Source organism: Cajanus cajan, chromosome 1 (assembly GCF_000230855.2).
Source record: "Cajanus cajan strain Asha chromosome 1, NIPB_CcT2T_4, whole genome shotgun sequence".
Classification (NCBI taxonomy): Eukaryota; Viridiplantae; Streptophyta; class Magnoliopsida; order Fabales; family Fabaceae; genus Cajanus; species Cajanus cajan.
The window spans coordinates 5838519-5955030 of NC_138517.1; the positions used below are offsets into that span (position 1 = coordinate 5838519).

At 32.3% G+C, this 116512-nt stretch overlaps 6 protein-coding genes and 2 long non-coding RNA genes across 10 annotated transcripts; 1 reads left to right on the forward strand and 7 right to left on the reverse strand.

The window, feature by feature from the left end:
• The first annotated feature begins 204 nt into the window (after positions 1-204).
• LOC145957240 (uncharacterized) lies at positions 205-1684 on the forward strand. 2 transcript variants are annotated; one of them, XR_014433547.1, is made up of 4 exons: positions 205-319; positions 956-1138; positions 1332-1406; positions 1484-1682. It is a non-coding gene; the product is annotated as an uncharacterized LOC145957240 (long non-coding RNA). The 2 variants fall into 2 exon arrangements; XR_014433546.1 differs by lacking the exon at positions 205-319 and having other exon boundaries at positions 784-1138; positions 1484-1684.
• A 9390-nt stretch (positions 1685-11074) lies between these two features.
• On the reverse strand, positions 11075-14300 carry LOC145957244 (uncharacterized). The gene is made up of 2 exons (XR_014433548.1): positions 12030-14300; positions 11075-11548 (listed from the first exon to the last, which is right to left on the reverse strand). It is a non-coding gene; the product is annotated as an uncharacterized LOC145957244 (long non-coding RNA).
• Positions 14301-26189: 11889 nt separating this feature from the next.
• LOC109789897 (cysteine-rich receptor-like protein kinase 6) lies at positions 26190-43555 on the reverse strand. Its single transcript, XM_083073491.1, has 8 exons — positions 43214-43555; positions 31988-33284; positions 28152-28287; positions 27923-28044; positions 27635-27845; positions 27181-27418; positions 26929-27082; positions 26190-26733 (listed from the first exon to the last, which is right to left on the reverse strand). Exons 1-8 carry the CDS (start codon positions 43468-43470, stop codon positions 26401-26403), a joined length of 2748 nt encoding a protein of 915 aa, XP_082929617.1. The 5' UTR covers positions 43471-43555; the 3' UTR covers positions 26190-26400.
• A 562-nt stretch (positions 43556-44117) lies between these two features.
• On the reverse strand, positions 44118-51411 carry LOC109804214 (cysteine-rich receptor-like protein kinase 10). Of its 2 annotated transcripts, XM_020366005.3 has the most exons (8): positions 49457-51406; positions 47522-47659; positions 47299-47420; positions 47030-47240; positions 46644-46881; positions 46389-46542; positions 45832-46163; positions 44118-44403 (listed from the first exon to the last, which is right to left on the reverse strand). In XM_020366005.3, coding segments are annotated over exons 1-8 (2781 nt in total). In that variant the 5' UTR covers positions 51042-51406; the 3' UTR covers positions 44118-44402. The 2 variants fall into 2 exon arrangements, with proteins under 2 accessions (XP_020221594.3, XP_029128139.2); XM_029272306.2 differs by lacking the exons at positions 44118-44403; positions 46389-46542 and having other exon boundaries at positions 46023-46163; positions 49457-51411.
• Positions 51412-54603: 3192 nt separating this feature from the next.
• Positions 54604-56551, reverse strand: LOC145957261 (origin of replication complex subunit 6). Its single transcript, XM_083073485.1, has 5 exons — positions 56408-56551; positions 56219-56281; positions 56027-56114; positions 55816-55883; positions 54604-55368 (listed from the first exon to the last, which is right to left on the reverse strand). Exons 1-5 carry the CDS (start codon positions 56534-56536, stop codon positions 55264-55266), a joined length of 453 nt encoding a protein of 150 aa, XP_082929611.1. The 5' UTR covers positions 56537-56551; the 3' UTR covers positions 54604-55263.
• Positions 56552-69509: 12958 nt separating this feature from the next.
• Positions 69510-73897, reverse strand: LOC109804482 (Peptidase family M48 family protein). The gene is made up of 3 exons (XM_020366316.3): positions 72713-73897; positions 72165-72313; positions 69510-69948 (listed from the first exon to the last, which is right to left on the reverse strand). Exons 1-3 carry the CDS (start codon positions 73652-73654, stop codon positions 69699-69701), a joined length of 1341 nt encoding a protein of 446 aa, XP_020221905.2. The 5' UTR covers positions 73655-73897; the 3' UTR covers positions 69510-69698.
• A 4723-nt stretch (positions 73898-78620) lies between these two features.
• Positions 78621-84418, reverse strand: LOC109803510 (DEAD-box ATP-dependent RNA helicase 7). The gene is made up of 14 exons (XM_020365116.3): positions 83883-84418; positions 83073-83207; positions 82843-82983; positions 81948-82059; positions 81781-81851; positions 81523-81677; positions 81318-81429; positions 81027-81128; positions 80865-80925; positions 80596-80770; positions 80428-80524; positions 80214-80308; positions 79426-79559; positions 78621-79174 (listed from the first exon to the last, which is right to left on the reverse strand). The coding sequence occupies exons 1-14, from the start codon at positions 84303-84305 to the stop codon at positions 78954-78956; spliced, it is 2034 nt and encodes a 677-aa protein (XP_020220705.1). The 5' UTR covers positions 84306-84418; the 3' UTR covers positions 78621-78953.
• A 17049-nt stretch (positions 84419-101467) lies between these two features.
• LOC109803919 (embryo-specific protein ATS3B) lies at positions 101468-103865 on the reverse strand. The gene is made up of 3 exons (XM_020365599.3): positions 103653-103865; positions 103401-103514; positions 101468-102058 (listed from the first exon to the last, which is right to left on the reverse strand). Exons 1-3 carry the CDS (start codon positions 103773-103775, stop codon positions 101705-101707), a joined length of 591 nt encoding a protein of 196 aa, XP_020221188.1. The 5' UTR covers positions 103776-103865; the 3' UTR covers positions 101468-101704.
• Positions 103866-116512: the final 12647 nt, after the last annotated feature.

The following is a 116512-nucleotide window of genomic DNA, read 5'->3' on the forward strand; positions in this document are numbered from 1 at the left end:
CTCTTATGGAAGCCCTATTGTCTATCTTCTCTAAATCAAATTCAGGATTATTACCTGTCTTTAGTCAAGAAATTTTTCACTATTTGAGGCACCTTGTGTTCACTGCTTGATATATTGGTTTGGAGCTATTTGCTACTTAAGTTTAGTGTCTGTAATGATATTAAAAATCTCTTGATGTACAGTTATTAGAGCAGCTGCCCGCGGTGATACAGAGGTAGTTTCTGAAACCACAAAGGCTGGTGGCCTACGTGGAAAATTGAATAAGGTGGTGTTGGCTTAGTGGTGGCTTAGACACATCAGTCATTGTTCCATGGCTAAGGTATAGATGTTTCCCCCTTTTTACCCCATTTTTTTTTATCAAACATCCATTGCAAGTTTGCAATATTGGATATTTCCTTCTCTTCGCATATATTCTGAAATCTGAATGACAAATCTCAGGGACTTAGAGATGAGTTATTTTTTTTTTGAATTATTGATTTCTCTTTAGAAAATAATGTTTAAATATTTATTAGAATTTGTAAATTGAGATCAGAGACCATTTTGAGATTTTGTAGATGATATGATTGGGTTTAAACTAAAAAATGATGTAGTTTTGTAATAAAGCATGGAAACTATAATTGGTGATCCTTATTTTTAAGAATTTGGGATGTGAACTGGGATATTGAGCAGTGGATACCCTTGTCACTTTTACCTGTTATTGTATATTTGTGTTCTTATTATAATATTTTATTGATGATTTTTGCATTACAGAGAATTATGGTTGTGAAGTTGTTTGCTTCACTACTGATGTTGGCCAAGTATGTTCTGAATTTTAAATTCATTTTCTGTAATTGAGATTTTTGTGTAAATTGTGTTGGAAAATGTGTTTTAAGGTTATAAGCTTCTGACGAGGGGAATTACTTTATGCAATTTTTGTTACAATGCCGCATCATCTTAACAACACTAAATTTAATAGGGTATAAAAGAATTGGAAGGTTTAGAAGTGAAAGCAAAAGCCAGTGGGGCCTGTTAGTTAGTGGTAAAGGACTTGAGAGAAGAATTTGTTAGAGATTATACATTTCTTTGCCTGCGTGTTGGTGCAGTTTATGAGAGGAAGTATTTGCTTGGGACCTCAATGGCCCGCCCTGTAATTGCAAAGGTACTTTTGCTCAAAGTTTAATATATTTATCTTCCTTGGTAAGGCCATTTCTTCTGTTAGCTCTTAGTGCAGTATTCCCTCTTTTTATATTGAAGAAGAATTATAATGACAATGATAGTGGAATATACTTATCTAGTTATCTTTATTTCCCCATTTTATAAACATAGATTGATTGATATCTACTGATTGATAGGCGATGGTTGATGTTGCCAAAGAAGTTGGAGCTGATGCTGTCTCTCATGGGTGTACAGGGAAAGGAAACGATCAGGCATGTCTTACTATTAGTCTCACAACACTAATTATGTCATTTATTTTATGTTAACACTTTACTATGTAAACTTTTAGGTTCGATTTGAGCTCACTTTCTTTGCTCTGAACCCCAAGCTAAACTTTTAGGTGCAAATAATATTTTATTTTGAGAATGTTCACCTAAAAGTAATTTTGTTATGATACATTGTTTTGTTATGATACAAGTTTTTTCCTTTGTGGACTACCCAAGGAAGAACCTATTACTGCTTTCAAATAAGGAGTTCTCTATGGAATCTATGATGATTTATAGTCTCCAGATCTTGGAATAATTCTGAATTCTGATATTATTTACTACTATGGAATTGCATACAAGTTTTTTCCTTTGTGGACTAGGTTTTGTTCCACTTTTCTATATACTTTTTGTACATCTCTCTCGAATAATGATATTACTTCGATGGTAATTAGTATGCCACTAGACCAAATGATTCTCCGAAAAACTTTCTTGCTTGTCTAAAATGATGACTCCCTGCCAAAGTCTGCATGTGTCTAACTACCTAATTCTTCAAAAATTTATAAACAAGCATATCCTAATCCCTATTAATACAAATGGTTATTGGATTCTTTGACATCTAAACAATTTTGAATGTAACTCTGCTTCTCATAAATTAGTATAGTACTCCCTCTAATCCTTTATTTAAGAAACAAATGACTAATTAATCAAGACCAATAAAAGTAGTTAAGGTATTACATGAATAATGTCATAAATTTAATTTTATTCTAAAAAAATCCTTTAAATTGAATGGTTTAAATAGTGGTTACATTTAATGACACTACTAATTCAAGAGATAACTTTTTTCTACCAATGACTGTAAATGGTATTGTTAATAGATTAATAAACACATCTACTTGCATTGCATGAGAGGCAAAGAGACTTTGTTAGAATCAACACAACGCCACTATGGCATACCCTGTAGTGGGCAGGGGCTGTTCTGCACCGATAGACTTTCTATAGTGCACTATTTAAAGCCTTGATCTTAAGTTAACCATTCTTAAATGAATTTTGATTTTACTGCTGCAGGCTGCATATGTAATAAATGGTAATTGCAAGAATGTCATGAACATGTCGCATCCTGATCAGGTGGAGCTTTGGGGCTCTGTTTTAAATGGTACAGTTGCTAATTACTTGATATTAAATCTGATACTTTGTAATTCTTTTATTCTGTTTCTTTCCAGGATAGGCTACTTGCCTTTGTTGATTTCGCTTTTGAAGCCTCACTTCAGCACCGCGCTTCCCCCTGGAGTTGACACCATTTGGTTTGAATACAAGGGCCTTCCTCTTAAGTGGTGCGTAAATGTATCATAATGCTTTTCCATTGAATATATATATATATATATATATATATATATATATATATATATATGAGTTAGGATTTATTGATAATAGTCCACATTATGTATACTTTCTAATTAATTAAATAATTTTGGATACTCTCCCACTAATATATTATGTTTTTCTGAATTCAAGCTCCCAACAGAAGATCAACTAAAAACCGTTCTTGATAAAGTGAAAGACTTTTTCAGAGACGCAAAGGAATCTTTTGGGAAGATAACATTACTGGCACTACTGCAACAGAGGATTCAGACGAAGATACAAAAGAAAAAACCAAGTGAGTTTATTATTTTAATTTTAATTTATTTTAAAAATAGACAAACACTCAAACACATAGTGTCTCTTCTTTCCTGGCATAATTGAATGTAATTGCTACAATAAATTTTACAAAATATTTTTAATCTTTTTAATAATTAATTTAGATGTAACATCTTGCTAACTTACACTTGTGCTTGAGTTCTACTAATTTGATGATCTTAAATTTTATAAAGTTTTACTTAGATACAAAGAAGAATTTAAATTTTAAATTCGATGGCTCGTTAATTTTATAAAGTTTTCTGGTAATCGATTACAATAAATGGGTAATCGATTACCATACAACGTTTTAATAAGTAATTTATTGTCTGGTAATCGATTACAAGAAAAGGTAATCGATTACCAGAAAACCTTTTAATAAGTAATTCATTGTCTGGTAATCGATTACAAGAAATGGGTAATCGATTACCAGAGAACGTTTTAAGAAGTAATTCATTGTCTGGTAATCGATTACAAGAAAAGGTAATCAATTACCAGAAAACCTTTTAATAAGTAATTCATGTCTGGTAATCAATTACATGTATAGGCCCAGTTAGTGACAGATTTTATCCCTCGCAAATTGTGACGGATTTTGTGAAGGAGTCCAATCCCTCTCAAATAGCATTTGTGACGGACTATCAATCCCTCTCAAATAGCGAGGGATTTAATCCATCTCAAATAGCGAGGGATTCTTTCATCACAATTTGTGACGGACTCACATACGTCTCAATCCCTCTCAAATAGCGAGGGATTATGCGTCATCACAATTTGTGACGGACTCACATAGCTCTCAATCCCTCTCAAATAGCGAGGGATTTAATCCCTCACAAATTGCGAGGGATTTAATCCCTCACAAATTGCGACGGATTTTTATTAATTTCTAAACATTTATTGCTACAAATTAGTGACGGAAATTATATTGTTTGTGACGCCTTAATTCCGTCACTAATTGTGACGGAGAAAATAATCCGTCACTAAATATATTGTGACGCCAAATTTTGTGACGGAATCATTTTCGTCACAAATTTCGTCACTAACTTATTTGTGACGGATTTTATGAAGATTAGTGACGGATTTTTTCCCTCTCTAATTTTAATTTTTCTAGTAGTGGACCCAGAACGGCCTTGGAACGGGCTGTTCCGGTATGAAGAACGGGTTGTTCTGCTGAGATTAAGAACGGGTCGTTCTGGTTTCAGAACAGGTCGTTCTGCTTTTTTGGGAACGGGCCGTTTCGATTTTGGAACGGGCCGTTCCAGTTGCAAATTTTGCCCAGATTTGAAGGATCCGGAACGGGCCGTTCCGAAATCAGTACGGGTCGTTCCGGGTGCATCAGATTGCTTATAAATAGGGGCAGGGGGGTGAAAATTTTTATACTGAGTAAGAAGTGAAAATTTTAGAGAAAGAAAGAGAGAGAGAGAGAGAGAAAGAAAGAGAAAGAAAGAAAGAAAGAGAAGGAAAGAAAAAGAGGGAATCCAGAGGAGGAGGCTCTGCCCAAGTTTCAACTCCACTTATCCAGGTAAGGGGGGAGTGAGAACCTCGCTCAGGGGTGTGGGGATAATTGTTGGATAGTTGTTTGTCGGATTGGCCCCCAATCATTTGCCGTTATTCTGTCTTATTTTCTATTTGCTTTACTTTATTTCTTGTTGGAAATAATAAATAATTATGTAACCCCAATCCTTTGCCGTTGTTCTGTTTAATTTTCTATTTACTCTACTTTGTTTTTGTTGAAGGTGCCGTTATTCTGTCCGATTTTCTATTTATTTTACTTTGTTCTTTGTTGAAGGTGTTGTTGTTCTGTCCGATTTTTTTATTTATTCTACTTTGTTCTTTGTGTAACACCCCAGCAACCCGCATGTGGATATTGTCCGCTTTGGCCGCAGCCCTCACGGTTTTGCTTCTGGCAATGGCACGCATGCCACCCCAAAACGCGTCCACACAAGGAAGGTATCCACACCCATATATATGGCATGCTTCGTTCTCCTTCCTAACCGATGTGGGACTTCACAATCCACCCCCTCATGGGAGTCCAGCGCCCTTGCTGGCACACCGGCCCGGGTCCAGGCTCTGATACCAAATGTAACACCCCAGCAACCCGCATGTGGATATTGTCCGCTTTGGCCGCAATCCTCACGGTTTTGCTTCTGGCAATGGCACTCATGCCACCCCAAAACGCGTCCACACAAGGAAGGTATCCACACCCATATATATGGCATGCTTCGTTCTCCTTCCTAACCGATGTGGGACTTCACAATCCACCCCCCTCATGGGAGTCCAGCGCCCTCGCTGGCACACCGGCCCGGGTCCCGGCTTTGATACCAAATGTGAAGTCCCACATCGGTTAGGAAGGAGAACGAAGCATGCCATATATATGGGTGTGGATACCTTCCTTGTGTGGACGCGTTTTGGGGTGGCATGCATGCCATTGCCAGAAGCAAAACCGTGAGGGCTGCGGCCAAAGCGGACAATATCCACATGCGGGTTGCTGGGGTGTTACATTTGGTATCAGAGCCTGGACCCGGGCCGGTGTGCCAGCGAGGGCGCTGGACTCCCATGAGGGGGGTGGATTGTGAAGTCCCACATCGGTTAGGAAGGAGAACGAAGCATGCCATATATATGGGTGTGGATACCTTCCTTGTGTGGACGCGTTTTGGGGTGGCATGCGTGCCATTGCCAGAAGCAAAACCGTGAGGGCTGTAACGACCCGCCATGGTCTCTACACTTAGTGGAATCGCACTACTACTAGTGAACTAAGGAAAATATTAAATTGGATAACTCATACATACAGGTATAGATAAGAATAAAAATAACCAAATTCTTTAAATAAAATTCCATATATGTACAGTCATCCCAAAAATAATATTCCCTAGTGCCGGTCAAACAGACAAAAATCGCTACCCAAAATGGTAACCCTAACACGAAGATCAAACTTCCCGTCTCGCAGCGGTCACCTCGACTCCACGCTAGCCCTGACCTGCTCCCATACCAAGTATGATCATCGCAGTTCCACCACATGGAAACAGAAGGGTAAGCTAGAATTCACAAATGAATCATAATAATCTATACTACACAATCGTATTCATAGAGTCACACCATACACTCTATCCAATACTACTCATGCATAAAATACAATCCACCAATCATGAAGTCAAACACCACACTTCATCATATTAATAATCATGCAATAAATGCATCTCATGACAGATATCAATGCATATCAATCATCTAATGCGTCGTCACGCATACACCTAGGAGATCTCCACAACAATAGAGCTGTATAAGTGACATTCCATCCTACCGAAACCACCCCAACCGTTTTCACGCCCAATGCGCACGCTCGGTCACAGCTAAACAGGATATATAATCATCCCTCGGGTTTACTCGGATGATGTCACTTACACAATTGGAAGTCCAGATCCATCGTCAGGTATAGCACAGCTAGGTACGGGCTTACCACGACCTTGGCATGCATTAACCAAGTCAATTGTGGAGTTCGCCCACCGGCTATCCGCAAGGATCCACGCACCTTCCCGAGTACTTGGTTAAGGGAATAACCCTCGACCTCATACCCCGCTCCAACACTAGCTAAGGACTTAGAGGAGACTCACCCAACCCAGTGGCCTATCTAAGCACCACTCTCCCAAATCCAGTGGCCTCCCAGAGCACCACTCTCATATATCAGTGGTCTATCCAAGCACCACTCTCAAGAGACTCTATGTGAGCTCTTCCAGTTCGAAAATATTTTTCCTCTCCTCAAGTCCTAGGCTAGACTCATGCCATAGGCATCACATGCAATCATACATCATACATCATAATGGTCTGCCCACCATCATGATCAACAATCATACACATGTCATAAGACATCACATGCAATAATGCATCATACATCATAATGGTCTGCCCACCATTATGATCAACAATCATACACATGTCATAAGACATCACATGCAATAATGCATCATACATCATAATGGTCTGCCCACCATTATGATCAACAATCATACTCATATGAACATATACGCATGTCATATCATATTCAAATATTCATACGTATCATCACAAAGCATACATATGAATCACACCTCACCATACATCATATATCATACATACATGATCTAAAACTTTAACTTTAAACATGCATAAGCATCAATTCATTCATAAACTTATTCACGCTCGGCGTAGCCTGAGCTCGCCCAGCCTAATCCCAGCCTGAGAGTCCCAAGACTCATTCACGCCTAGCGCATTCAACCTGCGCCCGGCCTAAATTCCAATAATAGAGTTCACAAACTCTCATCCACACCAACAAATCCAGCCACATACAAACACAAAATACAATGCATAGACTCCATACAACTTAAATAAACCTAGAATCAACATCCACCCATCTGATGCATCAAATTCACCAGAACCCCCATTTTTTTTCCAAGACTTTGAACAATTAGCGAATTCTCCGATCCAGCCATGAATCCTCAACTTTCATGCATCAATTGAGTTTCTAAACTCACATGCAACTTAAATAATAAACATTCTAGCTTCCCTTACCTGAAGATTGGCTCAGATAGCCAAAGACTAAACAAAAGTAGAATTTCCCCTCGAGGCTCAACTCGGAACTTCAGTCATCCCAAAACAAGCTTTCTAATCTGAATTTCAAGAAAAGTCAGAAGGAGTTAGTGATCTAGAAGAGAAAAGGAGTCAAACAAAGAAATTTGGGAGAGAAAGGAGCTCACTGACCCAGAGACCTTCTCTCTAAAACTTCTCTCTAAAAACTCCAAAACTCCTGAAGGCCCCCAACCCCCTATTTATAGACTTTCGGATTGGCCCAGAACGACCCGTACCGAGTTCGGAACGGCCCGTTCCGAACTCCCAAATCACGCACAAAATTAACGCCCAGAACGGCCGGTTCTGAAATCAGAACGGCCCGTTTCGGGACTCATCCGGAACGGCCCGTTCTCCCTCCGGAACGGCCCGTTCTCCCTCCGGAACGGCCAGTTCTCCCTCCAGAGCGGTCCGTTCTCCTTCCAGAACGGTCCGTTCTCCTTCCCAGAACGGTCCGTTCTCAACTACAATATGTAGTTCAATTCAGTAGCTTGGAACGACCCGTTCCAGTTTGGGAACGGCCCGTTCTGGGCTACTGAATCAGCCCTTTTTTTTTTAACAATGTTACAAGGGCTGCGGCCAAAGCGGACAATATCCACATGCGGGTTGCTGGGGTGTTACATTTGGTATCAGAGCCTGGACCCGGGCCGGTGTGCCAGCGAGGGCGCTGGACTCCCATGAGGGGGATGGATTGTGAAGTCCTACATCGGCTAGGAAGGAGCACGAAGCATGCCATATATATGGGTGTGGATACCTTCCTTGTGTGGACGCGTTTTGGGGTGGCATGAGTGCCATTGCCAGAAGCAAAACCGTGAGGGCTGCGGCCAAAGCGGACAATATCCACATGCGGGTTGCTGGGGTGTTACATTGAAGGTGCCGTTGTTCTGTCCGATTTTCTATTTATTTTACTTTGTTCTTTGTTGAAAGTAATAAATGAATATGAAATTAATGTTAATAATAAATGAGGTTTAATATGAACAAGAATGCTCTCTGGATCTCTGTGAATTCCTGTGCGGACCTTATGAGGAGTATTTATGACATGATCATGTGAAATATGAACAAATGACATGAGACCTAAGCATGGACTATTGAGACAAATATGATTATGAGACTATAACAAATGAGGACATGATGTACTAAATGAAATTATGTAACAAGTTAAATGTTGAGTCAATGAAATAATGAATGTATGACATGCATCATATGCATATATTATTCCAGGTGTGCCGCTGAGGCCGCATACCAGTGATGTAACTTGCTAACAAGGTGTACCTTAGGGTCACCAGTGATGTAACCAGGTGTACCTTAGGGTCACCAGTGATGTAACTTGCTAACAAGGTGTACCTTAGGGTCACCAGTGATGTAACCAGGTGTACCTTTGGGTCACCAGTGATATAACCAAGTGTGTCTTAGGGTCACCAGTGATGATATGTGAAACTTCCTTATGGCGCCACATGCATGCATTTATAAGTCAAGATCATGACATCATTGCATGATAAATGAATATATATATGATATTGATGATGTATGTGTATTGTTTATAAGTGACTTATATTTGTTGTGTGTGTGTGGGTGCTATCTAGCCTTTATTTCTGCACCTGAAACTGAGTGAGATGTTTCTCACTCCCTTGTTGCTTTTGTATGTGTTTAAATTATGTTGCAGGCGATCAGCATCATGAGAATGTGGTTGATGAGGCTTAAGGCTTCAGTTGGACATACTCTGATAGGATGTGACATCGGGACTTAGTTAGCTTAGTTCAATATGTTATTATTTTAAAAACTTTAATTTTCTCTTCTTTTGTAATTTTGAACGTTTTTTAGAAAAGATCAAAATGTATATCTTTGTCTTATTATTTTTATTACATAACTTGAAATGTATAAATTAATTCCTAACTAGAATGCACTATCACTTTTGCTGGAATTAATCTATATTTTCTTTGATTTCTGAATTTTGATACTTACATGATAACTTCCTATGTTTTGATGAGTTATGAATGTGAATCTTCTACCTTTTGAGACAATTGTTTATCTATGAAAGATTTTATTCACTTAAAAAGAAAGAAAAAAATTTGGTTACCTTTACTGTGTATTTATGTTGGGGTAGAGGGTGTCACAGAGGCTAGAGCATCAGTCAAGCCATGGCCAAACTAGACTAACCAAAGGAAAAACCAGATCTGATAACATATAAAAGCTTTCCCAAACTAATGCAACGTGCCCATCATAAAGAAATTAAATTAAAACTGCATTGAACAGGTGTTATATGAACCACCATATATGTTTCCAACTTAACATTACACATAAAAACCTTCTAAAGGATGATAGAATAATAGGGATGAAATTGCTCATACTTACCAATGCAATCTTCCTCAGGTGTCATCTATAACAGAGCCTTCTAAATCTCAACAGGCAGTTTAAGGTGCTTGCAAGTTTGTGAATTTCTTCCTTGATACATTTTGATCATATTTTTTTTGTAGAAGCTCCCTATTTTCTTATCTAATTCATAATATTCTTCCATTTTACTCATTCGCTTCAAATCCAAGTCAATTAAATACACCTAATAGAGATCAAATTTCAGTAAACTAAGATATAAATGTAACAAGCATTATAGTTATTTTTGTTTTATAAAGATAAAGAGAATTGAACTATCAAAAATGGCAATATCGTACTTTCATATTCATGGCTAAAGGAAGCAATAATTCAAACCTTACTTTTTACATAAATTAAGATATCTATGAAATAACAAGTGATCAACTCGTTCACAAGATGCCTGTTAGTCCATACTCCATATACATTAAGACCCCATTTCAAAGGTTTTTGGTTTTATTGTTTCATGAAAGCAAACACCTCAAATTTGAGTTCAATAAAAAATAATAATAACAATAACGGTGCTTATTCTAAGTGCTTTTTTGATTTGAGAAGCACCCTAGTTATAATAGTTGCCTTTTATATAGGGCCCAAACAGTAGTGAGAGTATTTATGAAAGTGAAGTGGTTGAGTAGTTTAAGTTGTTACACGTAGGGAATTAGCTTAAATAATATGAAAATTGAGAGGGAAGGTGAGGTGTTCAGATTTGTTAGCATTGAAAACAGAGTAGTAGCTCAGTTGTAAAAGGGGAAATCTTTGGAAGGAGGATTCTCTCCTTTAGCCTCTGTTACAATTTCAGCAAAGCATTACAAACATGTTCTTTCTCTTTTCTCTTTTTTTTTCATCATCTCCCTTTAATCTTCATTCTATTTTTGGTTTGTAACACCTCTTCTATTTGAAACCTGAATCAATACAATTTTACGATATCTGTACTATTTTTTGTAATTTTACATACTTTTTTGCTATAAGGATTAGTTTCAATACGATGGAATATCAACTCATTCCAAAGCTAATCAACAGTGAATGATGAAGTGCCACATAATTAATAAAATAAATAAATGATATATTAAGGATTAAACAATAAATATACCAATTTAAAAATATTTAAATTAATAACAATTAAATAAAAAGCTAAAATTAAAAAATCCACATTTTTTCTCACTCTTTACCTTACACCTCTCTTTTAATTGTTCCACTGTCGTCTCATTCTAATTTTTCCAAATTTCCATTGCCACACGTAGCACGAAACTATATATGATAACAATGTAGAACATATACCCCAAAATCTGCTTACTAATTCTTCATTTCATAGAGTCTAACTATTTCCTTGAGTGAATTACAATCATCAAAGTAACAAATATCAGTAGCAATATGCTATATAAGGATGCTTTGGTGAAACTATATCATATCAATGCTCCAATTCAAAATAAAATCTTTCAATTTGCTGCTTTTCTTTCAATGGCATCCTTTCTTTGATACAATTTGAGGAGGAAGGCATAGTGAGCACCGAGAAACCCCAACTAAGAAAAGAGAGAGACCAAAAAATTAAGACTTTTGTTTTAATTTTAGTTTCTTATTTAACTGTTTTTCAATTTGATCTTTCAAAATTAATATATTTATTGTTTAGTCCCTAATGTATATTATTTATTTAATTTATTTAATGATGTGCCACTTTGTCATTCACCATTTGTGCATTCTAGAATGAGTAAGTGTTCCACCGTATCTGAACTCATTTTCTTCTTTTATGCACTAAAAAAATTGTTTTTTTTGAAGTGAAATTCATAGAAGATTTTATATTATTTTTATCTACCAAATTCCTGAATGAACTTTATAGTAGTTTTTTAAAAGCACCTACAAGACATAAGCTTTTAAATCAACATCATTCTCATATGAGGCCTAAACCTATCAGGAGAAGCTGAACCAAATGAATCATACAATGCACTATCAATATTAGCAAAATAAATAAAATAATAATAATAAAAGATATGAAAGCATGCCTACCTTGAAGTCAAAGGCTTGCTGAGTTGATTCGAGATATATGCTACTGCATTCAGATCTAGAATCTCCTTCTCTCCTTGGTCTAAAACATATCATAAAATTGCAGTCTTTTGTTATTGCTACTATTAGGTAGTCCTTCACAATTCTCAAGCTTTCATCCAACGAAGCATAATGCAAAGAGAAATATCTTGAGTTGCTCTTTACTCAATTCTCTACGTATCATGCACTGTTGACAAGTTATGTCATAATATGCATGGATAGCTCCTTCTATGTCAACATTATCAAGCTTCTAAACCTCTAGGAGCCGATCAAGGACTCCTAATTTTTTGACAGCCTTAGCAACAAGAGTAAGCAAGTTCTCTGTACAGTGACCATCATCAGCTCAAATGACAAACTTAAGGGCATCTTCAAATGCTATAATTATGGATTTCTGTAGCATATTCATTGTATTCAATATTATATCATACTTAATACTTTCATATTTTCCAGTTTAGTAAAATCTTGAATTTCTGAATACTATAATTATGAATGCAGGAATTCCTTCCAATATAGCTAAAATAAGCTATGGAGATAGCGTACGATAGTTTCTTCATCTATAGTATTTTCTCTTCAGATAGTTAAGAGTTGTAGGATTTCTTCATTATTTATACACCATAGAGGAATTATAAACATACATTGCTATCATAGCTTGAAATTGAATTTCATTTGTGTGCATTATTTAAAACTAAAGAACAGTTGAAGTTCTAGATACAGCATAATGTATGCATGTATTCCAATTAAAAAAAAACTATTGTAATTTCATCCTCCCAAGTAGGGGTCACTCACATGTACTACAAGATGATGAACACTTCTCGTTCCGGCATTTAAGAACCCACACTTTAAACAAGTTACCTATGGTTTTATTAAAATGCACAAGTGTTACTAATACAAGCTAATGTTGCATCTTAGGTACAAAAGACAACAATTTTGAGTATTGAAATTTTGACAACCATTTCAGCTGAAATCAGTTCCAGGCCCCAGGATGACAGAGCCTCTTGACACCCTATTACTCATACAATGAAGACAGCTCAATTTTCCAGTTTGCATATGGCCTTTTGGCTAAATGGTAGGGGTTTTTATTAGAGGTTGGTGCAATTTTAACAAAATTGGCCTATTTGTGATGTAAACAAAACCAAATACTTGTCAAAACATGGTTCCAAGCCCTAAACCCCAAACCCCGCAATCATTCACAATCCTCATGAAATCACTTGCAAATTGAACAAAGCAACCATTAAATTCAATTCCATTTCGAAGTATTTCATCCAAAATATCTATAGTGGCATCCAAACGCTAAATTATCGCGATTATTGGAAACGTTGGCCTTCGAATTCGTCCAAGCTCAAACGCGTGACTTTCTCGAACTGAAACCCCACTCCATCCCCTTAGTCCTCGCGTTCTTCCTCTTCCTCACATGGATCCCCCTTCGAGTGCAGCACGTCGCCCACACACTCCCCCACTCCTCCACCTCCAACCTTCGCGACGCCGCCGCCAGCCTCGTCCGCTTCCTCCCCTCACGCGCCGCCAAGGACAACCACGACTGGCTCTTCGACCCCATGATGCTGGCCCTTGTTTCCAGCGTCAAAGGTACAAATCAAACAAATCAGGTGCGCCTCGCTTCATATGTGAGAAATTCGAGCCGAGAAATTGATAGGGAATCACAGACACCACGATTGTAACGAGACTTTCCTCGTTTGCGACGATGCCACCAAGTTTAGGGTAAACAATAAGCATTCAACCTTCTAATCAATTTTTCTTTTTTCTTTACACAAAATATTAAAAATGGGAAATGGGAAATTCTTAGATTAAATTATTTAACAATAAGTTTTTTATTTTTATTCTTTTAAAAATAATATAAAAAAATGGTTCCCACGTATGACATGAAAAATTAGAACAAGTATTTAAAGATTGTAATAGTTTTAAACGGCTGAAAATATAATTCTTTTGTAGCGGTTAAAATAACTGTAGAATTATAATATCTTGTGGCAGTTTTTTGAAATCACCAAAAAAAAAAAAAAATCCTACTAATTACATAATTTTGTTAAAGGTTCGTGAAGGCTCTTTCAACACTTAAACAAATGGGCATGCCATGGCAAGAAAAATGTAAGGGTTGGTTATTATTAGTTGACCATGGAGAGTGGTTACTTTAATTATGTGAAGAAATGTCATAAATGCTAGACATATATTGATAACATCAATGTTCCATCAACTTTTCTTAGTGTTTTGTCATCACCTTGGCCATTTTCGATGTGGGAAATGAATGTCATTGATCCTATTAAGCCAAAAGAGTTAAACAAACATCACTTCACTCTGGTTCCAATTGACTATTTCATCAAATGGGTTGAAGTCGCTTCATGTGCCCATGTGACTCAAAACGTGATTGTAAAGTTCATCAAAAGAAAGTTAATTTGTTGTTACGATGTGCCAGTAAGTTCAGAACTTACTAACAACGTAACCAACTTGAACAACAAGATGGTGACAAAATTATGTGTTAACTTTAAAATTTAGCACCATAACTCTTTCCCATATTGCTGAAGATGAACGGAGAAGTTAAATAGCAAATAAGAACATCAAAAAGATTATTCAGAAAATGGTGGTGACATACAAAGATTGGCACGATATGCTTCCATTTGCCTTACATGGATATTATATCTCAGTTTGCACCTCAATTGAGGCAATCCCAATCTTTTCGATTGAGGTTCAAATCTCATCTTTAAGAGTATTAATAGAAGCAGAATTAGAAAAACAGAATGGGTTCAATTGTCATGGCCAATTATACCAAAAAAAGATTAAAGAAAGCATTTGAAAAAAAAGTACACCCTAGGAAATTTTGAGAAAGAGACTTAGTGTTTAAGAAAATTCTACAAGTCTAGAAAGATCATCTTGGTAAGTGGGCACCAAATTAAGAAGGACCTTATATAGTTAAGAAGGATTTCTCTAGAAGAGCCCTAATCCTCAAACATGGATGGCAGAGATCTCTCGCATCCTATAAATTTTGATGTGGTGAAGGAATATTATGCCTAAAAAAACGAGCTTACTAGATTGAAAACCTAAAATGATAATTTAGGAAAAAGTTAGAGTGACTTTCTAGGTTGAAAACTCAAAAGAGTGATCTAGGGAAAAATAAAATAAAATAAAGTAAAAAATGGCATAACATAAGTACTTTGTTGAATTTTCAACTAGCACTATAAAAAAAACACTTATTACCGACAGACTTTTTCCCACGGATAAATATCCGTCTAAAAAATAACATTACTGACGGATATTTCCGACGAATATGTGTCCGTCAGAAACATAATTGATTCTAACGAATATTATGCACGAATTTTTTTCATCTGAAATTTCAGATGAATATTATCCACGGATTTTTTCTGTGGAAAATTATGATATTTCAGACAAATATTTCCCACGGATTATCTATCTAAAACATTGTTCATAAAAATTGGGAAAAAAAATTCGTCGGTAACTTAAAAAAATTTAATGATAAAAGATTAACAAATTAAATTCTTAAGTACTTAACTAATTTTCTCATGCTAATTAATTTACCATACCAACTATTATATATATATATATAATTTATAATTAAATGATAGTATAAAATAATAATTTACTATCAATATATTTTAAATATTATATAGTTAATTTTATTTAAATTGAGAAATATATAATTAGTGAAATGATATTGATGCATGATAGTCTAAGATTAAAAGATAATTTCTTAACATTTATAATAATTTTACCAATTTTGAACTATATTGTTTTTAATAAAACAAGAGTATTTTTTAATACAATTTTAAATGATTTTTTAAAAATATTATCAACAATACCTACAAAATTGCCGACGTTATTACCGACGGATGTATCCATGAGTAATTATTTTTTATTAATAATTTATTTTAAAAATAATAAAATTAATTCATAAATAATTATGATAAATAAAAATTAAATTAGATAATTACTCACAAAATTACCCACGGATGTATCCGTAGGTAATTACCGACAGATTTATCCGTGAGTAATTACCGATAAAATAAATATCTAAGGTGACAATTTCTTAAAGGTAAAATAAATATTTGTAAAGTTATATAATTTTGCACAATTAATTTAAAGTATTATTTTTAACGGGTATTATACAATATTAATACTTATTAATACTTCTCTAATTAACTTTCGAACTCAACTCTAATTTCAGAATCCAATTTTTAAGATTTTTTCAATATTTTCTCTTTTAAAATAAAATATTAGTGACAATTTCATTAAAAAAATAATAATTTTGTTTCATTCTCGTGGCGACGAAAAGGTCCTTTACAAACATATCTGAGAGACATTTATACTGAAAAAATCTTAACTAACATAGATCGACTAAGTCCTGACGTTGGTGTGTCTCACGTTCTTCATTTTGATCCTGTTTTCTAGGAGACGCTCCTAGATAGTGTCTTCTTCAAATTTTACACTTTTTAATTGCCTAGATTATGATCCTTTCCTCAAACCATTGATCTATCATTTCAAAATCCAATTGTGAATTCCACACTAAAAGGCCAAATTCTTAGCTCAAGATATATATCCTATCATTCACTAGAAATATGGGCCAAAGATATTTAACTACATTTTCAGCCTTATCCATTCGACTAACTGATTTTTGCCTAACATATTTTGAACTATAAAAATTTCTGTGATTTTGATTTAGTGTAATCAGATATCCTAAAATTTATTTAGTATGTGTACCTGTCTGAAGGGCACACTGATAATCTTCTAGTACTTTGAGGGCTGAACGAATGCTCCAAGCGAATATTCTAGTGAGGGGGAGGTACCTGCAAAAGGCACTCCGACGTTCAAGTCAGGACAAAGCACAGATATCTAGTAATTAATGAACAGTGACGTTTGTAATACCCATTTTTTTTATTATTAATTATCAATGGCATTTTCGTAAATTTTATGAAGGTATAGGGGTATTCTTGTAATTTTAGTACTGATGGCATTTTCGCAATTTTAAAAAAAAATTTAAGGGGTGTTTTGGAAACTTGGAACGGGCCGTTCCAAAAGTAAAACGGGCCGTTCCAAGCTTAAAAATTATACTAAATTTTTTTAGTGAGAACGGGCCCAGAACGGGCCGTTCCAAAAGGAGAACAGGCCGTTCTGACTTTGGAACGGGCCATTCTGGAGGGAGAACGGGCCGTTCCGGAGGGAGAACGGGCCGTTCTGGATGAGTCTCGGAACGGGCCGTTCTGATTTTAGAACGGGCCGTTCTGCTTTTTGGGAACGGGCCGTTTCGATTTTGGAACGGGCCGTTCCAGTTCAAAAATTTGCGTACATTTGAAAGATTCGGAACGGGTCGTTCCGAATTCAATACGGGCCGTTCCGGGTGACTCTGGTTGCCTATAAATAGGGGCCAGGGGGCGTGAAAAAAAATATACTGAGGGAAGTGAAAATCTTAGAGAAGAGAGAGAGAGAGAAAGAGAAGGGAGAGAGAGAGAGAAAGAAAAGAAAAGAGGAGAGAGAAAGAGGAATCCAGTAGAGGAGGTTCTGCCAGGGGAGAGAAAAGAGGAGGGAGAAGAGGAGATTCTGCCCGAGTTTCGGTCCTTGCTTAAGGAGAGAGGTGGAGGTTCTGCCCGAGTTTCGGTTCTTGTTTAAGCAAGAAAGAGGAGAAGGTTCTGCCCGAGTTTCAGTTCAGGTTTATCCAAGTAAGGGTAGTGCTTATAAAATTAATCTAGTATATATGAGCATGATAGGAATAGTATAATTTTAATATGCTATTTTATGTGGAGATTTTCATTTCATATAGTATAATTTGGATCAATTGATGGTTGTTTTGGATATTTAATTATTTATATTATCATTATATTGACAAATTGGCATGGTTATGGTTATGTTTAATTATGGAATATGCTATGTGTATGTGGTTTGGAAAAGTAAATAGGACTTAAAGGAGTAAGGTTATGGTATGGATTAGATCTCTTGGTGAGATCAGGATATAATCTTTGGAAAAATATGAAATTTGGGAATCCCATGGTGAGGATTCCAATGTGGAACTTTTCCAAAGATTATATGATAAACCACTTCAGATGTTAGGTGGATTCTGAAGTACTCCTTTAAGTATTCTATTTGCTACCGGTATGGGGGCAAGGCCGAGTCATATCGATGGATGAAGTGGCCATGATCACCAGGGTTACGTGACGACGTAATCCAACTGTATATTTTCCATGAGAGGTTAGGCGTGAGACATGGGTTGCTGACATGTTTCACCGTATCAACACTTGGTTTGGATGGTGTTGAGGCCAACATTTGGTTTGGATGTGTTGGTTACATCATGTGGATTATACAGTGGTGTGACTTTGTTTTGGATGTGGAATATGTATACATATGGTATGGATTGTATACGTTGGTTATGGATTTTCTTATTATCATAAAATATGTATGCATTGACATGGATGTGTATACAATATATTGGTTTAAATTTAGAATGGAAATGACTTTTTGGCATGGATAAATAATGTGGATAAATATCTGTTTAATGATATTTTATTATGATATACTATGGTTGGTTTTATATGTGCTAACCCTTATGTTTCCATGTGGTTTGGACTGTGATGATCTCACTATGTGGGGGAGCAGATCAGGTGTGAGGCCTTGGGATAGCAAGGAGTCTTTTGGGGTAGCTGCTTTGAGAAGTGGCTAGACGTAGAGCTTGACCGGCACCTAGGGTGTCTAACTTATATTTCATGATGTTACTATTGGATTACTGTATAATTTTACTAAGAATGACTCTGATATAATTATGTTTGATATTATGAAACAATTTTTACACTCTAGCGTAGCTGGCTTTTGCTCTATTTTCTTTATTTTATATTATTTTATTTTGGCTGGTTATTAATGTGACGACCTAGGGTGGGTCGTTACAATTTTGGTATCAAAGCTGGTCGAGTCTCTTTAGGGTTTGTGGGAAATGGTCTTATTATGTTTCTGTTGAGTGGAAATAGATTTTTTTTGAAAGGAATTTCTTATGTGTTTTAGTGTAAACTCATGGGTTCCTTGATCTTTTATCTTTATTAGGATGGTTGGTAGGGGAAACCATTCTCATCCTTCTTCAGGTGTAGATGAGCGGCAGATTGCTCAGGCTATGGAGCTAATTGCTGCTGCTATTGGACAACAGAATACTTTGTTGGCTCAGATGGAGACCAACCGGGCTGCAGCTGAAGCAGCTAGGACTGAAGTACCTGATGAGTATAGAGGCTTGTCAGAGTTCAGAAAAGGGAATCCTCCTCAATTTACAGGTGTTAATGGACCTGAAGTTGCTGATCAATGGATTGAGGAGATGGAGAAAATCTTTATGGTGATGCATTGTCCTGAGGAAAGGAAGCTGGTTTATGCTGTTTATATGTTGGTGGGTGAGGCTAGTTTCTGGTGGAAAGGTGCTCAAGCTATGATGGAAGCTAGAGGGGAGGTGATAAATTGGGAAAATTTCAAAAAGGTATTCCTAGAGAAATATTTTCCAGATAGCGCCAGATATGCTAAGGAAGCTGAATTTTTGAGATTGCAACAAGGAAATATGTCAGTACAAGAGTATGTGGTCAAGTTTGAACACTTGGCTAGGTATTATTCTCAAGCTATCACTGAAGCCTGGAGATGCAGGAAGTTTAGTGAGGGTCTAAGATTTGAGCTGAAAAAGACTATTGTCCCTATGGAAATTATGGAGTTCCCAGTTCTAGTTGAAAAGGCAAAAACAGTTGAGAGATTTGAAGGAGGAAATAGAGTGGCAAAGGGTCTAGAGGGATCATCTGGATTTGGGAGGGGGAAACACCCTCAAAAGAGACCATCTCAGTTTCAAATTGAAAATGCTAATAAGAAATCAATGGGGACTACTACTACAAGAGATGTTCAGAGTATTAGATGTTATATCTGTGGAGGCCCACATATGATGAAGGACTATCCTACAAAGAACTATACGTGTTTTAAATGTGGCAAGGTGGGTCACATGGCTAAAGATTGCAATGTCAAAAATATTCCAGCTAGAGAGAACCAGAAAGTGGATCGGCCTACTGCAGCAGGTCGTGTCTTTGCTTTAACAGGTGCTGAAGCTGAAACGACATCTGAGCTGGTAAAAGGAAAGGGCAAAGCTGATGGTAATGATATTTCTATTTTATTTGATTCTAGTGCTTCACATTCTTTTATTTCTTATGAATGCGTGGCAAGGTTAAACTTAGTTGTGAGTTCCTTGTGTGTGGATCTAGTTGTTTCTACCCCAGCTTCAGGGTCTATTTTGACTTCTGAGGTTTGTTTGAGATGTCCAGTGGAGGTGGAAGGGCGTTGTTATAAAGTGAATTTGTTTTGTTTACCTCTATCCGATTTGGATGTGATTTTAGGGATGGATTGGCTTTCTGCCAATAGGATTTTGATAGATTGTTCAGAGAAGAAATTAACCTTTCCTACTGATGAACAGGAGAGATTTATTTCTAATAGACAGGTGGATGGGTTGTTGAAGGATGGAGCTCTTGGGTTTATGATCTTATCTTTTATTAGTGTAGAGAATGAAAAGTTGTTGAATAATATTGATGTTGTTAGAGAATTTCCAGAGGTTTTTCCGGATGATGTTCCGGGATTACCACCAAAGCGAGAGTTAGAGTTTAGTATTGATCTTATACCAGGGGCGGGACCAGTGTCCATTTCTCCTTATAGAATGGCACCAGCGGAGTTATCTGAATTGAAGAAGCAGGTTGAAGAACTTTTGGAGAAGCAGATGATCAGACCTAGTGTATCTCCGTGGGGAGCACCAGTATTATTGGTAAAGAAGAAGGATGGTGGTGTGAGGTTATGTGTGGATTACAGGCAGTTAAATAAATTGACAATCAAGAATAAATATCCATTGCCAAGAATAGATGATTTGATGGATCAGTTAAGGGGAGCTACTATTTTCTCCAAGATTGATTTGAGATTTGGGTATCACCAGATTCGGGTAAAGGAGGAGGACATACCAAAGACTGCTTTCAGGACTCGGTATGGCCATTATGAGTATGTTGTCATGCCTTTTGGAGTGACGAATGCTCCAGCTATTTTCATGGATTATATGAATAGGATTTTCAGACCCTTTCTGGATAAGTTTGTGGTGGTGTTCATTGATGATATTCTGGTTTATTCTAGATCTATGGAGGAACATAGAGAACATCTGAGGATAGTTTTGCAGGTATTGAAGGAGAAACAGTTATTTGCAAAGTTGTCAAAATGTGAGTTTTGGTTATCTGAAGTTAAGTTCTTGGGTCATGTGATTTCTGCACAAGGAATTGCAGTTGATCCTACTAAGGTGGAAGCGATTTTGAGGTGGGAGCGTCCAAAATCAGTTACTGAAATTAGAGGTTTTGTGGGATTGGCTGGCTATTATAGAAGATTCATAGAAGGATTTTCTAAAATAGTTATGCCTTTGACACAGCTGACTAGGAAGGATCATCCTTTTATATGGACGGAGGAGTGTGAAAGGATTTTTCAAGAGTTAAAGGAAAAGTTGACTTCATCTCCAGTGTTGATTCTGCCAGATCCTAATAAATCTTTTGAGGTTTATTGTGATGCATCTCATCAAGGTTTAGGATGTGTTCTTATGCAAGATAGACAGGTTGTGGCTTATGCATCTAGGCAGTTAAAGACTCATGAACGAAATTATCCTACGCATGATCTAGAGTTGGCTGTGGTGGTTTTTGCTTTGAAGATTTGGAGACATTATCTCTATGGAGCAAAGTTTGATGTGTTTAGTGATCATAAGAGTTTGAAATATTTGTTTGATCAGAAAGAGTTAAATATGAGGCAAAGGAGGTGGATTGAGTTTTTGAAAGATTATGACTTTCAGTTAATGTACCATCCAGGTAAAGCAAATGTGGTGGCAGATGCTTTGAGTAGAAAATCTCTTCATATGTCTTACATGATGGTTAAAGAGATGGAGTTAGTAGAGAAATTCAGGGATATGAATCTTAATGTTGTGATTGCCTCAGATTTTATTAGTTGTGGTATGACTACCATAACTAGTGATTTCTTGGAGATGGTGAAACAAAAACAAGTTCAGGATACGAGATTGAATAAGGTTAGAGAGTTGTTGGGTTCTGAGAAAGCTGAAGGATTTGAACAAGATATGGATGGAATCTTGAGGTACAAGGGTAGAGTTTGTATTCCACAAGATGAGGAGTTGAAGAAGTTGATACTTGAGGAAGGTCATAAAAGTAAGTTGAGTGTACATCCGGGTATGACAAAAATGTATCAAGATTTGAAGAAAATGTTCTGGTGGAATGGTATGAAGAGGGAGATAGCTGAGTATGTTGCATCTTGCATTGTGTGTCAAAAAGCTAAAGTAGAACATCAAAAACCAGGAGGTTTGTTACAAATGATGGAAGTGCCAGAATGGAAATGGGATAGTATAACCATGGATTTTGTTGTTGGATTACCAAGGTCTGCTAAGAATTGTGATTCTATTTGGGTGATCGTGGATAGATTAACTAAGTGTGCTCATTTCCTTCCAATGAATATAAAGTGGTCCTTGGAAAAGTTAACTCAATTGTATATTAAGGAGATTGTTAGATTACATGGTGTACCCTCCAGTATCATCTCTGATAGGGATCCTCGTTTTACATCCCGATTTTGGCAAAGTTTGCATCAAGCGTTAGAGACTAAGTTGAGGCTCAGTTCTGCTTATCACCCACAAACTGATGGGCAGTCTGAGAGGACTATCCAATCTTTGGAGGACTTGTTGAGGGCTTGTATTTTGGATCATCTAGGGAATTGGGAAGAGATGTTGCCTTTGGTCGAGTTCACTTATAATAACAGTTTTCATGCAAGTATAGGAATGGCACCATTTGAGGCTCTGTATGGGAGGAAATGTCGAACACCTTTGTGTTGGTTTAAAGAGGGAGAATCAGTGATGGTGGGGCCAGAGATCATCTTACAGACTACTGAAAAGGTGAAACAAATTCAGGAAAGAATGAAAGCTGCTCAGAGTCGGCAAAAGTCTTATGCAGACAAGAGGAGGAAACCTTTGGAGTTTTCAGAAGGAGAACATGTGTTTTTGAAAGTAACTCCTACCACAGGTGTGGGAAGAGCTATCAAAGCTAAGAAGTTGAATCCTAAGTTTATTGGGCCGTATCAAATTCTCAAGAGGATTGGACCAGTGGCATATCAGATTGCATTACCTCCATTCCTTTCTAATCTGCATGATGTGTTCCATGTTTCACAACTGAAGAAATATATTCACGATCCAAGTCATGTATTGGAATCAGAGGCAGTACAAGTTAAGGAGAATTTAACTTTTGAGAAACAGCCAGTTTCAGTGGCAGATAAGAAAGTTAAATAGTTGCGAGGTAAATCTATCAATTTGGTGAAAGTTATTTGGGATGAGATTACTAATGAAGCTACTTGGGAGTTGGAGGAAAGGATGAAGGATCAATATCCATATCTCTTTTAGAGTAAGTGAATTTTCGAGGATGAAAATTTTTGTTGTTGGAGAGAATTGTAATACCCATTTTTTTTATTATTAATTATCAATGGCATTTTCGTAAATTTTATGAAGGTATAGGGGTATTCTTGTAATTTTAGTACTGATGGCATTTTCGCAATTTTAAAAAAAATTTAAGGGGTGTTTTGGAAACTTGGAACGGGCCAAAAGTAAAACGGGCCGTTCCAAGCTTAAAAATTATACTAAATTTTTTTAGTGAGAACGGGCCCAGAACGGGCCGTTCCAAAAGGAGAACAGGCCGTTCTGACTTTGGAACGGGCCATTCTGGAGGGAGAACGGGCCGTTCCGGAGGGAGAACGGGCCGTTCTGGATGAGTCTCGGAACGGGCCGTTCTGATTTTAGAACGGGCCGTTCTGCTTTTTGGGAACGGGCCGTTTCGATTTTGGAACGGGCCGTTCCAGTTCAAAAATTTGCGTACATTTGAAAGATTCGGAACGGGCCGTTCCGAATTCAATACGGGCCGTTCCGGGTGACTCTGGTTGCCTATAAATAGGGGCCAGGGGGCGTGAAAAAAAATATACTGAGGGAAGTGAAAATCTTAGAGAAGAGAGAGAGAGAGAAAGAGAAGGGAGAGAGAGAGAGAAAGAAAAGAAAAGAGGAGAGAGAAAGAGGAATCCAGTAGAGGAGGTTCTGCTAGGGGAGAGAAAAGAGGAGGGAGAAGAGGAGATTCTGCCCGAGTTTCGGTCCTTGCTTAAGGAGAGAGGTGGAGGTTCTGCCCGAGTTTCGGTTCTTGTTTAAGCAAGAAAGAGGAGAAGGTTCTGCCCGAGTTTCAGTTCAGGTTTATCCAAGTAAGGGTAGTGCTTATAAAATTAATCTAGTATATATGAGCATGATAGGAATAGTATAATTTTAATATGCTATTTTATGTGGAGATTTTCATTTCATATAGTATAATTTGGATCAATTGATGGTTGTTTTGGATATTTAATTATTTATATTATCATTATATTGACAAATTGGCATGGTTATGGTTATGTTTAATTATGGAATATGCTATGTGTATGTGGTTTGGAAAAGTAAATAGGACTTAAAGGAGTAAGGTTATGGTATGGATTAGATCTCTTGGTGAGATCAGGATATAATCTTTGGAAAAATATGAAATTTGGGAATCCCATGGTGAGGATTCCAATGTGGAACTTTTCCAAAGATTATATGATAAACCACTTCAGATGTTAGGTGGATTCTGAAGTACTCCTTTAAGTATTCTATTTGCTACCGGTATGGGGGCAAGGCCGAGTCATACCGATGGATGAAGTGGCCATGATCACCAGGGTTACGTGACGACGTAATCCAACTGTATATTTTCCATGAGAGGTTAGGCGTGGGACATGGGTTGCTGACATGTTTCACCGTATCAACACTTGGTTTGGATGGTGTTGAGGCCAACATTTGGTTTGGATGTGTTGGTTACATCATGTGGATTATACAGTGGTGTGACTTTGTTTTGGATGTGGAATATGTATACATATGGTATGGATTGTATACGTTGGTTATGGATTTTCTTATTATCATAAAATATGTATGCATTGACATGGATGTGTATACAATATATTGGTTTAAATTTAGAATGGAAATGACTTTTTGGCATGGATAAATAATGTGGATAAATATCTGTTTAATGATATTTTATTATGATATACTATGGTTGGTTTTATATGTGCTAACCCTTATGTTTCCATGTGGTTTGGACTGTGATGATCTCACTATGTGGGGGAGCAGATCAGGTGTGAGGCCTTGGGATAGCAAGGAGTCTTTTGGGGTAGCTGCTTTGAGAAGTGGCTAGACGTAGAGCTTGACCAGCACCTAGGGTGTCTAACTTATATTTCATGATGTTACTATTGGATTACTGTATAATTTTACTAAGAATGACTCTGATATAATTATGTTTGATATTATGAAACAATTTTTACACTCTAGCGTAGCTGGCTTTTGCTCTATTTTCTTTATTTTATATTATTTTATTTTGGCTAGTTATTAATGTGACGACCTAGGGTGGGTCGTTACAACGTTACCTCGTGATATGAGCTATTTATACTGACATTGATGGGCCCGGACTCCCATGAGCCCTACAATAGGATTATCATTTTAGGTAATACGCCTCTAATCGGCTTATCGGTGTGATTAGCTCTTAACCTTTGATTAGGGGTAATCCTTAATCCTTGATTAGGAGGGATCTGCGCCTATGGGTCATCCGGTGGCCGATCAGCAGTCGGGTTCCTGGTTCGACCATTCGAGCGCCGATTGGGTATCGGCCACGTGGAGGCCGAACTGTCCTACTAGTACACTTGGGATTCTCATTTTAGGTAATACGCCTCTAATTGGCTTATCGGTGTGATTAGCTCTTAACCTTTGATTAGAGGTAATCCTTAATCCTTGATCAAGAGGGATCTGCGCCTATGGGTCATTCAGTGGCCGATCAGCAGTCGGGTTTCTGGTTCGGCCATTCGAGCGCCGATTGAATATCGGCCACGTGAAGGCCGAACCGTCCTACTAGTACAGTATGTAAACATTATGAACTAGAAAGTTCATAAGGAAAAAATAATTCATTTATCATATCTCAAATATAATATCTTAAAATAAAGAAATAACAGGAAAAAAATTAATATAAAAAAATATATATTACTTCACCACAAACCATATAATTTACATTATAAAGTATTCTCTATAATTTATATTTCTTCAAGTATCAAGAAAGATCATTACATCACAAAGTATTCTTTATAATTTACATTCATCTAATAAATAAATTACATGTGCCCTTTTCTTCTTAAAGCTCTTCAAACTGAATAAAATAATTAAAACTAATACATATTACTAGTTCTAAATACCAAGACTTAAAAGGAAAATAATTTACTATCGGGGAAGAAAATCACTTATAGACATATCATTATTAGATAATGGAGTGGATTCGTTGATAGAGTGGCTAGAACTTGATTCTTGTCCAAATAATTTTGGATACATTCTACCGTGTAAGAAAAATGCAGGATCTTGTGGACTTGGCAATTCAGTTAAATGAGTACTAAGATATGAAACAACTTGTACCATTGTTGGTCTATCATCGGGATTTTGTTGAATGCATAGCAAACCAATTTGAATGCATTTAATAACTTCAATTTCAGAACAATTTTCTTTAATACTTGGATCTAGTATGTTTAACGATGTTTCACCCATCCACTGTCTCCAAACCTATACCAATTGGTGAAATTAAAAATTCAATTAATTTAATACTTGTTTATATAGTTGAATTAATCTGAGTGGCCATGGCAAAATGAAAATATATATATATATATATATATATATATATATATATATATATATATATAGCATATAAGAAACTAGAACTAATGCAAGGAATCCAAATTCCTAGATTATTATACTTACATAATTCAAGAGGCCATCAACAACACGATATGGTTCACAAGGACTTAGATTCTTTTTTCCTGCAATAATCTCAAGAACCATGACACCAAAACTAAAAACATCTGATTTTTCTGAAAACTGTCCAAACATTGCATATTCTGGAGGCATATAACCACTGTAAAATAAAATAGAAAAACAATGTTAATTAATCCAAAACATACTGTATGATATGCGAAATTCAATGGATAAGGAAGAATATTGTTTCAAACTTACTATGTTCCAACAATTCTATTTGTACTCCCTTGATCTTGATTTATTTCCACAATTCTAGCCAAACCAAAATCTGAAATTTTTGGAATCATATTTTCATCTAATAAAATATTACTAGGCTTGAGATCACGATGTATGACTTTGAGTCGAGAATGCTCATGTAAATAAAGAATTCCCCGAGCAATCCCTCCAATAATATTGTAACGCTCATGCCAGCTCAACAACTTTGATCGTTGAGAATCTACATAATAATTGAGAAATGTAAGTGTGGATTGTAATATAAGTTGATTACAATCAATGTAATTGTGAAACATGTCTTGTAATCTATAAGTTATAGGATGGCACAGATTCACACACAAACATGCATTTATTGCATGATTTTAAACACACATATGTATGTAATGGATGAATTTAAACATTAAAGAATTAAGTTGTTTAAGGGTGACAAGTGTCAAACCAAATAAAAAATAGTCAAGACTCTTGTTTGGAACATATTCATAAATAAGTATTTTATCTTGTTGTTCAAGACAAAAGCCGATGAATGCCACAAGATTTCTGTGTTGAAGCTTGGCTATCAATAAAATTTCATTCTTGAACTCAGTTGTGCCTTGCTTAGAACTTTTTGAGAGTCTCTTTACTGCTATTTGTCGTCCATTAAGAAGAATGCCCTGAAAATTAAATCATTATATATTATTTATGTGAAAAACAAAAACATAAAAGTGAGTAGATATGTCACATTCTTCACCTTGTAAACTTCTCCAAATCCACCTTTTCCAATCTTATTATCATTCGAAAAGTTATTGGTTGCTGCTTCAATTACATCCAAAGTGAATTGTAGTGGCTCTAAAGTGGCACTTTCATGACCAACTGAATCAAATACATGTAATTGATTTGTAAAATTAATTAAGTTTATAAAGTTCTTTAAATTTAAAATGCATATGTTTAACATATTGAATTCCTTTAAAGATACGTACAATTTTCTCTCAAAATAGTCTTAGCACTTTTTCTTACTTTTCTCTTTATTAAATAGTAGCCAATAGAGAAAAGTATCGCTGAAATAGTTGTGAGTACAATAATTAAGATCATTGCTCGCGATCCACTTTTTCTTTTCTCTGCAAAACAATCAAACAATCAACATATGTCGCTAACATATATATAGAAATAGATAATTAATCATGACAAGTCATAATAGGTTGCTAATAACATGAGAAGTGACTTGTTTCCTATAAATATTATGATTCATTAGGTAAGTCAAGACATTTCACGCCTCAATATTTTATTTAAAAAAATTAAAAATTAAAATTAAAATTGAGATTAAGTAATAAAAGTAGTTAAATAAGTAATTAATGTTTGTTGGTCCAACTAGTGTTGTGGTTGATCCTTAAGTCAAAAAGTTTTGAGTTCAAGTCTTGGATTGAATAAAAAATATACCTTTTAAAAAAATAATAAAAAAATATAATGATCTATCAAATATGAATATCAAAATGATTATTAAAAGGAATGTCCTCTTTATATATTAGTATAGATTATATAATTTATATTACAATTTATGAATTAGTGTGTGAACACTTTGACCATGCTATTAGTAGTGTGCTAAATAATAAAACCAAATATAGTTGCTTTATCATTCCAAATTTTAAGGTAGAATAATATAGACAACATTGATTTGCTTCATAGTCTAAATTTTAATAAATAGTATATATACATTTGTAATTAATAGTGGAATTAATTCTTTAACACTCAATCACACTTATTCTTGATTGATATGTATAAAAAATGTTAGAAAATGTTAATTCTTTAAATAAATTTCAGTATCTTGAAGAATTAATTCTTAACTTTCAATGAAGAGATAACTTGGTTTTAAAAAAAAAAATTAACAACTAATCACAATAATCAACTTTTCCTCCCTTCTTTACTTTTTTTTTCTTTCTTTCTTATCGGATCTATATAGGTGGTGAACAAATAATTGTGCTAATCAATTCAAATTATTTTTAATAGTCGACAAGTAAAAGTGTAAAACATCAATGCTTGAGCTTCATTCAAATTAAAAGTTTTATGGTATCAATTGGGCACATTACAAGGAAAGTCTCATGTATCTACATATCATTTATTCTTATAAACATGATGATCGTAGGTAAAATTAAAAATTACTTTTATCTATAAATATTTATTGTACATAAAACTCAAATACTTACTTAAAATTATTTGTTATAAATAAAACTTACAAAATCCTTTGTATATAATTCACATAATGAACAGATAAATTGTCTGTATAAATATATTATAAAAAGTACTTACCTATAAGTTTTTAAGTTTTAGTGACACTTTATGTTCATCACTAAAAGTTATTTTTTTTTTTTATAATGACAACAATAACTTTATATTAAGAATAATGATGATTTCACAAATAAAACACATTCAAATTAAAGATAAGCAGTTGTAAGGATAAAAGATGTGGTCAGACAGATAACTTGTTTGATATTGTTAGTTAATTAAGGGTGTCACTTGAATTAACTTGATTAATGGTTTCAAATTCGGAAATTGTTTGGATATTTTAATAATTTCATAAACTATATTGACAGTGTCCAATAATTTCAGCAACTAAATTAATTAATGATTCTTAGTTATTGGACTGTCAAGTGCTGGTGAGCACCAATAACACATATATACAATATGCTACATTAGTGCGTTTGATGCTATCACTTAACTAAGGGTGAAGCCAGAAGGGACTATGACTAGGGATGTGAAAATAGCACCGATTCGGATGTTGTATGAATTTTACTTGGAAGTAAAATTTCAAGTACAAAATTATTTTCACCTGCCCAAATTTTTACTAGTTTGAAGTAAGTTGTTCCAACCATTGGCCAATTTTTTTTATTATATTTTATAATTGGTCAAGTCATATATGTTAAAGTGAATATTACATGTGCAGTCAATGTTCATTTAAACATTAATATTCTATGTACGTTGAGAATTACTATTAATTTCTAGCCGTTTTTATTGTTATAATTGATGCGCTCTAATTTATTTTTATGATTGGGTATTATGTTTTACTATTTCATAATCCAAATGGCAATCTATATTTTTTATTTTAGTTTACAATGATTAAAAAAATTTATTAACTTAATATATAAATTTTATTTTGTTTTAATAACTTAATTTTTATATTTTAGAAAAAAGTGATTAAATTATGGGCCAGTCCATTGGGCCAGCTCACCAAAAATTGGGCTTGGCTAGCAAAATTCCACATCACCATTAAATTGACTTGGCCTATCCCAACCTAAATTTGTATTGTTTGCGACTGACTTATTAAAATTGACAATTATATAAAGTTGAGGGACAATCATCAATTTCAAGGACTATATATTTTTTAAAAAATTATGATCTAAAAAATAAAATTATCAATATTTAAAATTTAGCAATATTCGAGGGTGTGATTAGTAATTGGGCTAAGATTGGATCTAGGCAAAATTTTACATATTGGACTCATTTTGCTCCTAATTTTCCATAGATTTGATTTAGCTAGGTTTCAACTTTTTTGGATGAACCTAACTAAACCAAATCAAATATTTTTGAAAACATTAAAGTGAGCAAATTGCATCCATGACCGCCTAGCCTAGCCATTTTCCTTTGGTCGAGTTTCTCTTTTCCTTCAAGGCATTTGAGAAGCTTGTGGAGAACATTCTCCGTAGATCTTCTCTCAAAGGATCTTCAACCTTTGAACTAGGTTCCTCAAGCTTCTTCAACTTCTTGAAGTGGCTAAACCTCCTAAATGCATTCTTCACCATTGAAGCTTCCTTCAAAGGTGTTCATCTTCATTTGGACATGTCAAACTCAAGAGAAGAAGGGACTGAGCATGGATCTACTTGAAGAGCATCAATCTCCTCCAAGTAGTTCCATCGATTCTAAATTTTAATAATAGTATCTTAAATTTGTAAATTTAATGATGAAACTCTTTAACACCCGATCATACTGATTCTTGATCTGTGTATATATATATATATAAAATATTGACAAAGCTCAACATATCAATATCTCAAAATATTAGTCATTAATTTTTATTAGGGATACCATAACTTGCAAAAATAAAAAAATAAACATCTTTAACACCCCATGACATTAATCAATTTTTTCTCCTTTCTTTACTTTTTATTTCCATATCGAATGAATAAAGTTTGTGGACAAGTAACTTGTACTAATCGATTCAAATCATTTTTAATGGCATACAAGTAAAAGTGTACATCTAAAACATCAATGATACTGAGCTCCATTCAAATTAAAAGTTTTATGGTATTTGTTGCGCAAAAATAACTTTAAATTAAGAATATAATGTTATGAAACACATACAAAGATAAATAACTATAAATGTAAAAAAAAATGTGGTTTGATATATAACTTATTTGGCAATTCTAAAGTTTAGGCACACTTCAATTTCATGGACTATTTTAAAATTTAATATTTTAATGATTTGAAACTAAGTTATCAAAGTTTAGAATTTCAAGTAAAATAATAATTCATGTCGAAAATCTTATATTTATTATATATGATTAAAAATAGTTAAATATTATAAGTCGATAAAGATTCTTATTTTTCAAATTGATTCTGAAAAATTTTTATTTTTTAAGATGATGTCAAAATTATCTTATATCTATTATTAAAATAGATTACTCATCATTTATATATGAATTTACATGTGTTCAAGTCCCGCACCTTTTGATTGCTCTTTTAAAATTGTTACCAGTACTTTAATATATAAAGGCTTTAACACTTAAATTATCATAACAATGTTTACTTCTTCTTTTCAAATAACAGATTGCATGTATGTAACAAATATTAGTTGATCGAGTTTACCTGTAATGCCTGACGGAGAAAGATTAGGTGGCCTTGGCGACTGAGTTTCATCACCTACCCTGTAAAATTGGAACAATTCAAACCTGACATTGCAACTGGGATATAGAACTCTTCCCCCTATGCTTCCCAAGCGTGACCATGGAATTTTTCCATATATATCTTGCAGACAGTCCGCGCAATCCCGACGAGACAAGTCCTGCGTACATTGACCTAGAGAGTAAAGGATCTGTACATCATTTAATTTTGATGATTTAATCACATATCTCTCATTACTATCCCATGCCGCGTTCACCAGATTAGCTAACGTATTTGATAATGTAAAAGTGAAGAACTCTTGTCCCGGGACGGGGTTGGAGATAGTGGTAACATTCAGCATTTGAAATGTGGGAGTTTCCTCCAATTGGTAGAAGAAATTCCGATAGGAATAGCGGATCATGCAGTGGCTGTACCAAATTATAGCCTCTTGAAACGAACCGCACGCAGATGATATTCGGTGGGTTGCGTTAAGGACGCATTTTTCGCAGAGGCGTGGGGGAAGGTCACCACGGCACATGAAGAGGCCATACACAGTGTCCTCGACGCCACCCTTATAAGATTTCTCACCTTTGGTGGCATTGGAAGACATGTAAGAGAGGAGGGTCTTGAGAAACAGTTTGAAAGAGGTGTCGGCAGTTACATTAGTCGAGCAACTGTGGTTTAGATAAGTTGGATCTTCTGAAAACCGTGAATCTTGATTGGGAAAATTTGATGCAGGAAGCCGTGCTGTTGTAGGTGAGCGATAGAAAGGGTACATTCCAAACCTAAGATTACAGCTGGGACATAGAACTATCCCTTCCTGGCTCCCTTGATATCTCTGTGGAAGGTCTCCTATGACGACACTGAGACATCTTCTGCAATCATAAGGCGACAGGTCCGGTGTGCACTGAGCTAGACAGTAAAGGCTCTGAGACTCAGATATGTCTGCTTGCGATGCGGCGTACTTCTTGTCACGATTACCTCGAGCTGCTTCATCTGCAGTTTTGTTTATGGTGCCCAACAACAAACGCATGAAGCTTTCCTGGACTGAGGCATTCACATCGTGGTATAATAAATATCTAGGTCTAGTGTCCACGGTGGAAAAGAATGAACGGTTGGAATAGCGAACCATGCACCCATCGATCCAAATCACAGCTTCTTTGGACAAGGAGCACTCTTTTTGTAGTCGCTGGGTTGCATCTTGGACACATCCTTGACACACCTCACGAGGGACATCACCCCTGCGCACACGGGTATTATAATAACCAATTATAAAAACATACTAATGGACTGGAATTTCATAATTACTTTACCACAAAAAAGTTTAATAAATTTTAAGAGAATTCGTTGAAAATGTAATGACTTTTAAAACAAAAGTTTTTTTTTCTTAAAAAAACTATGATCAATATTTTGTGGACTTACTGGCATAATATTGTTTGTATTCAAGATTACGGGGGAATTACTTAGGGACTTTATATTATTTATGGGGAGATTACTTAGAAGTTTTGGTTATGTTACGGGGGATAGCTTTTGGTGGTCTAGCATTCTTTTGTTACATTCTCTTTGTTATCCGGACACATCATGTGTTTTGAGATTTGTAATAACTATTTATTTTGCTTTTATATATATATATATATATATATATATATATATATATATATATATATTTATGTTTTTCTAAGTAACATTTATCTACATATATTCTTTCAAACTTAACATTTTCTCACTCGTACTATTAATTTTAATAATATGTTAGGTTGAATTCTTTGTTCTTACACTAAAATAAGATTGGATCAATCAAATCAGGCTAGGTTAGTAAAAAGGCTCATGACATATATATTCTGTTTTTCTTTTTCTTTTCTTTTTTTTTAATAAATACACCTCCTTTTTCTTTTTTAAAAAATTAAATTCCTAAAGTACCCCTATTTTAAATTCCTAAAGGCTCATGACATATATACTTAACAAGGAGAAGGTAACAATGTGAAAACTAAAAAGGAGGAAGAGAGAGAGAGAGAGGTATATGAAAAAAAGAAAGAGAAAATGTTAAATTAAACGATAGAAAAATATAAAATTTAAAATATTTATATATATATATATATATATATATATATTAGGAATTTACTTTTTAAAAAATGGAAAGAGGTGTATTTATAAAAAAATATATATATATATCATGAGCCTAGTAAAATTTAGGCTCAAAAAGTATTGAGCCAATTTGAATTGATGTTAATTATTTTTATTTTCTTTTAAATTACATGTAAAATTATCAAATAAATAAATAAATAAAATTTTTAAGTTATATACATGTGTATATAGAAAAAAAACATTTATTTAATAATATATAAGTTGATATTACATATAACTTAAATAATAAAACTTTTGTTCTCATAATCACACACTTTAAGGCTATATATATTTTTTTTTATATCTTTTGAAGTTACATTTCCCATACTGATTTTATGAATAACCCAAATTTTGTTCTTAAATTGTGTTTAGATGAAGAAATTTAACAGTTGAGATGCTTGAAATTTTAATTATTTTAATTGAATAATTTAATTCGAATTTATTAAATTTTAAATACTTAATTTAAATAACACAACTTAATTTTTCAACATAGAGAAATTTTTTTAATATATGTTTAAATTTTTGAAATTTAAATATTAAATTTTATCAAAAAGCAACATTAGTTAAATTTTAATAATTTAAAATTTTGATAATAAATAATATTTACTGATTCAAGAAATAAATATTGATAAATTATACATTAATAATAGATTAAAAAAGATGGGAGAAAAAATAAAGAAGAAGAACATGAATATATATATATATATATATATATATATATATATATATATAAGGGATCCTTTTACTCAAGGAGTAAGTCTACATAGACTTACTGCGTTCAATAACTCATGTTCTACATCAAATTTCAACGATCCAACCATTCAGTTTAAAGTTCTTAATGCATAGATCAAATCTAAAAAATTTTAAAAAAATTGAAAATCATTTGATACTTCGTTTCATTAATTCGAATCAATGTATAAAATAGTTTTATGATTATCCGTCAATTTGAATTAATGAAATGAAGTATCAAATGATTTTCAAATTTTCTAAAAATTTTCATATTTGATCTATGCATTAAGAACTTTAAATTAAACGGTTGGATCGTTGAAATTTGATGTAGAACATGAGTTATTGAACAGAATAAGTTTATGTAGACTTACTCCTAGAGTAAAAGGATCTCTCCTCATATATATATATATATATATATATATATATATATATATATATATATATGAGATGAAGAAGAGAAGAGCTGAGAAGAGAAGAGAGAGGAGAAAGAGAAACAATCTAGAAAAGGCAAGAGAAAAAATTAAGGAGAGAGAGCATGAATAATATTTATGTATTCTATTAAAATATCTTGCAAAATCTATTCCTCAAAATAATTGATTAAAATTTTTGAGCTTTTAAATATTAATAGACTTTTTTATGTGAAAATTTTTTTAAATAAATACTACAAAATTTTAACCTAATGTTAAAACAATTTCTATTGTCTTAATTTGATAAAGGAAGACTTTTTTATAATAATTTTTTTTTAAAACCTTATTGATAGGGATCCGCTATTTCTAATGTTGTATGTGAAGGAAATAATATGGTTGCACAGGGTGCCTTCTAGTATTATTTTAGATAAGGATCCGAGGTTCACTTCTAGATTTTGGTAGACTCTACACCAAGTCTTAGGCACGAGGTTGAGATTGAGTTCTGTTTATCATCCACAGATAGATGGTCAGTCAGAGAGGACAATTCAGTCCTTGAAAGATTTGTTGAGGGCTTGTGTGCTAGACTACTTGGGGAGTTGGGAGGAAGTCCTACCACTAGTAGAGTTCACGTATAACAATAGCTTTCATGCTAGTATCGGGATGGCACCGTTTGAAGCCCTGTATAGTAGGAGGTGTAAGACTCCTCAATGTTGGTACCAAGATAATGAATCAGTGGTTGTCGGGTCGGAGTTAGTCCTATAGACTACTAAGAAACTAAAGTTGATTCAGGAGAGTACGAAGACTGCCCAGAGTAGATAGAAATCATATGCTGATGAAAGGCGAAAGTCTTTGGAGTTTTCCAAGGGGAACATGTGTTTCACGTTTCACAGTTGAGGAAGTATGTTCATGACCCAAGTCATGTAATTGAGTTGGATGAGATTCAGGTCAAGGAGAACCTAACTTATGAGAAGAGACTGGTAGCTATGATTGATTTCAAGTTGAAGGAGTTGAGGGGCAAGTCCACTGGATTGGTGAAGGTTCTTTGGGATGCAGTTACTGGTGAGGCTACTTGAAAAGATTGAGCAGTAGTATAGAGAGCAGTATCCTTCTTTATTCCCAAGTAAGTCTACTTTCGGGGATGAAAATTCCTGTTTGTTGGGGGTATTGTAACGTAGTAAGTATTTCAGAAGGCGATGGGTGATTTAGTATCCTAGAACGGGTCGTTCCTAAACTGGAACGTGCCGTTCCAAACTACTAAATTGACCTATAAATCCTAGACTTGAACGGTCGTTCCAAACATGATTGTTGTGAGTTAAATTTAACTCCAGAACATTCGTTCTGGTTTTGGAACGGGTCATCCTAGACGTGCTAGAACGGGTCATTTTGGTTTCATAACGGGCCGTTCTGCATGTGAATTTTACACATGATGAAGGAGCCCAGAACAGACCATTCTAGATTCAAAATGGGTTGTTCTGGCCACTCCTGACCTCTATAAATAGGCATTAAGGAGGGAGAGAAAGGGAAAGAAAGAGGGAGAGCAAGGGAGAGAAGTTTAGAGAGAAGGACTCTAGTCCACTAGGAAGCTTGATTTTGAAGGATTGAAGTTCGAGAGTCGAGCTTGGAGGAAAGTTTTTCTTATTCCCGAATTCTTGGCTATTCGGAGCCAATATTCAGGTTAGGGAAGCTTTATGCATTGTGTAATTTGGCATGATAGATGAACTTTAAATATGTTGGTTGATTGGTAATTTGTGTCGAATATGTTGTATATTGTTGAAGTTGTTAATAAAGTTGTTAAGTTGCCTGATGAAGATGAGTTGAGTAGTTATTGGCTTAAGTTGTTTATAGGTTGTGTGGTTGATGAAACTAAGTTGTTTACATGTTGTCTATCGTTGAATTATTAATAACTTGAGATGCATAAGTTGAAATAGATTATTGTTGTAAAGTTGCATTAAGTTGATATTGTAATGATTATAGTTGTTCTAGTTGTTTAATTAAGTAATATAAAGATGTCTATTGCTGTAAAGTTGAAAGTTTCCTTAAAGTTGTTAAAGTTGAGATTGATGACTATAGTTGCTTATTGTTGTAAAGATGCCTAATGTTGTAAAGTTATTATGATGCTTATAGTTGTAAAGTTTTTATGATGCCTATAGTTGTAAAGTTGTAAAGTTGTCTATTGTCGTAAAGTTGTAAAGCTGCCTATTGTTATAAAGTTGAAAAGTTGGAGACATATAGTGAAGATATATATCCTATGGGTTGAGATACATAGTACTAAGGAGATAAGTTAAAAGTTGTTTTAAAGTTGAATCCCTTAGTATTGTGTGGGCGACATGGAAGTAGTCGATCCATGTCATGGTTGAATGACCAATTTGAGTAAGGTACCTAGCTAGAGATGTAGTCTTTGACTAGGTACTAGAGGGTGCGTGATACTTGGAGGATAGTGGGTGGGCTAACTCCATATGTAGATTGGTGATGCTAGCCAAGGCCGTGATAGGCTCATACCCAAACCCTTATGTCCTAACAGTAGTACTAGACCTCCGAGTCTAAGTGGCACACCTGAGCAATCGCCTATTGTTGTCTATACCTGGTTCTCTTCAGAGTTCCTAACGATTTCCTATACCTGACCTGGTTGAGATAGGTCAAATGCTGGATTCGGTAGGGTTTATGCCACCTAGACTGCTCAACCTCAGTTGTTGGAGATCTCCTAATTGTATATGTATGACGATGCATTAGTTGATGTTGCATGGGTTGTTGTATTCAAGTTGTATATAATGTTGTATGAATGAGTTGATAGTTGAGCTATTGTGATAAATACTATGTGATTGTGTTGGGATTAGTTTTTGATCACTAGGACTAGAGGAAAAGTTTTCAAAGTTGTTCATCCTATTGTGCGGATTGATAGTTGTGATGCTCTGAGAGCCCAATTTGTTTAAAAACTCTCATTGAAAAGTTGTCCCTTGGAGTGGATGATGTGTTGTTCTCCTCTAGGACTTGGTTGGTCCCGTGTGTGGGCAAGGTCGAGACACAAGTGTATGAAGCGACCACGGTGTAGGGGCCAAGTCGAGCTATACCGATTACAAGCGACCAATTTGAATAAAGTGCGATATGTTAAAAATGTTGTTACTAGTAGATGATATTGTATATCTATTATTGTAGATGTTGTGTTGCTTTAAGAAGAATTCTATTGTTGTTTATTATATGTTGATGCTATTTTTTTATGATTATTGTTGTGAGCTTACCCTAATGTGTTTTCCCTATGTCGTTGGGACTGCGATGACCATACCTTAGTATGCAAGCAGATCAGGATAGGCGCTCTGCTAGACTGGGTGAGCTTCGGGACTCAGGAGGAGGGCTAATGTTGTAGTTAGTTGATTGGTAGCTTTTGACTACCTAGTTGTTGTATAAGGTATTATTTCCCTACTTTCAGTTATATATATTATGAGACTTTTTAGTTGTGTATTCTCGTTATATATATAATTGTTTAGTAGTAAGATTTTATTTTATACTTGTATCTGAACACTATAGATAGAGTGAGACCTGGCAGGTCATTACAAACTATTGATAATATTTTAAAAGAATTTCAAATGAATATGAAAATTATATATTAAAAATATTAGAGATTAAAAAATATTGAAATAAATTTTCAAATGACATACTAAAAATATAAGAAGTTAAAAAAAATATAAAGACAAATATAACAATGATGTAAAGGGGTAATATTTGAATTTTGAAGATAAATGTATCTTTTATTTTAATATTTTTTTATTATTTGTTAGACAATATATCGATCATTTGATATATAAAAGAATAAGAAATAGTTAAATGTCAAGAATTTAAAGTTCACCTCACCATACAAGAATAGTATTCAAATAAAATGAATGTCACATGGAGTAAGGAGAGTAGAACAATTACAAATAGTTAAATGTTAAGAGACTGAAGTTCACCTCACCATACAAGAATAGTATTTAAATGAAAATGAATGTGACATGGAGCGAGCAGAGTAGAACGCTTACAAAGCATAAACTTATTTTAATTTATATAGAGAGTGATTATAAGTAATTGGCTTTATAATAACTAAAGTAATAAAATCACTCTATGTGCTTTCACGTATTTTTAGAAAAAATAATAATAAGCTAAATATGAGCTATTAATAAGGTGTGAATAGTTTTTGAGTAGTTGTGGGTATAAGAGTAGTTTAAAAAAAATGATGGAAAAAAAATAAAAGTTTGAGAGATAATTTTAAATGGAGATAATTATCCACACAAAAAAAAATGTGTACACTAAATTGAGTTATCATTTTTATTAATAGTATAATTATTTTTTGGTTACGAATGTAAATAACAAAGAAAAGAAAACTTATTTTTCTAAACTACCTTTAATTTAAACTTGATATTAAGAAAAAAAATGATTAATAAAAATCAGTTTTAAAAAATCATACCAGTTATCAAACATTCAATACTGAGTCAGAGATATCAAATTGATAAGTCATTAATAAATGGTTCTTTATACTTTATTACCATTTCTAGATGAACACTCGCAACTCTTGATGTCAATGTATTATTCATTTATTTGAGGGACATAAAATGTAAATACGAGATATGCATTTTGTAACGCTCCAGTTTTCATAATTATATTAAGGTGATTTAATAATTCAGAACGAGTTATTTTCAAACTGGAACGAACTGTTCCAAACTACTAAAAATATCTACAAACGTTAGATTGGAACGAGTCGTTTCAACACAAGCTGTTATGATTAAAATTCGAACTCAAAACGGGTCGTTCCACTTTGAGAACGGGTCATTCCAAACATGGTCGTTATGAGTTAAAACTCAACTCCAAAATATGTCATTCTAGTTTAAGAACGAGCCATTCTAGATATGCATTTAACACATGATGAAAGGATCCAGAACAAGCCTTTCTGGATCCGAAACAGGCCGTTCTGGCCACTTCTAATGTCTATAAATAGCATACTCTAGCACTGCTTCTGGACCACTCTCTGAAGACAAGGAGAATGAACCAAGAGAAGGAGATCAACTAGATTCTGCTCTAACTTCGTCTTCTGCTTATCCAGGTAAGCGGGGAGTGAGAAACCTCGCTCAGGAGTGTGAGAATAATTGTTGGGAAGCAAGATTGGCCCCCAATCCCATGCCTGATGCATGCTTCTAAGAACAGGCAAAATATGAAAGTTTTATGTTTTGCTCTCTGAATGTTCTGTTGCATTTCTTGTGTGATATTGAGTGTAAATATGTGTTTGATTTCAAAATTAGATAAGTTTTGATATGAATTAGAGCGTTCTATGGGTTCTTGAGAGAACCCTATGAGAACCAAGCAAATTTCTAATTATTTCTGTTTTGACTTCTGAGTTTTCTATTGTGTTCCTTGATGTTTGTTGGGTGTGAATATGTGTTTGATTTCAAAAGTAGATAAGTTTTTATATGAATTATTAGAGTGCTCTGTGGGTTTCTGTCAAAAATCCTATGAAGTGAAATTAGGGATATGATCTTCGAATGAATTTTGAGGCATTATATGTAAAATTGATGATGGATTCGTGTTTTGGATAATATTTGGAGTGTTTTGATCGATTGAAATATTATATTAATTGGCTAGTTGTAAAAAAATGTGTGAACTCGTGAAGTTTGATTTATGACTGTTATGCTTCGTATATTATGAGTTTCGAATTGAATGTGTATAATGTTGGATAATTTCTTGGTATGGTTTATGTGCTATGAGAAGTTTCTTGTATGAGACTATGTGAATATGATGAGAAAATGTAAAAGAATGAATGAGACATGAGACATGATATATGAGAAACTATGACAAGTAAAGTGATGAGTCCATGAGTTTGTAAATGTGTGACATGCATCATATGTATTTATGTGACAGGGTACGATATGGAGTACACCGTTAGGGAAAGCTCTCCAAGTGTGAAAACATCTTGGGGGAGTCCTAGGGGATAATGCAGGTTGGAACGCCCAGTTCTGCCTGTTTGTGTGCATGGGACGTTTCTTGCGCAACTTCACTATCCCGACGAGACCTTAGCAGTACATCATTCTAGTTGAGAGTGCGCGGTTGAGCCGGCATGTACTCCTAAACTACTCCAGGTATGTTGCTTCGGCAACATATAGCACGTGATATGTGATTATGAGACAAGTGACTAGCGCCACATGTATGCATCTATGAGTTGAGTCCATGACATCATTGCATGATGAATATGTGTTACTGTTATATGTATAATTTAAATTTGCACATGATTAATGTGTAGCTATGACTGTGCTTGTTATGATTTGTGTGTGTTACATAACTATTATTTTTACACTTGAAATCGAGTGAGATGTTTCTCACTCTCTTGTTGTTCTTTATATGTGTTTAAATTGTGTTGTAGGTGATCATCAACATGAGGATGTTAGTGATGAGGCTTAGACTTCAGTTGGGCATGCTCTGATAGGATATGTGGCATCGGAGCATAGCTAGGCTTAGTTTAGGATTTCATTATTGTTTTGAAAAAATTCATGTTTCATTTTTCTATAAATTCCGCATTTGACCACGTTTTAAGTTTATGAATGTAAATTCTCTACTCTTATGTTAATAAACCATTATTTTAATTCTAAATTTTTTATTTAACCTAAAAATATGTTTTATAATTATTTTAGATGTATGTTGGGATAGAAAGTGTCACACATCTAATAAATAAAGTAAACTTAATTAAAATTTATTTATATTTAAGATTAACAAATATGATTGGAATGAATAGGTAACTAAAAATAATTATATAAATTTAATTATATATATTTTTCATGACCATATTTTTTGGTGGAATTGACTCATTATACATCCAATGCAATTATAGCTAAAATTAATTTTGAAAATTAATTAAAAAATAAATTTAATCTTTAAAATCAATTTTAATTAAATATAACATAAAATTAAAATTTATTTATGAGTAAAAATATATTAAGTATGAAATTATTTTCAGAAACCATTTTTTTAATTTTTAAAATTTATTCTGACTATAATCAGTTATATGTTATTTTCTTTTACACCAATGATTAGTATTAGTTATAACCAGTTGTATATAACAAATTTTTTTAAAGTTATAACTGATTTTTATAATATCAATACCATTTATGATTTGAAAATAATAATTATATCATTAGTGAGTAAAAAGTACTCTATAAAGAGAAAATAACAATAAAATTTTGATAATTTTTGGAGTTATTAATTAGAGATTATATATTGCTATTAGTATTTTCTTTTTAAATTATATTTTTAGTCCTTATATTTTTTGCCAATTCAAAATTTTAATTTATTATTTTAAAATAGGAATATTTAGTTTTTTTAAATTTAAATTTACAAAATTTGAATTAATCTTTCTATCAAATTAACGTTTATTAATAATTAAATTTTAACATTTAATTATACTTAGATGATATAATATTTAGTAACATGACATGTAAAGATAAAAAATATAAATAAATTTTTATAATAAAATAAATATCAATTTAAGTGATATATTATTTTTTTAATTTTTATTCTTAAATATTACATTATTAAATATAACATCATTAAAACAGTAATATGTTATTTGACAACGTCAAAACATTAATATGGTCAAAATTTTATATTTTTAAAAATAGAATAATTAAATATTTTTATTTTAAAATAAGGATGAAAATTACATATTAACAACAACAACAACAAAAAATGAGCAACAAAAATTATAAGTTAACCTTTTTTAATCTATAGACATAATTATCCAAAACTAACCGACTAGTCTGCGGTTTCTATTGACAAACATTGTTTTTTATACTGAGAACCATTGGGACCATCATCTCGACTTATAACTAAATTAATGTTTATTGTTAAGTTATGTGTTAAGTTATTTAAATAAACTAATCATGAACACCCTTAATTACCTGCACATGAACAATCCAAAGACTGAGTCAGAGGGGATTTCTCCATGTACTGTGGTGTTGTAGAATCCGGTGCTGGTGGCGGCCTTAGATGATAAGAAAGAGAGGAGGGTCTTGAGGTTGGATTGGAAGGTGCTGCCGGCAGTGGTTGTGTTGCTGGAACAATTTGTGCGTTGATAAATGTCGTTCTGTGCCTGAGTAGTTGCAAACATGAGGAAGCTAACTAGGATAAAGAGGAAAAGAAACTTATTGGAAGCCATGACTGCTGATTAATGTAAAGATCTTAAGGTTTATGACTGTATGGTTTGTAAACAATGATGCGTTTCATTTATAAGATGGTAAGTACGGTGATGGAAATATGTAGCAAGACTTGTAATGTACGTAGGTCTATGGATTGCGAAAGTAAGTCAATCATAAGGAAAGGAAAGGAAAAAAAACATATAAGCTGGAAAATAATGAATGGTTGAAAAAGATTGGCATAGGATATACACAGAAACAGGATGGTTCATGATCAAAAGTCACTTCGAGTATTCTGGCTTACGTGTATGCTGACGTTTTATGCTAATCAAACGTATCTGCCACGGATGAAATAACATATAGTTTTCTCTTTGTACAAAGTATAGTCATTCAGCAGTCAACAGGAAATCATTACTCAGCAGTCAAAATTAAATCATATATTCAATAAATCAATCCTTTTATATATAGACAAAAAAAAATACTTTTATTAATAGAAGAGACTTAAGCTACGGCAAGGTGTGCTACAGTTAGGATAAACAAATACAAGAAAAAACAAAAAAACAAAAAACAAAAAACAAAAAAAATCCAGCAGAAACAAGAAAGCTAGCCTCCTTCAAAATGAAAACCCTAGTGTACACCAAATGATGTCAATGAATCTATCACAGCAGGATCAAAGCAAGGAATCTTTTTATATATGAACATATCTCCCTTAATCCTTTTATTGGCAACAATTAAGCTCGTCCACATGCACATGAGCCTTCCGACTCGTCTAAATTGAAACAAACCAAAAAGGTAATAACCACCAAAATAAGCAGAACCAAAAAAAAAAAATAGAATTATAATATGAGATGCATTAATTCAGCCTTCAGCAGCTGTTTCTTGGAGAAAGCAAAGCAGTATCCTGGGTAAGCATTTCCTTGTTATGCCACGTATATACAGTCTTCCATATATATAACCTGTTTCATACAAAAAGCCAGAATCATCCATCTTGACAACATCAGCTCCATGTAATTCCCTTAGCCAAGACACATGCAAAGCATATTTTCTCTTTGAATGTTAAGAAGGATGCAATTCAATAATGCAGCTTGCACTATTTAGCCTATAATACAACACAAACACTTATCTATCTTGCTATTTGTTTTTTATTCATTGGAGTATAGTTATGATGATATTAGCAGAACATACTTAATAATTAATAATTCACTCTCTTAGTTTAATTCTACCTAACGCCTATTTTTTTCCTACACATGTTATGTTCACTTGATCATTTTGTATTCAAAACTACCTTCAAAAACCATATAGCGCATAGATAGGGTGTGTTTGCCCTTGCATGTTCTAGACACATCAAATAAAGATGAAATAATCAAAGGAAGAATTAATGTTTAGAGTTTTTGCCATGGAAGTTAAGAGTGAGACGTCATAGAAGAAATATTATGATAACTTAGTGGTGGAGAGATTAAGTAATATGCATAAGATTTTAATTTCAAATTATGTTACTATCATTATAATTTTTATGGATTAAAAAAAATCAGACCATAAAAAAAAAGTTCTAGATACCATGAACAAACTCATGCGTCCATAATAAATTAAATTGAGAAAGTGGAAAATTTTTCTTTTTCTATAATTGTGGAAAATTGTATCGTACAACATAAGCTTACATGCTATTTATAGTTGAAACTATTGCAAAACTAACTAACCTAAAGTCTTGTTCTCGAAACATAAATACTATAGTTTATATATTAATCTAAACTACTCAGCTTCTTTAATAATTACCAGTATAAAATAATACATAATCATTACACTCTACATATGATTATATTTAGTTCGAAGTTTTACTAATGTGAAGATAAACATTTAAAAAAAATAAATCCCTTCGCAATAATGTCCGTAGAATTAAGAAGAAGAAAAAATAGTTATAAGAGTACAAATAAACAATTGTGTGTTGTACATGTATCTGCTCAAGTAGCTTCGATTCACAATGATATATTCTTGTTTGGATCGATGTTTTGAATTTGTTTTTGATTTATTAAATAATTTTAGGATCATAAAAAGATTTTGAATGCACAAATAAAAGGTCAAGGATACGAGCCTAATGATCATGTAAAAACCATTGATATATATCGAGCAGTTGCATCTAGATAATTCGTTGGAGTCAGTTATCAATGAGAGTGATTTAAGTTTGTTTATATCCTTTTTTCTTTTCCTTTCTCTCGTATGTACCAAAAAAAAAAAAAGAGAGAGATTACAGGTCAAGGAATAAAATGCATGAAACGGTGTAACTCGATGTTATTGTTAACTGATAATAGTTTCAACTAAATATTATTGTTATACAATAAAAAATATTCATAAATGGTAAAAAATTAAAGAAGGATGTTATAACTTACTATCGAGGAAGAAATTCGACTGAAGACATTTCATTGATAGAGAATAGCGTAGATGTGTTGACAGATTGATTGAAATATGATTGCCTGACAACTGCATTTTCAGTTATTCTACCGTGCAAAAATAATGCAGGTTCTTGTGGAGTTGGTAATTCGATAAAATGACTATTAAGATATGAAATAATTGTCACTATTGTAGGTCTAGCATTAGGATCTTCTTGAACACATAATAAACCAATTTGAATGCACCTAATGACTTCAATTTCAGAATAATTTTTTATAATAGTCGGGTCCAAAGTGTTCAATAGGGTATCATCTCTCCATTGTTTCCAAACCTGTATATAACAGTATCATATTAGATATTCAAAGCATTACCCTTTGTGTTTGAGTCAATATGAATATAAAATAGATATAACATATAAACATTAATACGGGGAAACGAAATGATCGACTAGAATATTATACTCACATTGTTTAGGAGACCATCAATGATAATAGATATATAACATATAAACATTAATACAGGGTTACGAAATGACCAACTAGAATATTATACTCACATTGTGTAGGAGACTATTGGTAATATGTTGTGGTTCACGAGAGATTAAATTCTTTTTTCCACTTATAATCTCTAAAATCATGACACCAAAACTGAAAACATCTGACTTTTCAGAAAATTGCCCAAGCATTGCATATTCTGGAGACATATAACCACTATATATAAAATAAAATAAGAAAAAAAAAGTCAAATTATTATATCGAAAATAAACTACTTAAAGAAGTAAGAAAGATAACTAAGAGTCACTCAAACTTACTATGTTCCAACAATAATATTTGTACTTCCTTGGTCTTCACTTATTTCAACAATTCTAGCAAGTCCAAAATCTGAAATTTTTGGAATCATATGCTCATCTAATAGGATATTGCTAGGTTTTAGATCACGATGTATAACCTTCCATCTAGAATGTTCATGTAAATAAAGAATTCCTTGAGCAATCCCTCCTATGATATTATAACGTTCAAACCAGCTTAATGACTTTTGTAGTCGTGAATCTACAAAATTGTTTGTAAGAATAAGTTAGCATGTTTTATCATCAACTAGTGTATTAAATTATTTAGGGTCAAATAAGAGCATCATTTACAATGCATGGATCTAAACATCTCATTATATTGAAAGAAAAAATGGTCAAGATTTTCTAACCAAATAGGAAGTAATCAAGGCTCATGTTCGTCACATATTCATAAATAAGTATTTTCTCCTGTTCATCAAGGCAAAAACCTTTGAGTGTCACTAGATTCCTATGTTGAAGTTTTGCTATTAATAAAACTTCATTCTTGAACTCATTAGCTCCTTGCTTTGAACTTTTTGATAATCTCTTTATAGCTACTTGTGATCCATCGAGAAGAATACCCTGAAAATACAAGATATTATATTTGCAAGAATAAAAGAAATAAAAAATTTATTATTACCTTATAAACTTCTCCAAATCCACCTTTGCCTATTTTATTCTGGTCTGAAAAGTTATTAGTGGCCGCTTTAATGGTAGCCAAATCAAATTGTAACGAATCTAAAGTGGCAATTTCACGGCCAACTAGATGAAAAATGATAATGAATGGTTAAAAATAATTTTTCAAACTTATTGAAGCTGAAAAGGCATGAATTCAAATACATATATTTTTTTACAATACGTACAATTTTCTTTGAGAACAGTTGCATGACTCTTTCTTGCTTTTTTACGTAGAAAATAGTAAGCCGCAAAGAACAACGTCACTGAAATACTTGCCAACACAACAATCAATATAATTATTCGTGATGGGCCTTTTCTTCTTTCTGAAAAAAGAAAAAGAACCAATATAAATCATCACATTTTGCTCACATGGAATAGTATTGGTGAATAAGTCATGACGGGTCAGGTTGATAATAATAACTAATGAGATAAATAATGGCTCACTTTCTCTATTGGTCTTGACCTCGATGGTCCATGTGTTACTTTTTGAGAATTAATGAATTATAGTGCAGGAAATTCTATATATTTATTGAATTTACCCTCCAAATATAAATGTTGAATAATCAAACAACATCGTTGCTTAAATATAAATTTTGATAGTATATATATCTTCTATTTATAAAATAGTGATCAATTATTTTATTTTTTTCAAGTCTAACAGATTTTTAACAATTTAACTTAATTTTTGGGTCATTTTTTCTCAAACCGGATCTGTAATTTAATTGGACTAGACACTAAATTTGTTCACTAATATTAATTTTCTAGTTTAATGTTTCGATTTTCATAATACATGTGAGAATAATGTGTGGTTACCTTCATTTATGTCTTGTATTTCTTTATACTCGCAGAAAGTAAAATAAATAAACAAATAAATTTAAACAAATACACTCTCTTATAAAGCAGAATAACAAATATCGATATTTATAATTATTTTAGTTGGATAATTATTTTTAAAAAAAAATAATGGTATATGAATTTTATTCTTATTACTTGTCATTTTTTTTATTCAATTCATATTACTTATCATTAAATAATCATGAAAAAGTAAATATATTACTCTATAGTAAAATTTATGCACCAATATCAATATTAATTCTAAAATGGGAGTTAGAGTCCGTTAACTATATATATATGTTCTCCAACACTATCACAAAAATGAAACTAGTGGCGTAAACTGCCAAAATTTGAAAGCCAAAGTGCTTTTGACATGCATAGTTGTCAATGCAAAGACAATTTTTTGTTAGTGATGTGTGGTAAAAACATTATGTGTCAAAGAAGTAAGAAATATGATATTTATTTATCATTTTTTTCATTATTCAATAACAAGAAGTATATATGTTCACAATATTTAATAGGGAAAAAAGTAAAAATAAATAATATTTTATACAAATTATAAAATATATCTTATAAAAAAATCATCATTTCCTTCTAATTGTGCCTTATATATAGTAAATACATATAAGTTTATGCAATAAAATGACAATATTGTCCCTGATATGCTAGAGCCAATAAGTTTATGACCTATACAAGAAAAGAGTGAAGTCGAGGTTCGCTCTCATGCCTTGGCCTACTGGTTCAAGTTGGAAGACCCATATTACAAGTTATACATCCATCACACATTTCTTATCACTTGTGTCACTTTCTTTCTCTTCTTTCTCTTTTTTCTTTATTTTCTTTTCCCTCTACCATGTATATCCCAAAATGAAGTGCATAATCTTTACCCTCAAATCTAACAAAAAAATCATTACCCTCAAAATCTAAGTAGGAGAAAAGAGAAATTGTTTAAAGTAAAGATAACCATAAAGCTATATCCCAAAAAAAAGGTGAAAGAAGTAGAAAAAAGAGAAAGAAGAAAGAAGAAAGAAAAGGAGAAGGTGACAGTAATATGATGAGAAAGAAATAGGAATAAACGGGAAATGAAGTGGAAAAATAGGTGGATGAGAAATTGAATAAATGTTTATATCTCTTAAATTATTTAACATTGGTCGTCGATCCGTTGTTTACAACCTTGTTAATTGTTATGTACGATAAAAAGAAAAGCAAGTGAGGATTATCCAGAAAGAGGATAGCAACATCAATATAAAATATATTATTACTTGAGTTGGAACTTGGAAGTATACCTGGCCATGGCGTCCCAGTTTTGTCAATGTCCTTGTAGAATTGGAACAATTCAAACCTGACATTGCAGCTAGGATATAAAACTCTTCCCCCTATGCTTCCCAAACGAGACCACGGAATCGATGTTCCAATAACAATTCCTAGACAACCCTTGCAATCTTCAATAGACAAATCTCGTGTACATTGAGCAAGAGTATAAAGGGTTTGCAAATCATTCAATTTTGTTGTCTTTGTTCCACATCTCTCATCACTGTCCCCGGCCTGGATCGCCGCTTGATCTAACGTCTTTGCCAACTTCACCGTAAAGAAATTTTGTTCCTCGCCCTTATTGGTGCTATTCAACTCAGAAAACACAGGACTTTTTTCCACTTTATTGAAGAAATTTCTGTATGAATAACGAAGCATGCACTGGCTGTACCAAATTATAGCCTCAGAAAACATAGGACACTTTGATGATATTTGATGGGTAGCATTTTGGACACATTCACCACAAAGGCTTGAGGGAATGTTGTCTCGGTCTCGGCACAAGAAAAGACCAAACACTGTGTCATCCACGTTAGCCTTATAAAACTTCTTGCCACTGGTGGCATTAGAAGCTAGGGTAGACAAGAGAGTAGTGAGGTGTGTTTGGAAAGTGTTGTTGGCAGTGAGAAAAGTTTTGTTTGAGCAATTATGGGAAAGATAAATAGGATAATCTTCTGAAAAAAGTGAATCTGCATGTGAAGCTTTTGTTTCAGGAACCAGCTTTGGTGTAGGTGTTGGTGAAGGAATATCATAGAAAGGGTACAATTCATACCTAATATTACAGCTAGGAAATAGAACTCTCCCTCCTATTCTTCCTTCACAACACCCAGGAAGTTCCCCTATCGCATCACCTAGACATGTTCTGCAATCAAGAGGTGATAGATTCGGCGTGCACTGAGCTAAACAATAAAGGGTTTGAGATCCACTCATGTTTCTTTCCCTTGTTGCAAAGTACTTGTTGTTATCAGTAGTTGATAGAGATGCTTCATCTGCAGTTTTGTTCAGGGTTAAAAACACTAAAGGCATGAAGCTTAAAGGGTTTGAGACGTTGCCACTGTTCTGCATGGTGAATCCAGGCTTTGTGGCCATAGTGGAGAAAATTAGGGCTGTGGAATACCAAACCATGCACTCCTCGTACCAAATCAAAGATTGTTTTGACAAGGAGCACTCTGAGGACAGTTTTAGGGTTGCGTTTTGGACGCATTGTTGGCAGAGTTGAGAGGACACGTCACCCCTACACATGAAGAGTCCATAGATTGAGTCTGAGGGGTTTTCACCGGTGATTGTGGTGTTGTAAAATCGAATATTGGTGTTGCCAATGGCGTTAGATGATAAGTCAGAGAGGAGGTTCTTGACCTTGAATTGGAAGGAGGTATTATCATTGGTTTTTTCGCTGGAGCAATCTTGGCTTAGATAGAAAGGGTCGTCTTGTGCCTCAGTTGTTGCAAAACTGAAGAGGCTAAGAGTTAAGAGGAGGAGCGTCTTATTGGAAGGCACTACCATGGTGAATGGGTGAATCAATGGATATTGCAGAATGTTTATGGTTTGCAACAAATAAAACATTCTTCAATGCTAGAGTTGTAGATGTAGATCAAAGTCAAAAATGAGGTACAGTCAAGAGAGAATACTAGTATAAGGGTTAGGAAAGCTTAGCATCAGTTCCACTAAAATGGTCCAAGAACGTGGTTACTGGGGCACCCCGCATGAGAAAAAAGTTGCCATGTTGGTCATTTGACAGTGAGTTATTTGATTCAAAATAATGAAGGGATTAGTCACATATAAGTAACCCCACCAAGTCAATCTAGGTGTTTGGTTTAATTCATATAAATTTCTCAAAAAGTTTTTATAGAGAGGGAGAGAGAGGTGGTAATAATTAACTACCGTATCATGATACTAGCTCTTAGAACCAAAAGAAAGAAGAACGGGTCGATATATATGATACTCTTCTCTCGTGGTTGCCTTTATTCTCCTCCAATTAAGTCTTTCCCTGTAGTAAAAAAAAAAAAAAAAAAGTTAGGTCCTAACTGCATGCAAAATGCAAAATTTAACATGTGAGGTAAGGGAAAAATTTAAAAAGTTTCTTGCCATGTATGCATTCAACATGACACTTGACATATATATCATGTATATACATATATCTGTTAATCACTTCAACTAGCTAACGGGGGACTACTTTAATTTTATCCATGGGAAGGACAAGAAAAAAAAAATCAGTTTCTCTAAATAAATAAATTAAGACTTTGTTTGTTTACTGTTTTTAAAAATATTTTTTAAAACTTGTTTATCTCTGATCAGCATATTTGAAAAGCACATCTTTATTTTCTAAAACTTTGTCTTCCGAATACTTGAACAAAATATGTAAAGAAGATATTAACAAAACATTATAAAACAAAAAATAGAAGCGAAACGAATCTAAATTATTGATTCCTATTTTTCTGCGTTGGTTCGACCTTTTGATTTAGTGGAAAATTTGGCGTATATTGAAAAGAACTGGCACTATGCAATATTTGGCGCTTTCTAATTCAATATTGAACAACTAGTCAACTCAACTAAAGAATGTGCTAACATTTTCCATTCCATTGTAGCCCGCATCAAATTTCAATTATTAAATTAAGGTTATAAAATTAAAGAAGGAAATGAAACTTTGGATTCGAAAGAGTAAAAAAGATGGGGGGATTTTGATAATCTATGGTAACCCTTAGTTACGGATAAATATTTTAAGTTCAAAACTTTAGTCGAAATATCTTTAATTTTTTAATTTTTACATATTGTATTAATTTGATGGATTCTTAAAATTTTGAAAAAAATAAATAAATTTATTTTTAGAATAAGTGGATTACAAGCCAGCAACATTAGACAGAGTTGTTGTCTCGAACAAATTCTTTATGAAGAAATTTCATGCATTGATTGTCACATTTAGAATGTGTTGATTGTCACGTTTGACATAGACACATTTGTTGGGTGATGGTAGGAAGTCAATGTGGAGAAAACTTTTTAAATTGGATCTTTATTTATCAGTAAACAATGGTTGGCTGGTAATTTATTTGTTCAAATATAAATTACCATCTAATTATCTGGATTAAGAGAGATGATGCAATATAATAGTTTATTTTGATTTATTGTATACGAGTTTATGGTATTCCTTTCTATCTACTTAATATAGTAATCATGTGAATCAAGTGCATTCCCGTTGCATTGTTTTATTGTTTTTTAATCTCACTAAATTGAATCTATTCTTTTTTCTTTTCTACCAATACGTTTCATATTCACAGTTATTTGGAAGATATTATTTGAAATAAAATTGAAAAAATATGAAAAAAAAAATAGATTGCATATAGTGATTTGAATTTTTGTTCGTGTATTAACAAACTAATAATTCATAATTCATGTCAAATCTTCGTAAGCTAATAAATATAATTTAACTAAATAATTAAATAAAATAGTTTTATATGAAAAATTGATTAATTATAAAATTTTCTCAACCTTATTATTTCTTTCAACAATTTGTGAAAAGTTAATAGTTTTGATAGATCTTTTAAATAAATTATTATTTAAACATTTAAATTTATAATAAATAATTTAAATTATATCATAATATTAATTTTAAATAGAAATAAGTAGATTGTTAATTATAAAAGTAAGTATATATACAAATAAAGATTAATTAAATATAATATAATTATTATTATTGGTTAATATAATTATTATATACTATTATATTTTTATAACAGTCCAGACACACCGGAATAAGAAGGATCAAGAGATAATACAAGTATGAGATTGTATAGTTGAGGGTGACTTAAATGAATTAATTTGTATTACCTATATTAACAAGATGCATTTACTTTTTGGTAGCTTATTTCATCAGAACTTCACAGTTAAGCGTATTTGACTTGGAATAATTTAGGGATAAGTGACTTTTTGGGAAGTTTTCCAGAAAGTGTGGAAATAAGGACAAAGCACGTTGAAAAGTGATGAGGGGTGTTACATTAATAGACAGATTTATTTGTCGAAATCACATAAATATTTTCAAACAATTTTCAACGAATTAATTCTAACGGATTTTTTTTTCTTGACGTCCCTTTTTTCAACAGATTTGCATTTGTCATAAATTCCCTTTTTCTGATAAATATTCCTTTTTATCGATGGATTATGTCTGTCAAAAATTTACATTTTTCTTGTAGTGGATCATATATCTATTCCTTGAAGTAACTCCATGCATTGGTGTTGGTAGAGCTTTAAAGTCTCGTTAGCTTACTCCCTATTTCATTGATCCTTCCCAAATCCTAAAGAGGATTGAAGAAGTAGCCCACCAAATATCCTTATCCCCCATTTCTTTCAAATTTACATAGTGTCTTTCATGTTTTCTAACTCAAAAAATATGTGCATGATCATTCTCATGTACTGAGTCCCACAACATTCAATTAAAGGATAGCCTTTACATGTGAAATTTTTCCTCTTGAGGATTGAAAAAAAGAGGGTGAAACAACTAAGAGGAAAGTATATCCATTTGGTTAAGGTTGTTTAGGGAGTGAACATTGAGAAAAGTGCGACTTGGCTAGAAAGTCAAATGTGAGAATCATATCCGTTCTTATTTTTAGTTGGTAAGTTCAAGGACGAAATTTTAAAAAGACACTACTAGAAAAATTAAAATTAGAGAGGAAAAAAATCCGTCATTAAACTTCATAAAATCCGTCACAAATAAGTTAGTGACGGAATTTGTGACGGAAATGATTCCGTCACAAAATTTGGCGTCACAAAATATTTAGTGACGGATTATTTTCTCCGTCACAATTAGTGACGGAATTAAGGCGTCACAAACAATATAATTTCCGTCACTAATTTGTAACAATAAATGTTTAGAAATTAATAAAAATCCGTCGCAATGTGTGAGGGATTGAGAATGAAAGAATCCCTCGCTATTTGAGAGGGATTAAATCCCTCGCTATTTGAGAGGGATTAAATCCCTCACAATTTGCGACGGATTTTATCCGTCACTAACTGAGATGAATCCCTCGCTAACTGTTTGATGACTAAATTTGAGGAAACAATTGTTTTAAGAGTCTGGTAATCGATTACCTATACATGTAATCGATTACCAGACAATAAAAGAACAATACAGACATCAAGAGGAGTTCCCAAGTTTAATGATGTGCTTAATCGGCAAGACAACACATGAAAAATAATGAATGACCTCTATCAGTGTAACTATGACAATAAAGCTTCATTGGAGTATATCCATAGCCATGATACTTTTCATCATTTAGAGATCAAAATCCACAAGGCACACATTTAGGCAAAGAAACCCCTTCAAACAATACACATGAAGCAACCTAATTTTACTAAGCTAGATTGCTTATATAGTGATGACCTTATACCTATCTACCAAACATACAATTAATAGAGGCAACATGTTCCAAATCAAATCATACAAAAATTCAAATACAGGGGAAAAAATTCGTCAAACAGTTTATAACAGAGCAGGATATTATAAAGGATTTCAAACCTTTCCACTACAATCACCAATAGCAAGCTTGACCTTCTCACACACATTAGATTTACAAGTGAAATAACCTCCATGTTCTTTTTCCAAATTGAAATTACTGTAAGTTGGTGGAATCAACTAAAATTGACCCTTTGCTAAAATAGAGAGGACTCCATACAATAACCAACTTCTCATAAATCTCAGTATAATCTTAAAGCCGAGCAGACATAGTCCTTATTTAGGTTGCGGAGAGCCAGCTAATCTCGTGTCTTAAGAAAACCAGAAAGTGAAAACTGAAAGTCAAGGCAAACCTTCGGTGGCTTTTTTAATAGCTAAGTAGAAATTTGGGTACTCTGCTATCATATCCCCCATATCAGACACACCTGACTTAATGGGACCGTGCATCTATGTTTGGAAATGATAGTTAATGGTTACCACATTGAAGCATAAGGAGAAACTAATGGATCAAATAAATTTTAGTTATTCTGACTTTTTACTACTAAAACCCAGCATTACAATACAAAAGACATTGTTACAAAATAATCTATAGAGAACTATGATGAATATGTTGGGTCAGATTAGGCTAAAGCCAGCACAAACTGAGCTTCAAAACAATCAGTGGTTAAAAAGTTTTAGAGCTACATGTGAAAGAATTGCATAGAAAGTACATCCCTGAATTTTTATATACAAAACAATGAAATAGAAGAACAAATAAACTAACAGTATATTTGTGCAGTGCCCGTTGAATTTATTGAGGAACAGAAATCTTTAGGGCGAAAAATATTTTTCCAATTAAACAAAAATGCTAGTAAGATTAAAAAATATATAAATATATATGCTAGACAATAGTACCTCTGCACCATCATCGGATGAACCACCTTCTTCAGCTTTCCTTTTACTTGGCAAAACATCAAGCAAGTCTATAGAAAGACGGAAAGACACAAAAAGGAAATTGCTCAATGCAAAAATAGCTATTAAATACATGAATAGAATAGCCCACTTTAAGTAATACGCGGAAGCATTATGATCAAGAATGAAGAACCAAATAGAGAAAGATGTATACCTCGATTTGACTGCAGTTCCTTAGGATCCTTCTTTTCCTTTGCCACCCCAAAAACATCATGGCACAAATCCTTCATAGTAACATAAACCTACAGCAGAGCCATTCACAACCCATTTTAAAATTGCCAACACTAATCATCATTATAAATCCTATAAAACCATTACAAACGCAACATTCACTAACAGAACTTACACTAGAAAACTCAGATTCAGATGTATCGCAGAGCTCAATTAACTTAAGTTTGTCTACTTTCAGCTGCAAAACAAACACAACCACAACTTAAACCAAAGCAAAAGGACATTTCACGTAACAATAGAGGCTATAAATCAGTCACAATTCCACCAAAATCCATCAATTTACATAAATCTGCGGACACAGGACCTTGTGTTTTTTAGCACACAAATAAAAAGCAACGGCGGTGAACACAGGACGCGTGAAATCAGCGCTTGCACGGCGAGAGACCGGCAACGACGAGACAAACCGATCCTTATATCTGCACACAAACAACATGTTATTTTTGTGTAGTTTGATTAAGTTTTGTAGTGTGTTTTTCTTAGTCCCACATTGCTTAGTATTGTGAGATGGTGTTCCTCACTATGTTAGTCCCACATTGCTTAGTATTGTGAGATGGTGTGCCTCACTTTTGTTATATAAGGAAGCTTATGTAAGGTTTACAAATGCACCAAAACAAATACTTCTTAGTATTGTTTATTTCTCTCTTCTCTCCTTTATTGCCATTGTTCCTAACAATTGGTATCAGAGCCCATTTCTTAGTATGCTCTGTGGTTGCAGCAGCGTCTGATCTTCCACATCAGAAAAGATTTGGTTAGAGTAAAATTTTTCTTAGTATGCTCTGTGGTTGCAGTTGTGTCTGATCTTCCACATCAGAAAAGATTTTTTTTTTCTCTTGTTCTTGGGATCTCAGTTCAGAGAACTAGTGGGGGAGCTTTTCTTCAAAAGCAGTAGGAGTGATGGCAATGGACGAAGGCAAGATGAAGATTGAAAGGTTCGATGGTGCAGACTTCGGCTTTTGGAAGATGCAAATAGAGGACTATTTGTATCAGAAAGGCTTGCACGAACCTCTCACGGGCAAAAAACCAGAAGCTATGAAGGAAGATGAGTGGAGCTTTCTAGACAGAAAAGCTCTCGGAGCCATCCGTTTGACGTTATCCCGTAATGTTGCATTCAACATTGCAAAAGAAAAGACTACAGCTAGTCTTATGGCGGCCCTTTCCAGCATGTACGAAAAGCCGTCAGCCGCAAACAAAGTTCACTTGATAAGGCGGTTGTTCAACCTACGGATGACAGAAGGTGCATCAACAGCGCAACATATAAACGAACTCAACACAATTACAATTCAGTTGAGTTCAGTTGGAATCAATTTCGATGAAGAAGTACGAGCTTTAATACTTCTTTCTTCCCTACCAGAAAGTTGGAATGCTACTGTCACAGCTGTGAGTAGCTCCTCAGGAAGTAACAAGTTAAAGTTTGATGATGTTCGTGACTTGGTCCTCAGTGAAGAAGTCCGCCGAAGAGAGACGGGTGAATCCACAACCTCTTCAGTATTGCATACAGAGTCAAGAGGTAGAAGTTCAACCAGAGGAACCGGACGTGGCAAATCAAAGGAGAGATCCAAATCCAGAAATCATCAAAGCTCTAACAAATCAAAAACTATCGAATGTTGGAATTGTGGGAAGACTGGTCACTACAAAAATCAATGTAGGAGTGCCTCGAAGAAACAGGAGGTGAAAGATGAAGCAAACGTTGCTACGACCTCAGGAGGAGATGATGCGCTGATATGTTCTTTGGAAAACAAGGAAGAGTCTTGGGTGATAGACTCTGGAGCATCTTTCCATGCAACCTCACAGAAAGAACTCTTCGAGAATTATGTCTCTGGAAATCTCGGTAAAGTTTACCTTGGAAATGAACAATCCTGCGAGATCGTGGGAAAAGGTGTAGTGAAGATCAAGTTGAATGGATCTGTTTGGGAATTGAAGAATGTTAGACACATTCCCGACCTAACGAAAAACTTAATCTCAGTAGGTCAGTTGGCCAGTGACGGCTACACAACAATCTTCCAAGGAGAACAATGGAAGATTTCAAAGGGCGCAATGACAATAGCTCGTGGCAAGAAGAGTGGTACTCTTTACAAGACAACAGAAGCATGTCATCTGATCACAGTTGCTGCAAATGACAATCCCAATCTATGGCACCAGAGACTTGGCCATATGAGTGAGAAAGGGATGAAGATCATGCACTCGAAGGGAAAATTACCAGGTCTTCAGTCAATGGAAATTGAAATGTGTGAAGACTGTATATTTGGAAAGCAGAAGAGAGTTAGCTTTCAAAAGGGTGGAAGAACCCCAAAGAAGGAGAGGCTCGAGCTTGTTCACTCAGATGTGTGGGGTCCAACGACTGTTTCATCCATCAGTGGGAAGCAATACTTTGTGACGTTTATTGATGATCACTCCAGGAAGGTATGGGTATACTTCCTGAAACACAAGTCTGAAGTATTTGAAGCTTTCAAGATGTGGAAAGCTATGGTAGAAAATGAGACAGGGTTGAAGATCAAAAAGCTCAGAACTGACAATGGAGGTGAATATGAAGACACCAGATTCAAAAGGTTTTGCTATGAGCACGGGATCAGAATGGAGAGAACTGTGCCAGGAACGCCTCAACAAAATGGTGTAATTTACAGTCCTTTAATGAAATAAAATATTTTTAATTTTATTATTTTTTTAAAAAAAAGTTAACATATTTTCTTTAATTATGCATAATTCTTAAATATAAAAGTTTCATAAATAAAATTTAATATTTTGAGAGGGAACAATTTGTCACAAATTTTTTCACAAAATATTTTAACCTATTTGTGACGGAATTTTGAGAGGGAAAAATCCGTCACTAAATTTTTTCATTTTAGTGACGAAATTTGTGACGGATTTTTTAGAGACGAAGTTCATTCCGTCACAAAATCCGTCACAAACATTTTTTTTTATTTAGTGATGAAATTTGTGACGGATTTTTAGAGACGAAAATTTTTCCGTCACAAAATCTGTCACAAATATTTTTTTTTTGATTCAGTGACGGAATTTGTGACGGATTTTTAGAGACGGAATATATTCCGTCACAAAATCCGTCACAAAAGTCAATAAATTCTTGTCCGTCACAAAACTTAAAATTCCCTCACAAAATGCGTCACTATTAGCGATGCTATTTTTTCCGTCACAAAATTCGTCACAAATATTAATTTTTCTAGTAGTGAGATGAGAGAGTTGTAGCACCCCAAGTTTTTTACTAAATAATTAATAAAAGGTTTTAATTAATTAAGAGAGTTTTTTGAGGAATAATGTAGTTAATTTATTTAATTATGTATGTATTTTAAATAATTATCTAATTAAGTGTATCAAGAAAACATATGATTTAAGTTGTAGATTATTAGGGAATATTTTATCATTTTTATATAAAAAGAAGATAATGGTATAAGAAAATTCATAAATTAAGGTTGTGAGCATATTAGGGTTACACTTATTATTTTAATGCTTATGTTTTGCCATTTGTGCTTTGAAGAAACTAAGGAGCTACTGAGAGATAAAAGAGAGTGAGTAATCTCGCTCTGGTGTGTGAGATATCTATGGAATAGTAAGATTGGCCCCCAATCTCATTTTATCATATATGTTGTGTGATGGGAAAACCCAAACTCTGAATATGACTTGTGTTTCCGTGTTTCATATGATTATTCTTTTGTACTCTAATTAAAGTAATTGATAAGTAGTCATAGTAATTCTTTCTAATTGTGTGGGATCATAAATGGGTGCTTATGGATTTTTATGGGAACCCGAAGGATAGAGTAAATTGAATTAGTAAAGAAGAATGTATGTGAGAATGTAAAATGATGACATATTATTGTCTAATCATTTTTATTGATGGTCATATGTGAATTTCATGATTCTGCAAAAATGTGGGTTTCTAACGCTATGTTAAGTGCCATGAGTGGTCATCGGGTGCAAGAGTGACAAAAAGCAAGGGCTAGGGAAGGCAAGTAAATCTGTACTCATGGATAATGTTCGAACCCACCCAATTTTAATGGAAAATACCTTATTTGACTGGGTACAGATATGGATATGAATAGTACCCAATTCATTAAATCAGGTATGAAAACAAGGATGGATATATACGCATCTACCTCATACTCGTACCCGTTTTAAATTTTTTTATACTTAATTTATTTTTTTAAGAATTTAATTGATATTTATGTAATTCTTACTCTATTTTTAATTTATGTCAAATAAAGCTTAATTAATATAATTTTGTAATTGCTATTTTCTGTTGAAATTCTTTTTTATATTTTTTTGTAAAAAAAATAATATTTAATTAATTTTTAGATGGGTATGTGATAAGTATGAATATACCTAATACTTAACGGATACGAGGATGGGGACATAAATTTTATACTCGCTAGGTATGGGGACAGAGATGGGTATAAGATACGGAAACAGGAACGAGAACAAGGACGAGGATACAGAAACCTGTACCCACCCCACTTGTTGTCATCCCTAGTAAGGATTGCTCTCTATGACATTTACGTTAGGCGTGGGAGGGTTCACGTTGGGATGAGAACTCCAAGGACTCTTTGTTGCAATTTCCTTCCAAAAGGCAATGTATGCTCTTCGCCTGGACTCCACCAAGCATAGGGTACCTCAAGTCGAGCGTCACCCTGTTCCGACGTAATTATTAATATTAAGATATTTTGGTTGGAATAATGATGTTGAATGAACTACATTGGTTAATGATGTATTCAATTATTGTTGGTTGTACACATGTAATGGTAAAAGGGACCTCTTGATGACATTATAAAATATGTGAAGTGTTGTATATGGACCATGTGATGGTCATGTGATATAAAGTCTAAGTTGAGGCTTAGTCGTGTTGAAGTCTAGACGAGATTACCTAGCCAGGATGTGATTGTTATGATGTTTAAATTAAGTATGTGATGATGAATATGCTTGATATGAGTATGCGTTGAATTTTGCATGACATGTATCATGTGCATAACTTATTTTGTAATGGGTACGACATGGAATATGTTGTCAGAGAAGGTCCCTCTTGTGTAAAATCTTGGGGATTCATTGATGGAAGCTGTAACAGCTCAAAATCGCTGGGCCAGAGGCCCAATTGATTGCCGGAACGGGCCATTTCAAAAGTGAAATGGGCCGTTCCGGAAGGAGAAAAATGCCCAAAATTGGAGAAGCAGAACGAGCCGTTCTGATTTGGAGAACGGGCCGTTCTGGTGGGAGAACGGGCCGTTATGGTTTTGGAACGGGCAGTTCCAGTTGAGAATTTTGCGTAGTTTCGAAGGGTCCAGAACGGCCGTTCCACTTTTGGAACGGGCCGTTCCGGTAGGTGAGCCTGAAATCCTATAAATAGCGCCCCTCACCTGTCATTTTCACACCTCTCTCATTCTCTCTTCCTATTCTCTTCTGTTCTTTATTCTTTTCCTCTTCTTCTCTCTGAAGACCAAGGGGCACTTAGAGGAGGAGACCGAGAGATCCCTATTTTAGTTCAACTGCTGTTTATCCAGGCACGGGGGAAAAGGGAATTATTTATATGTAAAGTTACATGAGGGAGTTGGGTAGAGGAAGAACCCTTAAGATTATGAGTAATTTTATAATTATTTCTGTTTGGAGAATTATTGGTCTTATGTGATTCTGTATATATTTAGGACTACGAATATATGTTTCATTTGTAAAAATGATGCTCTGGGAGAGAGAACGAAATTATAGAAAAGTGTCTGTAAGTTAGGTTGTGAAAAATTGGGGATTTTACTGTTTGTGTTGAAATTATATTAAATTGGAAATTCTGTTGAGTATTACATTAATTTATGAATATTATTGTTATATCAATTGTTAAAAATTGATGATTTATATGTGAATTGCTTGAGGTGTATGAAACCCTTATTTTGTTGGACTTATCCGTTGTGTATATGTGATATGTTATTGAGCTATAAGATGAGATGTGATGAATGTGAATATGATTATGATTGAGGTTCCTCACACTAATGACTAGGGATGGCACGGCCCCTGGGTAAGTGATGCTACAGGGAGGGCGTGACCCTGGCATGGTGTGGGATGAGTGAGGCAATTAACCTGTATCACTTGTGTCAGTTGTGGCATGGTCTTGACATAGTGTTAATTGTAATATTTATGTGGATTATGATGGATTGATGTGATTATGATTGTGATGTGATTGTGGTTCCTCACATTATGACCAGGGGTGGCACAACCTTGGGCAAAGAGATGCTACAGGCGTGACCTTGGCATAGTGTAGGATGTGTGATTTCTCATGCTTATGTCGAGAGTGGCACGGCCTTTGACAAGAGATGCTACAGGCGTGACCTTGACATAGGATGGGATGTGTGAGGCAATTAATACTTATGTCGGCGGTGGCACGACCTTGGGCAAGAGATGCTATAGGCGTGACCTTGACATAGGGTTGATTACAAGATTTGTGATGATTGTTGTGATTGCGAATTGTGACGTGATGATGATGCGTGATTGATAAAGTTATGATACATTGAAATGTTTATGAATATTTTGTTAAGTATCGAGTTATAATGAGATGACATGTTGTGTGTTTGTATGTACTTTACATATAGATATTTTCTTTTCTCACCGTATAAATTGTGGATGTTTTAGGTAAAGAAGATCCGGCTGCGAGTGGCATCTAGAATGCCAACAGTTAAATTATGGGAATGCTCTGATATTGTGACATCGGGGCAGAGGATTTCTATGACAGGATTTTTATATGGATTTAGAATTGTAAATATTATTTTGAAAACGATTTGTAAACTCTTGTGTTTGATTTTCTAAAGTTTTTATTGTGGTTATTGAAGAACGATTTTTTGAAGATTCTCATGTGAACCCTTTTACCGAAATAATAAAATTTATTTGTAAGTTTTCATTATTACAATATATGTGTTGGGGTAGTAAGGGTGTCACATTTAGTGGTATCAGAGCAGGTCGATCCAATCGACCATGGGTTTTGAGTCTACTATGCTTGTTTGGTAGATGAATGATGAAATGAATTGTGGAACTGATTGATGTGCTAATGATTAACGAATATGTTTGTTGTTTATTTAATTGTGTGTACTCTGACAATGTTTTGCTTTATGATGAAGATAATGATAATGATGATGATGTTTCCCTTGCGTTGTTAGTGTTGTGCTTGCACTTATATTGTTTTCTCATAGTTTGGCTAAAAGACATGATATAGCTTAGTTGATGCTATTCATGATTGCTTATTTGTTTTGATACTTCTTGCTTACGTAAGAAGTAGTGGTTGAGTGGTATCGTTCGTGTTGCGAGCATATGTGTCAGTAGTAGTAGACAAAGCCTTGATAATCAACTAGAAAATATTGGGACCTTAGATTTGGGTGAGACATTGATTTGTCGAGAGTTTACGGTTAATGGAATTTCTGGAATCTATAGTGGTAGCAATTGAATCCAAGGAGGTTGTATCTAAGAATTTGAGTTTTGATATTTAATGAGAGGTTGGAACGTTGGAAATTTCCTTAAGTATTGGTGCTTACATGTTAACCTTTTATGGTTTAGGTAGTATGTGAATTTTATTCTCTAAGTCCTTTGTAATGAATATGTGAGCTGTTTTGGGTTAGGATTGTAGTGGAAAGCTTGAATATGAGTTTGAGGTGGAAAGGAGTGGGTTTGAAAGAATTGAGGTATTTTTGTGGCCTTAGATGTTGATACACTATTGTAGTTTGGTGTAGAGGAAGTTTTTTTGTAGTTTTGTTGTGCCAGTTTGAGTACCGTATTGACAGAATTAGATTTTTGCAGTCTTTAGGAAAGTTGTAGTCTTGGGCGTTATCTTTCTAATGGAACTGGAATCAGGTAAAACGGAGGTCTAGAACTCCAGTTATAGCTACTTTGGTGATCAAAGGTCTAGCTGTAAGCGCCGAATATATCTGCAGAGGTTTTTGAAATTTTTAGCTAAGAAGATGATTTTTTGGAATCTTATGTCTTCATAAGAGTTGTAGCTTATTCTCTTAGCTTTCTTTTGAGATAGGTTTGAGATCATTTGGATGAGTATAACTCTCTGTGTGTCTTTTGCTTTGACAGTTGTTGAAGGTAGGTATATGCTGTCATGATGTTTTTGAGTTGTTAGACATAGCAAGGATAAAAATAAGATTTGGATATGATGTTTTGAAGTTTTTTTGAGAGGTTGTTTGAGATGATATGATGCTATGTGGTAAAGTTGGTTCATGTACGTGCTATATGGAGTAAATGGTGATTGATTCATGCATGCTTAGGAATGGTATATATAAAGGTTTAAATAGGTATTCTAATATGATTTGATATGCATGTATGTGGATATGAGGATAGATGACCTTATGGATTAATTAGTGAATGGTTGTGTGTTTAGTAAGATTGACTAGTGTTAATACTACCGTATTTTAGTAAGTATTATGTGGTATATAGTGATACTTCTAAGATGGGTTGGTTGGAGTATGGATGCAAGAAGAAAGGGTAGTAGCTTATGTGTCTAGGTAATTGAAAATTCATGAGAGGAATTACCTTACCTATGATTTTAAGTTAGCAGTTGTAATAATTAGAGACACTGCCTATATGATTCTAAGCTTGAGGTATTTATTGATCGTTAGAGCCTTAATTATCTGTTGACTGAAATAGTTAATTATGTGACAAAAGAGATAGTTTAATTTCTGGAGGACTAATATTTCAAACTTAGTTGTTAATTGAGTAAAGTCATTGTGGTGACCGATGTTTTGTGTAGGAAACCTTTATATTTATCTTCCCTTATGATTAGAGAGATGAATCCTTTTGGCTCAAATTAGAGACTTAAGTTGGGTTTATAAGGTTACCTTTAGTAGTGTGAGACTAAGTATGACTTGAGTAACGAATGGATTGTTGAAGGAAATTGGAGAAGCATAATTAGTTGATCCATTTTGGTGACAAGATATAAGGCTATAGGATAAGGTGATGGATAAGAGTTTGACTTGGGTGTAGACGAAGTGGTGAAATTAGAGATCTGATATGAATACCGAGTGTACTTACGCTTAGGTGCTTGATCTTTAGAAATGATCATAGAAGTAAAACCAATATTGTGGCAGATGCCTTGATTATGATGACCTCTGATAAATCATTTTTGATGATTTAAGGGTTGGATTTGATTGAAGAATTTAAGACTTATGATTGGTGTGTGAGATTATCCTTAGGAGCATTGAATTGATTATGTTGAAAGTGACTAGTGAATTAATGGATGAGATTAGAGAAGTCTAGGAGTCAGATCCTTTCTTAGGGAACCAAGTGGAGAAGATTGGTAGAAGTAAAGATAACCATTTCTGAGTAGAAATCGACATTGTTTTGAGGTGCAAGAACAAACTTGGGTGCTTAGTAACCTTGAATTAAGAAAGATGATTTTAGAGGAAGGACATAACAGTACTCTTAACATATATTTAGGAGCTAATGAGATGTATCAGGACCTTAGGAGGAGGTATCAGAGTGGTGCAGCCGAAGCATGGTGGCCTAAGGTGAAGAGAGGAGTAGAGAAATTGTATACTTTTGTTTAGTATGCTAGAAGTCTTTAGGAATTTTTGTAGCGCTTAGACGTCCCATTTTGGAAGTAAGATGATGAGTGGATAGGCCTTAATTGTAGGTTTGTCTGAGACGCTTAAGAGGTTGATTCTATTTGTGTTTTAGTGGATAGGCTCGCCAAGTTTACTTGTTTTGCCCTTAGATATCTTTTGGTGAAATTGATAGAGTTGTACATCAATAAGGTAATGAGGTTGCATAAGAATTAGAAAGTAAAAAGCGAAGAGTCTACCATTGCAAAAATTTCGGGGACGAAATTTCATAAAGGAGGAGAGTATTGTAACAGCCCAAAATCGTTGGGCCAGAGGCCCAATTCATTGCCGGAACGGGCCGTTTCAAAAGTGAAACGGGTCGTTCCGGAAGGAGAAAAATGCCCAAAATTGGAGAAGCAGAACGGGCCGTTCTGATTGTTAAAAATTGATGATTTATATGTGAATTGCTTGAGGTGTATGAAACCCTTATTTTGTTGGACTTATCTGTTGTGTATATGTGATATGTTATTGAGCTATAAGATGAGATGTGATGAATGTGAATATGATTATGATTGAGGTTCCTCACACTAATGACTAGGGATGGCACGGCCCCTGGGTAAGTGATGCTACAGGGAGGGCGTGACCCTGGCATGATGTGGGATGAGTGAGGCAATTAACCTGTATCACTTGTGTCAGTTGTGGCATGGTCTTGACATAGTGTTAATTGTAAGATTTATGTGGATTATGATGGATTGATGTGATTATGATTGTGATGTGATTGTGGTTCCTCACATTATGACCAGGGGTGGCACAACCTTAGGCAAAGAGATGCTACAGGCGTGACCTTGGCATAGTGTAGGATGTGTGATTTCTCATGCTTATGTCGAGAGTGGCACGGCCTTGGACAAGAGATGTTACAGGCGTGACCTTGACATAGGATAGGATGTGTGAGGCAATTAATACTTATGTCGGGGGTGGCACGACCTTGGGCAAGAGATGCTATAGGCGTGACCTTGACATAGGGTTGATTACAAGATTTGTGATGATTGTTGTGATTGCGAATTATGACGTGATGATGATGCGTGATTGATAAAGTTATGATACATTGAAATGTTTATGAATATTTTGTTTAAGTATCGAGTTATAATGAGATGACATGTTGTGTGTTTGTATGTACTTTACATATAGATATTTTCTTTTCTCACCGTATAAATTGTGGATGTTTTAGGTAAAGAAGATCCGGCTGCGAGTGGTATCTAGAATGCCAACAGTTAAATTATGGGAATGCTTTGATATTGTGACATCGGGGCAGAGGATTTCTAGGACAGGATTTTTATATGGATTTAGAATTGTAAATATTATTTTGAAAACGATTTGTAAACTCTTGTGTTTGATTTTCTAAAGTTTTTATTGTGGTTATTGAAGAACGATTTTTTGAAGATTCTCATGTGAACCCTTTTACCGAAATAATAAAATTTATTTGTAAGTTTTCATTATTACAATATATGTATTGGGGTAGTAAGGGTGTCACAGAAGCTAGGAGGAGGAAGAAACTTGATTCCTTCTCCAATGGCTCCACAGATTCAAGTTGCTTTGTTTGAGGCTCCTTGTTGCACCTTTGCCGAATGAGATGGAGGAAAATGTGGTTGGAATGTGAAGGAGAAGAGGAATTAGTGTGATGCTCTTCTAGAAAAGAAGAAACAACTTGTTGTGACCAAATTCACAAGGAAGGTTCCCTTATGGAGAATTCTTAAAGATGAGTGTTCTCCTTGATGACTCTTGAGAGAGAGAAGAGAGATTTCTAAAAATGAAAAACTCATATATGATCAAAAGTGTCAACAAATACAAGGAAATATGTTTATATTGATTTGGAGGGAGACTAGGAGTAGAAGGAAACACCTAGGCGCCAATTTTGGATATTTGAATTTGAAATTCAAATTCAAATCTCCTTGGTCGAGAATGTTCCACTTTCTCCACAGCTCATGTGCCTTCAAATTTGAATGGAATGAAATTTTGGATTCATTTCCATTTAATTTAGTCATGCATGGAATGCATGACTCAAATTAAGTGGAAATGAACTCTAAATTTCATTTCATTTCATTTCAAATTAACCCACCTAAACTCTAAAACTCCTATACTAAGTGACCTATGTATACAAGGTCTAAAATTTCTATGCAATCATTTCTAAAATAAAAAAGATAAATAACATAAGACCTATATTGGCCATATAAATCCTAAAGCCCATGGAGCCCAAAACTAAGTCCAACTCAACATAGGCACCAAAAATCGTAATCTAAGAAGTCCAAAATTCAAGGCTAAAAATATAAAATCAACATACATGATTTATATACATAGGAGCAAATCATATGTGGACCTTAAGATAAAGCCCAAGTAAACAAAAGCTTGGGCCCACAATCCTCTGAGATGGCCCACTCTTCATGCATCATCCTAATCATAGCTCTAGTTGTGAGTCCTTTGGCTAGGCCTTATCCATCATTCATGACTTTATGGATAGCCAGGTTTAAGAAACTCAATTTTGCCCAATTGTGTGCTTGGAGTGTAACTTACTTAACACCATTATCTCAACATGCACCAGTGTATATCTTCTTAGTGTAGAGTTTTGTAATGGATTGACCTGACATGTTCTCCTTGGCCATGCTATGTGTGCCTTAGGACAAGTGTCGAAATATTTTACTGGCGCCACATGCATTTAGTAAGGAATTTTGTGTCCATTAGATTGTTGTGAACATAATGATTGTGTGTTGATTAGATGTGAATTATGAATAATGGTTATAATGAACTTGGAGTACTTGATTGTGCAATTGACCTATATATGTGATGTGTATATGTAATGCTTTACTATGTGTGACTACCCGACATCGGTAGTTAGAGTGGAATGTTTCGTACTTTTTTTCTCTCTTTGTTGTTATTTGGTGTATATCTATAGGCGAAATTCATCATGAGGATGATGAGACTGGAGATAAGGCTTAGGCCTTGTGCGAGGATATATTTTGATAGGATGTAACATTAGGACAGTAATTAAGATTATATTTCTATTGACTAATTTTTATGTTAGGACTTGATGTAAGATTTCATTTTGTTATTACTCTACTAGATCTCAATTTTATTTATTGTGTTAGTTTCATTCATATGGCATACTTCTACTCAAAGGATTTGCATTATTCAATAAAATTCTTTTCAAAATTCTTTTCTTTAATCATTAAATTATATGCGTATGTTGGAACAAAAGGTAGAAAATGTACAATTATAATTTTACAATAATAACAACAACAATAATAATAATAATAATAATAAATTTAGGAATTTAACTAATTTTGATCATTTTAATCATCAAATATATATATATACATATATATATATTACTTTAATCAAATTCTTTTTAAATTTAATGTGATTAACAATTTACACTTTTAAAAACTTATTAGACGCAATGAACTTAGTTTATAAAATTATTCGATATAATTTCTAAAATTGAAATTCATCTATAAGTTAGTTTAAATGCAAACCCCAGTCAATTAATAATGTCAAAAATCTAATGTGGCACGTTAAGTCCTCTCATTACTTATACAGAAATCCAGTCATAGCAACCATTTTTAGCATTTTTTTATAACGTTCACCTTCAGCTTTTTTCTACATTTTGTTCTTCCTTTTTTTCAAAAACATCACAATAATTCTACAACAATATATAATACTAATAACAAATTAAGAATTTAACTATTTATTATCATTTTAATCATTCATTATATATCAATATTATCATTTTAATCAAACTCTATATATTTAAACTAACGTGATATACAATTTGCACTTTTAAAGATTTATTAGACAATTCTTTTAATTTCAGAGACTAATATGCCATCCTCTTCCAAATTCGGTGGCCATAAGTGTTTTAATCTTTATTAAACTATCATTGATCATCAATAGAACATCTAGAGAGCAGTTGTTTTTTTTTTTCACAAACGTACATGCTTATATCAAACAAAATCTCCTATTGAAGTTTATATTAACTAAAATCTTCCATTTAAGTAACAAAAAGGTGCTAGTGGTGATCGTGAAATCCTAAAGAAAACCTTCAACCCCACGTCCGGCTCTTACATCTCTGTATATAGTAAATGCTTCTTCCATTATCTTAGCTTGGGCCAGCAATTCTGCTCTTTTTCTTCCAGAAGGATGAGTAGAGAGATAATCCCTAAGGGTAGAATCACCTGAGATTTTTCCCAATTTCTCATACACTTTGGGTGCCACCCGGGGATCATAGCCAGCTGATGCAATTAACAGCAGCCCAATGTAATCAGCTTCTATTTCCATCCTAAAAATTGAGAATAAATAGTGTTTTGTTACAAAATTTGTAGCCCAAAAAGCTCATGCCTCAAGAGTGTTGAATGGATAATAAAAGCCATGTCAAAACTTGGCTAGATAGTTGGAATAGAATGAAAAGAAATTGATTAAGATGAACATATCATGCTTAAAAACATTAAATAATCACAACCGAAAATTGCAGATCCTGATCATAAAATATCATGCAAATTAAAAAACGGTTTAAAATCCATCAAGTTACTTCACACTAACATACAATAGGGTTGTCATTGTACAATATTCTAGAGAGCAGAACTAGCTCCGAAAACATTTAAGCATTCCCCTCCCCTGGATGAATTCTGTATAAGAATTTTCGTTCAGATACTAAGGGAGCATTTGTTACGTGCAATTTTTCACATTTCTAGGACTTTTAGTTTCTCATGTTTGATAGTTATTTTAAAAAGAGATTCACATGAATATAATTTCCTCAAAAACTATTCTTATCCTATTTTCCCACAAAAACATTCCTACAAGGAAGTGAAAAATCCAACTTTCCCAAATTAGAGGAAAAGTTTTATATATATATAAAAAGATCACAGTATCCGTTTTTAAAACAAAAAATATCTCTTCCTCCTTCTATTACTCTTTCTTCCTCTCTTTCTCTCTCTCTCACTTTCACTCTCTCTCTCTCCCCCCTCACTCTCTCCTCCCTTCTCTCTTCCTCTCATATCTCTATTTCTTTCTATTTTCTTGTATCTCATTATTTTTTGATCTTGTCAATTTTAATAATATTATTAAAATCTATTTTATTTCTACATTTTAATGATCTTTGTTAACACTTTTTTTATTTTTTTCTTTGAATGAAATAAAATAATATATTTTTGTTCTTCTTAATTATAATGTAGCATTTTTTCTTTTTTCTTTTTTTTGTTAAATTCTATTTAAATAACTATGATAAGTTTTCAACTTTTAATATCATAACTGTAATAAAATTAAATAAATAAATATATGTAACGAGTTTATTAAAGGATATTTTGTAAGAAATATTTATAAATCCAAAAATATACTATTGTAACTAAACATGAAAATCTTTAATTTCCGATAATCATTTATGAATATTTTCGGTAACTTTTATGAGTAATAAAACATATTTTAACTATTCACAAAAATCATGATTCCTGAATATTAAAAAACTTCTCCCCCACCTAAGACCTCCAAATAGTATCCTACTTTACTTAATGACATGTTTAATTTGTAAAATAAATGTTACATTACCATAGTGTTTTCCTTTTTATCTAAAACGAATTTAGAATAATGGGAATCTGATAAACATGCAATTAATGCAGAAAAACCATGAACTATGTTAATCTTATAAACATGTAATTAATGCAAAAGAACCATGTACTAAGTTACATGATGCCTATCTTGAGCATTCAAACCATCTCTTTATCACTCGCTTATTTGCTAAAGCCATTCATGCATTAACTCATGTAGATATTAACTGTTAGGCATTGGATATATCATGTAGGTTTGTTTTCTAATGCATTCATAAAAGATAGCTCACTAAATGCTCTGGCTTTTTTTTTCCAATTAGTTTCTAGAGTCCAGAATATTTGGAATCATAGCAACTGACTGGCTTTTAAAAATACTTCCAAAATTCATGTTTCAAGAAATCAATTGTATATTCTCATAATCTATTGTGATCAGGAAGCTCACAAGAAAGGATAATTATTGATTAATAATATATTGTGCCCAATATCAACTCTGCTATTCAACGTGTATCCATCAACGTCATTCATCTTACCGTGGTACAAAAACCATACATCTAGATACAAGATATATTCAGGTTAAAGTAAGAAGAAAAAAAATAGTAAGCATGCAATTTGCATATAGGTTCTAATTGGTAATTAGACTTAAGCGGTTTCTGTTTTTCTTTACCTCTTCTCCTGTAGTGTAATAGAATCTCTCTCTCAAATAATGTTCCACATGTAAGAAAAAGTAAGTGGTTATGGTCCAACAGTCAAATTGAAGAAAACTTGTGATAATCTACTGGTTCTATTTGACCGAGCAAAGTAAGCTATTTGAAACTTAGAAGGCCAATATTTCTCCACAACTCAACATATTTTAACTAGTCATGACAAATGTTATCTTTCTGTGAAATAAATCTACTACAATTCAAGATCATACAGGAAATCATTTGGTTAGAGAGAGACAGTGAATAAAACATACCTCCGGGAGAAAGGTAGGTGCAAGAAAAGGGATGACATTGTGTTGACAATATCAGGTGTGACAAATTGATAAAGTATCAACTGTAGAATTGCGAACCACAAGTTCTTTGTAATCCCCTCTGCACTGTGTCTTGCCACAGCATGCCCAACCTAATTAACAACAAAATCCATATAAACTGACATGCCTGCATATCCTTTGTGCAAGATAACAAGTACCAAGTTGTGAGGTGTAAGTTTTAGGTCTCCTATGCTAGGCATACTAAACTGCAAAAGCTAGTACTTAAACTCTTTTTGAGTAAACTTTACAAAAGCACTTCTAGAAGAGAAAAATAGGAGAAAAATGAAATGAACTTCTTCATGAGCTAAAACTAGCTTACACAGAAACTAATTGGTAGAAGATTTTTCCTATCATGTTCTCCAAAATCTTATTTTTAACTTACACATATGTTAGTTTTAGCTCATGGAGAAATTTATTTCAAAATTACTTCCTATTTTTTTCTCCAATGCTTCTATAGACCCTTACACATAAATCATGCACAAGTATAATACCTCATGTCCAATAATAGTTGCTATCTCTGCATCACTATTGAAATGCTCTAACAAACCAGTGAACACAACTATCTTCCCACCAGGTAAGCAGCAGGCATTAATAACAGGCTCATTTACCACCAAAATTTCCCAATTCAATCCATCCAAGTGCGATGTAGCAGCCTGTGACCCTCTTTCCTGACCCTTTTTCCTGCTTTGCTGAACCCATTTGTCATCAAGAATCTCATCCTCCTTGTGCCAAATCCCTTCAAGCTTCTGTTCACTCCCAGCCAATGCATTCAGTGTCTCCCTTCCATCTCCTTCGACCAGCCCAACGTTCTCCGATGCATACCCCAAATCACTCCAAACCTGCTCCTTTCTCAACCCTCTCTGCAATGCATCGATTATATCCTTCGCTATCATGGTCACCCTCACACTTTCAGGATGTATAGGAGGCAATATCTTCCCCTTAAAAGCAACCTTCATCTTCTCAAACTGGCTCTCCCCAACCTTCCTCTCCATGGCTTTCGACAACAGAATCAAATGGGTTCGCTTGGTGTAAGGAACTGTTTCCAAGTTCCCAAAATACACAGTGACAAAAACCCCTGAACCAACCATCACAACAATGAAAACATGCCTAGGATTCTGAAACCAACGCTTTGGCCCTCTTGGCTTGAAATGGTGCACATTTTGAGGATCCACATAGTAAAATCTCTTAGCCCCACAAAGAGATGGGTTGCGATGGTTCCTGGTAACTCCAACAACACCTTGTATGCCTAATCTCTTAGAAATTGAACAAAACGTAGAGAACCCATTAAAGCTAGCTCCCTTTGAACCTGAATCCACATGCCCAGATGGGCAAATCCTCGAACTACGCTGAAAAATTGGTTTTTGAGGCGCAACCCTCGAAGCCAAGCTGTGAAAATGATCGAGAGCGAGCTTTCCCCTTCTGTACCACCTCATGATCTTGAAAACGCCGAATCAAAACCCCAAAAACAAAAAACAAAAAAAAAAAAAAAAAACAAATGGGAAACTTCAAATTCTGGAGCGATTCAAAAATCAGGGCCTGTGGTGAATCGGAGCCTCAAGATAGATGAATGCGAGTGGCAAAACGTCGGAATGTTGGGGAAGTCGTGAGAACGTGGCTCCGTTAAGAAACCGAAGAATCTAGAGTAGAAAGAACACAAACACACGTGAGAACAAATAAAGGAAAACCAAACAACACCCGATTCTCAATGTAACGAAAACATGGACGCATACTAACGTGGGGAAAAAGAAAAGTGGGTAAAATTCATAGGTTTTAACCCAATGGAGAAAAATTTAACCGGATGCTTAGTTCTGATCCCAATTCACATCAATTAATCAGAGACCATGAATTCTCTCTCACCTATCAATTTTTATCTCGTTATAGATAAGAAAAATCTTAGATCCTCCGAAATAATGTTTCCAAATCATTAAAAATTAATTTAAATTATAAAATATTAAATTAAGTAATTATTTTATAATAAATTTATTAAAAGGTGTCAACATTTTAAAGTTTGGAGGTTGTTTTGGATTTTTTTTTTAGGATATAGCAATATATAAATATATGTTCAAAAATTTTCTTACATTTTAATTAAATACGATACTTTTTACATCTTAATAACAAATATAAAAATAAATATTCAATTGAATTTAAATCTAGTATAATAAATCAATTAATTATAAAACATTATACAAGTTTAGATGGTTGTCACAATTAAAATAATTTAATTTAGTTTTAAAATACTAATAATATGAGATGAAAATATAAAATAAATTAGTTTGTATAGCGGTACGATATTTGATTAAATAAAGTATTAATTGTAAGTAAGAAATGATATTTATATTGTACAACATATATATATATCAAACTTTTGTAATGATTCCAATTTGATTGGGGAAAATGAAGTGAAGATAAAATAAGTGTATATTGACTTTTAATTAGTTTTATATTAGAATAAAATAATTGAAATAATGATTAAAATAAAATAGCATCACTAAAATCTATTGATATATTAAAACCGTAACAATCTAGTGTTCCATAAGTGATAAAATTGAGTAATTATAATGCATAATTACTTAATCAGTATATTTAAATTATTGTATATTTTTTATAAAAAAAACTATTAAAATAATATTAAGTGAGATTAATAATAATCTCTAATTTGTTCCAACAACTTCATAAAAAAAACTTTATTATTGTTTAAGAAAATAAAATTATATAAAAAATTTGTGTGACTAAACATGGTTATATCTCAATTACTATCAAATATTTTTTCACCCTTTCTACTAATATATAAAATAAAGATACATTATTTTACTATTAATTTTTTAAAACATTTCATCTTATTTTAATCCTTATTTCGAGCACACAAAAATTTATTTAACTATCTCTTATATGGACGAAATTTTATTTGGAAAAAATAATTAATATAAATATTAACAATTTTATATAACTTAAGGTTTACATAATTTTTATACTTTTATTTTATGTTTATTAACATTATTATCAACATTTTATTATTGAGCACATTTTATTAAATAAAATAATATATATATATATATATTATTAACATAAGATTTACATAATCCTTATTCTCTCTAGAGTCCAACGACCCAATCAAGAAAATAAAATAAAAAATTAATTATAAAATTTATTGTTTAGGAACTTAATTAAAAAAAATATAATTTTCTTACATTTAATTTTAAGATATATCTAATTTTTATTTGTAATTTAATTTAGAATTAAAATTTTAATTTGAAATTGAGTTTTGAATTCCTAATTAAAATAATTTGTTTATTAAATATATTTCAGATTATGTATTACATATCTTTTAATATATATTAACAATAATAAGATAAAAACATTCATAATTTTTAGGATTTTTTTATAAAACTAAGTTCTTTTAAAAACACAATGTAATTGAATTTCTTTATTAAATCTATGAGTTGAAGTGGCAATGTAATGAAATTTTAATGTATCCACGTAAATTCAAATCACAATTTATATGAATAGGATCAATCATGTAAGATGGACCAATAGCACACATCACAATAATATTGAGAGAAGAGATAAAGTGAGAGACACACAATATTTTATATTGGTCCTATAATGCTCTAAGTTTTCCAAAATTGTTAAAAGGACATTTTGATTAATCGAAGAAGTTTTATAAAATATTTTAACTCCAAGTTTTCCAAAATTATTAAAAGGATGTTTTCATTAATTGAAGAAGTTTTATAAAATATTTTAAAGACTTTTAGTAATTATAAATGTTTTTAATTAAATAATAAAAAAAATTAAAAAAAAATGTATAATATTCATTAGAGAAATATGTATTTTTTGTGATATTTTATAATAATAAGTAGTTGAAGAAAAAATTGTTTTTATTATAATTTTGTATATATTTTATTTTAATTATAATTGTGTTGGAAGAAATACATTTATTTTATATATTATATATTTATTAATTATTAATTATTGTATTTTGTTATAATTATTTGGATTGGGAAAAATATGTTTATTTGATATATTATTTATTTATAATTTTTAATAGTTGAGGGAAAGGAAAAGAAAATTATAGTTAAAGTATATTTTACTGAAGGATTAAGTGTGGATTAAGTTTTTAAAATAGGGGGCAACAACCATTCTTTTATTTTTAGACTTCTCATTTTTCATATTATGTGTATGCTCTCAAAAACAAGGAGAACCATAACTCATAAGAGAACATCCTAGTGATCCACGTTCATCTTCTAGTGTTCATCAGGGGAGTGAGTAGTCCCACTTTAGGCGTGAGATGTATATTGGAGATTGGGATTGCCTCTGAATCCTTTCATTGTTAATTGTATTGTATGAAGGAGGTTTTTCCAATTAATTGCATTATGTATTTTGGTCTTCCATATGATTTCTCATTATTCTATTTGATGTTGTTTAGTTGTATATATATGTCTTCAATTTCATGATTAAACCTATAATTATGAAGTTTGGATTATCTGAGGATTTTCATGGGAACCTAAAATGGTTATCGTGTAAATAATAAATAGAGATATGTAATTAGAATGTGAAATTGAGGTTGGATTTGAGTAATTGATGATATAATAGAGTAATATTAAGCTTAAATTGTGATTTTTACTGATTGGATTGGAGTTTTGGAGTTGGGAGTTTGTAATATACGATTTTCACACATCTTGCAAATCTTTCATGAACTGGTACCACGTCAAGCATTAACTAAGCCGCGTTGGGCACCATTTGATATTATTCTTTGAGGTTTCGCATTGAACGATTTTGTATTTTTTAAAAATAATAGATGAAATAATTAGCTTTTGAGGTCAACATAGAAGTTGGATATAATTGTTTTAGTTTTCTACGAAAATTAAGATCAACTTAATAACATATATATAGCTCTAGATAAGATGTTTGGACCACACAATGTCTTAGAAAATTAAGTTATAAAAATGTAATTTGTGACTAGACAATAAATAACTTTACCCTTTAAGTTTTTGATCCTATAAATGATTTGAGGTACCTATACCAATGTTTAGGAAAGATAAATCATGGGAGAAAATAATAGTGAATATGTTATGATGTAAGTTGATTGTTAACAATTTCAGGTGTTTTAAGCATAAAAAGTCTAAGTAAGGCCTTATGTGATATTGATAACCTTTTTAGAATAGTTAAGTTATTAATTTAAATGTTTGGTAACGTTGATCTCTTTGTGACTATGGTTGAAGTATTAACATATGATTATGATTGGATGATTTTATAATGATTTTATCTTGAAATATCTCAAATGATGTTATATAGTTATTGTGTTTAAATTATAAACATGTGTGATCATTATATTAAATAATGTTGATAACAAGTTATGATAAGTGAATATTCTATTAGCATGATTGTGAACTATATATAAATTAATTAACATGTTTGACATTGATACAATTGATATGTATAAATTTTGTAAGGTTTATATGATGAAAAGTTTAAGCAAGGATTAACCATGATGATATGATATTCTAATGTAATGATATTATATGCATAAAAATATATTTTTAAGAGTACAATATGAAATACACTACTAAAAAAACCCTTTTGTGTAAAAATTTGGAAATCAATCCTTAAAAATAACTTTTCAATCTCGGCCTGTGTACATGGAATACATGACTCAATTATCCAAATTAGACACTAATATTATATCCTTTGGTGAAGGTGCATTAAAGATGTGATTTGACATTTACTCTATAATGTTTTATAAGTGTTTCATTATTTATTTTATTTATTTATTATAAAATACAAAAAGAATTAAAAAAGATAAATATAAGAATTAAAAAATCTTATTTTAAACTGTAAAGACTACAGGGAAAAATAAGTAAAACTACTTAAAAAAGTATTTTATCCTCAAATAACTAATGTTAAAAACATTAAAGTAGATATAAAATAGATTAAAAGGAATATTTATATTTTAAAAATAAAATATTTTTTATTTTGATATTTAATTATTTACTACTAAATAATAACTTTTTTGTAGGATATAAAACATATAAGAGAATCATACACATTAAAGAAGTAAATCTTATCCCATTCAAATGAGAATAAATGTGAAAGAGTAACAAGTGAAGCTTTTAGGAAGCAAAAAATTATTCAAATTTCGTATTATTATATAATGATTATATAACATTTAACAATGAAGCAATAAGAAATAGCAATTATACATGAAACCAAATAGTACTGTTTTTATTTGTATTCCTATTTTGATTATCCTATTATTGTTGAGTTTTGATAACTTATGATAAGATGTACATCTTGATGGTAATGGAGAGAATCAAGCCACCATTAAACACATGACAAATTGTCAAAACCGATGGACATACCACTTCTAACATCACAGCAGCCTATGACATGAAGGTTGTAAACAGAATCAAAAAACTCTGGCTGATTTGTCAATAATGACGCACAGTAATTAACTAATTATAACCATAGAAGTTTTCACCTAACAAGCATGACATACCTATTTCTTCTAATGACTTTTTTTTTCCCTTGTATTTTTAATCACACAAACCTAAATTCTTACATTCCCCAGTCAAAATTGGGATTAAAAGGGATAACAGTGAACATTAAAAAGAAGAAAAACGTGGGGAAAAAAGGTGAAGATACCAATGTATCCCCAGTCTCCCACCGCAGCACCGGTATGAAATGCACAAGACATAACACGTTGAGCAAATAGAGAGCACTCCAAGTCCCTTAACTTCACCAACTCCTTCCACCATTACCTCTACCACCTCTAAAACCTTTTGAAGACCTATTATTCCCACCAGAAAATCCACCACCCCTGCCACGGGAGAATCTATTCCCGCCACCTCTACCATTATTATTCCAGCGACCACCACCAAATCTGGAATCGCCTCTTTCCTCCAAAGGTGGCAATGCTTTCAGCACCTCTAGGCTTAAACTAGGGTCACTCTGCACACCTGAAGAGAAAAAATATTGAAATGTGAAGATATAGGCCAGCGATGAGAAGGTGTCCGTGTACAATCCATACAACAATATGCACATATTCAACCAGTGTCAGCAATAACACAGGTTACTGACAATTACTAACATCATGGATAGTGTGATAGATGTTCATAGATCTGCACTATTTAAGATGAAAAGGGAAAAGAGAAATTGGCCTTTTAAAAATGCTCACAAATCTCAACTCAATAGTCAAGTTAAACTTTACCAGCAACAAATGCATCTAAATCTTCGGCCGGTACATCAAAAACGGCACCATTTTTATCTGCAGTGAAATTAAGACCTTGCACTGCCCCAACCTTCTCCTCGGGCAAGAATTTCTTCAGGAGTCCAAGTGTATGCCTGACAACAACCCAGAGCCACAAGTTAAATTTGGCCAAACAGGACAAACTCAAAATAACGTTTACACAGTAGATAACTTGATAAATTAAGCCCACACTCAACTAATATCTCCAAGCCACACGATTATAAGGGATTCCTATGTTTGATTCACGTTAAGGCCGTCTACGAATGCATTTTTATGCAAAACACTTTTAAATTAAAATATATATAAAAAATTGCAATAATAATGTAATTGGGGAAAGGACTCAAAAACTCATCTTAGTGCTATTCTCTGAAGTTAATATAGAAGTTTTAGCAAAAAGACCATAAAAAATTGCATTAATAATTTTTTTTCAGGTAAAACAAATGGGCGCTGACCTGTAAGAAAACAATTAAAAGGCGTTTTAGAAGTTTTTGCCTTTAAAAATGAACAAAAAAACTTGCATAATGATTTTAAACTTTTAAGCACGTTTTAATAAAAAATCAGTTTTTCTTCAAAATGAAAAAGCTCTAAGTCTCTAACAAAGGTGCTCTTTGCATATGAAAATATTTTTTTAATTTTAAAAAAAAAATCACGAGCAACCACAAAAAGGCTAATCCAAATCCAAACACACATAGTTAGCAAATGTTGATATAAAGTAAGATGCTCTTAATTAAAGATTGTAAAATTCTCACATTGGGGAAAACATAGGTCTTCCCATCTTAAAAAGAACGGTAACATAATTCTCCCTGGAAGCCAGAAGTGATCTTTTCTTAAATTCAGTAAAACCCTGCAAATACCATTTTCACATATTAGAGAAAAATATTGACAATGAAGGATTTGATACATTGAAAAAACAATTTAGTTGGGAAAAGAAATGGAGAAAATCTGGAAGAACATTGCACTCACAGAAGCCTTGGCAAGAGCTTTTGCTAGTAACTCAACAGCTGATAAACCAGATTTGTTCAAAAGCTCCTCAGCAGCAGACTTGAATGCAGGAATCACACTGCATTTATGACATAAGTTAAACAGTTGAAGGCAGTGGTAAAAACAATTTCCAAATAACACAAAACATACCTATCAGACACTTGGTTAAGCACTTCTGCAACAGCTTTCTCACCAGCAGCTTTGGCAAAATCACCAGGCTGAGGGGCAGATAGGCGTTCAAATTTCACACCTGATTCCCTTTCTATTTTAGATATTTTAAACGATTGTCTGGGATCATAAAGCATTACAGCAACTCCAGTATTACCTGAAAAAACAAACCCAATTTGGTCACCCGCAAATAACATAAATATCACCTCCATCCAAATAAATAAATAAATAATAGCAAAATTCAAAATTACCAGCTCTTCCTGTGCGCCCAGATCGATGGATATAGGCTTCTACGTCCCGTGGAGGCTCACACTAACTCAAATAAAATTCAGCAGCACATCAGATCAAAACACATGAAGAATCATTTATTATATTATCTACATATATATTTACACATATATGAATAAGAGTACCTGGATAATCAATTGAACATCATTAATATCCAGACCTCTAGCAGCCACATTTGTGGCCACCAATGTCATGAATTTCCCAGATCTAAAAGCTGACAGTGTAACCTACACAAGACAGGACACAATTAAGAGAAAACATAAGAGCAAGATTGACACCCACAAGTTACTCAAGTGAAAAATCATCAAAACGCAAACTTATTGGTTCAAAGTTTCAAAATAGATCACCTTCAAATAAAATGAAAACTTCCTGAACCAATAGTCAATTAGTCATATAAAGTCGTATAAAAACCTCACCTCCCGTCGGGACTGTTGTATGTCACCATGGAGAGCCCTTGCTCCAGTCAACAACCCTGCAAGCTCAGAGGCTGTCTCCTTTTTTTCAGTAAATACAATTGTCCGGCCTCCACTAAAACAGAACCACAAGAAAAAACAATTATAAAAGGTCCCAAATGCATATCATATTTTAAAGTAGAAATAAAAATTAAATAATAAAAAATACCTGCTATAACAACGAATAATGTCAGGTATAAGCTGGGACAAGCTAGAACTGAGACATGGAAGAACAATATGCCTAACATTGGCGCTAGCCTTCATTTTCTCATTCCCAACGAGATCAGCAGTAATCTTTTCTGGTTTCAGAAACTTCGCAGAAATCTTGCATGAAAAAAAATGTTGGATAAGGTAAGCACCATCAGAATAACAGCCAATCAGTAGGAACATTGAACTTAGAACAAGAAATTATCACAAAGAAACATACTTGCTTAACCCAGGCTGGCAAAGTGGCACTAAAAAGAAGTGTCTGAACTTTAGCAACATCCTTCACATTACCTGCAAAAATCAAATGAGACTACCTCAGTCAGCTTGCATAAATATACTTAGTAGTAGTACATACAGAATTTAAATTTAGCAGGAAAAAAAACATACCTAGAATGAGTTCAACATCTTCAACAAAGCCCATCCTCAGCATCTCATCTGCCTCGTCAAGGACACGGAACCTTAGATGGCTTAGGTCAAGGTTACCCCTCTCTATATGATCCTACACCAAAATCACTAATAGTCTTGACCCTTGCACAAAGCAAAGCTTCTATAATCTACCTTTCCACTAATTAACAATCACATAAAGAAAATGAAAAATAAAGCAGCAGACACTAGAAGGGTGTGAAGGGGATGTTTGGCACACAAAAAGTTTACTTACCCAAGAATCTTATGTTGCGAATGTTAGTTTTCTATGTTCTGTTTGCTATTTAAAAAATAACATTCTTAGAAAAAATTATTTCCCAGGAATAGTTTTAACATAGGCTTCCTACAGAATTATTTTCGTGGGGGAGAGTAGAAACTAACATTCCTAAGTTAAAATAGTGTTTTAATGGGGTAAAATCGTCACGTTACCTCTATTTAAAAATATTTGATTCCTAGGTAATATTTATATCTTTGACACATCTATTAGATGAGGAGACCTGACACTGGTCTTTTTCTTCTTCCTATGAAGATGTAGACTATATCCATAGCCTTTCATATTAGGAAAATATAATATCTAATAGTATTACGTGTATATACAGTAAATAACCTCATTCCCAGAAACATTCATGAACAACCAAACAGATTTTTATCATTCCTAGGAAATATGATTCCCATGAACCATAATTCCCAGACATGAAAAAGTTTAACATGTAACAAACATCCCCCAAGGACATGTTTTGAATCTAGTTAGCAATGATGCAAATGGAAGTTCAAACATAGCAAAGGATGAACGGGAGAAGTATGGTATTTTGTTTGTATCAACTGATATCCAAACACACTTTAATGTTTAAGTAATTACCTTTACACGACCAGGTGTTCCAATAACAATATCAACACCTCTTCGAAGATTAACCTCTTGATTGTAATATGGCGTCCCACCATATAAACAGCAAGAACTCAATCCCATCACGGAGCCATAAACTTCAAAATCAGCATAAACCTAATTGACAAAAAACCACATCATAAAGCAACACAAATAAAATAGCAAACCAAGTTACTCCCCCAACCAGCTCATGCATCATATTATACCTGATTGGCCAATTCCCTAGTAGGCAAAAGCACAAGGACACTTGGAGGCCTTGAATAACCTGTCTTTCTTGCAGCTTTAGCTGGGCCATTTGTCAAAGACACTAATATGGGCAAGACAAAAGCCAGAGTTTTACCCTGCATATTCCCGAAAGAATAGAAATAAAAAAAAACAATTAAAGGTCCGTAAAGCAATCCAATGCAAAATAACATTATAAGTTTATAACATCAATTATCTTCGAACCCTGACTGCTCCATATAGCAACTTCAAAACTCTAAACTGCATTATTCTATATCAATATCATAATCACTCCAAACTATAAAAGCATATCTTCACATCTTAACACACCAGAAAAACTGCATTAAAGAAACATTTCGTTTGAGAAAAATGACACTTTCACTTAATCAATTGTTCTCATGGTTTAGGCCTTTAAGATTTAGGATCTCCATAAACAAAGTATAAACAAGGCCTTATTTTTCGCAACCATTCCTCAAACAAATACAAAAACAGAAAAAAAACAATGCCAATCCAATATGGCCTAAATCTTTCAAGTTTCAAACACAACAATCCCTGTCTCTCACTGATGCCAACCCCCCCCCCCCCGCTAGGGATTCAAACCTTTAGTTTTCACTATCTTCAATGTTACTAGAAATAATATAATTATAAAGATTTAGTTGTCACCATCATCAATGTTACTAGAAATAATATAATTATAAAGACTAAAAAAGATAAATTTCATGAAATTAAAGGGATTACTTGCGTGATTAAACTCTCTTTAATAATTGTCTAAATTTACTAAAAATTTGACAGACCTGACCGGTGCGAGCGCGACCAACCAAATCGGAACCATCAAGAATGGTGTCGAAGGTCATGGCCTGAATGGGGAACAGCGACTCGATCCCATTCTGCTTCAGCTTCTCCCTCAAGGGATCCGAAATCCTGAAATTGGAAACCGAGTTCGGATCCTCACCCTTGGCAACTTCTTCTTCATCCTCCACCGCAACCTTCTTAGCCTTCTTCTTAACCGATTTCAAACCCTCGTCGGCGGGCTCCACCAGCTCGGAGCTGGTCTCGCTCCTCTGCGGCTCCTCCTCCTCTTCATCGCCCCAACGCTTCTTGCGCTTCTTCGACTCCGAAACGGCGTCGCTCTTGTTCTTCTTCTCTTTCTTCTTTGTCTTGTCCTTTGGGGACTTGCTCGGAACGGCGTCGTTGGGGAGCGGAACGAGGGACGGCATGGCAGAGGGGAAGGGAAGGAAACGGTGCGTTTGAGTTTAGGGTTGTTTTTTGTTCTCCTGCTTTGGGGCGCTGCGGGGTGCAGCACGAGCAGGAGAGGAAAGAGGAAGAGCTAGGTCGAGGTTTTGGGGGTTTTAAAGGTTTCTTAGGAGACGCGTTCTTGGCCGTTGAATTGTGAAACCCTATTCTCCTTCGATCTTGACCGTTTGATTTTAAAACATTAAAAAGCAGTTTACATGGTCCATGTCTCACGTTTTTCGATATTTTCTTCTTTATGTTTTTGTCCGTCAACAAAAAAACCTTACGCATTTTCTTTTATCACCTAAAAATAAATAAACTCTTTTTTACTTTTTTAATCTGTACTTTCTTTTAATCGATACATGCATTAATTATATTTCTTAAAGATTTTTTTTATTTAATTAATAATTAATATTTTATTTTATTATTAAATATGTATTATATATAAATAAAATTTATAATAAATTATATATATATATATAAATATTATATTTAAATATATAAATTATATTTAAATTTTACATAAATAAATTTTTTTAATATATAAAATATAATCTAAATTTAAGATAAATATTTTATATTGTGACAAAATTATTTTTAAATATAGATAAAAAAAATTAAGTATCAAAACTTATTTTATAAATAAATATATTAAATAAAAAATTATGTTAAAAATATCACTAAAATCTTCTTGTTGAAGAAAAATTCTTAAAAATATTCTCACTGAAGATAAATTATTTGTGTAACGACTCAACATAAACGCTACACTTCGTGGAATCACTAGCTAGCAACATAACCACTTACATACTTAAGATTTTATACTCATTGTATATAAGTATAAGTGCAACTAAGAACAATTCTATAAATATATACAATATATTTATAGTCATCCAGTATAAAATAATATAAAATCTTAAGTGTTGGTCAAATACTACTATATAGTTCATCAAAAATAGTCTAAGACAAGAGTGCACTGCCAAAATGGCCTTACAACATCTCCATGAAGCTCGCTTTGGCTAACCATATCCTAGTCCCATAAAAAAAAAGATGATAATAGTCTAAATCACACGAAAAACACACAAAGGTAAGCTAGATTTTAAAAAACATTAGTATAGAAAAAAATATTTATACTACTCACCAACATGTAAACCAACTAAAACACCTCATGGTTTACAACATTCACCAAACAACACAACACTAATATGTTTGAAAGTTACACACAAAGACATGTCAAACAATAATATACACATCTAATGCATATAAACACACCAATTAACAACAAATCATGTGCATACCCCCCAACTAATGCAATGTCATGCATTCACCTATAAAGATCTTCTAACTGGCTTAACCCTACCAAACCAACCCAATCATTTTCACACCAAAATACATCCACTCGATCAAACTTAAATGAGATACCAATCCCTAACTTTTGATTTCTCGGGTCTTGCCACCTATACTAAGAAAGTTTTGTTCCACCATCAAGAATAATATAGCTGGGTATAAGTGTATCATGATTTTGGCATGCATTACCAAGTCACATGTGGGGTTAGCCCCCTAACTATCCACAAGAAACTATAATACCCATTTTTTGTATTATTTATTTATCAATGGCATTTTCGTAAATTTTCTTAAAGATAGAGGGTGTTTGAGTAACTCGGAACGGGCTGTTTCAAAAGCAGAACGGGCCGTTCCAAGCACCAAAAATGAACTAGATTTAAAGATTGAGAACGGGCCGAGAGCGGGTCGTTCCGGAAGGAGAACGGGCCGTTCTGCATGAGTCCCGGAACGGGCCGTTCTGGTTTTGGAACGGGCCGTTCCAGTTCAAAATTTTACGTGGATTTTTCAGGCCCAGAACGGGCGTTCCGCTTTTGGAACGGGCCATTCCGGGTTAGGCAGGCAGAACTCTATAATAGGGGGTTGGGGGTGTTGGAAAAGCAGGATTGAGAGAGAAGGTCCTAGAGAGAGAAAGAGGAGAGAGAGAGAAAAAAAGGCAGAGGAGGGGAAAGAAAGGAAGAGGAATCCAGTAGAGGAGGTTCTGCCAGGGGAGAGAAAAAAGGAGGGAGAGGAGGAGATTCTGCCCGAGTTTTGGTTCTTGTTTAAGGAAGAGGAGGAGGTTCTGCCCGAGTTTTGTTTCAGGTTTATCCAAGTAAGGGTAGTACTTATAAGACTTAATCTAGTATGTATGAGCATGATAAGGGTAGTATAACTTTTAATATGTTATTTTGTTTATATGAAGATTATCATTTGTTTAAGTTGATGGTTGTTTTAAGTGTTTAGTTATTTATGTTATTATATTGAATAATTTGGCATGGTTATGGAAATTTTTGGTATGTAATTATGGAATATGCTATATGTGTGTGGTTTGGAAAGCTAATAGAACTTAGAGGGGTAAGGTTATGGTTGGATTAGATCTCTTGGTGAGATCAGGATATAATCTTTGGAAAAATATGAAATTTGGGAATCCCATGGTGAGGATTCTAATGTGGAACTTTTTCAAAGGTTATATAATAAACCACTTCAGATGTTGGGTGGATTCTGAAGTACTCCTCTAAATATTTTATTTGCTACCGGTATGGGTCTAGGCCGAGTCATACCGATGGATGAGGTGGCCCCACCAGGGTTACGTGACGACGTAATCCAATTGTATATTATCCATGAGAGGTTAGGCGTGAGACATGGGTTGATGACATGTTTCACTGTATCAACACTTGGTTTGGATGGTGTTAAGGCCAACATTTGGTTTGGATGTGTTGGTTACATCATGGATTATACAGTGGTGTGACTTTGTTTTGGATGTGGAATATGTATACATATGGTATGGATTGTATACATTAGTTATGGATTCTTTATTATAATAAAATATATATGCATTGGCATGGATGTGTATACAATATATTTTGAATTGGTCTATATTTAAATTGGAAATGACTTGTTGGTCTAGATAAATACTGTGGATAAATATCTGTTTTAATGATATTTTATTATGATGTACTATGATTGGTTTTATATGTGTTAACCCTTATATTTCCATGATGTGGACTGTGATGATCTCACTATGTGGGGGAGCAGATCAGGTGTGAGGCTTTGGGATAGCAAGGAGTCTTTCGGATAGCTGTTTTGAGAAGTGGCTAGGTTTAGAGCTTGACCAGCACCTAGGGTGTCTTATTTTGATGTCTTCATGACGTTGTAATTATATTATCTTTTTGGATTACTGTATAACCTTACTGAGGATGACTCTACTATAAAATTATGTTATATATTTTAGAAACAATTTTATATGTTATTGTATATTTACACTCTAGCGTAGCTGACTCTTATTCTATTTTCTTTTATATATATTATTTATCTTTGGTTGGTTCTAGATGTGACGGCCTAGGGTGGGTCGTTACAGAAACCACACAACCTTTCTAATAATCAGTTAAGGGTTATAACCCTCGACTTCATACTTTACTCCACATTGACTAAGGACCTAAAAGAGACTCAACAAAATCCACTCCAAGAGTTTCACACCTACTCAAGGAGGTTTTCAACAATTGGCCTTAGAAAGTGCCAAAACAAGATTTCCTATATGGGATCATCACTTTCTAAACAACATATTCTCTTCTAGTCCTAAGTCAATCAACATGTCTTAATGCACGTAACATTATTAGCATCAACACCTCAACATACATCTTCTACATACATTATCCTAGGTTAATGCATATTGAGATCAAATCACATCAATCATGTATAACATACCAATTCTTAACACCTCAACCAAGAATAATATCTCAATGCTCAACAATCCATTCAATAATAGCATATCAATGCTTATTCAACATTCCAACCATGCAATTTTTAGCATATTAATCACACATATCATATAAATGTTAGACAACTTAATCCTAATAGCATATCAATGCTTGTCATCATCACCATACATCATACAACATGTATCAACATACAACTTGCCATAATCAGTTATTGTACAAAGACAACCTTCACATAACTTAACACAATTAGGGTTCCACTAATTTAATCAAACTTATCCTTATCTCATATGAACGATAAAAAAGATTATCTACAACTGTTATGAAAACCTCAAGTTTTAACTCCATCATTTATTACAATGAAAATCACAAAAATTGCAACAATTTGCCTAAATATTGACAACTCGACCTTGGCTCATTAAAAAGGTCATAATTGTGGTCTTAGACCTCCTTTTTAGGTGATTCCAAATATGACACCCTCTACCCCACATGTTATAATACATAAATAATAAATTAAATTGAATAATATGATCTTCATAAATAAATCCAACATGTTCAAATAGAAAGTATTACATTTTTAACTTAACAAAATGACATAATCAATGAAATCATAAGGAATAAAACTGATATTTTCCAAAATAATTCAACATAATAATATCTTCATTTAGTTTTAGCTACCCTCTGATATCACGTGTCATGTTAAAGCAAAACTAACATTGAAGCTTAAGCCTAACACTAACATTTTTAACCTCATGCTGATAATTACCTACATAACAACCAACTAAAACAACACAAAGCAAAGGAAGTGAGAAATACCTCATTCGGACTCACGATGCAGGAATGCAAATCAGATAACCAAACACAAGCAAGGAATACAAGATATAGGAAACATAAACGAACATTATAACCATAGTCATTTAGTCATAATATAATAAATAATAATAGTTACATTATGATGCCCTAATAAAACATCACATATCACAATCGTGTATTGCCGCAAGCTATATATGTAGAGTAATTTAGGAGTACATGTCAGGTCACACCCTTTACGCACTCTCACTAGAAGGACATACTACCGGGGCCTAGTTGGGATAACTAAGCTATGCAAGATACATTTCATGCTCACAAGGGTAGGATTGGGACTTCCAAAATGAGTTATTCCCAAGGTTGGTTCCTAAGCTTTTACCCAATGGACTTTTCCTGGCGGTGTATTCAATATTGTATCCTTTAAAAAAAAATCTTAGGCACATGATGCATGTCAAACAAACACAATGCAATAACATACACATGATCTCAATTCACATATCACATATTCCTCCTATCACCTCATATCTCATGCGTATTCTCAAATACATAAACTAATCATTAGTGTTCCTAAAAGGATATGATAACTTGTCTTATTTCTCCCAGCTAAATCCTCAGCTTCCCGGGACGGGTACCTACAATTACACTCCGACGCTCAAGTGAGTATTCAGTTTAGAGTAAATAGTAAATTAGTCAAATCAATAAATAGTTTACCAATCCCTACCTACCCTCTATTTATTCACATGTTAATAGGCCTCATGGGCCTTTGTGCTTGCCCTACGATTAATTGTTAGGAAATTAAGTGTTTACATTCGGATCAAGGATAATCCAATATTGTTAGTTTAATAGTCGAGTTTAAGGTGACTTTGCATGATCAATAGGTAGTAAAGGTGGCTAAGACCCTTCTTTATCAAAGATGGGAGTATTCGGCATTCCCTCTAATCAAGACCTACCAAATTATGATCATTGGTTGGTTATTCCAAGCAACACACGAGGTTTCAGCTTCCTTTTTGGTCAAGGGGTCCCTTCACCATTAATCATGCATGCATCACACATGTGCGGCTGAAACACATACGTATTGGTCGCGTACATGTCAGTCGTAGTCGTGGTTAATGCGTATTCTCGTGGTTTGGTTTTTGCATTGGCCGAGGGGTATTTCTATTACCCTTGGTGTTGCGTGTTTGAGTTGCTCCAGGGGTACCTCATGTATAATTAGTAAAAAAATATAGTATCAATATCTCAATGATAAAATAACCATCTAATAATTGTTGAACGAGTTGAGCTCCTTAAAACCTTTCATTGAGAAAATAACATCTAGTTGAGCCACCTAGTGTTGTTAAAATCGCGACTTACCTCATAAAATCGTATCATTTTATGGTTTATGGAGAATATTTCGTGCTAAATCAGATGCAAAATCGTGGCAGAATATGATCAAAGTAAGATCGTGATCTTCAGCGTGATTCATGGGATTTTTTATCTCTCACGATTTGAAAAAATAAAAATGAAATATTGGGACAGATCATAGATTTCTTCGACAACAAAACCCCAAGTTATTATTCTTCTATAGATCTATTTATATTACTGCGTCACAACAGAAGAAGAAAAATGCAGCTCCATAGTAGTAGAAGAAGAAGAACGCAACACGAAACCAACAGAAGAAGAAGAAGAACGCAGCATGACAACAACAAAAGAAGAAGAACGTAATACGACAGCGGCAAAAGAAGAACGTAGCACGGAACACACAACAAAAGAAGAAGAAAGCGAAAGAAGAAAAAATAGAAAACTTGTATGCGCGTTCCTTTCCTTCTTGACCCTTCTATTTCTTTCTTATCTTTTTTATTTTAAATTTTAAGTGTATATTTATTATCTTTCTTTCTTTGTTTTACATTTACACTTTACCGTGTCTTATTATTTACTTTTTTTAACTTTTAACTTTTAAACATATTTTGATTTCTTTCTTTTCTTTTAATTTGAAGTTTTAAACATATTTAAAAATATGAATGTCTCCACTCTCCACTATTAATAATTTATTTTTATATTTATATAATTTTTTCTTTAACTTTTTGCTTTATAAGTATATTAAATCTAAGATTTACAAATTAATAATTTTTGTTTTCTGAATAAATATTGTATTACGTTCGAAGTATTGTTATTTTTTTTTATTAATTAAGCATTATATAATTTTTAAAGAATTTTAAAAAATAGTGAAATATGTTAATTTTTTTTAAAATTCAATCCTAAATAAATATAGTAATTCAACTTTTTTTATTTTTATTTTTGAATGTTAATTTTACGAATCATGACTTTTTCTTTTGAAGTATTAGTGTATTACTTTTGAAGCATTATTATTTTTTCTTTGCTTATCTAAGTATTTTATTTTTTAATATAATTTTTTATCAATTTTTAAAAATAATGAATTACGTTAAATTTTTTCAATTCAATCTCAATAAAATTGAGTAATTCAACCATTTTTTATTTTAATTCTATGAATCATTACTTATTATTTTAAAGTATTTGTGTATTACTGAATTATTTTTGAAGTATTACATAATTGTTTTAGTATATTTTTTCAACAATTTTTAAAAATAATAAAATTTGTTAATTTTTTAAAATTTAATATTAATAAAATTGAATAATTCATCCTTTCTGTTTTATGTTAATTCAATTAATTCCTTTTTAAAATTCTTTCTTTCCTTCACTAATTTTGTTCTCATTTAATTTTTTATTTTATTAGTGTTTGTTTTAAAACTATTGAAGAAAAAATGACATCAGGGGAAGGAACTCAAGAAAGTGAACCACCACAAAAATTGCATAAAAATGCTACTGGAATGAAAACTAATGTGGCATGGAAATATTGTGTTTTTGTTGATGGGGATGCAAGAAAAGTCAGGTGCAAATTTTGTGAAAATACATTTACAGGAAGAGTTTATCATCTGAAACATCATTTAGCATGAACATACAAAGATGTTGGAGCATGTAGATCAATTCTTGAAGATGTTAAGAAAGAAATGTTGGGTATTGTTTCATCATTGCAACAAACCCTCCTAAAAAATATGGTAACATTGAAGGAATATGTATAGTAGTTTTGCTGCTCAATTAGAAGGTGGTGATATTGGTAGTCAAAATCTTTTCAAGAGAAAAGTTAGCTCTCAAATGACAATCAACAAGATCTTTAAGAAGGATTTGAGAGAGGAAGCATGTCAGGACATTACTCTATTTTTTTATTTAAACATTATCCCTTTTAATGCAACCAATAGTGAAGCATATAGGAAAATGTTTGAATCAGTTATTCGACACGGTCCAAGATTTGACCCACCATCCTACCATGAGATTAGGGCGAAATACTTAAAGTACCATGCTAAAATGACCAATCTTTCTTTAGATGATCATAAAACTTATTGGAAGAAATTTGAATGCACAATAATGACAGATGGATAGATTGATAGGAGGAGGAGAAGGATTGTATTAAATTTTTTAGTAAATAGTCCACTTGGAACACTTTCTTTTAAGTCTATTGATGCATCCAAGATATGCAAGACAACTGAAAAAAATTTCAAGATGTTAGATGATGTAGTTGAAGAGGTTAGGGAAGAAAATGTTGTTCATATTGTCACAAACAATGCATCAAATTACAAAGCAGCTAGGGAAATGTTGATGAAGAAAAGGACTAAGTTGTATTGGTCACCTTGTGCAGCTCATTGCATTAACTTAATGCTTGAAGATTTTGAGAAAAAGATACGCCTTCATAGTAAAACAATTGCAAGTGGTAGAATGATCACATCATACATCTATTGTAGAACAAGTCTTATTGCTTTATTGCATAAATTTACTAAGGGGTTGACTTGATTAGACCTAGCTTGACTCGTTTTGCTACTTCCTACTTAACCTTGGGATGCTTGAATGAGAATAAGGGTCCATTAACTAGAATGTTCACATCTGAAGAATGAACTTCTAGTCAATTAGCAAAGGCCAAGGATGAAAAGTTTATGGAGAATTTAGTTACAGATAAGAGATTTTGGAAAAATGCTTTGAATTGTATAAAAGGTGTTTTTCCCTTAGTTAAAGTGTTGTACTTAGTAGATTCAGATGAAAAGCCAGCCATTGGGTTCATTTATGTTAACTCCAAATTTTGTCTTCTTGCATAAATCAAAATTATATTAATACATATAAAAGAATAATAATAATACATATATTAAATTAATAAAAAATTAATAAAAACAATAAAGGAAGAAACAGAAAAGAAAAATCTTCCTCTGCCTTATTTGGATACAATCAGCTGACCCCTAACTACTCTGCTATGGAGTCACCATGCCCTGCAAACAAGCCACCATGCCCTGCAAAAATCTCCAAAATTGGCTCTTAACCAAATCCACAAGCCATATCCCTGAATTTAGGGATTTTGGCAGAGAAAGATATCAGATTAACCAAATTCAAAAAAAAATCGTGTGCCTATAAATACCATAACACAAGATGAACAAAGGGATGAAAATCTGAAGAAAAATAAAAACAATGGTGACTGAAGTATAGTCAAAGAAGAGAAGGCACGAACAAGAAGCACTGACCAGGACTTCCCAATTGTGGTATCATCCTTAATGTGATCTAACCTTATCTTTGTGTATTATGTATTGTGATTCTATTTTATCCGGTCTAATTTTATCGCAAGTATGACATGAACAATAACCTCATTCTCGGTTAAAATTTAAATCACCAACATAATGTAGATGATTAAGATGCAAAGAAAGACGAATAAAAATTATGGATAAAAAATATTATTTTCAATCTCTCCAAATTGTTGTGTGCCTTAGTCGGAGATGTACCCCGCTCTTTTTCTTCTTCCTTGCACCATCACTGTTTGTGACTACGATGAACCGTTGTTCGAAGGTAAGGTCCAACAACGGTGATGTCTGCCTTCGTCATCTTCTTCATACTGTGTTTGGTTGTAGTACGAATCTTCTTCTGTTTGTCATCGTGTCGTTGCAATTCGGGAAGTGAAGCGCCGCATTTCACCCTAAAACAAACCCTCCTTTCTTTCTATTGCGAAACCCTTTGTTGTTCCCTCATTTTTTTCTTTCCGTTTTATCTCTTTTGGTCCTTACGGTGGGCTGGTCTCTATGGATCAGATAATGGCAAGGCTGATGATAAACACACCTCCACTCTCGTATAAACATACCTCCTTTTTTAAAAAAGATATATGAAATGTCTAAATTACCCTTTAAAAAAATGAAATTCCTAAATTTACACCCCCTTCCTCGCACCCCCGTGCCCCGCACCCCACACCCCACACCCCTCTTCTTCCCAAAGTCTCTTTTTGCTCAATGTCATCAAGCAACTTTCAAGAGTAATATGAATATACTTTTATAGTCATTCTGAATAGAAAAAAATGACTAGCCCTACCATAACCAGCATAAGAAAGGCTCTTTGCCGGTGAAGTACTTTTCATAATATTTAATTTTGTAGCTTCCGAAAACTTTGTTATATAGTTCCGGAAAGTACTTTCCATAATACTAAAGTTACTGTTACGGAAAGTTCTTTCTGGAATTATATAAAAATGTTCCGGAAAATACTTTCCATAATATTAAATTCTTATTCTGGAAAGTATTTTCCGGAAATGTTTTGTTACATAATTCCAGAAAGTACTTTCCATAATATTAAAGTTACTATTACGGAAATTTCTTTCTGGAATTATATGAACAATAATTTTACTATTCCGGAAAGTACTTTCCGGAATGCTAAAAAACTTATTTTACAAGCGTATGGCACATTTAACTTACCAGTTTCTTTATCTCCTCATCCACCACCGGCGTCTGCGATCAAACCTGTTGTGCATAACTAATGTTAAATAAGTTTAAAAAAATTGTAAATATGAAATGTAATTTAATATATTAATTTTGTACCTTGTATTGAATGTAGAGGATAATGATGATTGAATGAAAAATTAGGGTTTAAGAAAGAATAGAGTGCAAAGTGGAAAATAGAATTTAAAAGATAGAAAGATAAAATATGATTATGTTAATCGTAAAAGAAGAAAAACCAAGAATGAAAAATGAAAAAGAATAAAAATGAATTTTAAAATCAGGATTTTAAAATCAGTCATAAGGTAGCCATTTTAAAAGTGACGCGGTGGCCTGAACTGCAATAGAACGACCCTAGAACGGCCCGTTCTGCAAGCAGAACGGCCTGTACTGCTTGCAGAACGGGCCGTTCTGTTTTCAGAATGCCCCGCACTGAAGCAGAACGGGCCGTACTCAAAGCATAATGGGCCGTTCTGCTTGCGGTACGGGCCGTTCTACTTGTAGTACGGGCCGTTCTGATATAGTGCGACCCGTTCTGGTGCCGTTGCAGAAAGAGACTTTGCGAAGAAGAGGGGTGCGAGAAAGGGGGGTGCGGGGAACGGAGGTGCGGGGAAAGAGGTGTAAATTTAGGAATTTCATTTTTCTTAAAGGGTAATTTAGACATTTTTTATATATTTTTTTTAAAAAGGGGGTGTGTTTATACGAGAGTGGAGGTGTATTTATCATCTGCCTAATGGCAATGTAACCGTGTGGATTTATCTTAGATTTTGGGCTTACTTTTTTTTCTTCCTTTTTTTATCTTTTCTTTCTCCTTCGTTTTTTAAAACGTTACAAATAACTTGGCCCATATCCTCATATTTCTCAAACGATCATAAGATAAACATAAATAATAACATTAATAATTATAATAAAATAAGAATAATATCTTAAAATAAAGTCTTGTAACTTAACGTTAAAAAAATGACCAATAGAAATACTATTTAGATTTTAGATAAAATTAAACATAATAATAATAATAAAATTAAACATAATAATAATAATAATAATAATAATAATAATAATAATAATAATAATAATAGTGATAAAATTATGAGGCGTTTCCTTAATCTTAGAGGATAGCATTTATTTATTAGCTTAATTGATTTTACTTGATTAAGTTGTTTCCTAATATAAATGTGTTAAATGATCATGTAATTTTAATTCATTAAAAAAAATTATTGGAATGTGACATTTCCTTAATTCTTGGGCTTAAAGGTGTAAATTGTGACAATTTGTTATCTTAAAGTTCTTCTTATTTAAAATATAATTAAGTAAAAAAATATATTATCGCAATTTTTAATATAAATATTTGAGGTCATTATATCAAAGATTTTATTGAAAAAATAATTGATTAGATGTAATATCTTTTTAACCTTTAAATTTAAGATACAAGTTGTGACAACTTAATATCTTTACTTTTTCCATAAAATAATAAAAAATATCTAACCAAATTTTTTTTTTAATATGTACCACAATAGTAACAATATTAACAATAACAATGCTATTTTTAAAAAAAATAATTAAATATCTGACTTTGGTGTACACCTCTGTCAGTTTTTATATTTTGGGATATATGAGTTGTGACAGTTCAAAAATTCTAACCTTTTTAAAAGAAAAATAATAAACAAATTAATTTAAAAATATCAACACAAATATTTTCTACCAAAGAATTACGTGACTCTGATTTTTCATTACGCATGGAGATACGTAGGAGCAGGAAGTCACTCCTGTCGAGCCAAAAAAAATAAAAATAACAATATTATCTCATTTTCTAATAATAATAATAATATAAATAATTTTATTACTCATTAAAATAAAATAAAGACATTTGTTAAACAATATATTTGATTATTATTGTTAATTCATATTAATGTGGGGTGAGATAAATATTTTAAAAGTTATAATAAATTTGCTTAATTAATTAAAGGTAATCGTCTTAAGACGAACTTTGTAAGGTGCTAATACCTTCCTTACACGTAATTGACTTCCGAACCCAAAAATCTAATTTTCGTAGACCATTTTCTATTTTATGATTTTTTCCAATGTTTTTCCTTAAAAAATAACATTAGTGGCGACTCCCTATTTTTTATTTATTTTTCGTCGTTCAGTCGCGATCTCGGTTGCGACAATTTATAAAGAAATGGATCAAGCTAAAGAAAAGATTCAAGATGTTTTTAGAGGATATGAGATTAGGTAATTGTCTTTTATTCTATGTGCTTCATTTTATAAATTATAGACTTAAAGACTTTGGTTGAAAACTTTTTTCAATTGTAACTACATTCCCTTATGAGAAATTATTGATCAAAGATCGGATAAACAATTACATATATAGGCCTTTACATGCTGCACGAGCGTGTCTGTGATATGGTGTTGGTTATGTGATGTTTGGGAACGTTCGTATGCATGACATGGTATTAGATGTGTGATGCGTCGGTACGATCGTATGCGTGATACAATGCTAATAATGAAATGCATTGGCATAGTCATGTGTGTGACACGATGCTAGACGTGTGATGTGTCATTAGGGGCGTGTGCGTGAAACGGTTGAATGATGTTGAGCATGTTTGAATGATGAATATTGTGTTACTATATTATTGTAAATTGAGATTATTTTGTGGAAATTTCCTACTGTGCTTTTCATGTAAATGTCTCCTTTCTCACCATATGTTTCGTGGTTGTTTTTAAGTGAAAAAGATCCGGACTTGAGTGGCATTCAAGGTGCCAATAGTTAATTCATGAGATTGCTCTGATAATGTGACATTGGGGCAAGTGATTTTAGATTATTCATTTTATTGTAATTGAATTTTATATTTATTTGATAGTTGAGTTTACGAACTTATATTTTCTAATTTTTGTTTAAAATTACTTGGACAGTAGAAAGTATTTTGGTATGTGAACCATTTTACCCGTGTTGAAGGAACTATTCTTTATTATTATATTATATGTTGGGGGTAAAATGGGTGTCACAACTACCACTCCTACTCCCCAATTTGCACCATCTTTGAAAACTACGTCAGTATTTAATTGATTTCAATGGATTTATGATTTATGTTATAAGATTTTAAAGGATTTTATAAATTTCATAGAAAAACATGGATTTTTAATATTGTAAGATTTAATAAAAAAATATAACATATATAAAATTATATTAATCCTTCATATATTGACATATGCACTTAAGTCTAAACAATATGTTTAAAATTATGGTATTCATTAAATAATAGCATTAAATATGAAGATTCATCCACTAATTTAATTAAAAATTCATTGGAATGACATTCTTTGCAAATAAAGTTATGTAGTATTATATGTTAATATAAGTTTGGTTTATGTCTTAAATAGAAATAGTGACATTGACTTAAAAATTGTGAAACATGATTTAAAAAATAATAAATATCCTCTCAATCACATTTTTAAAGGATACATGACATAAATTAAAATTTTCATTTTCATTTTCATTTTGAAGGTCATTATCATGACCTGCAAAATCTTTTTAATATATGTTTTCAAATTTTATATTTCAATATTAAGTTTTATTAAAAATAAATGGTTAAATTTTAACAATTTAATGATAAAAAAAATTCAATAATGCATAAATAATTTTTAATATTTAATAATTAAAAAATAAATATTTATAAATTATACATCAATTGACAGAAGAAGAAAAAGTAGAAAAAGAAGAGATAAATAAATAAAAAGAGGAAGAGAAAAGAGATAGAGAAGATAAGAGAGAGAGAAAGAGAAGCAAGAAAGATAATAGAGAAGGAGAGAGAGAGAAAATATGAGATGAAGAGGAGATGAATGAGAAAGGTGAATAAAAAGAAGAAAAAAAAAGTGATAGAATAGAAAAGAAGAGAGAAAAGCAAAAATGAGAGAAAGAGAAAAAAAAAAGATAAGTAAGAAAAGTAAGAGAAATGATTTAAGAGAGAGAAAAATAAGAAAGAGTAAAAATAACAAGGAAAAAAATTATGCGAAATCTAAAAGATTTTTGTGAGATTGTTTGATAAGTGTATTATATATATATTATACTAAAAAGTCTCACAAAATTCAATATTTAAAATATTTCATTGAAATTTCTATATTTTTTAATAATAACAAACTTTTTTAAAGTAAAAAAAGTTTTAATTGAATGCCACCAAATTTTGATAAACTTCTAAAACTATTTTGATTGTCTTGATTTAATACTATATGACTTTTTTATATTAAAAAAAAGTCTTGATTGAATATCACAAGACTCTTTTATAACATAAAAATATTTTAAAATCTATTGAAATTATAATCCAATACATCTCCTTAAATTTACAAGATAAAAAAATATCTTACTTTATTATTATTATTATTATTATTTAGATTAAATTTTAAATGAAAAAATCAATGTAAGAGAAATAATTCATATATACCCATATATTAATTACACTCACACATAATATAAATAATCTTATAAAAAAACTTTCTAAATATTTTATATATTTTATTTGAAATATTTCTAAATAATGAAATAACTAATCATACAAAGATGCGACTATTATAATTTTAAACTTTTATTTATTAATTTCATATAAACAGAAAATATAAAGTATTTAAGTAAAATAAAAATGTAATAAATATATATAATTTGATTCTTTTATCATAAATTTATTTATTTAATTATATTGTTAACAATATAATATGTAAATTATTTTATTATATCATGTAATTAAATAGGTTGACCTATAAAGTTTAATAGACTTTTTTATAAGTTAAAATTCAACCTTTTTAAATAAATAGATTTTAAAAAAAATTAATATTTTTTTATTAAAAAATCGGGTTGTTAGGCTTTAACAACTAATAAACTCTTATTTAAAGTCTAACTTATTCTCATTCTTAAATCTCTCAAACAACATGTTAATGTCTTAGTAATATAACAACATGAAATTCTTTTTAATATCTTAAGACTTTATTTTTGAGCAATCTGACTTGACCATAAAACAAGTAAAGTTTAAATAAGAATTATTTCTAAAAAAAAATCAAACTTAAATACAGTCCAAATGATTCGACTATAGTTTTAACACATTAAAACACTTGCTTCAAACTTTTTAATTATAAATACATATAGTTTAACGCTTATGCTCATTAACTAAGAAGTGAACTCAAATTTTATTTTGAGAACTAGATATATTACTTTGTTTTAAAATATTTATGTATCGTTAAAAATAAGGATTCTTTTAGTAAAAAAAAAGACAAATTAATCGTGCCAGGAATAACACAACTGTATATCAATTTGTACTATTCTTCTCGTAATTAAGTATTGTCTTGTATTATTTACCAACTTCAAGAAAAATTATATTATAAAAAATACTAAAGTAAATTTATTTACCCTTACATGGATAATATTGAACCACGCCAATTTTAACAGGTCTAAAATTATTCTTAGTTACTAGCCAAGCAATGTGTTTCAACTTTCAAAGCTAATCAAGGAAATTTATACTTGATGAAAAAAAAAAATCTCACAACGGAAGGTTTTAGGTTAACTCATTTATCACGTGTCTTTTAGTTTGCCACATACTAACATCCTCTATAACATATTTTTTTTTTATAATAAATTTATATTCATGTTATAATTTATTAAAAATTTTAAAAAAAATAAAAATCTCGTAAACTAATGAGTGTTACTCACAATTCTTTTTTGAAATTGACTAGATTTGAACAAAACTAAACTTAGTACTCTAAAGTAAGATCATGAGTTCAAATCATTTAGATAAAAAAAAAAATTTCAAATGAAACTTTTTTATTAAAAATGATCAATTACGTTTTTGGAACAAAAATTAATCATCAATAAAGGATATATTTGGCCAAACAACTTATTTAAGATCTTATTTAATAAGCTCTTTTATAATAAACACTTATGTTGTAAGTATTTTAAATTTAATAAATTTTTTGATTTAGATATATCATTATTCAAACACTTATTAGATGTTATTTCACTTTAAAATTTTAAAAATTAAAAAAATAATTTCTGTATGGAAATTAAATGAAAATATAAAAAACAACTTAAATAACTTTTAAAAATGACATTATAATTCATATTTTATATCAAATTTCAATAATCTAACAGTTGATTTTAAAATTCTCAATACATAAATCAAGTATACAAATTTAAAAATAAAATAATTATTTAATATATCGTTTTATTCATTCAAATTGATGAATAATCATAAAAAAAAATATTTTATATGTTGATTTTATATATTTTAAAAATTAAAAATCAATTTTATATATTTATAAAATCGTGTTTTAAAATAGTCTAAATATTAACAAAAAAAATTATTACAAATGTGCTATTTTAGAGAAAGAGAAAAGTTACAATTTTTTTGTAATAGGAAACTGTGAATTTTAAGAAGAGTTAGAAAACATTTTGAAGGAGAAGAGAAATAAAATTAAGAGGAACAAAATCTTTCGGATGGAGAAACAAAAACTTACAGAAGGAGTAATGAAAAAATATAAGACTGTTTCTAAATGAAAGAATGAAAAAAAAAATACTATTTACATCAATGACAAGATTTATACATGAGTATTTTTTTAATAAATTAGTAAAAACTATATCGAACTTGTTTTTAAAATAATTTCAAAACATTTTATAAACTAATATTTTATAAATTTATCTAAATATTTTCATAAACACTTATAACATAAAATAAACAGAAATACTTTATTCATAAATTCTTTCAAACGAGTCAAAGTTTGTAAATACTTCCTGCTAACAAAATGTTTAAAAAAGGGTTTAAAAGAGGAATTTGAGAGTGTGTATTACACTTCTCTTCACATAACATTAACTTAAATTTAACATAACTCCTACGAGGCATTAAAACCAAGCCACATAACTAACCAAATTCGACCAACAGTCTTTCACATCTCATGTCCCTACTTTCTGCATAGAGTACTACTACTAAGATTCACCCTTCACTGATAATATGTAAGGTGCATGTTATGGTATATGTGATCAAGGGGGTAACATTATTACAGCCAGAAGCTAAGAACAAAGGCTACAACCAAACTCATGATGAGCCATTTGTGAGGGTATAGTTGGTATGAAGAAGAAGAAGGAGGAGGAGGAGGAGGAAGAGTCTGGCACAGATTATAGCCAAACCAGGTGCCATTGGGGATGGAGGTGTTGAAATCAAAAGTAATAGGCTCTGAGTTGTAGCCAAAGATTTTGACACTCTCAGGCTTCCAACCATATTCCTCTGCCCCTGATCTGTATAGGTACAAAAAGCAAATGGGGGATGCACATGCACCATCTATCTGAAATGTATCAGATGAGCACTGCTCAAAAGTCCTTGAAATTGGGTCATCAAGTCTTGGTTCATATACCTGATAAATAAAGAAGAAGAAATGTTTCAAGTTGCTACAACTTAGCTTTCTGAATTAATTAACACATGTTTGAATAAATTACTCCATAAGCACTTCTAGAAAAAAATATATATATATTTCTCTATAACTTCAAATTAGTTTATGTAAAAACTAATTTGTATAAGTTTCTTTATATAACTTCTCCAAAAAATTACAAATAAACTCATGTTTAGAGATATTTATCCTAGCAGACGTTTAATAAATAACAATAGCCTGTTTTTGTAAAGCTCAATCATCTTGTATTTGTAATTCTGATTTCAGTTTGGAAGTTCTCTATGCATATGCAATTAAAAAACATGGGTTTGAAAGTCATCAAGTTGTTTAGTGTTTAAGTCAACTTCAGATGTAATCAATCACATAAACATTCTAAAACGATTATTTTTTTCATAATGATACGAATAAACCATTGATACGATAATCATGAAACTTTGACCACTATACCTTGCAGTTTAGACTATTTGTTGACAATTATTCATGAATCTAGTTACCATAAAGAATATAATATGACCATATCTGAATGTTTTATTTCATATATATTAATCACTTTTCATTAGAAAAAAAAAAAACGAGAAGGTTCTAGTACTTTGTTAGTTAGCCCTTAGCAAGGTTTTCTACCCTACCCTGGTAGCCATTCTAAACAAAATATAAATGCACTTCATGTACTTTTCAGCTGTAAGAACTAAGAAATGATATATGTAGATATTTGATTAGCTTAGAACAGTCGACTAATGGACGTATTTGTTCAGTTTATTTATGAAAAAATATATTTATTTTAATCAATTTAAAAATTAAAAAATAAGCTGTTATAACCAAGCAAGTAATAATAATAATAGTAAATAAATAAAATAAAATAAAACAAACCTACCTCCACCCAACTAAAAAAAGTGAAGAGAAATAGACACTATCCACACTCTTTCTTATGATTTTCCAAAAAACTTCGGTCAATAATATAAAAATAAAAAAAAAACAAAAAAAAACTAGAAAGAGTGTCTGTCTAGCATTTCTCGAAAGTGAATAAATAAAATTTAACACGAAAGTAACATTGTAAACTCCGAAAACAAATAACTGAATATCCAAGACCATGATTCTGGTGTTCAATTTTTTTTGGTACATAAAAAAATAATAATAAAAAAATGGTTTGTTTATAACTCTTCTAGAAACAATATATTCATCGATATTTCCTAAAAAAAACTGATATGTTATTTCCTTTAGATCTTGAACAGATAAAACCCCATACACAGAGATACAGCAGAAGAAATAAATAAACAAAATCTCGAAATTAATAGAAGAAAAAAAGCAAAACCTCGTTGCCATAAGCATCTCCAAACGCAATACTGATCTTATCCGTCGTGAACTTGGGCGATGAACAGCTTGTAGAAACAACTACCAGGTAAGAACAGTTCGCTGCAGTCTTCATCTATTAAAATAAAATAAAATAAATAAAATAAAACTATGGTCTTGATCATATATATAAATAAATATCATGTGTAAAAACAGCTCCAAAATAAAATAAATAAATAAAAGGGTGTCAACAAAAAAAATCTTGTAGCAGTACCTGAATATAGCCAGCAGAGAAGGATTCAGCTGCGTGAGGCTGCACAGAAGCAGATATGGACTCTGAAGCTGAAAGTTTGAGTGCAGAGGCGAAGCAGAACAAAAGAAGAACCTGTTTCGTCATTTTTCTTTTCCTAGGAAACTAAAACCCCAAAAATCAAAAGAGTGGGTGAAACCAAGTATATAGTCAATGTTTAATGTGTCTCGTGGTGCTTTGGAATCCAAGTATAGTATTTATATGCATCACGGCACCACATAAAACGGCATAAGGTAAAATCGTCGTTCAATAGAGGAAGGGTAAATGCGACATTGCCACTCGCGCGCCTCGTCCATGTCGTTTCATGTTTCATGTTTCATGTTTCATGTTTCATGTTTATTTTTTACTGGCGGTACATTACGTGCGTTGCACGAGTTTGAATATAAAATTTTCAGGCATCGATAGGGGACCACCAGGTCCAAAATTATAATGAAAAAGTGTCGGTTTATTGTTGTTAAAGTCGTTGTTAGTTTCATGAATCTGGTGGGATACATTATGTAATAATTAAGTTATGGGATACAAGTGTTATCCAAGATTAAAAAAAAGTATGGGTTCATGAGTTTAATAGATTAATGATTAGAGTTAATCACTTACTTATATACTATCGGTGTAAATTTTTTTTAAACTGATAACTAATTATATCTTTTAATTGTATTATGTCACTGTTAAAAATAAATGTGTTTATAGTGACATGACACAATTAAAAGATTTAATTAATTGTTAGTGTAAATAAATTTTATATTAATAATGTATAAATGATTAACTTTAATGACAATGCATTCACAATAATATTCATCTAATCACGATTCATATAAATTATAAGTTTATTCACGTATTTAATAATTAGTGTAAGTACTTATGTAATGCACGCAATAAACTATGTGTATATGATATTTTTATTTTATAAAAAAAAATTTTAATTTTGAAAAATAATAAATGTAAGAAATTTAAATATATATTAATATAATATAGCAATAGAAGTTGATTTTTTTTATCATTGTCAAACAAACCATAATACGATGAAAATAAGAGTTTATAGTGTTCATTACTTCAATTTGAAATGAAAATAATAGGAATTAAAATGAAATACGTAATATTGTAATTTTGAATAATTATTATCTTTAATAATAACTATGTGTTGAGTATTTAAGTGTTTTAGAGGATTTGTTAGAAGAGAGATTCATTTATTATTTTAAAAGTAAGTCTATTTAAATTTATTCTGTTTAATAATTCATGTTTTACATCAAATTTCAACGATTCAACTGTTGAATTTAAAGTTTTTAATGTATAGATCAAATTTGCAAATTTTTAAAAAATTTAAAAATTATTTGATACTTTGTTTCATTAATTTAAATTAATATATAAAATAATTTTATGATTATCCGTCAATTTAAATTAATGAAACGAAGTATCAAATAATTTTTAAATTTTTTAAAATTTTGCAAACTTAATTTATGAATTAAGAACTCTAAATTCAATGATTAGATTGTTAAAATTTGTTGTAAAACATGAATTATTGAACAAAATAAATTTAAATTGACTTACTTCTAAAATAAACGAATCTCATAATTTTTTTTAAAAAATATGTAATAACATCATGTTGGAAGGAGTTGATAAGTTTAAGAAATATAAAGAAGTTAGACAACATTTTCCTTTTATATAACGTGTTTCACTTTTTTTAATGTTGACTGGTAAAAAAAATTAGCAGCCTATTTTTTGATCACATACTTGTTACTTGATATATTAAGTCAAGATGAAATATTTACTTTCTACACATGAATAAGAAAAAGTGGAACATTATAGTGATGCTAGTCATTGAAAAAAATATTAAATTAAGAATTATCTAATAAATTTAGCAAACAAATCAATTTTTGATATTTAAAATTCCAAATCATTTCGAATGTTATAGAATTGCAAATAATTCATGATCAGTAATTTAAGCCAATAAAAATGTCAGATCAGAAAAAAGAAAACACTCCAAATACTCCCAAGTGATAAAAAATAATAATTAAAAAAGACAACAACATGATAACTGAAATAACTTGTCGTATCGAGATATGCTGATTAAAAATCCCAATTATCTTAATAAAACAAAAAATAAATAGATAATCAACTTGCTGATCATTATTAAATCACCTCAAATTAAATTAACTTAATGAAAGATAAACTTTATAAAATATTTTATAAAAAAATATTCAACATTGTTAATTAAATAATCAAATTAGAAACTCAATTACCATAATAAAAAAACTAAAAGAAATAAAAAAAATGTTACTGTCACCTTTATTAAATCAATGATAAACTTTAAAAATATATTAAACTTAATAATTAAATAATCAAATTATATATATATATATATATATATATATATATTATTGTATTTTTAAGTATGTAGATTTTTCCTCTTTTAATCTATCATTGAAAATTTGGCTTTTGTTTATCATATGCAAAGAATAATTTCTTAGAATTATGTTACCAAATATTTAAAGTAAGAGAGATGAAAGTTTTTAAAATCAATTCACCAAAAATAAAAAGGATTCATATCACATAATGAATTAACCATTGGAGCTAAAAAAAAAAAACTTAAATGGTGACAATATATGACATTAAAACAGTTTGTTTATATAGAATATGTATAATACTAGATTTGATAAATTGGATAATCCTGTAACAACTGCCGTGGTCTCTACACTTAATGGAATCACACTAAAAATTTGTAAATTAAGATAAATAATAAAATTGGATTACTCATAAATACACAACATGAACAAATATATATATATATATATATATATATATATATATATACATTAATAATAAAGTTTTAAGTATTAGTATTTATACAATTATCCAAAACTACTCTCCTAGTGTCGGTCAAGCACAAAACTGTTACCCAAGGTGGTAACTCTGACACTAGGTACCAAAAAAATCCACTTCTAGCAACAGACTCAGCCAACAGCTCCAAACCTAATCTTGATCTACATACACCGTATGATCATAGCAGTCCATCCACATGGAAACAGAAGGGTAAGCTAGAATTCGATAAACAACCATACAAGTATAGGGAAAAACACTATACTACTCATTCATCCAATCATCATCACAAATGACCATACTGTTCAACATAAAAAAAAAACACAACTTATTCATACAACTTAGAAGCAACTTTAATACAACAACAACAACGACAATATACAACTTAATATTTAAATGCGTCGTCACGCATATACAACTGGGAGATCTCCAACAACTGAAGTTGAGCAGTATAGGTGGCATAAACCCTACCGAATCCAACGTTTGACCTATCTCCACCAAGTTAGGTATAGTACAACGTTAGGAACTCCGAAGAGAACCAGGTATAGACAACAATAGGCGATTTCTCAGGTGTGCCACTTAGACTCGTAGGTCTAGTACTACTGTCAGGACAGAAGGGTTTGGGTATAGCCTACCACGGCCTTGGCTAGCTTCACCAATCCACATGTGGAGTTAGCGCACCCACTATCCTCCAAGTACCACGCACCCTCCAGTACCTAATCAGAGACTACATCTCTAGCTAGATACCTTACTCAAATTGGTCATTCAGCCATGACATGGATCGACTATTTCCATGTCGCCCACACAGTACTAAGGGTTTCAACTTTAAAACAACTTTCAACTTTAAAACAACTTTCAACTTTAAAACAACTTTCAACTTTTAAAACAACTTTCCACTTTTAAAACAACTTTCAACTTATCACCTTAGTACTATGTATCTCAACATCTGGCCGCTTGTAATCAGTATAGCTCGGCCTGGCCCCTATACCGTGGTCGCTTTGTACACGTGTGCATCGACCTTGCCCACACACGGGACCAACTAAGTCCTAGAGGAAAACGATACAACGTCCACTCCAAGGGACAACTTCCCAAGGAGGGTTTTTCAACAAATTGGGCTCTCAGAGCACCACAACTATCTCAATCCACACAATGGGATGAACAACTTCGAAAACATCTCCCCTAGTCCTAGTGATCAACAACTTATCATCACAGTTTAATCAGCTTATAAATCAACAACATATATCAGCTCAACAACTTACACAACACACAACTTTTCAACTCATCATCTCAATCAACTTTCAACTTGAACAACACAATCAACTCACAACTTAATAAACATAACAACTTAAACAACATACAACTTTTCAGCAATAGACATCACATCAACTTTACAGCAATATACATCTTAACGACAATAAACAACTTACAACATGCAAACAACTTATTTAACAACTATAGTCATTACAATATCAACTTAATGTAACTTAACAACTTTATAAACAACTTCAACAATATACAACATATTTAAAATTCATCTATAAGGTCAACTTATATAAACAACATAAAAACAACTTAGTCAATCTACACTCTAGCTTCCCTCACCTGAAGATTGGCTCGGATAGCCAAAAATTGAACAAAAGTAGAATTTCCCCTTCGAGGCTCAACTCGGAACTTCAATCCACCCAAATCAATCTTTCTAATCTGAATTTCAAGAAATGACAGAAGGAATTAGTGGTCTAGAGAAGAAAAGGAATCATACAGAGAAATTTGGGAGAGAAAGGAGCTCATAGACCCAGAGACCTTCTCTCTAAAACTTCTCTCTAAAAACTCGCATTCTCCTCCAGGCCCTCAACCCCTATTTATAGACTTTTTGGAGTGGCCAGAACGGCCTGTACCGAATCCGGAACGGCCCGTTCTGTTCTCCTTCGTTATGTGCAAAATCCACATGCAGAACGGCCCGTTCTGAAATCAGAACAGCCCGTTCTGGGACTCATCCAGAACGGCCCGTTCTGCATCCAGAATGCCCCGTACTCCAACCAGAACGGCCAGTACTAGAATTTGGAACGACCCGTTCTCCTTCCAGAACGGCCCGTTCTCAACCACGAATTACAGGTAAATTTAATAGCTTGGAACGGCCCATTCCAGATTGGGAACGACCCGTTCTGGGCTACTAAATCACCTATATTGGGCTTTCTAAAACAACTTGCTACGTTACAAATCCGACTCAGTTCATCGCGGGTTAAACAATAGGTGAACCAATCTATAATGCCCTCTAATTTATATATTTATATTATTTATTGTTTGAATTTAATTTGTTATAAAATTTAGGTATTAAATTTAAAATTTTTTAGAAACTTTATTTAAATTAAAATTTTAAATATTAGATATAAGTTATTTTGCATAAAAAGAGCAAAAGAAAAGGGTAAACTATTTTAAATGTAAGAGAATATTAACAATATAAAATAAAATTATGTTTAGGATATGATTTTATATTTATAAGAATTTTTTAGACTCTTTAAATATTTATTTAAGTGCTTATGGTTAACTTATAGAGAACAAATAAGAAATGAAATCCAAAAGATTATAAAAGAAAAAGTTCTAATGGTACAAACTATATTAGTAATATACAATTTAAAAAAATAAGAGAGAGAAAAAAAAAACTAAGTTACACTAAGTTACAAAATTGACTTTTGGAAAGAAATGTAACGAGTAATTAGTTAGAAATAGAATCAAAAGTGAATAGCTATTGTTTTATTGTTAAAAAATGGAAAATAGAGTAATTATCTCTTACATGAAGAAAAGACTTAAAACACATTCTTCTCATTCATCTTAAAAAAAGATTGTTTCTCAAATCTGTCTTCATCCCATTTCAAAGAAGTGTTGAAGCAATTTATCTTCATAGAGGTCTACATGGAGGATTTTCTTAAAGATTTGTGGAAGGAAATGCTTGACCCATTCCTTTTTTACCCTCTCACACTTTGTACAAGGTAAGGGGTAGGGGTTTTGATTCTTAATAAGAAATTTTAGTTAAGGGTTGAGAGAAATCTCATTATCTCTCTTAAATCTTATTGTATAGCAATAGTACTAGTAGATTTATAGGTTAGGGTTCCTATTCTAAAAATCTAAAAATTTAGGGACATCCATGTTGATTAATTTTCAGTGTTTCATGTTATTCTTGATGTATTGATGTTATATTGCTCTCACATAACCAGGTTATGAACTGATGTGAACAAAATAGATTTTAACTTACATTGATTTGTCTTAACTTCTAGTTACACGTGTTCTATTTTATCTCATCCCTTCCACTTATATGAATTGATTTGAATAAAGGAAATTTTGTCCTTTTTTGGTGATTCTTAACAATTTTTTTGGATTTTTTTTTTAAATTTTCTTATTGAATATGTAAATGAGTATTCAACATTGACTTTGTTTATCAGACATCTTTTTTTTTCTTTTTACCAAATATAGAGTTATTGAGGTTGTAAATAAGTATTGAACATTAAAATTATGAGGTGCTCATGGTCAGTCACATAGAGTTTAGTTGGGCCTTGTGTGTATACTTGGTGATGAGATTGCTTGAATCACATATTGATGTTTAATTATAAGTTTAAATTGAAATCTAGTAAATTTCTACTGTAGCAAAATAGTCTCTATATTCATGTTTAACCCACTGTATGGTGTGCCTTTTTTTATTATTATAAGTATTGGCTTTTATAATAATTATGTATTTGGTGCTTAAGGTGTGTTATGGAGCTTTAAGAGTTGAGGAATTCTCAGGAGTCTGGTTAGTTTTGAGAGTCTATGGATAAAGGTTCATTTGACCCCGAAGGAAGGACGTATATAAGATTTTTGTTAAGAACAAAGCCTCATAAGTTCATGTTCTTCAAAACCTGGAGAGAGAAGTCTAGTGAGATTGACTCTAGTTCTTGATTTCCTTCTTTTCTCTTCTTCCTCCTAGATTCACCCGGTTCACGAGGATTATTGTTGGGAAATGGATTCAAAGCATTCATAGTCTAAGAATTGGAGTTTGGGTGGTTGCAGAGCTTGTGGAAGCTCGAGGTTCTTCCTTTTTTCTAATTTTTTTTGGTTGGATCGAAATTAAGGTAAGGAAAATTATGAGCATTTTTTTGTTAGACTAATGTGTTGCATGTTGTTTATTTGCACCAATAATGTATTTGTGCATTGGATTTTTAGATGATTGAATGAAATGGGTGGGTTTTTGGTGTTTTGAGCACTTTAGTTGAATTTTGATGATTTGATAAATTGTTGGTGCATGCTAAATTTTTGGTGTTATATAAGTTGAAAATGTGGTTTATATGTTATTGGATGCATTGCATGTTTGGTTTAGCTTAATTTTAGGTGTTGGAGTGCAATTTTTGTGATCTACATTATGTAGAAATTACAGTCACACCGAACATGATTCCAACTAGAAGTCTTTGTCTCATCCTTGCTAGGCACAGGATTGATGGCACCAAACATGAAGAGAAAGACTCATCTCGGATTAAAATGGCATGGAGCATAAGACCACTAGAAATTCTTTGGCTTGGTGGCGTTGGACCCCAGTTAGGTGGCATTAAGCATGATCAAGGTAGAGACTCTCTATCTAGACGATTTCGGGTGACAGTGAGATGATGCTAGTGTGAGTTAGGCAGAGGCTCTTTGCGGTCAAAGATTTTTTTCACGTCAAGCATGCGGTCCCAGGGGTGGCATTGGACATGAAGGAGGCAAAGTGTTTCCTGCCTCATTAGTGTTGGTCACGGGTTGAGTGACACTAGACACGAAATGTTTTGAGACTAATTGTTGATTGGTGACTTGAATGTTGAGCAATAATAACATTGTTTAATCAATTACATGTTGTATGTAGGATGATGATAGTAAGCATTGACATGTTATATTTATGTAGTTGAAATGGTGATAAACATTGATATGTGTATGATTGATATGTTATAAACTACATGGTTGAAGTTAAAGTGTTGAGTAAATATTGGTATGCAACTATTGAATTGAATAAGTTGTTGAACATTGGTATGATAATCTTGGATGAATTGTTGAGCATTGATATGCTAAGTATGATTGGTGTGATTTGATCTCTATATACATTGACTTGAGGTAATGTATATAGATGATGTATGTTGAGGTGTTGGTGATGAGAATGTTGTAGACATTAAAGCATGTTGATCGACTTAGGACTAAAGGAGAGGGTGTTGGTTTGAAAGTTGAAGATCCCATGTAGGGAATCTTGTTGTAACACTTTACGAGGTCATTTGTTAAAAGCACTCATTGAGTATGTGTGAAACTCTTGGAGTAAATTTTGTTGAGCCTCCTCTAGGTCCTTAGTTAGTGTGGAATAAAGTATGAAGTTGAGAGTTACCACCCTTAACTGATTATTGGAAAGGTTGTGTGGTTCCTTGAGAATAATTGTGGGCTAATTTCATAAGTAACTTGGTAATGTACGTTAAGGTCGTGATACACCTATACCTAATTATACTAGTCCTAATGGTGAAATTTTCTTATTATAAATGGCAACACCTAAGAAATCAGAAGTAGGGTTTGGTATCCCATTTTAGTTATCGATCCAATGGGCATATTGGACATGAAAGTGATCAAGTTAGTTCGATAGAATCGTCACTTAGACTACTTAAGTGTGTTAGGAGATACTCATAGGTGAATGTGTGACAACACATTAGATGTGATGTTTGCATATGATGTGGTGTGAGTTGATTATGTTCATATGCATGGCATGAATACCTTGTTATAGGATATGATTGTGGTAAATTGTTGAATTTTTTTAGTGTTTTAGATTTCAAACGTGGTGATTATCATGGATGCGAATTTGGTAGTGTACTTGCTTGATTTGCATGATGGTATTGATTATAGATGCTTATTCCTACACTTGCTTTGTTTTTAAAATCTAGCATATCCCTGGATGTTTTCCATGTGGTTTAAACTATAATGGTCATAATTTTCTTGGAGCAAGGTAAGGTTAACTGGAATGGGTTTCTGAAACTGTTGTGGGGCCATGTTATTAGCAATGTAGTTGATAACTACTTTTGTTGATTTGTATAGACATTGCTTGATCAATGACTTGGGATTTTTATTTTTAGAGTGATGGGTTATTATACACATGTATATATGTTTTTATATAGTTAATTGATTCACACACATATGTACATATATCTATGTGACATGAACATATCAATCCCAAGTATTTTAAGTAGTTTTCACTTCTTGTGTGGTTGTGTGGTGATTACGTAAGTGTGATAATCAAGGTGGTTCGTTATAAAAGTAGGACCAAAATTTTATATTTTTAAAAATAGGAGATAAAACGTCTCTATTTAAAAATAGAGAAATCAAAACTGTGGAATAATAAAAATAAAAGGAATAAAAATGTAATTTGGCCTAATATTTCTTGATAATTTATTTTTTAAAAATTAAAAATAAATTTATAAATAATTATGATAAATAAAAATTAAATTAAATAAGAAACTAAAATAAAAAAAAATTGTTAAAGAAAAATTTCTAAAAATATTTACACTGTATTTGGAAGTGGAAAATCAAAATAATCGTATATAATTTGAATAATAATAATAAAATCTGGTGATTTCAGAAAATAATTAAATTCATTTACCTGTATTTAATAGGCAAGTAATAAATAAGTGAAAAGATAAAGTAAAAAAAGGGAAGAAATAAATAGTGAATATATTTAATTGAAGAGAACTCAAAGGCGAGAGAAATAAAAAAAATTATATGATTCATTAATTATTTATATTTATTTATTATATATTTCTCTTAAACTTTAACACTTTTATTTATTTTTATACTCATTTTATTTTATTTCTTACATACTTCATTTTTACAAGAGTTTTCAAGTAAATTTTCTCTTTCTCAATCAATTTTGTTTTCCTAAATAAATTTTTGTACTCATACATATAATTGAAGAATCAACCTAGTCAATTAACTATTAAATATTAAATATAAATTTTTATTTTATACAATATTATTTTTAAGAATCTTTTCTAGAGTTTTTAGAGATTTATATTTTTTATTTTTTCATTTAATTTAATTTATATTTATCATAATTATTTATAAATTAAATTTTATTATTTTTTAAAATAAATTACCAATAGATAGCTCCACGGCTAATGGCCACAGTTTGTTTTTGACGGGTAAGCAATTAATAGAAGATCTGAGACTTGCATGTAATTCAAATTTCAAATATCTACTTCCACATAGGACCTCCCCAATTAATTACATCATGTATAGCACGTGATTACAAAGACTTTAGATACATTATATATATTAATGGGGGTAGAGACCCGAATTGCGTCTATTAAAAATAAAATAAAAATAAAAATTAAATAATAAAAATATATTAATTTAATTAATATTATGATTAATTTATTAATTTTAAATTTTTTATGTTGTTTAAAAAATATTTTTTTAAATTTTTTTTAAAATAAAAAGATATAATAATCAGAAAAAGTAGAGATCAAATTATCGAAAATGATATTTTTTTTATATATTAATATATATACGAATTAATTTATTTTAGAAATATGTTTTTTTAAATTTATTTTATTACTCATATTCTACACTAAATTTTAAAGATCTAACAATTGAATTTAAAGTTTTTAATATATAAATAAATCTATAAATTTTTAAAAAATTTAAAAATTATTTAATACTTTATTTTATTAATTCAAATTAACAAATAATCATAAAATATTTTATATGTTGATTTGAATTAATGAAAAGAAATATTAAATAATTTTTAAATTTTTCATAAAATTTACAAATTTGAAATGATAATAAATAATAGAGTCTGATTTGATTCTTAAATAATAAATATATAATAGTAGTACACTGGGGAAGAGAGACTGAATAAAAAATAAAAAATAAAAAATAAAAAATAAAAAATAAAAAATAAATTTGACAGCTCTGTTTCTCGTGCTTTGTAGCATGTTCTTGAAGCAGCAGGAGAGTGGGAGGTAGGTAGAAGGGAGGGTGGTTGAGGACATACACGTAACCGAGAGCTGGGCCAAAGACAATATTTGAGTCTTTCATATTGTCTTTTATTTAGATACCATCGAGGTACCACTATACTTGGCTAGGAAATCAGCACGTTAATTTCCTTCAAGTAACACATGCTGCTGATTTTTCTCTATCACAACCATACTTATACAACAATGACTATAAACTAAAACTTTTTTAATCACTATAAACTAAAATAAAAAAAATACATATTATTATTTATACTATAAAATAGCAAAACATAATAGTAATAATAAAAATAAAATAAAGTGTATTAAGTATGATTGTAATACTCCAAAAAATTTGCTTCATAATTAAATATTAGTTTTAATAAATAATTAGGCTGAGTTTTGTAAGTGTATTTAAATAAAATAGGTGGTTTTTAATTAATATGTTATATTTGGTATTTGAGGGAAGGGAAGTGAATCATAAATAATTATTTTTATTGAAGAATTAAGTGCGGGTTAAAGTTTAAGAGAGAGTTAGACAATTTTTCATTTTACGTTTCTCATTTTCATTTTACACTTGTGCTTTGAAGTATTGGGAGAAGAATTAAAGATTGTTGGAAATCATCTTGAAAATCCACACGCTTCGAATAATGTTCACCAAGGTAAGGAAAGTCAGTAATCTCACTCTGGACATGGGATAACTGTTGAGTAGTGAAATTGACTATCAATTTCTTTTATGTTGTATGCATTGTATGAGGGGGAGATCTCAAATTGTGATTTATATTATGCCTCTATCTTCCATATGATTTTTCAATGCTCTAATCGATGTGTTTAACATGTATGAATGTTTAATTTTACATATTAAACTAATATTGTGAATCTTGAATTGCTCGTAGATTTTTGTGAAAATTCTAAGGGGATGTAGTATTGGTGAATCTAAAAAGAGTGGATGTGAGTATGTAAATTGTAGATTGTACCACTTATAATTCTAACTTGAGCCTTTTAAGTGTTTTACTGATTAGGATTGCAGATTGAAAATTGATACATGTAGTGTGGAATTTGCATTTTATACAATGTTGGATTTTTGATATGACGTCAAACATCACGTTGGACTTATCAGGCATCGTTGTGGCCAAAAACAAAATTTGCTCTTTATGTTACTCACGTCAAACGTGAGGCAATCCTCGTTGGGTGTGGGAGCTCCAAATAGCTCCCTGTGGTCATCTTGTCAAGTGTGAGGTGAGTCACATCGGGCACGAGTCATCTAGAGAGCTACAGATGCTCTCTAGGTGCACCACACCGGACATGGGATGGTTGTCGCTAGCGTTATCCTGTACCTAGTACCTATTCATGTTTGTAATTAATAGTTATTGATTTGAATGACTCTCATGTTATTGGATGTATATGATTAAGTATGATGGTTCGAATATGATTTTATAATATTGTAATGAATGAATGTTGTGCATGACATGAATCGGTATTGGTGTTGGTAAATCATTGTAAATATACATCATGATAACATGATATTGCAGAGTCTCGTGCGACATGAATCATATGCATATTTGACAAATCAACAAATCAATAATATATATATACACACACACACACACACATATATATATATATATATATGTATATATATATATATATATATATATATGTGTGTGTGTGTGTGTGTGTGATGCTATATTCTAAATGTGACACCCTTACTACCTCAACACATACATTGTAATAATGTAATTAAATTAAGAAAAATAAACTTTCAAAGTTGGTAAAAGGGTTCACATAAAAACCTTTAAAAACATTTTTCGATATCCAAAATATTTTGAAAATGAAACTTGGAAAATAAAACATAAGAGGTTATAAAATGTTTTCAAAATAATAAGTACAACTCCATTTACAAATAAATTCCATGTCCTAGAAGTCCTCTGCCCCGACGACACAATATCAGAGCATACCCATAACTCAACTGTTGGCATTCTAGATGCCACTCATAGCCGGATCTTCCTCACCTAAAACATCCACAAATTA

Coding starts and splice junctions, on each gene's coding strand:
- LOC109804482 (XM_020366316.3), bottom strand. CDS start 73,654: ATGAGGTGGTACAGAAGGGGAAAGCTCGCTCTCGATCATTTTCACAGC. Junction 72,314..72,712: donor CAACTATTATTGGACATGAG/GTATTATACTTG, acceptor GTTGTTAATTAG/GTTGGGCATGCTGTGGCAAG. Junction 69,949..72,164: donor CACCTACCTTTCTCCCGGAG/GTATGTTTTATT, acceptor CTCAATTTTTAG/GATGGAAATAGAAGCTGATT.
- LOC109803510 (XM_020365116.3), bottom strand. CDS start 84,305: ATGCCGTCCCTCGTTCCGCTCCCCAACGACGCCGTTCCGAGCAAGTCC. Junction 81,678..81,780: donor TGCCAGCCTGGGTTAAGCAA/GTATGTTTCTTT, acceptor TTTTCATGCAAG/ATTTCTGCGAAGTTTCTGAA. Junction 81,129..81,317: donor TACAACAGTCCCGACGGGAG/GTGAGGTTTTTA, acceptor TGTCTTGTGTAG/GTTACACTGTCAGCTTTTAG.
- LOC145957261 (XM_083073485.1), bottom strand. CDS start 56,536: ATGTTGTTTGTGTGCAGATATAAGGATCGGTTTGTCTCGTCGTTGCCG. Junction 56,115..56,218: donor CTGAATCTGAGTTTTCTAGT/GTAAGTTCTGTT, acceptor GCTCTGCTGTAG/GTTTATGTTACTATGAAGGA. Junction 55,884..56,026: donor GGAACTGCAGTCAAATCGAG/GTATACATCTTT, acceptor GTCTTTCTATAG/ACTTGCTTGATGTTTTGCCA.
- LOC109804214 (XM_020366005.3), bottom strand. CDS start 51,041: ATGTTTTATTTGTTGCAAACCATAAACATTCTGCAATATCCATTGATT. Junction 47,241..47,298: donor GATTTGGAGAAGTTTATAAG/GTAATAATAAAT, acceptor TTGTATTTTCAG/GGTATTCTTCTCGATGGATC. Junction 46,543..46,643: donor AATATTATTGTTGGAACATA/GTAAGTTTGAGT, acceptor TTTTATATATAG/TGGTTATATGTCTCCAGAAT.
- LOC109803919 (XM_020365599.3), bottom strand. CDS start 103,775: ATGACGAAACAGGTTCTTCTTTTGTTCTGCTTCGCCTCTGCACTCAAA. Junction 103,515..103,652: donor TCTCTGCTGGCTATATTCAG/GTACTGCTACAA, acceptor TTATTTTAATAG/ATGAAGACTGCAGCGAACTG. Junction 102,059..103,400: donor GAGATGCTTATGGCAACGAG/GTTTTGCTTTTT, acceptor TTTATTTATCAG/GTATATGAACCAAGACTTGA.
- LOC109789897 (XM_083073491.1), bottom strand. CDS start 43,470: ATGGCTTCCAATAAGTTTCTTTTCCTCTTTATCCTAGTTAGCTTCCTC. Junction 28,288..31,987: donor TTGTTACATACATGCAATCT/GTTATTTGAAAA, acceptor TGTTTTGCAGAG/AAAAGAAAAAGTGGATCGCG. Junction 27,846..27,922: donor GATTTGGAGAAGTTTACAAG/GTGAAGAATGTG, acceptor TTTAATTTTCAG/GGCATTCTTCTTAATGGACG.